Here is a 144,179-nt window from a genome sequence, read left to right as displayed (position 1 = left end):
AACGCACACACACGCATGCACACACACACACACACACACACACACACACACACACACACACACATGCCTGCACACAGAACTTTATGAGTGTGCCTAAGTTCTGTCTTCAAGACAGAGCTTTTAAACACTACCACATGCGAAAGAGACACTGTGTTTTTGTGTGTGCTTATGCAACCATATGCATCACAGTTGCCTCTGTTTTTGGCAACATGTGTGTTTTTGTATTTATGCTCACTTATCTGAGTGTGTCTGAGAGTAAGAGAAAGCGGGAGGGGACAGAGAGTTGACTGTTTTATTATTCACTCTTAATGCCTCACACCAATTATAAGAGTGATTAGACTGTACTTGGCAGAAAACCACCAGGCTCTGCCCCGCCTGTTTAAAGTCAATAAGGAGCCCAGCCAGAGGAGTTAGTGTTGATTAACTCAAGTCACTTACACATTCAGGATGACGCTTATTACAATGCACAATAGTTCTGCGGGACAATTATGTAACAAGATGCATGGCCAGTCAGAAAATGTGTTTTCCAGAAACTGTCATCCTCGTCCAACATTTCCTGGTTAGCATTACAATTTCTCCTGCGGTCTGACTATTCCTTGCACTTTTGTGCGCATGTGTGCGTGTGTGCGTGCGTGCATATGTGTGTGTGTGTGTCCTGTAAATTTCTGTTATGTGAATGTCAGACTAGTCTTGGACATTTCCAAGAGAAACCATTCATTTAATAAACCGATCCCACATCACGCTCCAGAACCACAATGAGAAAATCACATCCAGCACATCTCGCAGGCCCGTTTTGTCCCGCAGTTTGATACAGAATCTTTTATGGGAATGAGGTTTCTATATGTTGGGGAGTGTGTGTTTGCATATTTATATGTGAGGGGTTTTTGTTTCTCTCAAGTGCTGAGTTTGACACTTAAACAAGCTTCCATTAAAAACACGAGGGCTAATATTGCAAGAAGGGCTCAGCATTATTGTAGAGCCAGTTTTGCTCCTGGAATGTATTTTTAAAACACTATCAATATATAAGTGTCCAAAAGTATTAACAAGCAAAACTGACTTAGAGAAGAACCTTACATTGAATTAGTTTCTTTGCTCTGCACTTAATCACATAGGCTCGTGTGATTCTAATCTGGTTATTTTTCCAACCGAGCTCATACTGTGCAGAAAAACAGCTCATTCAAAATTAGCATGCATGGATTGGATTGCCCAACAAAAATAGTCCCCTGAGGAGGTATTTTTGACATCTGTCACTCGTACTTCCCAAAGAAGAGACGGATTTCCACTCTGTCAGCTGCTGCTGACTGAGACAATGGCCGTAAATGGAGGTGAAAAACAGAGGGGAAGATTTGAATGCCTCTTTCCACTTCTTCTTGCAATTTCTTTTAAATACTTATTCCCATTAACCTAACTCAGTTCGTGTCTAATGTGGTTACTGATAGTCAGCAGTGTACAGTAATGATTTTTCTTCACCCACTTCAAATTTTATCAGCCCATTTGAATAAGACTCACAACTCATTATGAGTCATTATCAAGACTGATATGTATGAATATCATCCACCCGTCCATCCATGCATTTCTTTAACTTTCAGAGTAGCAGCAAAGGCTGCAGCATATACCAGCTATCAAGTCATGATTTAAAATCAGTTAATCTAACATCAGTTTGTTTATTTGTCATTACTTTGTATTTCTTTATTTCCTTATTCACACTGAGCTGATGCCAATCAATAAATACGAAAGATCTTATTGATCATTGAGTTTTGGGGTTTGAAGCTCAACACTCTGAGGTTTAAGTCATCACTGGTGCCTTACCCTATCATTTAGAGAAATATGAAGTTTTTGGAAAAGTATGTAAATACTTTTTGATCTGTGTCAGTAAGAATGATTATTTTCTTTTCACTGTTCCCTGACAAGACTTGGAATGACTGGATATGTTTGTGGACTCCATTGTGGACAGGGATAGCTGGAGACACTACAACCCAATTATCATTTCTGTTATGCTCTTTTGAAGTCCACCTCTTGGGTTCATGAAAAACAGATCAGTATGCGGACATCCACGTGGATCCTCACACTCACTATCTGATGATGAAATTTACATCACATGGGCCCAAGTGTACCTTGGTAGAGTCCCGGCCTTAGACCTCAGAGAGCTAACCCACTGCACCTCTGCCAGCATGCTACTGCACATCCAGCTAGTTCTTTATTCTGACAGTTTCTAGCAGTGAAACCTCAAGGCTGTAAGCAGCTGCTAACCTTCGTAAATCTAGTTAGCTGAACTGAAAATTGAGCTTTTTAGTCCATGGTAGCAAGTGGTAAACCGACCGCAACACAAGGAGACATCCAGCTGCGGTGAAGAAGAACATATAAAAAATGTTAGCAACTGTAACTTTTATCATGCCTTTAATGTTGGCATGGGTCCAAACCTAACCAAGCAGGCAAATTCAAAAGATGGGTCTTGAACTCATGATTCAGAACTGAGGTGAATATGGACTGGAATATCCCACCTGACTCTACTATGTGAACTTGTTTCTGTTTCTGTTCAGAGAAGAATGACCAGCATTGGATGAGGTGATGAAGTAGGTAAAGGATGCTATCTAACTGCAATAATTATAATTTTAGGCTGAAATCTAATCCGTTGTTGACCCAAAGAGACATAAATGTTCTAGGATAAAACTATGATATGATTAATTTTAATATGAATGTTCTAAGTAAAACTCCTTGGGAGCATCTCCTGCGTCTTAGCTGCAGTGGGGGCAAACACTTTTTCACACAGGGCTTTGTAGGTTTGGCTTTTTTTTAGTGGTACCCCCATTCCTTGACTCTGCACCATGGATATGTTTCCAGAGGCAAACCTGATGACAAGTCATTTGAATAAAACTTATTGATCTGGTTCCCACGCCAAAAATAAGCAGTTTTAATAAAACCGTGATATGGGTGCGTCTCTGATCTGAGCTACAGTTGAAAATGTTTTAATCCACTGAACAGACCTGGTTCAGGTGAAATTGATGTTTTGGATTCATGCTGAGGAACAGCCTGAGGACCTGCTGGCTTTAGTCCTGAGAGGTTTCACTCTCACACACACGAGAAAATGCTGCTTGAGAAACACAAGGTGGTTCAGTGGCATTCTTTTGCATCATTTTGTGTACTCACATGGAGTCAAACAAGCTGATTCCCAAACAGAAACAGCCGACATGGGCAGAAAACCCTCATCAAGGCCTGCGTTTTCACACCCAAAGCAAAGCCACGCACACACACAAAAAAGATACAGCTGTAAACACCACTTATTTCTCAGTGGTGAACCCTTTGACCCACATTATTTCCCGGTAGTCTGTGTATGTATGCATATTCGAGTACACTGGTGCAGCCCAGTGGCCGTAATCCTTAAGGACAATCAATCCTGTGCAACGAACTGGTTTTGAGTACAGTACACGTTGTGCTCAGTCAACAGCTAGTAAACTGACATACTAGCTCGCTTTTTTTTCTAAGAAAGGGCATCAGCACTTAAACTTGTAACCAAGATAAACATTTCTCACAGATTGCCTCAGATAAGTTTGATTTGAGTATGCGATTATGTAACATTGCATCAGCTGTTATTTTTAGAGGTCATTTAACTAAATATAAAAGACCTTTTACCCAATTTTCCAATTAGAATGATCAAATAAAGCAGCTTCTGAAAACATTTCTGCCTTAATCTTGTGTCGCGACTGGTTGGTTTCGGATGAAGATGTAGGAAGGAATCGATTTATGTCCCAGATTAGTCGTAGCCCGATGCAGGAGAGAAGAAAAACTTTATGGGCAGCTGATGTGGAAGTGATTTCAGATTGAATATGGAGAAAAGAACTACTACAAACGCATACAGCAGTATTAGAGCACAGGAAGTATTGGTAATTAAATATGGTTATGACATTCCAGCAACAGAAAAACACTAAATGATGCACAGCTGTTGTACTCTGTTATTTAGTTAAGCCATGGTGACACCAGTCACGGAGGACTGCTTGTTGTTTTTTTTGCCTCTGCCCTGTTTTACAGCCTTCCATGCTTTCTGGCCTGCTTCCCTTTGGCCTGCTTCCTTCACAGCAGGCCACTGGATCTGTTAGCAAAATCAAAGACTCTCATAACAGCACTGCTGCTTGTTATCAAGCTCTCTGACTTGTCACATGCCACTAAACCCACAACAAAAACAAGAGTAAAAATTGGATTAGATCTTCTCTAATATAACTGGTGGAATGCCAAATAGTTTTGTAATATTAAAATAATCTTTTATGAAATTTCAGTTTACTTTAGTACAAAATACTGACAATTTAATAACTTTAAAAATGTCTCCAAAAATAGCAGCTAGATAGAAAAATAAAATCATGTTCACTTATTTTCCTCCCTTTGCTCAGCTGCATAGTTAACTAAACCGCTGAAATTAGCTCTAACTTAATAAAATAAATATCAGTTTCATTAAATGAAATTACTACAAAACAAAAAAAGAGACACAACTTGGGGACACAGAGTTCATACACTGACAGGTAGTGGCAGATGTTACACTGTTTTTGGATAAGGGTTTTTTGAATTGCTAACTACACTAATGACTTGTTTCATGCTCTGACTAAAATGTATCCTTTTCAGTTTCAGTAATGTGTTTTATTCCTACAGAGAGCACCACAAAGTCACCTTAAATAGTAAAAGTATTGTATTAAAAAGAAAGCTGTATAGGCTGCCAGCCATATCTTTAAATAAATTGGTCTGCCATGTTGTTCCCTTTGAACAGGTTTTGTACTTCCTAACATAATGATAATAATATATATAGTTTTTTGGATTCCTTTATTTATCTGTATAAAGGCCAGGAATAATACCGTAGTCTTCACTTTGATTGTAGTAGTTAATCTGTGACCAGAGTCAATATTTTGACTGACGATGGAAAAGTTCAAAACAGCCCAGTGAGCAAAGTTGTGAACCCAAGATTCACTGAAGATCAATAATGTTTAAAATACAAGGATTTACTGACACTACCTTTACTTACGTATACCTGTCTTACATGCCTGTTTCGTTAAATACGTAACACAGATAAGATATTTGCGAACAAGCAAAAGAAGCAAAACATAAACGTTTAAAATTAGAAATTGTGGAATTTGTAAAGGTGTCATTTATATTTGGCCCAAACCAAAGACATGATGTGACACTATCATATTCTGTTGTTTTGTTGTTTAACTGTTGTTGTTTATATTGGGTTTATCTTTTGAGTGAGGTGCCTTTTTTTTTTTTTTTGCTTGAATGATGCAGAGGTCAATGTTAAGTGGCTTTACAAAAAAAAAAAAAAAAAAAAAAAAAACCAAAAATCCCAAAACATTATTCTAAAAATGATCAGGACTGGAAATGAGTCAAAAGCAGCTGATGTCCAAATCATCCTTTGAAAGCCCAGCAAATGATTGCTCAACTCTGGCTTCTTGGAAGCAACACATGAAGAAATGAGCTCAAGACTTTTTGCCCAGCACTGTACTACAGTCCCAAGTGGCAGTCCTTAAGGGATGAAATATAAGCCAATGTAGAAATATCACAAAACTGCAGTTCCTGAGATGTCCACTAGTGGCTGGCTATTACTCATTCACAGCAGAAATTGACAAAATATGCACATAACCTGGCGCAAAAACAAAATATGACTCTGTGACTTAATCCTGCAGCTGTACTCAGAACAAATTTCGAATTAAGCCTATGTTGTTTTGGCCTGTATTTGTATAGCGCTTTACTAGTCCCTAAGGACCCCAAAGCGCTTTACACATTCAGTCATCCACCTATTCACACACACATTCACACACTGGTGATGGCACAGCCACAGCCGCCCTGGGACGCACTGACAGAGGCGAGGCTGCCGGACACTGGCACCACCAGGCCCTCTGACCACCACCAGTAGGCAATGGGCCCAAGGACACAACGACTGAGACTGTCCGAGCCAGGGCTCGAACCGGCAACCTTCCGATTACAAGGTGAACTCCCAACTCTTGAGCCACAATCGCCCCAGATCTCATCTCATTTAACAGAACATTGAACAATGCATGCATTATCTGTGTTTTAATGTGTCAAAAACCAACATGATGAGAATGAGGTGATGCACTTTGGAGCTTGTATGTTGCAAATCTCACGAACCTGTACCACATGAACAGTGAAGTCAGCTGTAGCCTCAAAATGTGGGTACAACTAAAAATGACTTCCAGGAATGAGACAGAATCTGGCAAATCTAGACTAAAACGCTTGTGGTTCAAACTGACGACACTTTCTCGAAAACCATAACAAACATTAACGCCAACAGATAGAGCTGTGGGATAAGAGCAATAATGACTGCGGTAGAAGCATTGGTAATAGCTGGAGCAGCAATGATGGCGCCACAGGGTGACATGTGAGCAACATGATCTGGTGTTTCTGCACCTGTGTCCTCATGGCACAGTTCGACAACTGGTGGAGCCACTAAGATTTAATGTGACAGCATGTGGAAATAAATCTGACACACACATCACGGCACATAATGATCTCACGAGAAACGAGGTTTGAATGCAATATGCTCTTTATTACAAGTAATGATACAATATAATTAGACAGTATTGTGAACCGACATTTAGAAAGGAGATGTAGACAGAAAAAAACTCCAATTTAATTATTTAATTCTTTTGAGACATTTTTACGCAATTGTTGGGTCTGTGTTTCCACAAACCCCGCTAATTCTAGAGGCTTATTCATCATGAAGAAAACAAGACAGTCGATCGATCGATTATTTGCGCAAGGGAGGCCTCGTCTGTGTCCACCATGAAAATGACCCCCAGATCTGACCTCCTCCTGCTACCTTTTATTGAGAGACAGTTCACACAAAACACGTCAGAACAAAGCCACGCCCCCTTGGTTCTAAGACAAAGCATTTTATGTATATGTGTGAACTTCTGTAAGAATGTGTGTGTGTGTGTGTGTGTGTGTGTGTGTGTGTGTTAGACCTCCTGCTGACCAAAGGGTCGTAAACGCAGGAAGCCTACATCAAAAGAAGCAGATCTTCCAGATAGGATGTATCTGCAATAAAACATTACAGCCCCCCACCAGAACCTCGAGAATCTGGGGGGAAGGACAGTGGAGTTTCATCAGTTAAAACACTGTACAAATGGTAAACATAAAAATGACAAACATCTAACAATTCAACTCTAACAGCAATACTAAAATATAAAAGTCCAATGCAAGATTTATCGACCATTAATTTGTGCAAGAAGAGAAACAAGCAGCACCTCCTGCTCTCATGTTCAGAATAGGAAAGTGCTGGAAAAACTGAATAAGAGGTGTGGAAAGGTGCAGAAAGGAAGTACAGCAGAGCAGAGAGCCAGTACAAACAGACTGTGTGTACACAGTAAACTGATAATCTATGCTTTGATTATGACGCTCGGTTTATGAAACAGAGGGCCCCCAGGCACTGGCAAGAAAAAAGGCCCACCACTGTTCCATCTTTGTCGTTATTTTGCATCCTTTCTTCAGCATGTCGGGAATTCTCTGGAAACTTTTTGGTCATTTTTGCCTTGTTTTTGTATTTTCTTTCTTTCAAGTTTTTCCTTTCGAGTTTTTAGCATCAATTATTGTTTCAAGCATGCGTGTTTGTTCCTCTATCTGACAGATCTAACAGAATTGCTAAAAATGTTTTGAGTGAAATAAGAAATTCACAATCATTAAAATTTGCCTAAGATCCACCAAGGTCTTTAAGGTCAACCTAAAAATGTCTAATTTCTTCTAACCTTCAGACTCAATAGGTCAATATTGATCTGATGGTCAATGTCATAAAAAGGCTATGAAGAAGTATTTACATTATTTAAAATGACAATGGGTTTTATAGTTGATTACTTTTATTATGACTTAATTATGGTACAGTAATGGATTATAACCATTTTGGTAAATAGGAACTGGAATACATGTACAATATTCCTGAATAAGTCTTTTTAATAAGCATTTAAACCAATTTTACTAAACAATAAATTAAATCCTTCACATGTATTATATCTACATACATAACAAAATAATAATAATTCATAATTATTCTCATTATAATGTCAAGTATATTAAAATTTGTTTTTACTGCACTACAAACTTCTTAAAATATGAAAAGAACAAAGAAAATAAAATTAATATATAAATATCTATAATACAATACTCTTCAATTAAAAGTAAATACTGCCCAAAGAATGCTTGCTGTCTGAAGCTGTTTTATGTCTCTATGAAATCTCGGTTTAGGGGGGTTTATTTATTATGACCCCCCTATGAGCAAGCACTGTGGTGACAGCGGGAAGGAAAAACTCCCTTTTAACAGGAAGAAACCTCCGGCAGAACCAGGCACAGGGAGGGGCGGGGCCATCTGCTGCGACCGGTTGGGGTGAGAGAAGGAAGGATAAAAGAGATGCTGTGGAACTGAGCCAGAGAGTAATGTCATTCTGCAGTTTACAAGTGTCTTCACAGCTGTAGCACTGAGCTTCTCTTTCTTCGCTGCCACAGCAGAAAGCCCCACGCCAGGTGGTGATGTCATCAACACCGCCATTCTGAAAAGGTCAAATATTTTGCATGGACCCTCTCACATGATCATTAAACAGATTTTAAAACCACAGGAAAAAGAAATATAAAGAACCTTCTTTTGTAATTTTTCAGGTAAATTTTGGTTGAATTTGTTCCAACTTTATTTTGTTTTCCTTTTTGCAGTCAGTCACTTGACTTTGAAGCAAAGAATTACAGCAAACCCGTTGACCCCTTGGGTTTGCGCTCAGCAGGCTCATATAGTAACCCTCATGCCACTTCACTACTTCCCGTCAGGCTAGACCTGTAGACTGACCCCACTCACATAACCATAGCTAACCCCAACACTTTGTGCACAAAAGTCTTTGATCCCAGTGCTTGAACCCGACAACTTCCACATCCATAAACTCTTTGCTCTTGAAGGGAGTAGATTAGTAAATGAGAGTTGTCAACTGACAGTTGCAAAGGTTGGGCCATGTCTGTTTAAATAACATATAGTTGTGTGAAAAACTAGAATCACTGCATTATAAGAAACATTCTTTTATTTATTTTTTATTTCTTTACTTTAGATATAGTGGATATAGGTATCACTCAATAAAAATAATTTTTGGTATGTTTTTATTTTTATTTTTATTTTTTGTAGTTGTCTGACCTGTTTATGACATCATAAACATGCTGAAATTTGATCATAGCTTGTAACTATGTAACTAACAAATACCTTTTTGTTTAAAAAAAGATCATTCATTGTTATTCACTGTATGAAAAAGTTCTGCAGGGAAAAAAAAATTTGGTGTTGCATAAATAGGCTGTCATTGTGCAATAAGCAATGTACACTTCAGCAGGATTATGCAAAAAGTCGCACTGTAGACACTCGACGGCAACATGATGCAGATGCCTACTGCACAAGCATATACATACAGAAGATACCCCTAGGCATACAGGGTGGGACTATACAGTATGTCTGTTATATCCTGCCAATGATTACCAAGTGAGCCATGTGGCAACTGTATCTGAAGAAGAATGTGGAAGCAAGAATGATTCATTACAGTACCTCAGTGACAACAGTTTTATTTTCATATATATATCCAATCCACACATGAAAGAAATTAAACTGTGCAATAATGACAAATGACAGTATTTAGTAAGTAAATAGTATTAATTACATGAAGGAAGGGATGCATAAAAAGGCACAGAAAGTCATGACACCAGCTGAAATCTATCAGTAATTAGAAAACAATCCTCCAACTTAGTGCAAATTAATATCAGCTGGTTCAGTCCCAACTGATTGCCTGTAAAAAGGTGCTTCGTTACAAAGGTGTCGCACTAGAAACATCCCATGATGGGTGAAGCAGTGAGCTCTCTCAAGACCTTCACAATCTTATTGTTGTAAACGTACTGATGGCAGTGGTTACAGAAGGATTTCGAAACTACTGAAGCACAGTGAGAACTGCTGGGGTCATAATGCAAAAGTGGAAAGAACATAATTTCACCATAAACCGACCACGACCAAGATTTAATACATAGGACGGAAAAAATTGATCAGAAGAGTTGTCCAAGAGCTACAGAAAGACCTGGAATCTGCAGGTACAATAGTTTCAAAGAAAACATCAACTAATGGACTTACTCACCATGGCCTGTATGCACGCTCACCACTCAAGAGTCCATTGCTGAAGAAAAATCATGCTGAAGTTTGCTGATCGACATTTAGAAAAGCCTGTGAAATACTGGGAGATTATAGTCTGATCAGATGAGACCAAAACTGAACTCTTTGGATAACATAACACACACTATATTTTGAGGTCAAAGGGACATGCATATCAGTCCAAAAGCATCATACCAACAGTGAAGTCTGGAGGTGGGTACATCATGGTGTGGGGCTGGCACACTTCATATCATTGAAAGAAGAAAGAATAGAAAAATGTGCTGAGACATTCTTGATAAAAAATCTGCTGCCATCTACCAGGATGATGAAGATGAAATGAGGCAGGATGTTTTTTAACAAAACAATGATCCCAAACACACAGCCAAGGAAACTCTCAGCTGTTTACAGAGAAAGAAAGAAAAAAGCTAGAATGGCCCAGCCAATCAGCTGACCAGAATCCAGGATTTGAGTGGTAGAATGGGACAAAATCACAATGCATGTGACTAGTTGTTTTTTTTTATTCAGAAGGCATAATACTTGCCTTTATGCCAGGTATTACAGTTTTTTCTGAATGCTTAAACCCCAACTGTGATACCTGTAGCACAATCTCTAAAACTATTCAGACTTATAGCAAAAACTGCTTTGCACTCAGTTTGCAATTTTGTAACACACACTTTGCAAAACTGTAGGCACAATTCACTGCACAACACTCAATTACCAAATTTCCAACACACTCCTAGCAAAAGTATACACATGTATGGCTATCATTAACACTAATTTGCCAACTGTCTGGCACACTTTCACATGTGAAAACTTTTTTAGATAATTAGTTCACTTTGCAATCAGCCTAAGCACTATAATACAGGTAAGCTGTGTGTGCGGAGTACAATGGAGGGAGCAGAAAGAGTGAGAAGTAGAGGAGGCCGAGGAAGAGGACGTGGAGGTGAAGAAGTAGGATGAAGAGGATGACAAGGAAAAGGAGGAGCAAGAGGAAGACGAGGAGGGGGGAGAGGAAGATGAGGAGGGGGGAGAGGAAGGGTAGGAAGAGTAAGAAATAGAATTGCTGATGACATCAGAGCTACAATAGTGGACCATGTAATCTTTCAATTTCAACATTATTTAAATTCAATTTTACTTTAATATTACTTTTACTACCTCCAAATAACATAAATTTAGTTTTACTTTCATTCAATGATAGTTTATTAAATACAAACCATCTATTTAACTTCATGAGTTCTGCTTCCACTGTTTTCAGTAATTTCTTTATGTCATTTCCAGAGAAAAATAAGTTTGTATCATCAGCAAACATCACATATTTTAAAGTATCACTGGCTGTACAAATATCATTTATATAAAGTAAAAATAACTTGCGTCCCAAAACAGATCCTTGTGGAACTCCACAAGTTACTTTTCTAAGTTTAGATTTCATGTTATTAATACTCACATATTGGAACCTATTATTCAAGTAACTATTTAACCAAAATTGTACAACACCTCTTAAACCATACCTTTCACATTTCTGTAAAAGTAAAGGATGATCTATCGTATCAAAGGCTTTACGTAAATCAATGAACACACCTATTCCAAACTGTTTTTCGTCCACAGCCGTTGCAATATTTTCAATAAATTCCCATCACAGTTAGAGATGTTGAACGATTTCTTCTGAACCCATACTGATGATCATTTAATAAATCATATTTATCAATAAAAGAATCTAGTTCGTTTGCAAATTTTTCAAAAATCTTCGAAAATTGAGGCAGTAAAGATACCGGGTCTATAATTTGACACAATCTGTTTATCACCGGTTTTATATAATGGGATCACTTTGGCAATTTTCATTTTGTCTGGAAAAATTCCAGTTTGAAATGATTTGTTACAAATATATACAAGTATAAAGAATAAATTGTTGGAAGTCCAGAAAGCACTAGAAGAGGAGAGCTTTGAAGCGATTGGAAGCAAAAAAGAAGCAAAAACACGATGCTAAAAAAAAGAAAAAACCTAAAAGAGATGAGGAGGGCAAAAAAGCAGGATAAGAAAGCTAAGAACAAAGAGCAGCTTTGTGTCCCAGCAACACAAAGTTTGAGGTTCATCTCTACTTTTTCTTCTTCTCTATCATTCACCTACTCCAACTTTTAACGGTTTCTGCTTTCTCCCTCCTTTCATCCTCCCATTTCCATCTCTGCCCCATCCCTGCACTCCTTCACTCCTAAGTTATAGTAGATGTGAAAACTTCCTTACTTCATTTTCCCTTCTGATGCAGCTGAGACAAAACTTTCTGCAGAGAAGACAAAAAGTATACTAAAAAAAAAGGTGCTGGTTTAGCTCAGTGCGTTGAGCAGGTGGCCACATGCTATAGGGCTGAGCACAGCCGGCCTGGGTTCAAGTCTGACCCATGGCCCTTTGCCGTATGTCAGGGGTGTCAAACTGAAATACACAGTGGGCCAAAATTCAAAACTGGATCAAAGTTGCGGGCTAACATTAATATTCATTGAAAAAAAAAATCTTCCTCCAAATATAACAAGGAATCTTTTCCTATGGACTCAAACAAGTTTTGCTGAAAAACTGAGTATGGAACAAGCAAAGCTTAATACTAAACAATATATATAACTTATATAAACAGATATTTAACTTAATGTTGCACACATGCAAAATCGAAATTCCAATTAAATAACACATCAGTGGAATTAATTTCTTAAATAAAAATTGTATTTGCAGCCTTCTGAATTAAATTTTATCATTTTATCATTTATCAGATTTTCATCATATTCTCCCACCTGTCCAGAAAGCTTGTTTTCTGCCTTTCTTTTTGCCATTTTGGGATAGGTAGCATGGCAGTATTTGCATGGTTGCTATGACTATGGTCAACAGAGGAGAGGGTGCTAATGGGTCCTGTCATGACTGACGCGCCAAAACACCAACAGAGCATTCTGGGAATTGTAGTATTAGCAGTACATGAACTGTATAACACCAGCAGGCCAGCTCTAATAGTAATTTTGTATGGCTTCGCGGGCCCAATGTAATTGTGCCACGGGCCAAATTTGGCCCTCGGGCCAGATTTTGACACCTATGCCATATGTCTTCCCTCTGCTTTTCTGTCGTTTCTTCACTGTTCACAACAAAAACAGAGAGAAGAAACATCTGCAGAGAGCGTCAGCACCACATTGTGGAATTTCCATACATGGAAAATGACTCACAAAGAAATGTTTTCTTGTATGGTCAAGAGTGCGAACATCCAGCGAACCTTTATATAATGCCTTAATACAAGTATTAGAAAATAAGCAAATACATTTATCACATCCTAGTGGGTCTACATGTTGCCATTATTGCATTATTTGACAACACAGTGATGAGTACAAACACCTCAAGTCTGAGATTCTCTGGTATCTCAGTCTCTATTATTGACATGAAAGACTCATTTTTGTAGCTTTTTCCAACTAAACACAGCCCCTTGCTAATAGGTTATATTGGCTACAGTATCTATATATATGTATCCAAAATGTCTGAGAGTTGTTTTCCACGTTTGGGCTGAATCATCAACTTGTTTGACTTTAGTTAAGATAGATAGCATAAACCTAGAGTTCATCGTCTCTGGGTTCAAATTCAGAACTGGTGAGGTCACGATCAGAAACTCTAGCTCATGGAGTTTTACACAGTGTCCAAATACAAACTAAAAACATATATACACACACACACACACACACACACACACACACACACACACACAAATAAGACCAAAGTCCTCTTAGAAACAAATCTCACCACTCAGCAGCCATCTCAAAACACCTTAAGGCACTTATTTGGGAGCTATTGTGCAAAAATTGTAAATTATCACCAAAAGATAGATAGAAGAAGAAATAATCAAACACTATTATTGACAGAGAACAGAGCAAAAGCAGCCATCATTCAAAGAAGAGCTTTGAATCTCCTTGAACAAGTCTGGAGAACGATTGCTGAAGATTACTTAAATTAGAAAGAGTTCAGGCTGTGTTAAAGAATAAAGGTGGTCATACCAAATATTCACTTTCAAGCTTCTTAGAATTGTACAAGTATATACCTTATATTTCAAAAATCACTGCCCCATTTTCCAATTTGTCTAGCAAAATATTAAAAAAATGAGGGGTGGCACTGAGACTTTTGCACAGTGCTGTATGTTCCTAAAATCTTTTCAGTAATATAACAGACTGACTGTGGGGTAAAAATGGGACATGGTACATCTTTATTGATACCAGTATCATCATTAATTCTGCTCATTAATCCTGTTGAATAAAAAAAAGCCTACGCAGTACTTTACTACTGCTAATGCTAATCTAATACTAATAATTACAGAAAATTACTTATTTTCTCAAGATTATTTTATCTTTTCCTTCCTTTCCACAGAGAACACTCACACAGATTTAGGTTAGAAATATTAGTTGACACAAGAGAACAGTAATGTGCGTGAGTGTGAAAAGAGATGGTGATAGAGTGTATGCAGTGGGAGTTTCACAAGGCCAACAGCTGCCCGTGTGACCAGCGACAGGTGCTCCAAGATACATCAGAGGTGCACCAGAGAATATAAGTCAGTCAAAACGAGATGTCTTTTGTGACAGTTTCACCTACACTGACTGCCTGCTTTAGATATAGTCTTACTCTCCAGCTGCAGCTAATATCTTCATCTTCCATTATAGTTAAAGGATATTAGGCATTAGCATTAAAAACCATTTAGCCCAACTTAAGCCAGATAGACAGCTGAAAAACAAGTATCCCAACAAGAAAGGCAGGACAGAACACAGTCTGCTGACTGACTAAAGGACTGATAGTGTGGCTGGCAACAGAGGATAGGGTCATTTATTTATAGCAACATTACGAATTTCCATGATAGTTTCCACCACACAGTCCAGGGACCCTGGAAGCACATAGCTATCTATCAACCACTGTGCATATCGTCGCACGGGTACCAAAGCACTTCTGTCGGCAGCAGCTTATAAAACACTGCATGAACCTGAATCACACATTAGTCATTCCTTTTAGTTTTCCTTGTAGATGATATCACTAGTGCAGTCAAGAGGGTTTGCATACGTATATATGGGGTACAACACTCATTATCCGCTCATGTTACAATGTCAGCATGCTTCTGGGGAATATAACAATGTATGTAATTATCATGGTGAAATCAGCTGCTCTCTCACCAACACACTAATGGCAAATGCTGAACTATCATTCACTTGGTACAAAAATCAGATGTAGCATAGAGTATGGTATGTAAAAAGCTGCTTTGAAACATTGCAGTCTATGATGTGGTGCTGGGATGCTTTGTAATGCTTCCACCTTTGGCAAGAATATTGTGGTTTTAGTCTGTAATATTAGCCAAACTACAAAAACTAACATTTCTATAATAAGTAGGGGTGTTGCTATATAATGGTAGCACTGGTGTAGAATCATTAATTTTTGGGGGACAGGCACAATAATTGGGTAGCAAACTCACAATCATAAGGCAAAACGTCAAAAGGCATTCTTAGCAAAGATTTAGTATTAAAATCTTAATTATTTATCCACTTTCTCTTTTAAATAACTCTTTATATTTTCCATGATACTACTTTGATCATAAGTCAAAGAAAAATGCAACACCAAACATTTCTAATATTTAGCGATGCTAAAACACATTTAGCTAGGCTGGCTAAAAGCCTAGCTAGCCAGAGTAGCAAGAGCAATCTTAATCTAATGTCAGTCACGTCTGTGACTCTGGTTAAATGGCTTTTTCTTATTGATTGTTTGTTTGGTATTGTGTATTAAGCTAATAAAGTAATCAACTGAAGAAATATTTGATAAATATGTGCATTTATTTACAGCCCTGTGAAAAACTAAGCACACCCTTAATGGAGGTTTTGGCAGTTGGCTGGTCTGTGACACAATGTCATAATCTCCCAAACAAATTCCCCCCAAGGTCAGACTGTGCAATGCTCAGCTAAACTGCAAAAAAAAAGAAGCAAAAGCTTCATCTCAGACTCTACAGACCTCAGTTAGCACGTCACATTTCTATGACAGTACAGTTAGAAAAAAGCTGAACAACTACTGATGCTTATTTGTCCTAAAAGAGCACAGCACAGCTTAGATTTGCAATGTTACATCTGAACAAACCAGATGATTTCTGAAACAATTTCCTTTTTATAGACCAAATGTGGAAATGTTTGGCTATAAACAAACCCCCAAACAAAACAAAAAGCATATCAGCAAAAATGTTTCATGCCAACTGTCATGCAAAGTGGTGATGGCTTCTACAGTCACAAGACACGTGCACCTTACAGCCATTCTGATGACACAATTCCTCCTTACATCAACATATTATACACTTAGAAATTAGCCCATCTGTGTGACAGTTAGACGTTGGTCTAAAGTGAGTCACTGAACTGGACAATGATCCCAAACACACCACACATCAATAGCATTGTGGCTGAAAAAGAAAATAATCAAGGTACTGCAGTGGCTCAATCATAGCCCAGACCTCAACCTGATTGAAATGCTGAGGTGGGACCTTAAGAGAGCTGGATCTAAATGAATGCCCGCAAACTACAATGAACTGAAGAAATGTGAAAGACTGATAAAGTCATAATAATTACTTTAACTCACTGAAGTACATACTGTATACCTCCTGAGCTAACTCTGCGTCCTCATCAAAGGCCAAAACACAGATGCCTTTCCAAGAAGTACAAAGGTATATGACCATTTTCGGTGTGCATTATAGATTTTCTCTAGTTTCATCCCACAGTGAGTGGCTGTAGGTTTTCTAGACTCAGATGGTAGAGTGGGTCATCTAACAATCAGAAGGGCAGGGGATAAATTCTCAATCGTCCAGTCTGCATGATGAAGTGTCTTTGGGCAAGATACTGAACCCAGAGTTTCCCCCTGTGCATCCATCAGACTGCGAGTGTGTGTGTAAATGTTATGAAAAGTGCTTAAGCATAGATAAAAACACAGTATGATTGCATGCGAATGGATGAATGAGACTTGCAGTAAAAAGTGGTCTCAGTTTAAAAAAGGTACACCATTTACTGTAGTTCTGACACTTGTATGTTAGGATAATGTGAGATTCAAAGTTGGCTCTAGCCTCAGATTTTGGATAGATAAAGCTGTCTGAGTGGTAAGCAAGTCTAGACAAGTGCTAAACTAATGCCAATGAATGAATACCAATACAACACCTCAAGATCTCTAGCGATTCATTTTATTTACATTACTTTAAAGTGAAAACAGTCACCAGTTTTTAAAAGTGCTCTCTGCAAAGGGTACCCTCTAAAGGGTTAAACTGCATTACTCCAGCGACAATCCATTGTATCCCTGAAGGTGCAGTAAATATTATTTCTGAAAGAGTTTAATAAATGCATCTTTGTATGTGACTGTACTGTATGTGCATGAAGGTGTTAATGAGGTGCTGAAAATGCCAGGGCTCACACAGCCCTAATGATCTGAAGCCAAAGAACACCACAAACCATGTGCTGTACACATTAAAAAAGCACAAAAGGCAGAACATATGCACGTGCACGGAGAATCTCGGCCATTTCTGGTTTTGATTATAGTTAATATGAGTTGAAAATAAACACTGAGCAACTGGAAACCATATTTCTATAACCTCCAGGGGCTTTCCACCTCTGAAAAGGGACATAAAGGAATCCATAACTACAACATGGATCATATTACTATAAACTTAAATAAGACCTGGACTTAAAGGCTGTTAGAGACAGATCATCCTAACAGACCACCATGTATTTGATACCACCAAAATCCACTGCACCTGAATGCTTTTTTTTCTTTCTTTTTTTTCTCAGCATTTTGGAAAATTACTCTTCGTTCTTGTCAACTTTAATAAGTGGAACATTTTTACAAGCCTGCTTTGTTTTGATTGCATCAGTTGAGCAGGCCTAAAGAGAACAGAGTTTTTATAGAAACAAAGTCTCTCTGCTGGGGTCGGGTTTTAGGTTCAGCATAATTTTGCAAGTGGGTGAGAAATCTGCAAGGTAGCTGCCTATTTTAGAAAGTTCTAAAAGTTCTAATGATGTGAACAAAACCTTTTGCTGTTTTGTTTCTCATTGATCCATGCTGCCACCTAGTGGTTATATCGAGGACTCCAACTTAAACTAAATAGTATAAGTTCCTTTAAAAAAAACATGAAAAACTGTTTACTGTATACTAAGGATGGTGTGTTCGGTTCTTTGGGTGTCAGTCCATCTATAGCCAATGTTTTATTATGTATAATGTCAGAAGGAAGATCTGGTAATGGAGTTAACTACGTAACTGAACTTTCACCACATGGTCACATATTTAATACTTTGTCAAATACTCCCTCAGACCTTTCCTGCAGACATCTTCAGCTCTTGGGTATTGTAAAGTCTGTCTGCTTTTAATCTGCACTGAATTATGAAATGTCATCCAGTGAGATTTTATGCCTCGGGCTGAAAACACAGACAGAAACCTCCTGTACACTTCTGAATTCGGTCTGCTACTTCGTTCAGCAGCGAAATCATCAATAACTGCCAGTTCCATTGGTAGCCACTTTGACAAATGAGGTCATGAGCTGTTTCTTTTTCTTTTTTTCATCCACACTTTCTTTTTTTCCATCTCTTGATTGAGGCTGATTTTTGTTTCGCCAGTCCATAGAAATTTGTTTCAAAACTGGTTTCTTCTTTCAAGTTTTTGTGAATCTTTGCCTGGTTTTCTTCCCCATAAGACATAAGAGATTGGATCTTGAAGGCAATCAAGATGACAGACAATTCTTCCGAATATTGAATTATCCTTAAAATGTCTAAAACCTCAACTGTGGCAAGTATAGACAAAGAATTTCCATAATGTAAAGCTCAGGGCAAAAGTATTGCACTATGTTGCATTTAATCATTGGTTATTGTTAATGTCTGGTTCTCTTCCATAGTGTGTCTTTTATCCTGTCCTGTTCACCCCTCACCCCAACCCCCATGAACCGAGTGGCCACTGTGACAAAACTGCAACAGTCTTCTACAGATATACTAGAGCCTGCCAGAAAGAGTCAGCGGCGCTTCATCAGTGAGGCCTGTATGGGACTAGACAGAAGAAGAATCTAAAGGAACAATGCTGCCCACTTAGAGTTTTCCAGGCAGCACTGAAAGAACTATGAGATCATGTGGAGACAAAAAAGTATACCCATGTCTTAAGAATGAAAATGCAAGCATTATGTCTGACAAACACCAGACACTGCTATCCACCCAGCTAATGTGCAACCTGAGACAGGGTGGATGACAGTGAACCAAAGAGAGCAGCCAGTACAACGTTGGAATACTTTCAGAAGAGGTCTCTGGCTGCCCTTAACTGTTCCAGCCAAAAAGAACTGAAGATGGCAGTTTTTGGATGGCTGACGTCCAACTTGACCGAAATGGACAAGATGAGGTGGGGGGAGAGGAAGGGTAGGAAGAGTAAGAAATAGAATTGCTGATGACATCAGAGCTACAATAGTGGACCATGTAATCAACCGTGGAATGACCCTGAGGGTAGCTGGCCAACGGGTCCAGCCTAACTCGAGCCGCTACACTGTAGCAAGCATCATAAGGACATCTTGAAATGAGAATCGGTTAGTACAGTCACTTCGCACAAAGATTTGTAGCACTGCCATATGCCAATGAGAAACACACCAACACCATTGATGTAAAAATACTGAAATTGTTACTTTACAGAATTGCTAGATGACCAGATGCTGGGGGCAGAGGAAGCATGTTCACTGCAGACCAAGTAACCCATATAGTCATTATGGCGATTGCAAATAATCCTATACTTGGAAATAAATACTTGTGTTTGTTTTGATGTGTGTGAATAAACACCAGTACTTGAAGTTTGGATCCCTCTATGCTTATGGATCTATGACAGAAGTATGAGCTCAAACTGACATAGCCTACCTTGTGCACAGAGAAAGCAAAGCCAGATGTGTTTTGTATTCATACCATCAGTGTGCAGTTGGCACATTGTGTGCTTAGTAGATGATGGCTTGTGTGTACTGTTTGATACGGAAACACCATTTTTACGAAGGTGTGAAGAGTTAATCTAGCTGTGTTTGCTTTTGCAAGAGAACTACAATGTTTTGATTATTGGGTGACAGGTTTTCTTATTTGTGTGAAGAGTTTTGCAAAATTAGCCAAAAGTTACAAAAAATGTGCTTAAGCAATCAGAAAAAACTGTAAATCTAAAAATGCAGTTTAACCAGCCACAGCTGATTCACATTGTAGATGAACATCTACACAGGTGTTACTCCTTCAATTTTTCAACTCCTTCAATTCTGCCATGCCAGAAGATTCTTGTGTATTGCCCTAGTCATCCACATCACATCTTATGTCATATAAGATGTGATGTGGATGAGAACCTGAGGCCAAATGGAGGAGACCGAGTAGATTAGCATTACTATTGTATGTGTATCAGTGGATGGTGTGTATACAAATTCTTGTATTTTGAGATTACTTAGTGCAAAAAAATAAAAATACATAAACAAATATTAACGAATTCTGCATGATGTCTGATTCATTCCAGTAACATATATTGAAATTATAAACAGAGATGTGTCCTTGTTTTACACAAGAAAACACTGTGTAATGCTACATGTTGTTAGTGTTTTTTAGGTCATTGTTTTGTGGGTGACAAAGTGTGTTTGTCGGCTGTCAACCTTTGCTAGTGTTCTGGAAGAATGAGTTTATTTGAGACCTGAATAAAGTGTTTTGGTAGTTGTAGTGCATTTTGAATGTGAAATGAACTGCTTTGCCAAGCTGAAGGTCAGTTAGGAGAATTGTGTGAAGAGTTTTGCAAAAGTGGCCTAAGTATTGTGAAATGTGTCCTAGCGGCTGTAAAAAACTGTAAAGTGGAAAATAGAAAAGTCACAGTAATGTAGTGTACTTTAAACAGAATGTACCCAGTCTAATACATTCACCGATCAGGCATAGCATTATGACCACTCACAGGTGAATAACACTGATCATCTTTTCATCATGGCACCTGTTAGCAGGTGGGATATATTATGGAGCAAGTGAGCATTTTGTCCTCAAAGTTGATGAGTTAGAAGCAGGAAAAATGAGCAACAGTGAGATTGACAAGGGACAAATTGTGATGGCTAAATGACTGGGTCAGAACATCCCCAAAGCAAAAGCAGCTCTTGTGAGCTGATCTGCACTGGTCAGTATCTATCAAAAGTGGTTCAAGGAAGGAACAGTGGTGAATCAGTGACAGGGTCATATGCAGCCAGGGCTCACTGATGCATGCAGTGAGTGAAGGCTGGCTCATACGGTCTGACCCAACAGATGAGCTACTGTAGCTCAAATTGTCAAAACAAATTACTGCTGTTCCTGATAGACATGTGTCAGAATACACAGGGCATCACAGATTGTTGTGTATGGGGCTGCATAGCTGCAGACCGAACAGGGTGCGCATCCTGACCCCTGTCCAATGACCAAAGCACCAACAATGGACACAATGGACAGGAGCAATGGAAGAAGGTGGGCTAGTCTGATGAATCACATTTCTTTCACATCAGCGTGGATGAATCTTTGGCTGTGATGTCTATTTTATTTATAACCTATAGCACATTTAAACAACAGAAGAGCTCAAAGTGCTAGGGATAGGGATAGGCACATTTACATTTCAGGTCTCCAAGAAGAAGTTTCAAAATGCATGAAAAGCTAAAAGGTGTGTTTTGTTGTGATAACTAATCATTATTACTGTTGAAATCACAATGATCGAGTGGTCATTCAATTATATTCACAATTTGCAAATCACGGATGATTCGTCTCATACTGTAAGCCATGACACACTGCTATACCCTACATAAGTTGTCTTTATCTGGTATCAGATCGATACCAAAAACACAGGACTATTAGACACTGACCCCTAAGGCATTACCCAGCATGCCATCACATAACCATAAAAAACTGCTGCATGCCCATGGCATGGTGTCATATTGCAAGCAACAGTAAAGAAATAACCAGGCTCTTCAGTTAAAAACATAAGTTAGTGAAGAGGGGGCGACCTAATAGTATTAAATAGTGTCTTTTAAACATGTATGATGTTTGATTGTAATGAATGGTTATAGTTCCTACACAAGCTCATAAAAACCTCAGTGAGGTGTGTGTGTGTGTGTGTGTGTGTGTGGGCACGACCCCACAAATCCCTTATGAGGGCTTCTCTAACTGTGAGGTTGCAAACGTTATTCTTTCTGTGAATGGAAAAGAGAAAATGCTGTATAGATACCAGCCAGCCGGACAGAGATGGAAAGAGACAGGAGGAGGGGGTGAGGGGGGGTCATCCTTATCTGCTAATGCCATGAAATTCAAGACGGTGCCCCCCAGCTCGTACCCTGCACAAACACGCACGCGCAGAGCTCAGCGCACAGACACACATAGAAAAAAGCAAATGCACGAGAGAGGAACATACACATATCCTAATTTAGACAGGCATTTCCATTCAAGCACATACACACAGCATAGCAAGGGCACACACGGTTATTCTCGGGAGCTTATTGCTTTCCCCGCAAACCTTCACGAGTACTGGCTGGAGACAAAGGTAAGGACGATAAATCAAATCTAATATGGAAACTAACATACACTAGGCTTAATGTGGCTCTGTGGCCTTAGAGAGCACGCTGTCCAAGCAGAACTTTATGAATTTATGTTCAATGAGAGTGTGTCGTGATCAGTACAGACTCTAGAAATGGTAACACGTATTGGTTTGCTCTGTGCTCTGCTATAATTAAATGTCTCGCTGGTGATTCCACTGGTGTTTCCCCCCATGCCTTCAAAGATTTTCATATTGTCGTCTATAAACTAGCAGGGAGTTTGAGACAGAGAGGTTTTCTGACTTTGACATTAGTCTGATATCAGACACATATCAACTTATTAAATCATAAGTTAAGTCACAGCCGGGATGATCTGGAGGTCTAAGCGCCAGGCAAACCGCCACATAAACTGATATAAAACATTTTTCTCTGGTCTTTGAAATTAAGAATCTTTTCCTCAGCCCAAACGCTTTTCAAAAATAGTTTCTACAGCTGTATCATTATATATTATAATATTTAAACATCCTCACAGTCATAAAACTGTGAATTTCATTATTACAAACAGCAGCTGCTCGCGCGCTACACGCGAGGGGGCGGGGCTACACTCTTACGCAGTATTTTTTTTCTCGCTTTTACTCTTTAGTTTATCCAATCAGAAAGTACCTGGTTGTGTAACCGTGGTTACCGGTACAGATGTATTATGGGATATGCACATGGCAGCGTCCAAGTGAGGGAATGCATGTCAACAGAAGGATTCTGCGCTGTATGTTCGGCGTGGTTTCGGGACCTGCAGATGAATTCAGGCGCTTTGGGAGGTTTCCGGGACTCCGTGTCGAGCATGTTTGTATTACTAATGTTTGAGTTTTGCTTTTTTAAAAGAAGACAAACGTTTCCCTTTCTGTGCAGTCTTGTACGTTTACTCATGATAGCACTTTGTGATTTGAGACCACGTATCACACACCAGCTACTCGTCGGTCCCGAGTTTGAACTGATGATTTTAAAAACTCTCAATTAGTAATTAGTGTCATAATGAAATTTCCTGAATAAAACAGTTGAGTGAAGAGTTAAAAGAAACGATGACAGCTATTCACTCTAAAGTTTGATACTCCAAGTAAAACTAATTTATGAAATTATTGTAAACCACAGTATGATGAGAAATGAGAAACAGTGCCAACTTATCAACATAAAGGTTTTTATTAAAGCTGGTATATTAGCAGTGCATTACTGACTACCCTAGTGGTTGCTACAGATTGTTTAATACAGCTGTCAGCTCAGTTATTTGTTTAAAAGATATAAATAATAAAAATAAAAGATATTCATGGATTAAGAAAAGAAGGGGCTGTTTATTTATAGTATTTACAGTTCTCTGTTGTGCCCTTGTGTTTAATATGTTGATTAGCTTTCCTGAAAACAGAGCATCAGTCTATCAGAAAGAGTGGAAGCTTTAACCTATTGTCTATATAGTGTCAATTCACTGCAACAGTTGCCTCTGTGAGCTGTATATTGCAAGATAATGACTCTACAATATTAGAAAGCGCCCAAAATCAGAGGCTCCCTTATACGCAGCACTTTGCGATGGCGGGAAGGAAGAATTCCATTTTAACAGGAAGTGACCTCTTGCTGAACCAGGCTCAGCCTTATGTTACGCTCAGTTGAAAGCTGAGGGGAAACAGAAGGCAAATAAAAGGAAGAGCAGAGTTTAGCTGTGATATAACCACGGCAGACCGGCAACATGTTTCTGCTTTTCAGCATTAACTTTATTTACACAATCGGTCGCTGTTTACAAACACACACGGCTGAAACTTTCCAGCTGCCAGCCGAACACTAACAACAAAACTGGAATCCAGGACCCAGCACACTTTTAACCTGACGAGGCGTGACTACGGATGCCCTGCAGGTGCGTTTGCCTCCCCTGCAGCGGCACCGCCGACCACGCCCCGCCACATTAGTTTAACAGTGGTGGGAATGTGTAGAGCTTACATTTCTTGCTGTTCTATACATTTTATCCAAACTATATGGTGCTTTTCTCCCTCTGTGCAACTATATATGTTACTTCAGCATGCTTTCCAAATAGAGCTAGATATAACAAAGTGAAGGATCACCAATAGAAACTGTTGTCTCCTTCCATGGCAAAATATGAGAGCTAATCCTCTGTTCAGCTGATGGAAAGCATATTTGATTTGATTGGCACATCATCCTGGTGGAGTGGATGAATTCAAAAGATTGGACGCAGTTATCTCTACATTTTTAGATGGTAAAGCTGTGCCAAACTAGACCCTTACTGTCCCTATCTATTCTGTGTTCCCAGATTAAACTAACACAACCCTACTTGTCACAGCCACTGCTGTCACCATGCCTGGGGAGGATAAACCACCACAACAGGCCCGCCAGAGGAAAAAGACCAAGAAGTCCCGCTCCAAGGGAAAGAGTCCCACTGGGAGTCCTAGTGCCAGCTTGGCAAGCACTTTAGACGGGCAAGATGAGTTCATCTTCCCCCCAGTCGTGCAACCTCCACCTAAAAAGTCTACGGAGGAGAGGAAGAAAGTGCCTGTTGCCAAAGTAGAGGAAGAGACATCCATAGCCATCTGTCTTCAGGTGGTTTTTCCCTACCTGCTAGCTGGAATGGGCATGGTGATGGCTGGCATGGTGCTGGACATTGTACAGGTAAGGTCCTTAGGGTAGCTTGGAGAGTGATATCACATATTTAGAGTGGAAAAGCATGAAGTATGTTAACATAATAGTGGATATTGGGGCCTACTAGCTGACAGGTAAACCTTCAGGCTGCTCATTTGAATCCCTCATCAGATGCTGGCATCACCGCTCTCCAAGATGATTTTTTTCGGGGATGGTGTACAAAAACTATGATTAGATTTACCCCAGTGTAAATGTAGCAGCTATGTCAAAGGATACAATTATTAGACCCTCTTTAAACCCCCAGAATAAAACCTGACCATTTTTTTTCTTAGTGCCTAAAACACAGGTATAGTGGTGTCAAAAAGTGTTTGCCTCCTTCCTGATTTCCTAGTGTTCTGTATATTTGTCACACTTGAATGTTTCAGATCATCAAACACATTTTAATGTTAGACCACGATAACTCGAGTAAATACAAAATGCAGTTTTTTTTAATGCTGATTTCACTGATTAAGGGAGAAAAGTTACCCAAAACTACCTGGTCCTGTTAAAATGGCCCCTTTTGTTAAATCATAAATTAACTGTGATTAACCACACTTTTTGGAAAGCTGAGTTCAGTTTCACTAAGCACACTTGGGCTTGATTACTGGACGTTAGTGGTGCAACGGATCACGGTTGATCCGTAATCCGAACCGATCCCACTCCACGGTTCAGCACGCACGTGATCCGAAGATTCGAAAAAGAAGAAAAAAAAAAAAGCGATAGTTATGGTCAGCGCTAGCGGTCCAAGTGGCGGAGCAGAGGAGTTTGCGGTACTTAAGCAGCCCTTTGCTGCCCAATCTGACCGGGCTAAAGCTATTACAAAAGCTATTGGGGTGTTTAGCTGCAGACAGGAGGCCGTATTCCATTGTGCTAAACAAGGGGTTTAAACTATGATGAACGTGCTTGAGCCACGCTATGATATCCCGTTGCGCGTCCACTTTAGTGGAAAAATCGTTCCAAGCATGTATGAGCAGGAGAAGATTAAAGTTATGGCTGAACTGTCCCAGGCATCTTCTGTTGCCCTAACTACTACAAATGGGTGTAGCGACGGAAAGCTACGTGACCGTGACTGCTCATCATATCACAGCGGAGTGCGATATAAGGAGCAGTATGTATTATTGTAGGGTCTACCTTACAATATAAAGCACCTTGAGGCAACTGTTTTTGTGATTTGGCGCTTTATAAATAAAATTGAATTGAGTGGTAGATACAAAGACTGTACTGCCCTATATTGAACCATAAATTTTTTTGAATAATTGCGTGGAATGAGTCTTGAGTTGAATGTTTTTAACAGGCAAAAAATACTTCAATAAGTGAATAAGTAAATGTTAAATTTTTGTCTTTTTCTTTTTTTGCTGATCTGAAAATTGATCCGATCCGTGACTTAAAACCGTGATCCGATCCGAACCTTGAGATTTTTGATCCGTTGCACCACTACTGGACGTCCTGTTGAATGAAAAAATTACTTAAATAGAAACCGTCTGACAAAGTGAAGCAGGTTAAAAGACCTTAAAAAGGAACACATCATAGCACATTTCTAAGGTTTTGGGACTCCAGTGAACCACGGCGAGAGCCATTATACATAAATGGTGAAAACATGGAACAGTGGTGAAGCTTCCCAGGAGTGACTGGCTGACCAAAATGAGATAAGAGCACATCGCCGACTCATCCTGGGTGTTACAAAAGGATCCAGAAGAACATTAAAGAACTGCAGGCTTCACAGATCTAAGTTAACAGAGTATTAAACGTTTAAGTGTGACAAAATAGGAAATCGTGAAGGGGGAAAACATCAAAATTTGTCTCCCTTCATTTTACATATAAAGTACTTCATAAGTAAGTGTTTATTGTACAGGGAAGTTATTTTCACATTGTCTGACATGTAATGTACAACAGAATATTAAGGCGTCTCTTAGCAGACAGTAAATCTATGCACACAGTGGCAGGCTGTTTTCCGGTAAGGAAAGATCTCTGACAGATTTAAGAGCTAGGAGACCAGAGGCACAGCAAAACACGTCAGTAATGACCCAGATGGTTACTCTCTCACGTTAAACGTGTTAACGTAAGGAGAGAGAGCGTCACAATAATGAAAAACTGGACAGTACACAGAGACTTTATGGTATTGAATAAATAACAACATGAGCGACATAGTGACTCATCTGCACCGGTTAGAACAGGTTGTTCGTCTAAGTGTGTATTTTTGTTTGTTTTTGTTACAGGTGGTGGGACTGTGTGTATGCTTCTGTGTACTTGTTACCTTGAAATAGTCTTCTGGCTCAGAGCAATAAAGCCATCTTCTTCTGACTTAAGTATCTCTGATCATGTTAACATGGTGTACACTGGGCCAGTAATGTCAAAAGTTATAAACTGACTGGATGGGCAAAATAGCCTTTTGAGTGAGTTGAATGCACCCCAGGGCATAGCTGCTGCTGTCCCTGGTGAATATGTTGATACTATTACATCTTCAGTAGCATGTAACAGTGTAGATCAATAGTTAAGAGATAGCAGCCGGTGTGTGGGCTAATATTATTACATGTTGTATGTGCATCAAACATAATGTCCTACCCAAATGTATGAGATCCACGTTGCACAATGTGATTTGCAGTGAACTTAGAAGACTACTATAACTTAATAGTACCCCCCTTTATAGTTACAGTGTATAAAATCTTTCTGCGCTAGATATCAGTGTATTGCAGTTCTGTTTTCTTACCTCTCCCAATTCAAGTGCATAATCCTTGCTACATTGGCTCCTGTAGGACAAACATGTTTTAGTTAGCTAAGAGAGATCAAAACATTCCACTATGTTCAAAAACCTAACATCATGTTTTAGGGTACATTATATCATAACTGCCACGACTACACAACAGCTTATGCCTATAATCGAGATTTTTCCTTTCTGTGGAAGGCAATCAGACCTCTGTTTATCTCAGCTGTCAATGCTGGGTGAGAAGCATCCATGTGTAGCTGTAAAACTGTAAAAGGAGTTCAATACAGGCGAGTCAGTCAGTAAAGCTCACCTCTGACTGATGACAGCCATACTAAGGTGAGCTGTTGAAGATATCCTGATAGATAGTTTTAGTTTGTGCTAGTGAATCTAACGTGGATTTAACATTGTTAGACTCGTACAGTTAGGGAATAAACGTTCGTAGAATGTGAGAATGTAATCAAAATGTTTATCAGAGGAAAAGTGTGATTTTTATGACACTTGAATCTAACATTAGCTGGCATAATGTTACCTTAAAATCAGCTGTTGTTGTTCACCCGGCTCGTTGTCAACTCTCCAGAGACAGGAAAGTCGCATGTCTGATCTACTGGCAATATGTCACTGCAACAGCATTGGGAATAAATAAGCATGTTTATGCAAGTTTTCATGTCTTAGAGTGTGAGTTCTGTTTAGGAGATTAATCTTGAGGTGAGGAGGAAGAGGATGAAGATTTATTTAGTTGCAAGTGGTGTTATCTCTTTGATGAAGGGGGTCCATTCTCAGATGATAAAACAAGTTCTCTTCTAGTCCCCATTTGGCATACTACATACATGGCCTGTCTCTACCATTTATGTAAAACACCATTAGTTGGAAGAAAATGATGACTTCCAGAAACTGCAAACTCACTCCTATATATTATTAATAGATTCATTACATGTTTATGAGAATGCAGTTTATTTGAAAATGTAGTTACACACTGCTGTACATGTACATAGACTATAGGATACTTTTTTTTTTCTATTAAATGACCTCAAAAATTTGTGACTATACCTTTAACCTTCCCATCAGTTCTTAATTAAATGTCAGTAATATCCTTGGTCAAAATACCTCAAGAATATAACTGACTGATGGCTCTGTTTTCTACACAATGGTATAGAATCATACTGTAGGATACAGTATAGGAATATAAGGTGGGAATAGTGAGATAGTACATTTAATAATGAGTTTGAGCTAGTCGTGTCTGTCCTGTGCCAGGTGTCCCTGGCTTATAGTCTGCAGCCATCTGAGCTGAGGGAAATCAGACACACTGCTGTCTGTTCTATGATGAGCTGGTCTCTCTCTTCCCCTCCGTCCTCCACTGATAAGCATACGTCTGTCCTCATATGGCTACTTCCCTTTACTCCATCTGTAGCTCATCAGTATTTCTTCCCACTCTGCAGTCTACAGTATCAGTTTCCCTCCTGCATCAGATGGAAGATTAGTCATGAGCTTGGCTGGGAGCTGTGTCTCAAAGCACAGCGGACGCACAAGGACGTGGAGAGTAGCCGATCTAAAATGTCGATAAAGACAGCAACACTACACTATCAGCAAAAACGATTGTTACTGTGGCCTGTGATGGTAGCTATTGTCTAAACAATCACATCCTGTTGGCCTGTCTTTCAATTACATCCAACATGCAATTTGTTGGGGTCTTGTTCACAACTGACGGGAGAGGGGAATGGGTGACTGACAGATGGATTGGTGCTGCGCCTGCAGTGATGTCTGTCGCTGTAAAGAGAGAACGAGGCGTAAAAGCGAAGCTCCCGATTGTCTGGCTGATCTACGTCCCCACTCTCACCTATGAGGGGACAAGCAGTGGAAATGAGCGTTCTCCAAAGGGTGGCTGGCCTCTCTCTTAGAGATGGGGTGAGGAGTTCGGCCGTCCGAGAGGAGCTCAGAGTAGAGCCGCTGCTCCTCCACATCGAAAGGAGCCAGTTGAAGTGGTTCGGGCTTCTACAAGGATGCGTCCTATATGCCTCCTCGGTAAGGTGTTCTGGCCTGGTCCCACTGGGAGGAGGCCCTAGGGCCAAGACACATTGAAAAGATTATATCTCTTGGCTGGCGTAGGAATGCCTTGACGTTGCCCCAGATAACCTGGAGGAGGTGGTCAGGGAGAGGGAGGTCTACCGCCACGACCCGGCCCTGGATAAGCGGAAGAAGATGAATAGATGGATGGACAGACGAAGGCAGTGCCATTTGTGTCAGCTTCTCTTTGTTCTGTTGGTTGGCTTCCAAATTAGAGCTCTATAAAAGCTCGCTCCATAAAATGTGAAATTAGATCGTCCATACATTAGACTATTGCAAACATGCAATATTTGACTTCTTTAAATTACAGTTATGGTGGTTAAATGAGACTTAAATGTTAGTTGGACAGGCTCCCAGAAACTGTTATAGTTATAAATTCTTTGAATACTTGAAGCAAACAAATGGGCCAGTGATGCATCAATCGTGTTGATATCTAGCAGCATTTAGGCTAAGAGTTTACCATTAGCAGTCATTACAAGTCTTACCCAGTGTCCCCTGCTGTGTAAGTGCAAGTGTCTTTTATCTTCACTGAAACACTGAAACCCATCCCACTGCTGTTTTAGTTTTCACTGTAATTCAAAGGGCTGGACCGAAAATAAATGAAACGGCAGCCAATGTCTGAAGGAAAACTTTGAAAGACCTTCACAAAGCCTGGAGAACTATTGCTTAAGACGACCTTAAAAAATAAGTGTTTGGCTCCTTGGAAGCAAAATATAAAGAAATGGGGCTCAAGACTTTTGCAAAGTAATGTACATCCTGTAAGAAGAATTATAAGCTTTTTACATTTTTGCTGCTAATCAGTTGCCTTGCTTGTCAAATCAACCTCAGCAGTTTCCAGAAGAAACACATCAGTGTTATTACACAATGTCGAAGTGATCTGAGACTATAGCGACTGCAATTTATTTAATTCTATTTAGCCAATCCAAAACCTTATTTCTTGTATTCAAATGATGTAATCTTATTTTTAATGTGGCACTTTATAGATTTTACATGTAAAGTTTTTTTTACATGTCATTAATTAATATATTGTGTATGAAAACATTTTCTTTTCTTTTTTTGTGAACAGTATGCATTGAGAGGAATGATTTTTAGTTTAAGACCTGAAAGATGCCTGGAAATCAGTAGTTGTACAGTATGTTTGTTTGCTCTTAAATACGGTGTTCCAAAACGATTATAGCAGCTAGAACAGAGGTAAAAGTGGAAGGAAAAGATGGAGGGAAAGAATGAGTCACGATACAGAGATATGGAAACGACTGAAAGAGGGATGTGAAATGCAGCAAGACTGTTCGACGTAGAACGATGGATGCCATACGCGGGAGGGAGGGAGGATAAGAGGCAGACACGCAGCAAAAAATAGCTTAGAGGGAGAGTGCGTGGCAGAAAGCCGGTCGTTTCTCTCGTGAGTTTGCACAGGGCAGACAGCCCTGCCTCTTTCTGTGCTACGTCACAGCAGAGCTGAGTGAGCAGGACTACCCTGATGCTGAAAGGAGGAGAGGAACACTTTAGTCTGCTCAAGTGGTACTGTGTGCTGCATCTCATCTGTGGATCTCCTATTGACATCACAGAGCTCACCTCGCCAAATAAGAGATTAGGCTCGTATATCAAAGATATAAAGTCTTCCTCCTGCTTCTAAACTCTCAAGACCTTTTGGACTGTTCTTCATCTTTTTGCTCCTGTCACTCATTCAGCTGTCACTCCGAGCTCTGGGTTCACAAGATACAGCTGTGCCTTTTACACTGGAGGTCAAGTAGATTTAAAGCTGGATCTTATCAACTGAGGACTCCAACAAACAAGAAACTCAACCAGAGGATTTATTTGATTCTAGAGTTGTTCAGGACAACTGGAGGACCACTGAATAGCTCAGCATTAATTTACTGGCATAAACCAGTCTTATTTTTAATGTTAGTTTTTGCAGGTTGCCGGGTAAACTTAAGACTTTGACTGCAGATGTGGATCATCTGTGCTTGTGGAACATTTTGACTGATGAATCAGAAATCGTGTTAATGATTGTTTCCCCAGAGGTGCCGGCAAATGGATACCTCATCACTGCTGACTCACCATTGGTCCAAAGATGCCATGCTCCAGCTCCCTCAAGTTGGAGTTAAAGCTTTTAAACGTGATTCTGCCTGGGAAAACATCATTGATTGGAAGGAATGAAAACATGACGAATGTCTCGCTTGCTTGAATAGATATCGGATCTCCAGTTTGGTTCAAAGGGATGCTGAATGTTTATCTTGTGTACTGCCAAGAATGATGCAAGAAGTAGCTGTCATCTTTGGGTCATCCCTTGAGAGCAGAACATATATATGCTCCCAAATGCTGCCTCTCATTTCTTCAGGAAGAGCCTTAGGAACTGCTTGAAACATTTCCCCTGTTTTAAACCAAGGACAAACTCATTGATTATTTTCATCTTTGGTATTTCACTTCCTTACTTTATTTTGACCCCTCAGACCTTTTTTATTTTTAATCAGAGTTTTTTTTTTCCTTTGGAATGAAGTTACACTTACCATGGGATAACTAAACATCAAACTAAGTGCTTTGATTAATCTCCTGTACAACATGGTTGTGACTCGTCTGGAGTTGGAGCTACGCTACCAAGGCAAGAAGTTACGTGGCGTGACCTGGAAGCTGACTCGATCAGAACATGGTTTCCTACCAGAGAGCTCTTGGCTCATTGGGGCGCAGGTTATCGTACCATACCTCATATCAGGACTTGGAATGGTCTCCGCGGGTATCGTTATGGACCTTATACAAGTAATTATCCAAGAATAATGTGAATAGATGTGTAGAGTTGGGTACCATCGGAAGTATTTTGATTATCGTGTCATGATTGTTGCTCAAGGGCACCACCTTCACGTCATACTTCCCTCTTTCTATAAAGAGGTGATCTTTCGTAGGTTAACCTGAAAGTGGTGTTGTATTGGAGTAGGTGGAATAACTTTTGAATATCAAAGAGATCAAAGAATATTTGAGCAAGCTCCCTACTTCACTAATTTCGATTCCCAGTGCTGAAAAACAAGCAGTGAAATTTGAGACCCAGTCCTGTTAATGGATGTTTGGGAGAAATGGACTGACCTCACTTATAGATTCTGATTGTGGGATGTTGTGGAAAGGTGGGTGGGTATTTGCATACCGAGTACAGACACGTATTGACAGCTGTTGCTATGAAGAATAGATAAACGGTCTAGTCGGAGAAAAAGACCTTTTTGTTTTCCTGCCCCTCAGGTATTCACAAGCTTGAATTAGTTCAGACTAATGCTGGCCTTAGTTAAATATAAGATATTTGTCTCAGCTACCTTTTTTGTGACTTGACCTGCTTTCTGAACTCAGTCCGTGTTGTTGAGAGCCTTAAAAGAAAAACCCTGAACTGGTTAAACAAGAAATGCGTGTGTTGTGATTGCACATGTGTGCACAGCTCTGCCGGTTCACTGTTGACAGTGCTTTTTTCTGATTAACAGATGGAGTCTTGTGTTACATCCACCTTTCTGAGCTTTCTAAATCAGATTTAGACCAGAGAGAGAGACGAGAGCCTTGGGATTGCATTGAACAGTTAATTCAATAAGTGGTTTGGAGATGAGAGAGAGAAAAAGAAGGCCAGAGAGGGAGATGACTTTGTATATACACTGCATCTCCCTTGAAATTGTCACAAAGTTCTTTACTTAAAAAGGTAAAAACAAAAGTAAAGGGCTTATGTCATCCAGGTCATAGTAATTTAATGATGAGAGGTGAAACATCTTCAAGAAACTTAAAGAAGGCCAGTCACTTTTCTTTCCAAGCTCCTTAAAAGTAAAAAACCTTGTCACAGTTGAAGTGTTCCTCATCCATTGCTTTGAAGCTGATGGGTAGTAGTTCTGGTTACCTAGGTAACCCTCCAGTGTATTCACTGCCCTGTCATATGTCCATCCCTGGTATTCTGTACTGTTATGGGAATTCCCCTCAGTCATTCTATGTTCAGACTTGGAACGTACCAACTTTGCATCACCAGCATTTTGCAGCATAAATAAAGAATGGTTCAGGGTCACCTGATCCAGACACATAACTGGTATGGCAGTCCATTCTCCCTGCAGCACGGACTACACTGCCCATGAGGCTACATTCTTTAGGGCGATGCCTGTAACACTCTGCCTATTGCCTTCATATTAAATATTTTTTTAATAATATTTTTTTTAAATATTCCTTCACGTCATTATGCGGGCTGCAAGTAGGGGTGACATGGGCCATGAGATTGACACACAGGCATTAGAACCTCTTAATTGGTGTTTTGTTTGGGTTTCCACCGGCGTGGAATTACCAAAAATAGAAAGAGCATAGTCTAACATATGAAACAGGAAAAGACCGCCGTGTAATCCATTCATTTCAACAAATAATAATAATAATAATAATAATAATACATTTTATTTGAGGGCGCCTTTCAAAAACCCAAGGTCACCTTACAAAAGAACAACATTAATAAAAGAAGCAATAGTCATAAAATAAGTTAAAATTGCAAAGCAGAACTTGACAACAGGTAAAATCAGCACCAAAGCGAATAAGCCAGTTTGAACAGATGTGTTTTGAGCTGTGACTTAAATGCGGGAAGAGAGTCCATATTTCTTATGGCTGGAGGAAGAGAGTTCCAGAGCCGAGGAGCAGAGCGACTGAAGGCTCTGTTCCCCATAGTGGTAAGACGTGCGGACGGAACAGTAAGATGAATAGCAGATGAGGATCGGAGAGGGCGGGAAACACTGGTGATATGGAGCAGGTCACACAAATAGGAAGGAGCAGATTTATGGATATACTTGTACGTGAGAAGTACGATTTTAAAGTTTATCCTGGCTTCTATGGGCAACCAGTGAAGCTGCTGAAGAACTGGGGTAATATGAGCTCTTGACGGAGTTCGAGTTATGACACGAGCTGCAGAATTTTGAAGAAGTTGGAGTTTGTGAAGGGACCTTTTAGGGAGACCAAATAAGAGGGAATTGCAGTAATCAATGCGGGACGTAATAAGACTATGGACAAGGATGGCAGCAGCATGGGAAGGCAAGGCAAGGCAAGGCAAATTTATTTGTATAGCACAATTCAACAACAAGGTGATTCAAAGTGCTTTACAGAGACATTAGAAACAAAAACAAATAAAAAGCATGATTTAAAATTGATTAAAACAAGCAAACAAACAAACTAACTAAACACACACATTTCACACCTGTTCGCGCGATCTGAACCCTTATCGTAAGGGGAGCTACCAGTCCTTCTGTGGACGAGCTACTTTCTATTTTAAATTCCCTGAATTTAAAATACTCTCTAGACCCAGTCTAGACCCAGTTGGGGAGCTACCCAGAGCTCTAATCCCACACCTGTTCGCGCGATCTGAGCCCTTATCGTAAGGGGAGCTACCAGTCCTTCTGTGGACGAGCTACTTTCTATTTTAAATTCCCTGAATTTAAGGGAAGTAAGGAAGGGGCGGAGTTGGTTAATATTACGTAAGTGGAAGTATGCAGACCGGGTTATGTAATTAATGTGGGACTGGAATGAGAGAGTATTATCAAGTATGACACCCAAACTCTTAACCTGAGGGAAGGGAAGGGTGGGGGAACGTTCAATGTTAATGGGAAAACTTGGGATTTGGTTAAGATAGAGGCTGTGCCAATGAGTAAAACTTCAGTTTTATTACTTAGTTTAAGAAAATTGGAGGAGAACCAGGATCTAATCTCGATAAGACAGTTTGAGAGGGAGGGAGGTGGGAGGGATGAATTGGGGTTAGAAGAAATGTAGAGCTGGGTGTCATCGGCATAACAGTGAAAATGTATATTATATTTTCGGAATATATGACCAAGATGGAGCATGTAAATAATGAATAAAAGGGGCCCTAATACTGAACCCTGGGGCACACCAGCAGAAACAGGATGGAGACTTGAAGAATGGGATTTAAATTGGATAAACTGAGTGCGGTCTGAGAGATAGGAGGTGAACTAGGCAAGGGGGGTATGACTAATGCCAATGGATGCTAACCGGTTCAGGAGAATATTGTGAGAAATGGTATCAAACACCGCACTAAGATCAAGAAGGATGAGGATGGATAGGAGACCAGAATCAGCCGCCATCAGAAGGTCATTAGTAATCCTTAACAAAGCTGTTTCTGTGAAATGATTGGGGCGTAAACCAGATTGAAATTGTTCATAGAGATTATGGTTATTGAGGTGTAAGTGAAGCTGAAAGGCAACAACTTTTTCAACAATTTTTGAAATAAAGGGGAGATTTGATATAGGGCGAAGATTATCAAAGTTATTGGGGTCTGCACCAGGCTTTTTGAGAGTTGGAATAACAGAAGCCTTTTTCAGTGATTCAGGAACGATTCCAGTGTTCAGGGAGGAATGGATAATACTGGTTATGAGAGGAGCTAACGAGGGAAGACAGGCTTTAACTAACAGAGTGGGAAGAGGGTCAAGGTGACTGGTGGATGATTTAGATTTTATAATAAGATTAGATACATCAGATTACAAAGTAACTGTAATCTGAATACCACCTTTTTAAACAGTAACTGTAATGTAATACAGTTACTCATATTTTGTATTTTAAATACGTAACGCCGGTACATGTATTCCATTACTCCCCAACACTGCAGATAGTTCATAATAATACCCCCAGAAATACATGTGCAACAGAATCGGTCACAAAAAAAACCCACACCTGAGCTTCCTCCTTTTTGTCACTGCGGGCTCTTTAAAAATACAGACTGTACTTTTTAAAATGTCACTATTGTTTTTAAAACCCAGTTTGTCATTAATGGTCACAGTGGTGAGGGGACCAGAAAAACTATAGAGTACAACATTAATAACAAAACATGAGCAACCAGACTTTTAATGTAATGAAGCAAACTTAACACATTACAAATCCCCAGCAAATATTTGGCTTGAGACCTGGCTTGTAATTGGCTAAAAGAAGTGTATTTGTTACACAGAGATACTGTTAGTAAAGGAAAAACCTGTTATTATAGACCGAGCATAAAATACTGAATTCTTCTTGAGTGTAAAATTTTCTGAAAATATCATTTTTGTGTGTCTGAAGTACCTGAATCAGTCAGCGACAGCACCAACATTAGAAAGTCCCTGGAAGTCTACAGTAGCACTGAGCTGGCTTATGTTGGCTTTTGTCCCATCACACTCGCACTCACAGTCAAGCAGCAGTATTATAGCAGAAGTGGGACATGTCCCAAGATAGCCTCTGTGTATGACAGACGTCAGCCAGATTTAGCAATCCAGAACCTGAGAGGAATTGGTATGAATAGAGATGCACTCACACCAGCACACACACTCCTCTACCATTGACAAGACTGACATTCAGTTCTCTTATTCCCTTGTTTGGATCCATTCACCTTCATCACCTGTTCACTACTGTTTAAATAGGTCAGGAGGCAGAAATGATCCAATTGGTTGCAAACACTAGAGAGTGCAGAATATTTAAAAGAGCAATAGTTAGCACGTTCATAATGGTTAAAAAACATTTTAAAATGTGTTCGGGTCGTTCTTGTATGTGACAAACCACTGGCTCTGGTTAACTAAGCTAGCTAACTGGCACACAGTAATCAGTAACTGATGGGTTAATTAATATTTGTGTTCCAGGTGTTGGAAACAGGAGAGATAATGAATTACTGCTCATCAATATGTAGCTCCATTTGTAGGGTTCAGAACATCATGGAAATGATTCATAACCTTTAAGAATGGAAAGGGCATGGTATTTAGATTGACCTGTACCGAAATGACAAAGTGTGAAGAAGGCATGTCATAAACATACTTCATCACTTATGAAACAAGTCAGAGGCAGTGATGGACATGCATAACTTCCAGTGGAACTGGGTTTCTGACATTTGATATGACAGCCAGAGAATTCAGAGGAATATAAAAAAAAAAAAAAGCTCTGCTAGAACAGGGTCAGTCAAATAAAGGTTAAATTCATTCTTATATTAAGTCTTGTCACTGCGCTTTCTTTGTAAATACTGACAACACATATCAAAATCCTGCAATAATAAACCTAATAGGCACTAGGTTATTACTCACAAATCCCGAAACCCCAACATTCAGACGACCCCTTTGATCAAGTACTTGGCAACAGCAGGAAAGAAAAACTCCCTTTTAACAGAAAGAAAACTCTGGCAGAACCAGGCTCAGGGAGGGGCAGACCTCTGCTGGTACCTGTTGGGAGTGAGGAGAAAGAGAAGAGGATAAAGGAAAGAATAGAAAGATATAAGCTATATAAGCATTTTCTAAAAGGAAGGTTTGAAGCCTAATCTTAAAAGTAGAGTAGGTGTCTGTCTCCTGAATCCAAACGAGGAGCTAGTTCCACAGAATCGAGGCCTGAAAGCTGAAATCTCTGCTCTCAGACTGCAGGTTTACTTTTGGTTCTCAGAGTTTCTAAAAGTAGAATTGGAGGAAAAGTGCTGTATTAGAATATTGTGGTACTATAAGTTATTTAAGATGTGATGGGGACCGATTGGTTTGGATGTTGCGTCTGAGAAGAAAGAATTAAAATAAACTTCTGGATATTTTTTGTGCTTATTGTGCTCTGTCCTTTGAACCCAGTCCTCTGTAAAAGCCTCGTACCACAGAGAGACAACCATTCAAGCTTAATCATACTCCTTGCTGCCAATTTAGAATCTGTTGGCTCCATGTAACTCTGAATTCAAGTTGACTTTAGGCTCTGCAAGGTTTATTATAGGAATGCGATCCCCACTATATATATATGAGCTAAAGATTTATAGTTTCATGGTTCCCACACTGTGGCTCCGAGTACATCTGAAGTTTAAAAGCAAGAAAGAGAAATTCTATAACTTCTCTGTTTTCTTCAACATGCCATCCAGGATCAGCTGAGTCAGCTAGTTAAGAAGCTCATGTAGGTGGTTGTACACCTGCATAGGTTATTTCTCCCCTCTGACGGGAGCTATATTTGTTGCAGAAATTAATCTTTTGAAGTTCACACAAGGATGTATTTGCTATAAAACAATAGAGTCTTCACTGAGCACAAGCTGTTTTTTTAAACATGCTAGCAATAAATAATATATTATATCTAGCTCCTGTTATATTATATTTTATAATTGACTACGTCACCTATTTAACAAAACGTCTTATCAAACTTTTACTGACCTACTTTGTCAGTCCCCTCCACTCTTCCTTCCTTCCCTCCCTACGTGGCTGTCACATCTTCACATCATTCTGCTCTTTGTAGCTGTGTTCTTGTATAATCGCATTTATTTAAAGATCTAAACCATCATGAGGCGGACTCTGTGAACTGCACGTGTTCTAAACCCAGTGAAGCTGCACGGTATGGCGTGGCGGCGAATGCTCAAAGGAGTGGAAACAGAAAGTAGGCTACTGGGTTAGTCTAGAATATCTGATTGTCTTTCGTAATTCCATAAAGAAGTTTAATCAGGTGCAGTTGTTTTTATAATGGGAATATGTCAGGCATAATTAGTAGGAATGTTTGCTTTGGTTTTGTATTTTTTGCACTGCTCTGTAATTGTTTATTCAGTATCTCATTACACAATGTGTGTGTTCCAGCACTGGGAGGTGTTTAAGGTGATCACAGAAGTTTTCATCCTGGTTCCAGCTCTGGTTGGACTCAAAGGAAACCTGGAGATGACCTTGGCTGCTCGCCTCTCTACCGCTGTAAGAAAGTCTAAGGGTTATGTTATAAATTATCTTATGTTATCTGTGGTATGAGCATAAATCGAATTGAACATTTAACCTCATAATCCCCTCATCCTCTAGCTCAGAGTAGCTCCTCAGAAATACAATGCCTCTATAACATCTACAGTGGCTTGCAAAAGTATTCGGCCCCCTTGAACTTTCCCACATTTTGTCACATTACAGCCACAAACATGAATCAATTTTATTGGAATTCCACGTGAAAGGCCAACACAAAGTGGTGGACACGTGAGAAGTGGAATGAAAATCATACATGATTCCAAACATTTTTTACAAATAAATAACTGCAAAGCGGGGTGTGCGTAATTATTCAGCCCGCTGAGTCAATACTTTGTAGAACCACCTTTTGCTGAAATTACAGCTGCCAGTCTTTTAGGGTCTGTCTCTACCAGCTTTGCACATCTAGAGACTGAAATTCTTGCCCATTCTTCTTTGCAAAACAGCTCCAGCTCAGTCAGATTAGATGGACAGCATTTGTGAACAGCAGTTTTCAGATCTTGCCACAGATTCTCGATTGGATTTAGATCTGACTGGGCCGTTCTAACACATGGATATGTTTTGTTTTAAACCATTCCATTGTTGCCCTGGCTTTATGTTTAGGGTCGTTGTCCTGATGGAAGGTGAACCTCCGCCCCAGTCTCAAGTCTTTTGCAGACTCCAAGAGGTTTTCTTCCAAGATTGCCCTGTATTTGGCTCCATCCATCTTCCCATCAACTCTGACCAGCTTCCCTGTCCCTGCTGAAGAGAAGCACCCCCAGAGCATGATGCACCATATTTGACAGTGGGGATGGTGTGTTCAGAGTGATGTGCAGTGTTAGTTTTCTGCCACACAGCGTTTTGCATTTTGGCCAAAAAGTTCCATTTTGGTCTCATCTGACCAGAGCACCTTCTTCCACATGTTTGCTGTGTCCCCCACATGGCTTGTGGCAAACTGCAAACGGGACTTTTTATGGTTTGCTGTTAACAATGGCTTTCTTCTTGCCACTCTTCCATAAAGGCCAACTTTGTGCAGTGCACAACTAATAGTTGTCCTATGGACAGATTCCCCCACCTGAGCTGTAGATCTCTGCAGCTCGTCCAGAGTCACCATGGGCCTCTTGGCTGCATGTCTGATCAGCGCTCTCCTTGTTCAGCCTGTGAGTTTAGGTGGATGGCCTTGTCTTGGTAGGTTCACAGTTGTGCCATACTCCTTCCATTTCTGAATGATGGCTTGAACAGTGCTCCGTGGGATGTTCAAGGCTTGGGAAATCTTGTAGCCTAAGCCTGCTTTAAATTTCTCAATAACTTTATCCCTGACCTGTCTGGTGTCGAGAATCTGTGGCAAGATCTGACAACTGCTGTTCACAAACGCTGTCCATCTAATCTGACTGAGCTGGAGCTGTTTTGCAAAGAAGAATGGGCAAGGATTTCAGTCTCTAGATGTGCAAAGCTGGTAGAGACAGACCCTAAAAGACTGGCAGCTGTAATTGCAGCAAAAGGTGGTTCTACAAAGTATTGACTCAGGGGGCTGAATAATTACGCACACCCCACTTTGCAGTTATTTATTTGTAAAAAATGTTCGGAATCATGTATGATTTTCATTCCACTTCTCACGTGTCCACCACTTTGTGTTGGCCTTTCACGTGGAATTCCAATAAAATTGATTCATGTTTGTGGCTGTAATGTGACAAAATGTGGAAAAGTTCAAAGAGGGCCGAATACTTTTGCAAGCCACTGTATATGATTCACCTCAGTATCATAATAAACGAGCATTTCTGAGATTTAGGTAGTGGTGTAAGCTTCAGAAGATGAGCAGAACATTTATTATCAAAATATGTTGTGAATGGTGCCTTTGGAACCATGTAGCTTCTCCCCTAAACTTCTGTGAGACTTCTGTGCCAACAAATGGTACTAATAAAGTGAAGCATAGAAATGTTAGTGCAGTGTGAATGCTGACAGTTGAGTGATTTGAGGTGAATTTTTATGATTGCTGAATCTTTGGTGAAAAAACTGTTGAATGAGCGGAAATACACATAATTATTCACCCGAAAGCCAAAGTGCAGAACTGCTGAAAGCTGTTCACACAGAAGAAGTTTCAAGGTTGGAAAGTAGCTGAATAGCTTTTAAATGTACATTAGAAAAAGAGGTTGAAAAAATCTGAATGGATATTGAAAGCTCATATTCTTTAAATCCCTTGAAAAAAAAAGACTCATTTTAAATGTCTCAACTGAAGAACCGCAAATGAAAAACTAGAATATTTGAAGAATATCTGCTGTGTGTGTGTGTGTGCGTGTGGTAATGGTGTTGAATTGTGTTTAAAGAAAGATTCGGATCTCAGTACTGTGAATGCTTAATCAGCAGTCACACTAATGAGCTAGCCACAGGAGGAAGTAGATGCCAAATCCAAACAAAGAATCCTTATAACTTATAGATGTTTCCACCCAAAGTCCAGCGCCCTAAGGCTTTACGAACAACGATGAGAGAGAGAGTCAGAGCCATAATCCAGAACATGTTAGATGAGCTGCTACAAGAAAGCTTCAAGCAGCTAAAGACAGAAGTTGGTGAGGTAAAGGAGGAGGAACCATCATGAATGACCCTGCCTAGGATGCACCATGGCTAACATTAAAAAGTCCTATCAATGGCTAGAAAAGGCTATCTTAAAGGACAGCACAGAACAAGTCCTAAGGACCAGATCCATTGAGGCAGGAGTCACACACACAGCTGGACCCAAGTTCCAGATTGTGCAATGTGGACCCAGAGACATCCAACACACAATAGAAGGTTGTAGCCAATTGTAGTGTAGTGATTGGGACAGTGTACAGAAATAATTGTACCATAAATGAAATAAAAGTCCCCAACTCCTGATGGGAGACACCACCAAAGGTGGTTGAGAACAATATGAGTAAGGTCATGTTGGACTTTTGAGTTCTGGATGGACCAGCAGCTCCTGGCGAACGAGATGGATATAGTGATGCTTGACAAGCAGCAGAAGACGGCAGTTGTGATAAATGTGGCAATCCCAGCACACAGCAACAATAGAGGAGTAGAGGGGCTGAAGGAGTTACTGGGGCAGACGTAGAGGGTAAAGTCGAAAGTGGTCCCAGTGGTAATAGGAGCATTAGGAGCTGTAACCCCCCAAACTGGAAGAGTGCTTCCATCAGATTCTTTGCACAACTCAGAGGTTTCTGTCTAGAATAGTGCAGTCCTAGGAACAACGAGACACTGCACAGGACCCTCAAACTCCCAGGCCTCTGGTGGAGAGGCTTTAGAACTGGGGTGTCCAACTCCAGGCCTCAACAGCCGGTGTCCTGCAGGTTTTAGATGTGTCTTTGACCCAACACAGCTGATTTAAATGGCTAAATTACCTCCTCAACATGTCTTGAAGTTCACGAGAGGCCTGGTAATGAGGCCTGGCAGGGTTTAATAAGAATATTTTCTTCTTCCTGCTCCTTTTCACACATGGTTGTAGTGCTTTGTTGATAGAAAGTGTGGTTGGTTTGTTTGATCTGTTTTACCAAGTGTGAAATAAATAAATAAATGAAATGAAATAAAATGAAAACCTGCAGGACAGCGGCCCTTGAGGCCTGGAGTTGGACACCCCTGCTTTAGAAACACACACTTACCAATAGGGCTACGATGGATACATTGGATGATGATATTAAAACATCTACCTTTTCATATTATACTCTATCATTTATGTCATGCTGTTGCAAAACACACTGTTTACTGCAAGATATTTTTCATTGCCTATGGAATTATGCCGCAAATTGGTCTCTGCCAGTCACCAAAAACTACAAGCCTCTTCTGCCATCAACGCAAGTATCATGTGAAAGAGTATGGAGAGAGTTTATGAATAAGAAGCAAAAAGTTGTCAGGTGCTAACAATAAACCACAAACCCAAACGTTAGAACAGGCTGCCATATATATATATATATATATATATATATATGTATATATATATATCTCTTAACAAAAAACTTTCTTCTTTCAGACCTGTGTTATTTGAGTGAGAGCCTTTGCCTCAACATATGAATCATGACTCCATGTTTGCAGGCTAACACAGGCCAAATGGATGACCCTGATAAACAATGGACCATGGTGTGCAGCAATCTGGCACTTATTCAGGTAAGGTATGCCGGGGAGAAATTTACACCCAAAATATGAAAAGAGTAAATAATGGGCTGGACTGTCACTGTTCAGAAGTTCAGGACTCCTGTCTTCAGTTTGCTCTCTGCATTGTGTTTAAGTACAAACTCACTCCACTTCAGTTTTTTAGGCTAAACGATTCCTGAAGCCATTTTTCGGAGAAAAATGTGCCAAAAAATATTCACTCATAAAAATTGCTGCTTCCAACATCTGTCCGTCAGTGTTCTGAATGTTAAATTCACTATCCTACTGTAGCCGGGGCCTGACGCTGCTGTGCTCTGTCCTGTTTCGGCAGGTCCAGGCCACAGTGGTAGGATTCCTCGCCGCAGTGGCAGCAATTTGTTTAGGGGCGATTTCCAGAGGAGGCATTGAACTGGAACAAGCAGCTGTCCTGTGCGCCAGCAGTATCACCACCGCCTTTGTAGCTGCTCTGTCTTTAGGTAAGTAAGCTGCGGGGATGTTCTTTATTTGGAAATTCGAATAACAGTCAGTTATTCTAGCATATAGTCACCCAAGCATACAGTTTCGTTTAGGGGTCAGGGGTCAAATCGGAAGCTGTAACTAGAAGAACCAGATGAAGCATTCACTCCAGAGTACCAGCTGTACTCACATTCTTCATGATGTTATGATAGTCAAACTAGACACATAAAAAAGGCACCATCAGTACCTCCTGACAGAGGAACTTTCTGATTGGATGTAAGATACATAGTTCTAAATAGCTCTATATAGCTTTATTATCACTTTGACCTTCAGATCAATCTGTTGAACTTGAGGTCAGAGGTCAAATGTGTCATGATATTTTAATCTTTATACAGGACTTTCTATATGTGGGCAATACACACCACACGTGTAATAATCATAGTTTCTATGCTATAAGGCTTTTTGCCAATTTTCAACCAATAAATAAAGTTGACTTTGAAGACCTCGGTGGATTTAATAGGTTGTTAACATGACCCCACTCCACACTCCCACAAGGTTTTCTCAGAATTCACAAAAAACTTTTCAAGCTGTCATGTTGACAGACAGAACGACACACACCCATGCAGATGCTACCGTTTTTAAGGTCTTAATTTAAGCTGCTAGGTGTGAATGTGATTCGTTGTAACTATAACAAACAATACGTAACAGTTTGACAGTTATACAAGCTAATGTTATTATTCTGACAGTGTTTTAGGGTGGCTTCTCATTGTTGTGAAACAAATTTCAATCAAACAGCTTTCATCTGTGCGCCTGTCCTTATATTACCCGTCTCAGCATGCACTCCCCGAATAATCCATAGTTCATGCTCACCTTAAGTGTTCTGGTGTTAAGCAGGACTGATGCGTGAAGGAACAAAACTGTCCTTGTTTCATTTTCTGCTCTGCAGGGGAAACCTCGTCACTGTCTCTCTCTACACTGTCATTTCAGTTTCTCTGTAATTCGTTTTTTTACTCATACCCTTTTGTTTTTCTTTTCTCTTTCCAGGCCAGCTATCACTCTGTGAGACAGGTTGGCGTGTTGACAGTTGTCTTTGTTGATATAGAAAAACGAACAAATTCCAGCTAAAAGCTTCCGTCAGCATTCTGTTGTCTCACAAACATGATGAAAGAAGCTGAATTGGCTCTTTCTTTCTACAGTTGTGTTTTCCCCGTATGTTGATTGAAAGTGTAAGCGTCTCACGTCTTTTGTGTTTCTGTCCCTTCACACTCTGTTGTGCAGGCCTGGTGATGATTGGAGTGATCATCGGCTCGAGGAAAGTGGGAATCAACCCTGACAATGTGGCCACTCCCATTGCTGCGAGTCTGGGGGATTTGATCACCCTGTCCCTGCTGGCTGGGGTCAGCAGCGCGCTCTATGAGTATAAAGGTGAGGAAAAAGCCGAGATGTCAGTAGCAACTATATGATCTCAAGCTCACTGGGTTTCACTAAAGTTCCTGGCTTTTTTTTACTTTTAACTGTGCGTATTTTTCCTTATATTCACAAACCTATGGCTGGATTAAAAATTTCATTTTTCACACAGCTTAGAATTGACCTTTGGAGTATGTCCAGATCAGCATCCAGAATTTACAAAAAAATTAAATAATAATAATAAAATTAGTTTCTAATATTACAGATCACTAGCACTGCTATTGTTAATGTCTGTGTGTGTTTGTTTGGATGTGATGTCCTAGGTGTCGCCCTCTGGTGATCTGTGAAGTATTTGGTTTGTGGCTGTTCGCCTCCTTAGCTCTACCCACTTGTTCTCCTTCATGACCCAGCCTTTGTGCTTGATCTGTTTTGGTTGCATGTTTTCTTTTTTTTCTTTTTTTGTTAATAAATGACATCTCTCAGAAAGTAAATGGGTGTTGTGTTACAAGCCACGGCCTTAACACAGTTTATTGTTTGAGATAACGGTTGTGGCCCCGGAGCTGCGTAGCACGGTGCTTCAAACGAGGCAACACAGGCTTTTTAAATTCATCCCATTGGTGCTGCTACTAAAAATCTTAGATGAGGTGAAATCTTGGACAAGGTCAGAGGTCAGTTTTTCTGATAGTCTTGTGAGTGTAATAACTGAAGAAGGAAATCGCCTAGGTTTTCAAATTTATACCATAGATGCCCTCGGCTGGGAGGCTGAGGGGTAGCACTGGTGGCTGCCAGTGACAAGTGAAAAACAAGTGATACAGGGTATTTTGGTGCCCTTGAAATTTGGAAGGAAAGATTTAACTGACTTTTTTCTGCCAGAAGATGGCAGCAAAAGGCAGATTTTTCCACACACACTGTGAGAATGCACTGTGTATACACAACACACACTGTAGTGTGTGTGCACTGTGTATCAAAATGACACCCTGAGACATTTTGATACACAAAAAAAGGGTGATTATAGATGTGTTCCTCTGCATCTAGTTATTTGGCATATGTGATGTAAATGTACATATGTGTGAAAACCCCGGAGCAACCCTCCCAAGGGTTTAATAAAGTTTTATTTAATCTATTCTAATCTAATAACTTCAATCTCAGCCAAACCGATTTACTCAGGAACAAATAAAGACACTGAAATAAGTCAAACAATAACATTTTTAGGTTATCTAAGTGAGTTATATATCATGTTTAACCTGAGTAGCGAAAGACCGCGGGGGTTTGAAAACGATGTGCTGGGAGTTCGCTGTTCTCGTCGGTTCAGATATTTAAAGTTTACACAGCTACATTCTCGCCTGAAAATATGCTAAAAGTTTATATTGTGACCCAGAAAGTTTTAAATATTACTCTTATTACTCTAAGTAGCTGCCGCCATTGTTGGAAACTGGAATTGGCTGGGCCGCGCTATGAATTCTGGGATATGGTTTTTCGATTCTGTTGTCTGGGTGGAAAATCAGGAGAAATTCGAGAGAGTGGTGGCTCAAGGAGATTTTCGGGAGGAGCATTGAAATTCGGGATTCTCCCGGAAAAATTGAGAGGGTTGTCATGTATGTGTACAGGGGGGATAAAATGCCAGTATCATTTACATCACAGACTTACTGTATATGTAGTATAAAACTGTAAAGCCTTTAATGTTGTGTTGAATAACATTTTTCATACCCATGCAGACATGCCCATAACTGACTGGATTTGTCTCCTTTTTTTCTTTCTTTCTTTGGAGACCTTCAGTATAATGTCTTTGTCTCTCTGTCTCTCTTTTTTTAGACATATGGTACCTGTCACCTATGGTGTGTCTGGTCTTTCTCTGTCTCATCCCGGTCTGGGTGTTGGTGGCCCGACAAAGCCCTCAGATCAGAGAGGTTCTCCGTTCAGGATGGCAGCCCGTAATAGTGGCCATGTCCATTAGCAGGTAGACACTCAAACACTTAATCTAGAATAATAATAAACAGCACTTTATATGTGAATAGATTTGTTTTTTGTGTGTTTATGGCTCTTGCACATATACAGGCCTATTAAAAAGTATTTTTTATGACGTATGAAGTCTACTCTTACTTCTCCTATAAGAATTAACAGGCTGCTGCTTAGCCCTATAAAGTGTGAGCAACTTTATAGAGATCTGGATCATTCATGTGTCAAAGTGGAAAGACATTAACAATCATCTGAGAGGAGCTATTGTTGCTGCCCATCAATCTGGGAAATACTATAAGGTCATTTCCACAGCAATTTGATGTCCATCACTTAACTGCCAATCTTCCCAGAAGTGGAGTGAAGAAGCTGCAAGACCTCAACAAGCAACACATCTTGTCCTGATCTAAAGAAACAGCTGAGCAACAAAATCAATGACATATATCCAGTGGCAGTCTGGAAAGGGTTACAAAGCCATTTCTAAGACTTTGGGACTTTGACAGAATGAAGGTGACTGTGAGAGCCATTGTCCACAAATGGAGGGCACTTGGACCAGTGGTGAACTTTCACAGGAGTGGCTGACCTACCAAAGCTAGTGCAATAGACCAACGTCTCATCACGGAGATCACAAAATAACCCGGAACAATATCTAAAGAACCGCTGGTCTTAGTTTAGGTCAGAATTCATGACTCAACAATAAAAAAGACGCTTGACAAAAAGTTCCAGGGAGAAAACCACTGCTGACAAACATGAGCACAAAGGCTCATCTCACATTTGCCATAAACCATCTTGATGATCGCTGAGACTTTTGGAAAAATATACGTTTTGGAAAGTTTGAGTCCCGTTACGATTGGCATAAAACTAACAAAGCATTTAATTAAAAAGAACGGTATACCAAGTGTAGTGTGACGGTCTGGGATTGCTTTGCTGCTTCAGGATTCGGATGACTGAAGCAGCAAAGCAATCCCATGATGGAACCATGAATTCTGCTCTCTACCAGAAAATCCTGAAGAAGAATGTCTGGCCATCAGTTTGTGCCCTGAAGCTCAAGGGCACTCAAATTATACAGCAGGACAATGATCTAAAACACACCAGCAACTCCACTTCGGAATGGCTTAAAAGGACAAAATGAAGGTTTTGGAGTGGTCTAGTGACACAAATCCTAAAAGCAAAAGAAGAGAGAGCCAAAATTCCTCCACAACGATGGGAACGAGTCACTGCCAGTTATCACAAATGCTTCCTTGTAGTTCTCACCGCCAATGGTGGCACAGCTGCTTATTAGAATTAGTGGCTGTTACTTTTGTCTGTAGGGCAAGTAGGTTTGGAGAGCTTTTCATTTAAAAACAGCATCTGTGTTGACTGGGGTTACGTTGGTCTAATAACATTGGTTTGATGATGTGAACTCTGTAAGTGTGACAAATATGGACCAAAACTAAGAAATCATGCATCACGCTGTATGTACAGCATATGAGTACATAGGTTGTATTGCTGTGTTGTGATTGCCTTTGTGTTTGTGCTGTCCAGCTTTGGAGGCCTTATACTGGACAAGACAGTGAGTGATCCCAACTTCGAGGGTATGGCTATCTTCACTCCTGTCATTAATGGTAAGCAGGTCTCTAAAATGAAACGGTGCCACATGTAATTACTTGAACATGTCTGTACAAATGCCTGTGCGGTAGTTGATGACAGTGAGTTTCTGTGTGTCAGCCAGCTCAAAGTTGTAGGAAGTTGAGATCTGTGTCACATGGGTATAGTAATAAAATTTGAAAAAGTGCTGCAGTTAAATCAAATGAGCTTAAAATTTAATGTCAAACTCTCATTTGATTTAGAAATAGTGATAGCTGCTCATGTTCGGGTTTGTTGTGCATGAGCACCACAGTAAGCACAGATTTTACAGCACAGTCCACCTCTCGGGGCACGGCTGAAATATTTCATTTTACCAGGATTTGAGTGCATCTAAAATCCCCATCCAAATACTTTGACTTGATCAAAGGATTTTTCTTTATTGATTTCCTTCCAAGAAAACTGTAAACGCTACTATTTTGTGTGTTTAACAGCTCTGACGTCTGACATTAAAAAGCTGTAAACACGGAAGAAAAATATAAATGTGGTCGGTGGATGACCCATCCAGACTGGCTGGATATCAGTGTTCAGTGTTTTTCTACATAATCCTATTTAATTTGAAAACTGAAGCCATATTTCTCATAATATTAAAATCTTGTCTAAACACAGGAAGCAGGACAAGAACTTTGCTGAAGTAAAATTTTGAATTTGGCAACAATTTTGTTTATATTCACCGCCAAAGCACTAAGAACATATTATGTAATACCAATTGGGGGCATTCAGAACAGTCTAAATTACCATGCATGATGACCTCTCCTCAAGTACTTGAGCCTTTTTTTTCCAAGTGGATGTTAATTGCCATTGTGAAATGAACTGAAACCAGCTGCTAGCGGGAAACCAGTCTAAAATCATATGTGATGCTTCGGAAAATGTTCAGCCCTAATGTTAAAGTACACATGATTTGAAGTTAATGGGCTAAAACCTGAAGAACTGCCAAAATGTCCTGTAAATGAAGCCTTAAAACCACTGGAACATTTGAGAAGAACCAACTTTTTCCTTATGCACCAGAGCCGTGATGTAAGGGCATCAAACTGCTTTCGTGCATCTTTTGGAAACTCAATTTCTATGTTTTATTTTGCTTAATCAGAGTTCTTCTTTTACCAAAATATAATCACTTGTACCTAAAATGCAATATTTTGTGATTTAAAAATGGAAAAGAGTGAAGAATAAATCTAGTTTCTCACCTATTTGACCAACTATTGAAAGCGAAGCAGCCAAACAGGGATATGGTTCTAAATTATAGACTGCAGATAAAAGATGGACCTAGCCAGCATGACATCAACTACTGGTTTGTGGACGACTGTTTTAAAGTTTGAAGTTTGGTTTCTTGACTCTAGTTTTTTTTTATATTTGGAAAAGGGCTTAGCATGTAGGGCTGTGCAATATGAACAAAATCTCATATCCCAATATAAGACATCTATCGTCCGATAACGATATAAATCACAAAAATGTAACATTTTCTGTAAATTCTGTGAATCTCGGGCAGCTCGACTTGCGGGAAGTGTTTCCAGCTGCGCGTCATGTAGCTGGAATCGAGTGTTTTAACAGATGCATGAAACTATACAATTTTAGACATAAGTTGTAACAGCCGCCGTTTTCTTTGTGAGTATTTATTACACGGCGTGCTGCGGGGAAAAGCCTGTTCTAACGTTTGAGTCTAAGGTTTATTTTTTAGCACCTGGCGGCTCTTTTTTACTTCTCATCCGTAAATAATCTGCTCTTTCAGTTTATTTTGAAAAGTCTCAACAGGATCTTGAGCTTTATTGTGAAAGGTTTATGTGAAACATAAACAAGCAGACACGCGATGGTGTTACCGTCGTTGTTGCTAACCACAACGCATAAAAACAGGCGCTTGTCTGTCCGTAGTGTGGTTATATTAAAAGAGAAAAAGAGAACTTTAAGAAATTAATATAGCCACTACAGTGACCATCAAAACAATGAAAAAATATTACCGTAAACAGTTTATTTTCCGACACCACGAAACAAACGATAGCGTAAAATGAAACGATAGACGTTTTTATATCGTCACCCGATATATATCGTTATATCGAACAGCCCTACTAGCATGCTAGGTCATCAGCTAACCATTTGGGAAGACCTAGCAGGCACTTGGTACCGTATAACTGCCTACAGTATAAATATTGTTTGTTTTATTTCGTTTTTTTATACCTGGCTATAAACATATTATTTCTGCTTTAAAATCAACCATTTTAACATCAGTGTTGGAGCTTGCCATAACTGGACAGGAACTACAGTTTCTTCATTCCCATATTGTTTGACTTAATACTATTATCTTACAATAAAATAAAATAAATGCTCTTTTGATGGGACTACTAGCTTCTACTTAGGTCGTTTACTTTTGAGGATGCTGACTTTATCTACATCACCTTTGCTGTTGTGTCAAATAAGAAGAGAATAAGAAGAACCAACTGTCAGAGTAGCTACAATCACAAACAAAACAGCCACAGACAAAATTTGAAAAGGTCGAGCGTTGCAACAGCAGCTAAGTAGACTTGGCAAACTATTTGTGGTTGATTCGATTGTGCCATTATAATGATGCAAATACATGAGTAATAAGATGCAGCAAGTCAAGCTACTCTTTTAGAGGCAAGCATAAAAAACAAACAAAAATTTAAAAATGAAGCTAAAAACTGCAGTTCATCTAGTGGCCACTTGGTGTTGGTTCCCAAAGCCAATCGGTTCCCATAGTACCCATGTGTCCAACTTACCAGCATTAAAAAGCATCCCAAAAATCATTAGAAAATCTCCTCAGATCAATAAAAAAACAGGATTTACAGTACAGGAATGTCCAGCTTCTGAAATGTATGTTTCTTTAAGATGTTAATACTTGGTTGGGAGCTCCATCACCACAAATTACTGCATAAATGTAGCGTGGCACGGAGGCAGTCAGCATGTGGAACTGCTGAGGTGTTATTTTGACAGCAGCCTTCAGCTCTGCCTGCGTGTTTTTCATCTTCCTCTTCACAATACCTTCAAGATTCTTTTAGAGTTTAGGTGAGGTGAGTTGGCAGGACAGTAATAACATGGTCAGTGAACCATTTGGTAGCAGTTTTAACACTGTTCATCCTCTCCTGGAGGATGTGAATGATCGTCATCCGGGTAACCATTAAATCAGAAGTTTGCCAAATGATTGCGGCTGTATGTGCTAAACAAGGGTGAGAGATGTAAGGTGTTTATGCTGTTTGAATAGTAATTTATTGACATACTTAAATCTGAGATACTGGATTCCTGCTTTTCATGAGCTATTAAAAGAAAAAGGTGAAATATTTCTGTTTATGTGCACTGAATCTGTAAAATATACATTTTTTGAGACGCAGTAGTACAGTGTGTACCATAAACCTGTCAAATAAACATAAGGACGAGCAGAGAGATCGTCACACTGTGCTTATAGAGACCTGATCGTCATCTTTAATGTGTGTCAAACTTCTGCCTTAATGAAAACTGCATCATGACATAGAGAAGAGGAAGCAAAAAAGAAGCAGCCCTAAGGCCGAGTGGTTTGGCTGTGAGGTGATGCGTGCAGAGAGCCGATGAGTATAGGAGAGAAGTCAATGTAAACCACTAATGATGCACAGCCAGTGTGCTGGCACAGCTCATAGGGCCTTGAATAACCACAGATCCTCCCTGTCACTGTTTCTCATTTTGATTCTGCCCATCCTCTGGCTGTTTCATAATTCGTACGCTCTTTGCGCCACGCTTATAATTTCTAAATTTCCCATCTGGTTTAAATGTCCTATTCTGGCTTGCAAAATATAACCAGCATTATGTTTTCCTCACAAAACACCCCTCTCCCTATCCTAATGGCAACTGTGCCTCTCTTTTTTTTTTGTTTGGTTTTGTTTTTTGTGGGGCTAAGTACTTGGAAGGGTGCTTGACATAACCGAGTTGTCACAGATATCACTGTCAACACCAGATGAAAATGGACTGTGAAAAGCAGCGGGATCTGCAAAAGCTTTCCTTGATTGTGTCGAAATGCGACTTTGAAGAGGCGAACAAATTCATTTCACCCAGCATCTTATCTTCCAGTTTGATTGTGTAACCCACCTGGAGCACATTAGAAATCAGAAAATGGCTCATCAAACAGTTCATGCTCAACCAGTATTGACACAATATTTATGCCAGAATTTGTCCCATTCTGATTTTTACCGACAGTTTTATTTGTGTGGCGTTCCACGTGCATGTGCGACTAGTCTCCACACTTTGCAGTGCTCTTTTGTACTCATCTCTCTTATGTTTCAGTTACTGTGACTCGAGTGGTCAGGCTTTAGCGTTGCTCTGGCTCGCGTCTCTCTGCAGACCCTGTCCGGATCACAGCTGTGCCAAGAGTGTGTCATTATTTGGCCTAATTTGTGTGCTGGCAGCAATAAATGAGATTAAGCGTCACTAAAGCTGTGTTTACTGTTCTTTGTGGGAGAGAACTTTGGTAACCACCCTGTAGTTTCTCTTGCTTTGTTTACATCATCTTTGACTCAGCTCGTTCATCCTCTTGCCTTCTCTTCCCATGCATAGGAGTGGGTGGCAACTTGGTAGCCATCCAGGCCAGCAGGATCTCTACCTATCTGCACTTTTGGAGCATCCCAGGGGTGCTACCCTACAAGATGAGGCAGCACTGGCCCAATCCCTGCATCACCTTCTTCTCCTCAGGTAATGCTGCCATGCGGTGGAAGCTCTCTAAACCAGAAATTTAAACGATTTAAGGAAACTGACTTTAAATGTCCTAACAGGCATTGGTAAAAAACAAATTCTACTAATGAGGGGCTGGAATCAAGCATTCTAGACACAGAATCAGCCCACCCCAACCTGCCTGAACCCCAGGAAGAGCCAGCCTCTTCACGAAATCCAAACCCAAGAGCTACAGCCCCAGGGCCACCCAACAGGCCCCGCCACACCATAGTTTTAAACTCACTGTCTCACCACCATCATCGTCATTTTCAGCCAGAGACAAACGGCCAGCTCGTGTGAATGTGGGGCTTGATCTATTAGCTGACTGCAAATAAGACTTCCAAATATGCTGATGTCAATCAGAGTCTGCAGAATGTGTAAAAAGTCAGCTGTTGATGTCAGATTAACTATAAGTGGTGACAATATTGACAATGTGGAGCTTGTAAAATAACTCATATTATGTTACATCATACAATCACAGTAAAGTTTAGACTAGAAGTTGGAGTCAAAAGATTGGTGATACAGATCAGTGGTTGATAACAAAAGGCACTATTTTCTTACATTTTCTGTCTCCCAGGGGTCAACTCAAAGTCAGCACGGGTGCTGTTGATGCTCGTTATACCCGGTCACCTGGTCTTCCTTTACGCCATCTCTCTGCTACAAGGAGAGGAGGCACCTATCACCATAGCCTTCACTGTCTGCTACCTGTGTGCTGCTCTGATACAGGTACACTGATTCAGCCCCATGCCACATACACTGTAAGAAATCATTTGGGTTTTCCTGATGATGGTAGCCAAGACTGAGCGGTTTCTCATGAACTCGTTGGCTCTCAGCTGACCCTCAAGTTTCCAATGACAGTCTGACAGAGACTGTGAAAACCAGTCATCAGAAGGTACATTATAGACTTAGACTTTGTACAGTCTGATCAAAATGGCCGCAACCACCTGTTACCAAAGTGTGAAATGACCTGTACCAGGTGTGTGTTTGAGCAGCTCACTGGGATAAAGAGTTGCTCCAGGATAGAGCAGAAAGTCCAGCGCAATCCCCAGCATAACATCATCTATCTTGTGTTTGGAAAGTCTGTGTTACTGAACAGAATTCTGTGTTTTGTCCTTTGATACCAAGTCAATAATAGTTTGGCACTCTCGGTAATCTCCTGGAGGTTCCAGATGTCAGATTTCCTAACAGCCCAAGCCCAGAAAAGTTGATTCCATTTCTAGGAAGCTTCATAGGACACTGCCACGGATCACAGATTTTTCAGCTGATAATCAAATACTTAATACAATCAATATAGACCATGTAACCATTTAACCATCACTTTTAGATATACATTCTAATCATCTGCTCCAACTATTCATCCACTAGGTTTTATTTTTTCCTCTCCAACAGCTGTTTGTTCTTTCTTTCTTTTTTATAAACAACTGTTAGAAAGCTGTTTACTTTTAGTTGTTTTAAACCACTTATCTTATTTATTTAAAGTGGAAAAAAATATTAATATATAAATTTTTTATAGCGCTTTTTTGGGCGTGGTCGATTTGTGGCTCTAAGACCGATAGTGTATGCATTTTTCTAAGACCCTCCAGGGGTTAAAGTCAGCTCTACTTCTACCACTTTAGGCATTAGTCACACCGGCCTAGAGACCGGTTGAAAACCCTGTCGCTCCCTCAGGTCGGTTTCAGGGGAAAATGCACATTCTCCCACTGACTGGTGCGTGATCACCTGAGGTTGCTGGTTCAAATCTGTCTCAGAGAGTGTGGTGCACCAAAAATGTCCTGTTGCTTACTTTGGTCACTAGCACATTGCTACGGTCGCCCAGTGTGCACGCTTGTAAATGCCGCACATGTTTAGATGCCAGACAGTTGGTAACTAATCACAGAATGATACTGAAACTTAAAGTGTGCCACAAACTGGAAACAGAGAGCATTCACTATCAAAGTTAGAGCTGCGTCTTACAGTTTTTTCTGAATGCTTAAACCCTAACTGTGATTCCTGTAGCACAATCTCTAAAACTATTCAGACTTATAGCAAAACCACTCACTGAGTTTGCAAAACTAAAAGCACAAAAACTGCTTTGCACTCAGTTTGCAATTTTGTAACACACACTTTGCAAAACTGTAGGCACAATTCACTGCACAACACTCAATTACCAAATTTCCAACACACTCCTAGCAAAAGTATACACATGTATGGCTATCATTAACACTAATTTGCCAACTGTCTGGCACACTTTCACATGTGAAAACTTTTTTAGATAATTAGTTCACTTTGCAATCAGCCTAAGCACTATAATACAGGTAAGCTGTGTGTGCGAAGTACAATGGAGGGAGCAGAAAGAGTGAGAAGTAGAGGAGGCCGAGGAAGAGGACGTGGAGGTGAAGAAGTAGGATGAAGAGGACGACAAGGACAAGGAGGAGCAAGAGGAAGACGAGGAGGGGGGAGAGGAAGATGAGGAGGGGGGAGAGGAAGGGTAGGAAGAGTAAGAAATAGAATTGCTGATGACATCAGAGCTACAATAGTGGACCATGTAATCAACCGTGGAATGACCCTGAGGGTAGCTGGCCAACGGGTCCAGCCTAACTCGAGCCGCTACACTGTAGCAAGCATCATAAGGACATCTTGAAATGAGAATCGGTTAGTACAGTCACTTCGCACAAAGATTTGTAGCACTGCCATATGCCAATGAGAAACACACCAACACCATTGATGTAAAAATACTGAAATTGTTACTTTACAGAATTGCTAGATGACCAGATGCTGGGGGCAGAGGAAGCATGTTCACTGCAGACCAAGTAACCCATATAGTCATTATGGCGATTGCAAATAATCCTATACTTGGAAATAAACACTTGTGTTTGTTTTGATGTGTTTGAATAAACACCAGTACTTGAAGTTTGGATCCCTCTATGCTTATGGATCTATGACAGAAGTATGAGCTCAAACTGACATAGCCTACCTTGTGCACAGAGAAAGCAAAAGCCAGATGTGTTTTATATTCATACCATCAGTGTGCAGTTGGCGCATTGTGTGCTTAGTAGATGATGGCTTGTGTGTACTGTTTGATACGGAAACACCATTTTTACGAAGGTGTGAAGAGTTAATCTAGCTGTGTTTGCTTTTGCAAGAGAACTACAATGTTTTGATTATTGGGTGACAGGTTTTCTTATTTGTGTGAAGAGTTTTGCAAAATTAGCCAATAGTTACAAAAAATGTGCTTAAGCAATCAGAAAAAACTGTAAGCTGCATCTGAACTAGAAGCAAAGCGCCAAACAGAGACCACAGATGGAGAATGACATTGGGCAACTAAAAGGAACTACGCATGACATAAGCGTTAGTGATGGGAAGTGATCAGGACCTGGGATACACTTTTCACAAGTTCCAGGGAAGCACTGATTGGCATATAACTTGATAGTAAATGGTTTAGAGGACCACCTAGGCAACTGGATCACTAACTGATTATTCAGTTACTTTCTGTTCCAGCAGTTGATGATGTGCAGTTAAAAATCTCATTTAATTACCTCAAACCATTTTTTTTTGTCCAACAGCTTGAGCTAACATTTAATACTTGAACCATTGTTTATTCTCTTAATCTTAATAATGTTACAGTTACTATTTAAATCATTTGCTTTACTATTCGCTGACATTTCCTCATTTCAACCATTGTTTTAGGGACAGATTTAACCATACTTTAACTATTAGCCATTTTTACAACTTTCCCTTAACCTTTAGAAAAGTCTAAGAAAAGCCTCTGGACTTCTTTAAATTCTTCAAGAAGCTTTTCTTTCCAAGCTCCTTAGACTGACCTGGATGACTGAGAACCTTCACAGACAACCTTTAGAAAACTATTCAAATTCCCCATCATTTTATTTTCAGTTGCTAAATATTACTATACTGTTACAACAGGTCTTTCAGTTTCGACAGTTGGGCCATTACATTCACCAACTTCATTCCTTTAGCCATACTTTCAACCGCCCATCTTTTCCTTTTAGCTGTTTAAATCATGTATATCATTAGATTATTTGTCCATTACTGGCAGCTAATAGTTAGAAAAGAAGCTAACTTTACAAGTACTCATTTTGACACTCACAGCCCAGTTGTCTTCTCTCTTCAGGTGGCTATCCTCCTTTATGTTGCTGACCTAATTGTCCGTTTGATGTGGAGACGGAGTCTGGACCCTGACAACTTCTCCATCCCGTACCTGACTGCCCTGGGAGACCTGCTCGGCACTGGTTTCCTGGCTCTCTGTTTCCGCTGCGTGTCAGTGGTTCAAAGCCTGGGTCTATAAACTGATTTTTTTTTCCATTAAGAACTGAACTCTTAGCCTGCCACCATCGTATTGAACCCGATTTTTGTTACATTAACAAAAATGCTTTTGATTGGACAATAAAGCATTTTTGGATCTTTCCCACTGCGCCTGAGAAATCCGTATTTGTCACAATTCAAACCTTTACACTGATGGGAGGTACAGCACTGGTGACATCCACCCATTTACATCCATTCATCTGGATAGGTTATTCTGCTTGGACACATCCACTTTAAGCCTAGCAACCAATCAATCTTTTTTTTTTTTGCCTAGCCAAAATGATGTCCTTCATTTTGAATTAATGTTGACTATGATTCCTCTGTTTCTTGGTCCTTATGTGGTTACCCTGCGTGGAATATGTAGCAACTTATCATAGTGGCATGACAGCAAGGTTTTGTTTTGTCTTTTTAAATCTAAGGGATAGAACAGACTTAAAGCAGCCCGTCTTTGGGTGCACTGCACTATGCATTGATTTTGGAGGATGGAGAAGATGATATATGTCACCGTATAAATGACATATGTCATACACTAACTCAGCAGTCCCCAACCCCCGGGCCACCGACTGGAATCGTTCGGTACGGGCCACGTGAGTTGAGGCTCAGGTGTGAAATGTATCGTTAACTCAGTGTCCCTGGGTCTTTTCCCATGTTTTAATTGTGAGACTTATTTTCAAAGAAATATTTATGCGTTACCATAGCGACCAGAGAGCATTAAGGGGCAGAGAAGAGGATGTTACTCTCAATGTTGTTGGCCCATTTCAGAAGGATGCTGCTAATAAAGTTACACAATTACACAGTGAATTCGCGTTTATTATTATACTTACAAAATACCACGGTTTTTGTCTTGGTCATATTATTTTATTTTGTTGTATTTATCCGCGACACCTTAAAGGCCGATCCGTGAAAACCTTGTCTGACACTAAACGGGTCCGTGGCACCAAAAAGGTTGGGGACTGCTGCACTAACTGGAATATAAAATAATGGGGAATGTTCTCATGATAATCTTCTTATCTCTATCATAATCCACAGAATGTACTTTATAAGGATTCTAACAATCAAAATAGACACCAGTCTTTGTGCAGATTTATAATGTTGAGATACTGAGACAGATGGACGGACAGAAATAATAACTGTTAAATGTTTGACATCTGTAAATCTTTTTTTTCTCTTGTCCACGATGCACAGCGCTCTCCTGAATATCTAATGTTCAGATTATGTAGAGCTTCTTGTTGGACATTCACTAGATAAATGTACAGTATCATTAGCGTGCACATTAGGTCAATAAGCTAATGATTACGAGAAAGGAGATTGTTGTTCAGATTTCACATCATACTAGAAATTGTTAAAAATGTGTTTCTAAACACTGAAGTGTGAAAATGTGTGTGCACCTCTCACCTTGTGCGTCACGATCTCAATGTTCAGAAAGCGTTCTGCAATATTTTGATAGTTGTGAACTTTGTGCTGCCACTTGATGATTTTAAAAAAACCAGACAGCTGCCTCTGGAATTCTCTCACTACTTGATATTACATCCCTTTAATGGAGGGTCAACAAAGCCTTACTATTCATAGTGATTTTTTTCAGAACCAGAAGACCTCATCATTACAGCAGTGAGTGCATACTTATTTTGTCTGTTATGGAAAGTCTTTGCACATATTGGACTTTAAGGTTTTAGCTCAGCTCTTGACCAAATCCAAAACTTACCTTTAACCCCAGTTCTTGGTCATAGTCTGTCTTGATATCCTTGATTTTCTTTGTCTTGTCTTAAAACCCCAAAATAGCAGAGTTCAGAAATATCCCACTCTTGTGGACACGTTTAATCCACGCTGGTATAATTTGCATCTGGTGTCACATTCTGCCTGTGTTCACTGTGCCCTTTTTTAATTCACGTAACAGTTAAATTCATGTTTAAGCTGCTTTATATTCAGACTTTGCACATTCAAATGTTCAATAAAACATAAAAGATAGAATCGGTAAAAGTTCATGACAGCATTTGGGTGACTAAATCAGACTGGCCCAAACTATGTCCTTGTCTTTCTGTTTGAGTTTACATGATGTTTCAAAATAACACTGAAACACGAATGTGTGTGTACATGCACTCATTAAACACAAGGAGAGTTTCTCATTTTTCACGTGCATGCACTTTTCGAGTAAACCTCAGACATAAATGTGTTTCTGTCAACAACCTGTCTTCTCAGTGAACATTTATGTGAGGTACTGCAGTGTTAATAGGTCTTTGCTAAAAGCTTTTATTGTAACACTGTTAAGCACTAGGTGCATAAGAACAATAGACGTGTACTACTTGAATTCCAGGTTAGTCATCTGAGATTAGTGTATTAACTGTGATACTGTGAGATTTTAGACCACAGCTAAGATTGTGTTGTACCAGCACACAAGTGAGTCGTAACCAGTGTGGGTGAAGGGGCTGGATGATATAATTTAAAATTTGTCATTCGCATAACGATTAAGGTTAATATGACAGTTTTAGGAAATTAGTTCTTTAGACTATTATGTTTGTTTGACTGTGGATTGTCTGCTGTTTGAATTTTTGACAGTGATCCAAATTAGACGCACATTTAATTTAAAACTGTTAAAAGGAAAAGTTTAGTGTTTTAATAAATTATTATTTTCAACTGCCATTTCTAAAAATGTAAAAGAGTAAAATATTTGGATAAGAAGGCCAATAAATGGATGTTGCTGGTAAAGCCAGAGTTGTTGTAGTAGTCCCCCCGCTTCATTCATGTTCACATGGACGACATATAAAATGATGTTCTTGTAGTCTACCATAGGTGGCGTGATGTCTGCCAGGTTATAACAAATTAGAGGGTATTTGCATGGGGCCTCACTTGAGGGTCACCCTGTAACTACAAAATGCTCTGATCCAAAGTGGAGTCTCGCATACCTGCAGACCACTACACCAAATGGTTTAAAGAGAACAATCACAGATAAAAACATGGGAACATTACTTGAGCATTTAATTTGGTAATTTTATAAACATGGACCCAAGTTCTAGTGATGGCGATAACTTGATCACAGTGCTGCCTTTTATCCCAGTTAAATGCTTAAACTGTAAAATGGAAAAAAATAACTATTTATCTATGTCAAAGGCAATCACCGTAATATGAACTTTAAATAGTGAAACACTCTGTACCTTAAAACTAGCATAACTTTATGCTTGTATAGCTCCCTATTGAGCTATACTTATATGTATAGCTCAATAGAGCTATATGTGTAAGGTATAGAATACGTTTAACTGGCTTAGGTAAGCTAGCACCTGCTAATTACAGCTAAACCTTTAAAGTGAAGCAATGGTAGCAGTTTAGCTAATTGTTAAAGATAGCTAAATACTTGTTTGCTTTAAACTTTAGAGTGATAACTATTTATCTTAGCACTAACATAACCTAAGGACCTAGTCACACAGTCTGCAACCATCTGGCAACAACCAAACATGTATTCTCTGATCAGTTGTGAATTGCTGTGAGAAGTCACTGTGAGGTTGCTTGCTCAGCTCATTTCATAAGGGCCTAGAGACCAGGGCAGCGTGCATTCGACTGGCAACTGGTTTCTCTGTATTGTGTGCAGTCACTAGCATGAAAATGATTGCAGAAAGATATATGGTACTGCACCAAAAACCTCCTTGAAATTGCTTTAGTCACGAGCAGATTGCTGCGGTCTTCAGCAAATTGTCCAGAAGATGCTGACTTTTAAAAACTATTCGACAGGTGGTAGTGAAACTGGGAAGACAGGGTTGTCCACTAGTCTCTAGGCTTGTGTGAGTGAGGCCTAAAAATCTACAAGTTATAAACAATGAAAACGAACATTAACTGCTAATATAATATACCTGCTAGCTATTAGCTCAACTTAGCTCACTGCTAAATGGCTTTTAATTGAGAGTGGTCAGTCTTTGCATCTAGCTTTTTGCAAGAAAGCAAACCTCTATTTTATTCATTTCTTTTTTTAGTGTATCATCCAGCCCTACTGGACAGTATGGAGTGCAACTGGAACAAAAACATCTGACTGCAAACTTGCACTGTGTTTTATTAGTAGTCTGAAGTTGCCTTGAAAGCAAAAATGTCAACCATGTTGTAACTAAAATCTCGTCTACAAGCATCTCAATGTTAAAAAAACCAAAACAATCTGTATTTAAATGTTGCAACAGTTCTTTGTCTTTTCCTTTACCTTTGTCAGAGCTTGTACTGTACTTCAGTGTTGACACTGCCACGTTATGACGTTAGGGCCTTTTTAAAGCGCCTTTATTTTCTAATCTTGCTGTGTTCAGTTCTTCAAGCTTCCATACCTACACTGTGCTGTCTTATGTGTCTGGAGATTAAAGCAAAATTGTTGGTGAGTGTTAATGTGACTTTGTGGCTATGAACAGTTCTATTTTAATAAAAAACTAACAGACTAATTTCCGATTGTCTGTGGCATTATCATACAAATAAGAAAAAAAAAAAAGTCCTGCTACTCCAGCATGTGTATGGTTTTTAAAGTTTGGGGCAGTTTTACTATTCCTACTGCTGAAAGTGTAAAGAATGCACGAACAGTGATTTTTGCACGAGTTGCAAAAAAACCACACAAAATATAGTTTCTGCACAGCTGTGTTCAAATGGCGTTCAACTATAGGACAACTGTCATAATAATAAAGCAGACACACACAGCGCTGTCATTGTGGGTTTATATTTTTTTTAAAACTTCAAGGTAACCAGTCATTCACTATCACATCAGCAAGTGCACTTCAGTTATCAGATTCACAGCTTGGTGTCACAATTGCATGAGAGATTCTTTCAGATTGTGCTCTGTTTGCCGTTTCACAATGACTCACCATGACAAAGATCTGACTCAAAGAACATTTCTACAGAAAATGGTTTTCTTTGGCTAGCTGTGTCCCACACAGCAGCGTCAGGGCATCTGAGATGAAAACTTAGCAGATTCTAAATTAAAAGGTGAAACATACATTTTGTGCAGTAGATCATAAAACAGAAGAAAAAAATAAAGTGTGTAATCAGGTTTTGCCAAGTTGCAGCTTCTTACAAATTACGACTTAAATTACAAACTGCTATGCAGGAAAGCATTGGAAAGGAACACCCTGTAATCCATGGCTGGAATAGAAAAATAAAATATGGCACAAAATTAAGGCTTGAATAAAGACAACTTTTAACACGTACTAATATTGCACTTTTCAAAGCGTAATTACAGGAAAATAATAAAGGTTGGCACGTGTCTGACTAAATTAAACATACTTTATAAAAGAAACAGAAGGATGTGCAGATAAGAATAAACAGCCAAAGCTTCAGTGTACACTGAGCAAACTGTGGGTGTGTTTTTTATGGAAACGTTCGCATCTGTTGTTTTGAGATCATGTCTCAAATATCTACAAAGACTAAGTAATCCCAGCTCTTAATCTTGATAAACTGTAGCACTGAGATATTCAGATTATTGTAAGGAATCAAAGCACTGTTTGGTTTGATTTCAGTTTATTCGTCTAAGAGAGATCCAAATCTCTTATCTTGTGCCCAATTATTGTTGGTTAAAGGCACCTTGAAATGCCTTTGGGAGTTATTTTTAAAGCATAATCTAATCTTCCTATAATTTAAGTGGACGCTGGGATATAAAAAGATATGTATGGGTATACAAACTGTCTCTCACTTATAGTGCTTGCAAGGAAATATCTGAGGTAATATGAATTTTAAACAAGTTATTTTTATCTTTGGCAAATATTTCAAGTCCATCTTAAATGCATATTTTGTCTTCAAAGAGTTAATGAAGGTCAAACAGTGTATTGATCATATTTACTGAACGAGGCCTGTTCGGTGACCGTAGTTGGATTAAACCTTGGTGTGCTTGCCTACAGCCCAACAAGGGGAGCTCTGACCAGGGCTAGTCCTGGGCTGGACGCAGCCCTGACCACAGCTATGTGGTTGTTTGTTCAGCCTACCTGCTCAGAGCTAAATACAGGCACATGATAGATGAGGGACGGCAACACACTTTTACTGGAATGAGGGAGCGTCTACGACTGGAAATCACTCTGGGATCTGTGGGAGCCGGTGTGAACGAGAGCTGCGAGATTTGTGCAGTTTTAAAGCAGGAGGCTGATGTGGTACGCTCTGACGGTTTCCTGGTATAGCATCGGTTAATGTGCAAAAGCTGACATGGCAAAAAGATATTGACTCTGAAAGGGAAAAGCTTTTTGTTCTTTAAGAAAAGAAAATCATTTCCTCTGGGAAAAAAAAATGAGCCCGACATCCTTGCTCTCCAAAACAATAAATACTGACATAAATAAAAGCCTTCCTAAGAGACGGCAACACTGTGCTCAGTTTCACAGTCAGCACATTTACCTGTGAGAAGAGAACCTGCTCTTCTCAAGTTTCATTTCTGGCTCACTACCTCTCAGAAGATGCAAAAACAAAGAAAAGAAATCTGTAGCGAGAGCTGCAGAAAAATGCTGATGAGGCACATTTCACCAGCTCTACAACACTCAAACTAAAGTCAAAGCAAGGCTTGCTAATTTTGATGAAGCAAAACTTTGGCAAGAAATTGCAACAAACACAAAAAGGATCTGTTTGTAAAGAGATGATGTGTCACCTGCAGTCTGCTGTGCTAAAGACAAACTCCATCCTCACTCAGTAGATCACAGCACACACACCATCTGTCTTCTTAGGCAGTTTTTAGTTTCACTTACTGAAACCAGAAAATCCAGTCACTCTCCACAGCCGTTAACTGTTTTCCTTGGAGAGTCCCAGTGTCAAGTCTCTGCTTGTGGTGGACCACTCCGAGGCAGGGAGCGACACAAAAGTGCCTGAAAGGACAAGTGATGCTCATCAAGTCCTGAGATACTCTGGTGTGGAGTAGTTGAAGAGCATGAAGTCCATGCGATACAGATTGAACAGTTTTTTCTGAAAGAAAGGACTGATGTGCTTAAAGTAACGCCCCGCCATGTGGCCGTCTGTCCTGGTCGTCTTGCCGGACGTTGGAAATTGAAGCATCCCCTCCACTCCGGCCAATCTGAGCACGGCCTGAGCATCGGGCTCCAGAGTCTCGTATTTCCCCACCACGTCGTAGTGGATCAGGCAGGGGTGGCAGAGGGAGTGCACCCGCTCCCAGTGCTCGTTGAAAGGTTCCTCCCGTTGCGTCCGAGGGTCCACAAGATACTGGACAAACTCAGGGAAAGTCACATCATCTCCTTTCTCGAGGGCTTCCGGCTTGGCGTTGGGCCTGTGCCGGCGGATGATTTTAGTTCCGTAGCGTTTGTGGAAGGCAGTGTTGTACCTGCGCGTGAATTTGTTTCTGTAGGCTGACACCAGCCGCTCAAAGGGCTCCCGCACAAAGATGAACTTGAGGTAGCTGCGAAGGCGCTGGTTGATCTCCGCGACCGAGAACTCCGAAAGCGTGCGGAGGTTACCTGCGACGTGGGCCTCATTAGCGGGGATGGCGAGGGGGTCGGTGTAGCGGCCGTCGCTGGTGAGGACCATGAGGACACGCTTCCAGTTAGTGCAGGCTACCTGCAAGTCAGAAAAGGAAACACCTGTGAAATAAAAACATGCACCTGTCTCCCTCTATCATCATCCAATCCGCTCACATTCTCTCAAACCTCTTTCATTTCATCTGTACGTGCTTACCAACCTTGGGTACATAGCAGTAAATAAGGCCATGCATGTCGTCAACAATGAGGTGTTTGAGATCCTCGGGCGAGAGCACGCGGCGCTTCCTCGTGTGGCTCAGACATGCCTGCTCCAGCAGCTCCCTGCGGCCTTGGAGGGACTTGTGAGCTGCCAACAGCTCCAGCTGCTTGTGATGAGGACGATGCAGAGAGAGAAAAAGAGGCACAAACAACTTTCAACAAAAGCCTTTTAAAAACTGCTGAAGGCCAGCTGTCAGTACAGAGTTTAACTCCTTCAAGGATTTTTGAATGTTTGAATGTTAATAAGCAGCTTGATACAAATTTAAAGTGATTTAACTAAATGCAGCATCTCGTCAGAGACTGGAAGCCTGAGCCTAAGTGTTCATTTTGCATTATGTTTAATACTACAGTGTGTTAAGTACTGAGCTTTAGATGTTGCAGTTGGTACAGTCTGTACAGTGAAAGTGAAACTTGCTACCTACTAGCTGTAGCCCTCAAGTCACACTATGTGTGTGCGATTGTGTGTGTGGTGGGACAATATGTGCCATTGTTCTCACCTGGTCTCCATTATAAAGTGTCTGCAGCGGACTTGTCCTGCTTTTCCCTGGTCTGGTGACAGCCTTCAAACCAGCTTCTGCTTTTAAACAACAAACATGTTTTACTAAAATGGACACTGAAACCTCTGAGACGTGAAGTGGACAAAACTGATCATCTCGCTGATCACATACTCCAGAGTGTCTCTGCTCCCAGGTCTGAAAAGTGACAGTAATTCAGTGGTGCCTTAAACCTGCACTAAATAATATTCAGCATTGGGGAAACTCATTTGGGTGCAAAACAAAGAATGACTGTGTAGAAGTGTATGTGGAAACAACCTGTGAAAGCTCTCGTTTGGGTGATCTGAGTAAAGTATTTCCTGACTGAATTTTAATGGAGGACGTTCATTTCTGCCTCTGCAGAGTCACAAAGGAGGACAAAGCAGTGAGCGCTTCAAAGCATTAACGGCTATGAGTACTGAAAAGTGCATTAATGTTGCTTAACACTCCCCAAGGCTGTGGTCTCTCCTAGCTCCACCACGCAACAAAAATTGTCCAAATAAGCAATGAAGCCTAGAAAAAATGCCAAAGCCTTTGATTATAAACTCCAAACTCACCATACACCGCTCTGATAAATGCACTGGAACAAACCCAATCCATGAAGGTCCTGCCCCATAACCCACAGGACCCGCTCTGCACCACAGGACACCTCCAGAGGTCCTGCATTCATTCTGATGGATCAGAGTTGTTCTGCAGCAAGTCTGCTGCATGGTGTGTCATATATCCACAACCACTGATTTAAGTGTAACCACTTCACTGTTATTTTTTCAAAATTCAGTCTGCATGTAGGTGACTAATGAGAAACAGCATCTCATATATTTGCACAAGTTTAAATTTCGCTGTAAAGATGTCCAAATGGAGTTACGGACAGAGCCAACTTTCCACCCATCTGCTGGTCCCGTTCAGTCATGATGTGATCTCCCACCATTCATTTATACTGTAGATTCTATAAAACTCCAACACCTACATTATTAACACATCTCTTTTAGCCTCTCTTTGCTTTAAGAAGACCTTTACCTGCTCACAAACACACACAACAGTTAGCTGTGGACGCGAATGGTGTTAGGCTGACCTGGACGATCTGCGAGAGTCTAGATACTTGTGCCCTTCCTCCTTCTTCAGCCTCTGTAAACACATCTGTCTTCTTCTTCCATTCCTCTATGCCACCCTCCACCCCCCCTCCCTGCAAACACAGTGTTAGTGTTTAGGTCTGCAGCTAATGGCACTAAAGTGAGAACAGAAATTTGTTTTGCACATATGGCTAAATGATGCAGAGGGCTGCTTTATATCAGGCACAACGCCAGAGTAAGACAGAGGTAAGTAGATGTGGGAAGTGTGCTTTATGCAGTTTAGCATTTTGGGGGGAGGGGTGTCTCCATACCATCATATGGAAAGAATATTAACCAGCAAGGTGAATGGCTAGGCTGTAAGTATGGAATCCAGATGGAGACGGAGGCCATTTCCCTCCTACTGTGTCTCTTCTTTTCTACTGAACTACATCAAACAAATAAAATTGAACCCCTGCTGTTCTGAAATGTTTAAAAACCCATCAGCTGTGCATTCTGGTCTGACAAAAACACTGTCACATGTTCCAGATTGACACGAAGCTGTAAATCATAACTGCTTCCTTCCATTTTGAGGAAGAAGCAAACACAAAAAGGAGAACAAATGGTGACAGAGCAAATGTGTAATGTGCACTCACACAACAAGAAGACGGCGTATCTCAGCTCAAGGCAGGCAGAGGCTGTGGAGACACAACCTCTGCCTGGGCCACAGCCTCTCTGCGTGAGCTCACATGAACCATCAAAATCCTCCACTTCCTCTGGGTAATCTGTGCCACATCATCAGCAACACGCACAGATAGACATCAAGTCTTCCTGGACTCACTGGATACATAACGAAAATCCACACCAGGCCAAAAGAAAGAACATGTCATTTCTGATATGATTTTGTCTAAACCAGTAAAGATGTTTTTTGTCAGCACTCAGGCTAAAAGTCACACTAACTGCAAAGTGGCATCCTGTAGATGTGAAACACTAAGGCTTTAAAATAAGACAGCAACTTCGAGAGATTTATAATTAAAATACATAAGGCATGTGAGCCCTCAGTCTACAGCACAGGTCCACGATTATTAAGGAGATAAGCCTTCAGCAAACCCAGGACACTTCCTCAGGAAGCTGGAAAGTAGGTCAAGAGACACTTGTGGAGGGTTTGTTAATAGTTTACTGTCTGTTTTGAGCATAAACGCTACATGGACATGAAATGTTTGGGTTTTCTATCCATGCCAAAGTCACGAGGAAAGCTCAGGAAATGGCAAATATAGGCCACAATCCAATGTCAACAACTGGATCATCAGCTCCACTCAATACATGACACAAGTGTCTGAGGAGATGCACTCAGTGAGACTGAAAGCAGGGAAAGGGGAAACTAGCATGGCCATAAATGGCAGTAGTATGCAATAGGCACTCTCAAGCCTACACTCTGTTGCTGACACAGACACAGTCACTGTCTGATGATGAAATTTATGTCACACAAGCCCAAGTGGACTCGTGGATGTGGAAACTAAAAACCCACTTCACACTGTGCTGAAGTGAGACAACAGCAAATAACTCAGTTAAATAATGTTAATATGTGTTTTATTATTTTAATAAAACACACATGACCTTTTATATCACCTTTTTTAGATCACCTTTTTATAATAATTTTGTATTTATTTAAAAATGCTAGGCAATCAACATTCAGTGGACTCTGACGCTGCCTTACACACACCTGAATGATTACTGGTCTCAGAGCAAGGAGCATAGCTATTATAGTTTAACACTAGTATTAGATCACTGCTCACATATCTACTCAGAAAAACACACTTAGCAGATATCCACAGTCAAGGTATCACTATCATGGCAGAACTGGAAATGTCAGATATTTGAATATCAAATTATAAAACTTTTAGCTGGACTACAGGCTGTGAGTCAGTCAGTCAGTGTGTAATGTTTAAAGAGCTACTCGATGGATAATCGTGACATGTTGTATAAATCATTGTGGATCCCAGAAATCTATTCACCAGCCTGTCAAACACAGGACTCGGGCTGTTATTTATTTCCTCTTTGTGCCAAGGACGCATTTGTTTCTTTATTCTTTTTCTATTATTAAGACAGACTCTTAATATTCACTGACTGCCAAATTGATGTGAACAGATAAACCCCGGTCACTGCTATCTGTGCAGCCAAAAAATATCATTTCCCTCAATACATTAGTTTGTTTTTGTGGTTTGCAGCTGATAAGCACAGTTGCAATATCTAAGTCAAGTTTGTAGTCAACATGACACACACTTTACTTGCATAACTTCTAAATATGGGTGTATACGGTCCGCTCTAAATTGTTCAATCACAAATTCCTCTATCAGGCCAACTTTTTTGATATTTTATAATACATCACATGACCACGAATACATCTGTGGTTACTATGCTCTGATCATTGTGAAGCTTAGTTTCTTTTTTTCTTTTTTTATGTGTATGTGTGTGTAGAGTGTTCTATCACACTCCACCAGAAAACCACCACTTCCTCTCATATCAGGAAGTGACAACATACCCATAGCTGAAGAGGAGCAGAAGAGGCCCCAGTCTCATTACATGCAAAAAGCCCTTGTGGGACTTGGAATAATGGCAGTTTTGTCCCCACTCTACAAAGGCAAATCACAACCCTGCTTTACTGGCAAAGAAGCTGCTTCCTCTTTTGGAAACCTCTTCACCTCTATGATCATAATGCATACAAGGCACAGAAAATTATGCTGCATCACTTGTACTGCATGGGTGTATAATTCAGCTTAATTGCACTTCAAAAGAAGGCCTATCTTTATTAGTTTCCATGAGCTGTAAGAAAGAGGAAATGTAATGTATTTTATGTGAAGTAAATAAAAGTCTGGCTCACCAGCAGCTGACAAAGGCAGGAAAGACTACAGCATTATCAAGACTAACGTGTCACCAGGCAGAGTCCGATTCACGGTGTCACAACATTCATGTGCTACAGACTGCAGATGTTGGTGATTACACAAACTAGATCTGGTAGTTTTACACTAAGTGACACTAGCGAGCTGGCAGCCGCTTTCCATTTTACTCTTATTCTTCTTACTTTTACTTGCACACCTCTTACAAACATTCAGCAGATGCACTGACTAACCAGTTCCTGTAAGTCATCACATCCTTTTTCACCTGAAAAACCTGAAAAATCTGATGTCAGACTTGAGGTTCGCTTGAAATTTATCTTCTCTGAAACAACATGTAGCATGTAATGAACTGATCTATCTGAGACATCACTGCAGCTAACAGTCTGTCGATGCATCTGCCTTTATTGTTTCTACACCTCTGCCCATCTGCGTTTCAGCACGGTTCATTCAAAAGTCTTTTTTACGTTCCAGTAATTTCAGTGAAACCTCACATCGTTCGACATCCAACTCCAGCAACCGTCAGCTCGGCTTTGTCAGTATTCTTACACAAGAAGAAGCTGAACACGTCTGATTCATAATTACAGAGTAGCACAGTTGTGTAAAACATGTCAGTCATGTCAAGTCAGGCATACTTCAGTACAGCTCCAGTTTGAACTAATTTTCTGTCTCCTGATGCAACTGTTGAGAAAATGTTCAGACGCTAAGATGACATTGTGTTTTTTATGAACTCGAACAGTTCATAAAAAACATAATTTAAAGTTTGGGTACACGCACTGCTGCCACAAACAGAATCCAATCCTGTGTGAACCTCTGCAATGTGACCAGTGCACTCCGGTCTCTTACACAGATCTAAATGTTACAAACACATCAGCGCTAAAAAGCTAAAAACATGGCACCAATGTAGTTTAAGCTGACTATAAATAACTTCATCTTTATGTACTTAAGACACTAGCCTTATTAACCATATTAACACCTTTTACATTACAATACTAACACAGCACAAACTGCCAACAGGTGTAGCACATGGTGTGATGTGCTCTCTAATGAGCTGTTGGCTCTGTTGGAGACCTTAAAGACATCACTTGTTGCGTCACAGCAGCTGCACTGTTATCAGTGTCAGTGGCTAGTGATAAGTGGCGGTGTGCACACATGCAAATGAAGAGTGTACTTAGTTTATTTGATTAAGCTACATGTATGAATAGATATGCAAAGATTGTGTCTGTATATGTGTTTAATGACAAAGGTTTACAGTGGTTGTCTACAATATGTTTAGGTGAAAAACAATCCCCACAGTCTGTGCATGGGTGAGATGACAGAGTGGGCCCTGATGATGCTGTTTAGAGCTTTGATGTGGAATCCATCACTGTCACAAGACCCAGAGAGGATTTGGCATCAATGATGGCTGTCAAAACAGCCTTCAAAACTCTGTCAGTCATGGCTGACAGTTTGCTTTTTCGCATTCGGTGAATTCAGTTTCCTGTGTGTGGTGGCAGCTATAACAGTCCACTCCAGACTTAAAACGTAAATCAGAACAGCTCATATTGTTCAGATGCCACGGGCACATCACTGTTGAGCAGACAGTTTGCTATTGTTTCCCATAGCTAGGGAACACAGACACAGAGGCTTTACCACCCTACAGCAGGCAAAGTTGCATACAGCTGTCCAGCAAATGAAGTGGAATAAAACCGGCGAGGGTGAACACAGAGCAAACAGCACCGTGAGCGGAGAAAATATTCATGTTCAGAAATGATGATTCTAGCAAATCCCATGACAAAAAATCAAAACCCTATATTAACTATGGCAGGACGACTGACTTGGCCACACAAAATGATGCTTTGCATCTTTTAATTGGACCAAACTGTAAATTTTATGCTGATGAAAGAAAATGGTTTCCTGTGTCAAACTGAAAGAGCACAAAACCTTTTAAATTAGCGCAGCGACAGAAGCAGTTCAAAGCACTTTTAAAGGTGACACATGTGCTCCTGGTTTGACAACACACATGTTTAGATGCTCAAAGGACACTCGCATAGTGATACTGAGGCAGCTCAGCTGGGTCAGAGCAGCCACATGAAAGAAGAACGAGTGGCAAAAGATTCAATTCTATTCTTGTACAAACAGTGATGTGTTTGATCAAAAAGACCGGGTGGAAACAGGTTACGTCAGGGAAATTTCAACAGTGTCACAAATCTTTTTGTTTGACTTTTGGGGGAGAGCTAACAGTAAAATGTAAGTGGGAATGGTAATGTTGCTTCTGGAACCAATCAAACCAATTTACTGTTCACACTTTAAAGTGGAATGATGAATATAGACTTCCTCTGCCTAACAGATCTTGGTGAGATTGCTCACTGAGTGATATTCCAGACCGTGTATGTTAGCACAAGTAATTCAAATTCAATTCTGGATTCAACAGGGAGTCAATGAAGAGAAGAAATATGAGATATATGATCTCTTTCTACTCCCTGTCTGTACTCTCACTGCTCCATTCTGGATCAACTGAAGGCTTTTTCAGAAACTTTTAGACCAACCTGATAACAATAGCAAAGTAATGAATGTAGGAACAAGCATCACTCTGAGAGAGGATGTTTCTAAAAGTGACCCCAAGGTTCCTAACAGTTTTACTAGAGGCCAACCCAATGCAATCTAGAGTAAGTATCTTAAATATTGCTTATTTTCTTTAAAAATTATATCATATTAAATTTTGTGTCCCTTCACATTAATCACCTGGTTGTCCAAGCATCCCCCTGCAGTGGCTGCATGGACACTGTATGTTGTCAATCTAAACTGCCTGACCATAGTTCACTGCTGATCAAGAATTAGACACACAATATATTCATTGATGTCAAAGGGTCAGTCATAACATCAACACTAAGCCTCTTGTAATATACATCACAATCTCATTTCAGTCAAATTCCTAACTAAGTGAGCATTTAATGGCGTAACACATGACATGACTTGGGCAAATGAGTTCATAAGACCACTCTGGACAGGACTTTGTGTTACTTTCTTAAACTCCCAACCGAGGGTGTTGTTTTAGGAAGTCAGACAATAGAACCACAACAATTATATGCACCATGCTTCCTGTCGCTGCTGGGACTACTGTACTGTACTTTCTTGAGTCATGTGGTTGGAACAGAGTTGGAAATAAGTCTTTGGGTTTACAAACACAAGACAGAGCACTGGAGGAGCAGTCGGCAGCAGCAAATGTGCTAATGTTTGGGCTGCTGCATACTGGTTCATCAGGAGTGTGAGCGAGACAAAAGACAAAATGACAACTGAGAATGTGAACGAAAACTCTAGCCATAGTGTTATCGAACATTACACCCCAGGGGATCAAAAGGAACCTGATGAGGACTTTGAGTGTTTAGATAATGTACAAGTCACACAACTGACCCATGCATGAGTGTCACCGCCCACTTCAATGAGACTATACTGCCTTTCATGAGCCCTCAGTAGATTCTAGAGATGGACCGATCCGATATTACGTATCGGTATCGGTCCGATACTGACCTAAATTACTGGATCGGATATCGGAGAAAAATAAAAAATGTAATCCGATCCATTAAATATCACGAAAGCACCTCACAAAACTTGCAACACGCCGTAACTCGCCTCAGAACGTCGGAGCAGTATGCATCACGCGATAGAGCAGCTGTGGCATGCGGGACCTGTCGGTGGTCTGGATAGCATTTGGAGCTTCGCTAGCAACCCGGCATTTCATCTCCGACAAAGTTATCCCGAGAGAAGTAAAGCAAGTGTGTAAGTCCATCTCTGAATGTTTGTAAAGCATTCCCACGTTAAGCTTAACGAGCGACTGCCTCTCGCTCTCCGGCTGCTACTTCAATCGTGAAACTGCTAATGATCAGCTGATCGGCTTTTCTGTCGTGAGTCTCTCTTGTTTGTTTTTGGTCCACTTTGCGCCAGAAAGAGCAAACCAGCGGCTGAACAACAGCAGCACGTTTAAGCTTGATAAGCTGTTGTTACAATTTATTTAATATTACTTTCTACACCAGGATCTTTTTCTACATAGCTGACATAGCTGACGCTGGTAACTGTGCAGGGGCGGATCTAGCAAAGTTTAGCCAGGGGGGCCGATAGGGCATTAACTGGGAAAAGGGGGCACAAAGACATACTTTTCTTTCTTATTCTCATTTAAAATGTCTAGCTTTTAATAAATAATTATCTGACACCCAAAGTTTTAATTTGATGTAAAATGAATAGAAGTCAATTACTGTATATAGTGACTATTAAGTCTAATATATATACCCTAGTAAGCTATAGTACATTTTCCTTTGGGAAGGTACCATCTGTGCAGTCTGCAATTTTGTTGAAGAAAGATGTTGAATCTATTTAATATTTCTTGAAAAATAATTGATTTCTGTGCATTTTTTTTCACACTGCATCAAATTAAGGTTGATTACGTCGATTAAGCATCATGAGGTGGAGCGTGAGGGGTGGTTCCCTATTTTTTATTTATTTATTTTTGTTGTTGCTGGGAGTTGGAACCCTATTAGTTAGGTTGCTTAATATTTACGCTAAGTACTCTTTAAAATACCAGAATAGGGAGGATGGTGTAGGTTTAAGTTTATTAGATTGATCAGTATTGCTGAACTATGAAATATTTTTTTTGTATACAGGTATAACAGAATAGCTTTAGTGTAGTTGTTGTTTTAAACTTGAGTATGAACTTGCAGACTTGCAAAATGCAGCAAGATATTTTAAAAAACAGTTTTGTTGATTAAAAAACACTATATCGGATTCATATCGGTATCGGCAGATATCCAAATTTATGATATCGGTATCGGTATCGGACATAAAAAAGTGGTATCGTGCCATCTCTAGTAGATTCTCCCATGGAGAATTCAGCAAATATGTCACTTTGGTTTATGTTCACCTTATGGAAATTGTCCTGAGGATACTGCAGAAAATTATCAATGTTTTTTAATTTGTGGGATTATTTCCCAACAATTTAAAACAGTTTGACAGCAGTTCACAGGCAGTTTTTGTAATAATTTAAGTTTTTGCCAGAATTTGCCAGAATTTAGATTTTAGTTCATTATACGTACCCATGGTATTTATTTACATTTTCTTGTCCAGTGTTATAGTACATTTATCATGTTCAGCTTCTGATAGAAAATATTTAAACCAAGATTCACCTTATATTTTCCTAATCCCACTTAGGAGTCAAAAATGAAGCTTCAGGTTTGTCAGATGTAGTGATTTTAGTGATTCAATCTTCATCATGATACAAATGTATAGTACTGACTGAAATGACAAAAAAAAAAAGATGACTTTTATCCATATCGCTCAGACCTGACAATAATCTTGTATGCAGCTGTAGAGATCAAGTATTATTTTTGTACTGGGATGGCAAAGTGTTACAGAATTCAAAAGGCTGTTAATGTGACGAAAACACCACAGTGAAGTAACACCAACCACACACAACTGTCCACACTGTTTGACACTGATTACCCAATCCTTCACCAACAGTCACACTATTATTGGAAGTGATTTCCACTGCAGCTAAGACCTGGTTACTCCCACAAGGAAGTCTGTCACTTGTAAGTCTTGGTTTTATTAGGGCACCATCCAGATCCAGCTTTGGTTTGATATGATAACCTTGGCTTAAGGTAACAAATGTATCTGCCTTTTGCTGTGATAAATGAATCAGTCTTTTGTGTGTAAGGCAGCATCAGACTCGACTTAAAAATTAATTTCCTAATTTAATAAAACTAGAAAAGCAAATAAATCCGACAGCATCAATTTCTGGAACTTGAATTTATTAATAAGATAATAAATGACAAAAGGACAACAACAAATATATTACAAATAGTCTTTTCGCAACTCTGTTAGACTGGCTGCCTTTTACTTTCATTTTCTTTTTTCATCTTGTTTTTTTTCTTTGTTCTGAGTACACCTCATTTCACCTCTCCTCTCACACATGCCACATGTGGAGGGGACCTCACAGAGACAGATGTAGTGAAACAATGTTAGTTAAGTTGGTGGCAACAGGTTATGTAAGCAAACTAAAAACCTGCAAACAAACAACATAAGAATAGTGAGACCATCAAGATCAAGCATCATTATCAGAACTCATTTGATCTCAGTTTTTGGTTAAATTAAACACTTCAGCAAACAGAACGTGGTGATCAAGTCAGGGAGAAATTCCTCCAAAATGAAACTTTGCTGTTAGCTTCCTACAGGCTAAGACAACTCCCCAGCTAATTTAGGCACGCCGCTGCTGATGGGTGCCGCTGTGCTCCATCCGATCATCTTGTCACTAGCCGATGGGGCTGGGCCATATCATACCGTTCACGGTAATATCCGGTGAATAATGTTGGGCAACAATAAGAAAATTAAATATTGCGATAGAATATGGGTAAAACATGCATGCGCAGTACCTTTGTTTTCATACGCACATGGTGGAAAAAGCATGGCGGCGACAGAGAATGAGAAGAGCGAAAGTGGATCGTTGAATGAAACGGATGAACCAGAATTGGTTTGTAAAAATGCTGCAACTTCAGTGGTGTGGAACTGGTTTAGCTTTCGTCCGTCAGATACACCAAAGCACTATTTTTGGTAGACCATGCTAGCGGGCCGTCGTTATTACCGTGTTTTTTGGAAAATACGGCACACTTAAAATCAATCCTTTGATTTTTCTGAAAATCGACAGTGCCCCTTATAATCCGATTTTATGTGGTACACGGTGCTCGAAATCTGTCAAATGTTTTAGTACGACTTTGCTAAGCTACGAAGCCGCACCGCTTGATGGATTGTTGGAGCATTACGGCTATCATAGGCAGGAGCCTCGCGGAGTGATACGTACTGTGCTTCAACATAATATTACCGTATTGTGTGTGTATAACCTCTTTTTAAGTTTTGTGGATATTAAACATGGTTATGCTGAGGATATGTCGGCCAGTTTCCACTGGAAATGCCTTTTGGTTAAACTGTCTGCAAGGAATTTACATTTGCACTGTTACATTTTTATATAACTTTAATGCACATAAAAAACAGCTGCTTGTTTAAGTGAAAATACATTGATGGGTTTTTTTTGTACTAATAAAGTTGTGGATTGTAAAGTATTTTGTCTAGTGTCAATTATATCGTCAGTTATATCGTCATCGCAAATTTTCAAATGTATATCGTGATAAATATTTTTGGTGATATCGCCCTGCTCTACTAGCCGATCACATTGTTGTCACTGATATCACAATCAGATGGGGACATCCAGATGTCAAATACAAGAAAGAATATCTAAGACTAAGTATCTCGTCAAAATGTGTGTTAAATGCTCCTGGTGTGTAAATGCATTTCCTGTGGCTATGGTCCAGAATTTTGTTTAGAACCAGCTGAAAACAAGTTGAAAGTCTATAATCATATACCATTATCGTTATCATATACCATTACAACTAAAAACTATAATCTATATAATAATCAATGGCATATTGTCTCACGTTAAAACGCATGCCTGCAAGTGTTTTCAGAGCTGTGCTGTTATCAGCTGCTCCAAAAACGAAGGGAAAACGCAAAAATAGTGAGGCTAAATACAGAAGCTCCTTGTTGGTTGTGTGGTTTGTTTCCTGACTGACATCCCACTTTTGCTCTATTATTGGTGATTTATTGATTTATTTCTGCAAAAGAATTCATTCCAAGGTATCACACAGCAGCTACCATTTCAGAATGTTACATGTCAAACAGCCAGACAAACTGCATCTTTTCAAGAACTTTCAAACATCAAACAAATAAAACCTGGACAAAGAAAAGCACCTGCATTGTATTTTACACAGCTGTAGCAAATACCCCAAATACTTTAATAAAAGTGACCCCAAGGTTCCTCACAGCCGCTCCTGCGCTGACACAGGAGCGGCGAGTCCGGCGACCAGGCTGTTTCGTCTTTGCCGAAAGCACAGCATTGCAAATAAGAGCAGAACTTAAAGAATCAATCTCACCAGGCTAGTAACGATCCGATACTGATGACGACTTGGTGTCTATAAAATCGATATTTGGATCGATCCGCCTACCACTAGTGTAAAATGTATTAACACATCTAAATAGGTTTTTTGACTGGAGAAGAAGAGCATTATAGACAAGTTACAAATGAACCTTTGATTAATTATGGAATTAGTAATGTTAAAACGAAGAAGCTTTAAAAAATAAATAAATAAAACATAGCGCATACTGTAAAAGGCTGAACCGCTCACTACCTGCATTTTAAAATTGACGTCATAGCTGGCTACAATTGATTACAGTTCAGCGTTTAACACAATAGTGCCCTGCAGACTGTTCACAAAGCTGAGGGATCTGGGACTTAACAGCCGTCTGTGTGCATGGGTGTTGGACTTCCTCACTGGCAGAACTCAGGTGGTGAGGGTGGGCAGGTGCTTCTCCAACAGCATCACCATCAACACAGGAGCACCTCAGGGATGTGTCCTCTCGCCACTGCTCTACTCCCTCTACACTTCAGACTGTGTGGCCACCCACGGCTCCAACACCATTGTGAAGTTTGCTGACGACACAGTGGTGTTGGGTGCCATCTCCAACAACGATGAGGCGGCCTACATGGATGAAGTGAAGAATCTGGCATCATGGTGCCAGGACAACCACCTCCAGCTGAACGTCAGCAAGACCAAGGAGCTGGTGGTGGACTTCAGAAGGGGTCAGCACAGAGACTACAAGCCCATCATCATCAATGGAGCTCCAGTGGAGAGGGTGCAGTCCTTCAAGTATCTTGGTGTCCACATCTCCTCAGACCTGACATGGGCTGCCCACATTCAGGTCCAGACCAAAAAGGCTAGGCAGCGCCTGCATCACCTACGACAACTGAGGAAGTTCAGGGTCTCTCCAAAGATCCTCAGGATTTTCTATACAGGCGCTGTGGAGAGCATCCTCACACAGAACATGACATCGTGGTTTGGGAACAGCTGTGTGAAGGACCAAAAAGCTCTCCAGAGAGTGATCCGTACAGCAGAACGCTGCTGCAGGATTGCTCTCCCCCCTCTTCAGGACACCTACACCAGGAGATGCCGGACTAGAGCAGCGCAGATACTGAAGGACCCGTCCCATCCTGGCAACAAACTGTTCCAACTTCTGCAATCTGGTAGAAGGTTCCGCATCTTCCGGGCAAGGACAGAGAGACTCAAGAGGAGCTTCTATCCCCAAGCCATCCATGCCCTAAACACACACACCCGCCCGCTCACATCATCTATAATTGACTGAGACAGGACTCTTCCAGACACTCTAAACCAAGGCACAATGTACATTTCAATTCCTTTAATTTTAAATATGTTTATATTGTCTATCCTGTAAAATAGTCAGATGTCTATTCATATTAATGCACAGAATTCACCTGCTTGCTGCTACTACTGCACATTCACCCAGTGTATATACTATATGTATGTATATATATATATATATATATAATGTTCTTCCTCTACACCCCCCCCCCCCCCCCCCCCAATTTTTGCACATGTCGAGGAGCGTGTCAGGCTACATTTCACTGTGTGTTATACTTGTATAACTATGCATGTGACAAATAAAGAACCTTGAACTTGAACAAAATAATAAATAAATTCAAAGAAATTATTGTAAAAACAGAAGAGTTAAAGTTTATCATTTTGTCCACATCTCCCGGCATCCAGCGTTCACACTGCTCAACCTCAGTTTTCAGCTCTTTACATCCTCAGCTCTGCTCTTCAAACCTGAAACCATCCGATTCTACTGCTCTATTCTCAATTTCACTCTTTATTTGCTCGGATTAGTTCTCCACACTCAGAACTCTATTGCTCCCAAACAGCCAAGTGGCTGGCCAGTGTATCTGCCACTGCTCAATATCCTATCTGCGACTCACACACTGCTAGCCCCTACTTTAATGATAACAGATGGCTAATGTGGCTAACAGGTAATTGCTAATAAACTGCTAATGTTAACGTGTGGCCAGGTTAAGCTTGCTTAACCTGCTAAAATGGAAGCTTTACCTCTCTAAATTCCCCCTGCAGTACATGAACGTTAATTACTTCAGCTGTTAATGAAAAAAGAAGCCATGTGCAAGTCTGCCTGCAGTGGTTGCAATTTAATATCGTAATTGAATATTCATTTTAGTATCAAATTACTATTAATACATGAGTACTGATTCTTTTAAACCCTAGTACTGGGTGTATGTTACTTTGTGCTTCAGTACAGATAAACTCAGTTAGCTTTCTGTTAGCTGTTTACAATTGTTTGTGTTTCTTCTGCTGTCTTACCTCAATTATCCAACATTTTCACACAGTTGAACTCCCAATAAATCTGTTCTTCGATACATATTATTAAGTCACAAAACAGAACAACTTTGAAACATGGCAAATTAACTACGGGGCAAAGCTGCTAACATATTTAAGCTGTTTCCCAACCCGCTGCTACACATCTGAAGTCCAGATTTTTGTAACCGTGACGTTGTCAAAAAAACTCTACATTCACAAGTAGAGAAACTTAAAAAGAAGAAGTACAATGATAACCTAACGCAGACTAAACACCTACACAACTGAGAAGGACAGTAAGGCACAGATAAACTTATTCAAGGTAACAAGGTGGGGGGGGGGGGACTAAGGAAAGAAGGGTTGGCTGAGGTCAGCTTAACTCGACGCGACTCAACTTTTAAGCATTCTCCATGAGCTGGTAGTACCTGGTAACAGGCACTTTGTTAGTAGTGCTCAACTGGGGATCCAAGTGATCTGAGCAGATATGAAAATGTGACATCAACAGAATGCGTGCCACTGATTAGCTAGTCTCAATCAATGATTAAAGTCAGTGATGATGAGGGCATGTCCTTCACAAAAATCAAAGTCTGACAAAACGCCACCAATGAGCAGCAGGTACCTTCACCTCGACGTCCTCCATTGTTTTGGCATTCGTGTCACATACAAATGACATCACTGGTATTTTGACCATGTTGCTATAACAACAACACACACACACATTAGGTGGTACACACACACACATTAGGTGGTACTTGATAGTAATGGAAAATGTTGAGTTGAGCTGCTTTATGTCAAGCCGAGAAGGTACCAGTGGAAAATCCCTATAGGGAACTAACCTTCATTTTTAACAGGCATACGCTGTACACTGAAAGGGAGACCAAGCACATACTGAAACAAAAAAACAACTATACACAGACAAGGAACTGAAATGGAAACCAGCACAAAGATAAAACTATTAACTGATCTGTCAGAAATCACGGGGATGATCCAGGACACCATGACACACGACTTTATGGTCAGTGTAACTGTACCAAAGCCACAATGGAAATCCCATTAACTGTCTGCAACATTTGTGTTAATCATCACGTTTTCAGGTCTTAAATCCATTTTTTTCTCTACTTAAGCATCTGCAGGAAAAACAGTTCTTTAAGGTTACTCATCACAAAATCCTTCGTGACACCAGGGCTTATGGAACGAGTTCTGGATCGAACCACAGATCTGAACTATGGAAAAATGCAATACCTTATGAATATCTAAAGGGAGTAGGCTGAAAAGTATCTAAAGATGCTAAAGATTGTGCCCTGTTTCATTTCAGAAAAAGGTAAATTAAACAACGCTTGGATCTCGGTTTTTAAATTCACGCTCAGTAGATGTTCTGCTGACATCCAGTTAATTAGTCTTCTTTATTGTGGCTGCAACCTGCTTTTCATGTGGTTTTCATTTGCTACTAGCGGGTTCTAATGCAGCCAAGCCTCAATGGGTCAACCAGTAAGGGTATATAATCTGTAGATGGAAGGGGGAGGTCAATGAAAGTGCTTTAGTGTGCTGCTTGTGGAGTTGGCAACATGTGGTCTGTGTGTCTGCTACTGAAAGCCATAAAATGTGATTTCAAGCTTTTTTGTTTTTTGTTTCAGGTGTGTGTTTTTTGATATTCAGGGGGTGCATGTGATTATTTCTTTTGCCATTTCCTTAATACGTGCAGTGTTACCCTGGATACTGTTCAACAAAAACAAAAAACAAAAAATCCCCACACCGACTGATGGAAAATCCTCTTGCACAAAAATATCGCTTACAGCTGATTTGTCTGGTTTCTGTGCTCTGCTGCTTTTTCTCTCCTTGACAAACCAATTTAAATATTTGTTCTTCCTCTTCTCTAAGCGCATGTGCTGCTTCACTTCAGTATGCATGGCAAGGCACAAATCCATCATCTGGACATCTCTTTCACCCCCCTACTCCTCACCCTGGATGTCTGCAGTCCTTTTTCTCTGTGCTGCCCAGCAAACAAAGGCAGAGGAGAGTAGAGGTAAAAGGAGGAGAGTAGAGTCACGGTGGAGGAATATGTGTGTGTATGTATGTATGTATAATTGTGTGTGCGTGTGTGTGTGTGTGTGTGTGGGGGGGGGGTTCTCTCTCCAAAGGCAGAGGGCTTTCAAACCCTTACACCTTTTCCATGTGAGCTTATTCACGCTTCATTATGCCACCGTTAAAACTTCACAGTTTTGCAAAATTGACTGCAAAGGATGCAGACTCTAGCAAGACCACAAGACCAAAAAGCACGAAGAGCTTTATAACTTGTATTTTCCTCGCTATTAATTAGTCATTCACTTGCCCTAAACCCTAAATCCAGTGTGTGTGCCTAATTATCTGTAGTTTCTTTCACTCGTTACACCAGCGTATATTTTCCACGACAGCGAATGAGAAGAAGAGCTAGCTTAGCTAACGTCAATAAAGTGCGGACCCTCTGCTTTCTCCTTCCTTGTGATAACCACACAATATATCGAACACAGTTTTATTTGCCGTATCTAAATACATTTAAAAAAAATGTTCGTTAAATAGTACCCCACTCACTGTTTCCCCAGTGAGTGGAATATATATGTGTGGGCTTACCTGGTTTAGTGATGCTCTGAAAGTACAGCACGAGAACGAACAGCGAGCCGAGGCACGTCGCCAGAAACAGGCGTCCTCCCCGAGGCATCTTCATCCTGAAGCCCGGCTCTGCTGACGGAGCCTCCGACCCCCCCTCTTCGCTGCCTCTACGCAGTTCATGCGAGACCGCCCGATGGCAGATACGAGACACTTGAAAGCGATATGGACCTATTCATTAATTACGGGAAGCAAACGCCCAACCAGAGAGAAACAACAGCGCAGTAATAAAACCCGTTAATTGTAACGTCAAGGATATAAATCCACTTCGCTCTGGTCGCTACTTAAAAAAAAAAAAACAACAAGAACAACAATATTAATTATAATGGCACTTTAGATAACATTGGAAATAATGTCATGTTGATATTACAGTCCCCCCAAAAGTTATTAACAGTCCTGTTTCTTCTTAGCTCTATTTGCTACCCCCGCCTGTGGTGTGTAGAGTTTGTCGAAGCTACACAAACTTCTCCTCCGCCAAACTGGAGACCGGGCACCCTTGCCATGACGTCACACCCCCCTTCTCCTCATGCGTACTCTCCCACATCAATGCTGCATTCAGGGACAACAGGACAATTTGGCCATGATGAGGTTTTTTGAGTTAATGTAATGTAGTTATACTTGTCGCAGTATTGTGTATTGTATGAAAATGAAGAAGTGTCATCCCACTGTTGTAAAAAAAAAAAAAGGCAGGCAGAAAAAAGTACATTCGCATTAAACTTTATATACTTTTTTAATTAGCAGAATGTTTCTATTCGGCTTACGACCAGCATTTGAAGGCAACATCGCACTACAGCCATGGCATGTCCTGTCTTTGACTACAACTAGTGTATAAATGGCAACAGTTCAATGAAGTATTTGGATAAAACAAGTAAAGCTTCAATGGCGTTTTTTTTTAGCAAAATAAAAAAATCACTAAACTTACATAAATAAAAGAATACGTAAATGCTCAGATTAAATAAACATACAAAACAGATAGTGAAGAGGCTGAGTTGTATTTTGCCATCACTTCACCAGGAATAACAACTCATGTATTAAAAATACATGGAATACATGAATGTGTTATTAACTTCCTTGTAATTATTTCTTTTTTTTAAAATCCTCTTCTTGAACCTCAAGATTTGAATATCTAGAGTTCCATAAATTGCAATTTTTGCACCAGGTTTTTTTTTTTCACACTCTAGTTAAACTTCCCTTCTGAACATACACATACTTTTTAACTATCAGGCCTCGGGGAAGTTACTGAGTTCTAGTACTGCTTCAAATGTCATGTACAGTGTGTTGAGTGTTACAAGTTTTACAGTGGATATATTTTCAGTTAGTTACCTAGAGAATGGAGATAAAATCATCAAAAGAGAAAATAGAAACTGGGCTTGAGTCCAATAAACGAAACAGATTTTTATCAAAAGCATCCCTACAGAAAGCTCATTTTCATTCCCGAACAAGATAAAAGGCCGATGCACACAAAAAAAAGAGCACAGCAGTGTACCTTAGTACTCCAAACAGCACACATCTATGGCAGGACCCAGCCCGAACAAAGGCTAAAGACGTGGCAGACACTGAGACAGTGAGGAGGTGCCAGGTCGGTGTGTGAGCAGTATAACCACTCGTGCTGCCACATTTGAGAATGCTGTAATTACCCACATGCCCATCATTAGGCCTACAATGTGCAGCGCCTCTTGGGTTTCTTGGAAACACTTGAGAGAGATCTGAGACTTGAGAATGAGAGAGGCATAGTTAAGAATGGTTTGGCAGATTATGTGGTTGTTTGGGGTCAATGTTAGCTTATACCACTCAACTCTCCCCGATTCATGGTTTGCTGACCACCCACGAGGCTTGGAGTAGAGTTTCATCACCAGCCCACTAACTAGTACTGTGGTAAATGTCTGCTGCTTACAGCCAGAGCTTTTTTAGTTGGCCTGAGGAACACGTCTAGAACACCTTTATCATTCTCTAATTTAATCTTTAAAACTTTCAATCTATTGTTTGTGGTCATGTATGGAGAAATTTGTTTTCCTGCAAGTGTTACCACACAGCGTAGAGTCTCTCAGATATTTGCTACTAATAACCGCAGTTGCAGTATTAGTTTACTTTTCTTCAGAGAGCAGAGACCCATCGTTTGACTGTATTCAGGATAGAGAAAAGACGTGCTCATGCCTCTATTCTTCTGGCTCTATTTCCTGACTTGAGTTCAGTTCAGTTCAGCTGACACACCACTTATAATCGCTACAGACACATATCTGCACACCTGCAGATTTGCATAGCAGATATCAGTCAATCAAACATTTCAGGCAACTTATTGTCATAAACAGTGTGTAACTACACTAAGTGCTTTTGTTTATGTTTTTGCAAATAAAGCCGTAGTAAGCCAGCTTCAAGTAACGAGCATAAAAACAGGTGAAACAGCTAATTACCAATCTTTAAGAGGATACAGAGTTTTAATTTCGAACATATTATTGATTTTTTTTTAAAATATGCAAAAGCATGCTGGTTTAAGTTCTGAATAAAGGCTATTGCACTGCATGTTAGCTAGCTTTATAGCCTGCAGATGCTATGAAGATGTGTCCATCTGCTTATTTTGGTATTTGCACTGATGCTGTGAAGGCCACAGCTATGATCAGGAGGACAAAAATGAATTTAGAGTCTGATGTAATGTAATTTGCAGGCCAGGTTTAAATGTATTAAAATACTGCAGTATGGGAGTTATGTCAGTGTATTCATTTAACTATTGAAAACCAAATTAGCTTAGGTTCCAAAACTTTTCCTTTATGAAGAGCAAAAAATTACTTTCACTGGAGATATTTTGACTTGTCAAACACAGGTTTGACTAATGATATGTAATTTCACACTGCATTTATTGCTGGAATTGATTCCAAAAAGAGCAGTCAAAGCTGTCATCATGATATTTAGAGCAATATTTACCAAACCTTGTGTTCATGCAAAATTTTGTTTTGACATTTGACACCAGCAAAAATACCCTAAATGCAATTTGTAAACCTGAAATTTGATTACTTGTCCTAAAGGGATTCAAATTACACAGACACACACACACACACACACACACACTGTCACGGCTGGGGGAGGGAGCCGTGTGGTGTGGAGGAAAAGGAGGACCCAAAATGCAGCAAACTGATGATACGAATGACGTTTTATTTACAGGGTGGTAGTGGCAAAAACAGGCAATGAAGCACGAGTAATTACAAACGGAAACCTAAACTGGGAGAAACTAAGTGACAAACCTGGGACCATACAAAGGGGTGCGGGGCAGAGAGACGCAGAGACAGGAACACCATAGAACGCAGATGAATGTAGATTAACGCAGTGATACATGGATGAACGCAGACGAGCCGACAACAAACACAGACCGACACCCACTAAATATACACACACAAGGTAATCAGGTAATCGCACACAGGAGGGAAGAACAGCTGATCTGAATACACATGATGACTGGAGGACACAAGCTGAACACAATGACAACAGACACAGACTTTCAGAACAAAACAGGAAATCTAGAACCCGAACCGGACACAAGGGGGGAGGACACAGAATAACTAGAACAGAGGGAAATAATCACAAAACAAAACGCTGGGTCAACGACCCAGGACCGTGACACACACACACACACACACACACACACACACACACACACACACACACACACACACACACACACACAACCATCTATGCTGTTCTAGAGATACTACAGTCCATAGTTTTCACATGAAGTCAGAGTTCGTGGGACACGCCCAGCTGGAGGGCAAAAACAGTAGCAGGGTCCTTTGCCCTCCAGCCATACTTTGCATGTCTTTGAGTTTAAATTTAGCAATAATGCCAGATAGTTGCTGACCTCTCAGATGCACTAACCAACTTATGTTCATTTATTGCTGCCAGATGGGCGTAGAGTATCGCACCAACATCTGTTCTGGGAGAGAAGCTGGCACTTTTAGGAATTTAAATAAAGCTGCTGGGGTAGAATTTTGATCCCAAAGCCACAAAATTCCCAGTTTCTCTTCATATCTTCATTTTTCCTCCATGGACAAATGATCCAAATACTCTTGGCTGCAGACGGGCGAAAGAAACAACACTTTTGTTCTGCAGTACCGCCCACTATCTACTATTTGCTGATTTGAAGGAGTAAGTGTTTTGCCTGCAAGGGCAGCAAGTTGGTCACGTAACTGAAAACTATAAATTAATGCTATTCTCGGTCAAATTTAACCCAAATCTGTTCAGATCCATTTCTCACACTGTGTAACCCCTTGCACTGAGACAGGCAAGAGATCTGTAATAGGATGACACGGTAGTGGGGTAGTTAGCATGCACAGAGCAAGAAGATTCCTGGAGTGGGTTTCTCTAGGTACTCTGGAGTGCACCAGTTAAGAAACAAACAGGAAGTGGCTGAAGAAGAATCAATATGAGGTTTATTTAAGGGTGAACTACCTTGGATTGGTTAGATGGATGGAGGAAGTCTTTTGACAGAAGCTGCTGGACACTATGTGTGAGGTCCTGAGGACTGAGACTGAGGTGGAGTGTAAGATTTATTCAGAGGACAGCCAGATTATTGAAAACTATCCCACCATATAAGCCTGAACTCTGTCTATAACAGTGGACCTGGACGACGTGCAGAACAGAAAACATGATTTACTGTCAGAACTAAAGATGAACGTGAGCTAATGAAGATACTGTTACAGAGTCACTGGCATCAATCGCTCTGGGGTTTTTTATGGTCTGCATGATTTGGAGATACTTATTAAAGTCAAATGTTATATTTCAAGAATCAAACACAAATCAACTGTAAAGGTTTGCACATTTACAGGAAAAGTGACAGATTCCCGGGTTGATACCCGGTTGGAAGTTGACACAAATCCTTTGGGGATTGCAGGAAGGGCGTCTGGTGTAAAAGTCAGCCAAATCAAAAGATGCGGAGCTACCAGCTGTGTCGAGCCCTTGTAAATAAGGGAGCAGCTGAATGGTTCGTGTGTATGTGCGCACTCAGCATGAGGAGTCACTGAGTCAAAGATTTGGCGCTGCACTCTCAGCTTTTCTGTGCTTTATTTGTGTGTTAAATTTAACATTAAATTGCAAGCTTCAAATCTTTATGTGATTCGTTTAAATATTCTCCCCCAAAATCTGGTGCCATGAAGGGGAAACAAACAAACACACATGCAGTCAAACCTGTTCCCACCACTTTCTGTAGAAAAACTGATGCTGCGCCCCTTCTTGAAATCCCAAACATAGGTCTTTAAAGCCAGGATGGGGTCAGTAAATCTGGCGCATGGACGCTTATTTTTTGCAGCTGACCTCATTAGACATACAACTGCAGGAGTTTTCTTTTCAGATCATCAAAGGATAGCAACAATGCAAAAACCAAAGTGAGATGATGGATTTGCAGTATTCATTTTTAATCAGAAATCGATCCATTATGAACACAAGTGCAGGCATACAGCTCTGCAACAGCGCAAATCTCTTGAATGTGTTTCTTTCCTTCTTCTCTCTGATCTGTAATATATAATCTGTTTGCAATAATCTAATGGGACTCACGATCAGGTGACACGATTACTGTGTAACTTCAGAACTGTGATTTGTCAGGATCTGATGATAAACAGCTTTTCGTTCTTCTGTAAATCCTGCACTCCATCTGAGCAGCCAAATATATAACTTTTACATACGTTAGCCAAAACTGAAATAAGGGAGAGAGATAGCATGGAAGTTAAATAGAAAAAGAGAGGGAGAGGGGCAACTGTCCCACAGGAAAGAATGAAAACGTGACAGAAGACACATCCAGGGAGGAGACAGTTATAGTATCATAACATGTGAGCACTGATGGTCAGAAAGATGTTCTCCAATCCTGTCTACACTCAGAAACAACAACATAAACCTCCATGTGCATGTGTGCATCGCCCACAAGCTACACATATCTAAACAAATAGCAATTATATTTTCAACATGCAACAAAACTGCTGAATAGAAGGGCTGACTGTGTTAATATGTACAGTCTGTGTCGAGGAAAGCCTTCCATTCTCCCCCCTTATCATATAATTCTCTGTGAACACATTTGGCTTTGTGAATGTCTCAATAACAAGCAGGCTGAAATGAAAGTCTGGATTTTTGGTGATTTTGTGTTTGGGGTGCACTGATTGCAGGTAAATGAATGCAGGCTGGAAGGAATCTCAGTCCTAAAATAAATTGATTTAATTAGTGACTGATGGGACTTGAGGAAAGTAAACGTTTGCAGTTGTCCTTCTAACATGCCCTTAGCATCATTACCATTGCTTTGATCTCCGTGTGGTTTTCTGTTTGCGGTGCAGGGATGGGCTGGGATGATTCAGCCTAGTGTAGAGCCATGCACTCTAAAACTGAAAGACAATAACAGGGCGCTGCACAACATGAAGGTACATTTTCCACTACATGATTTTGAGTGAGTGTTTCAAACTCAGCTTGTAATATATCAAATACATATTATCAGCTTGTTTCATAGCAGCAGATATACTGCAGCAAACCACATTAGTGAGAAAGGCAAAGAGAGCATTTTGTAGAGCTGCCATACAGCACTACATACTGTCTGCTGTCCATGCATCTCTGGTAAAATGTTAGTTGATACTTAGTCCAAATGAGATTGTTGTTTTTACTACTTTATTTTCCTTCTATACTGTTTTGTTTCAGAAATACTTTGTAATGGGACCTTAAAAAAAGAGGTCCAAGAAAGGGATTTCCAGTAAATATGGCAGAAACATTGATGGTGTGGGTGACCGTGGTTCAGGGGGTTGGGAAGCTCATCTTGTAACCGGAAGTTTCGATCCCCAGCTCTGTTTGTCTTGGTCATTGTGTCCTTGGGCAAGACTCTTCACCTACTGCCTACCGGATGATGGCCAGAGGGGCCGATGGCACAATATGGCAGCCTCGCATCAGTCTGCCCCAGGGCAGCTGTGGCTACAACTGTACCTTGCCTCCACCAGTGTGTGAATGTGAGAGTGAGTAAATAATGGAATTGTAAAGCACTTTAAGGGTCTCGAAAAGTGCTATATAAATGCAAACCATTATTATTATGTTATCTCCTCAGTCAAAATCGGTCATGGTAGAGAGGCAAAACATGCATCGGGCACAGTATCCATGTAGAAGGTCCAGTCCAGAAATCACTCTGTCATTGTGATATTTATGGACATCTACATGTAAATCCCCTGTCCCCACTGCAGGAGTGTGATCCTTTACTGTGTTGACTAGTTAGCTCAGTAAGGTGGTCATCATCCAATCCATCTATATCAAATCTACTGCCTTGAAGTAAAAAAACAAAACAAAAAGCAAAATAAAAAACCCAAACCCCAAAACACTTGGTAAGTTTAAAGCAGAATAATGTGTTAGCAGTAGTACAGCAATCAGTCACTACTGACTACAGTCACATGGATGGTCCTGGTGGATCAGTATTATGAAAATTATTTATATATGTAAAGTTTTATAATTCTATGAGGATAAATGAACAGTATAAATAAAGTATTAGTTCAGTCTGAACCACTATAATAAAAATTTGTCTTTATTTTACATCTGCAGTCATTTGTATTTGGAGGCTTTGTTCTGCCCTTCCACACATGTATATGGTCAAAGTTAAGTTACTGTGTCAAAGTTAAGTTACTGTGTCGTGTTGTGTTGTATGTAGTGCCGACGTGGGACAGTTTTCCATTTTCATTGTACCATTGTACTATGAATGACTGTGCAATGACATTAAAGAGTTATCCATCTATTATCTATCTATTGGATGGATTCTTATATAGTGCTTTTCTACTCTACTGGAGCACTTAAAGCACAGGCCTCTTTAACCCATTCACTCCCAGTCATACACATTCAGTGCTTTCTGTCTAACATTCTTCATGCTCTGATGAACACACTGGAGAGGAACTTGGGGCTCAGTTCAAGGATACGTTGGCGAGCAGATTGAAGCAGCCAATTAGTGGATGACATGCTGTACCTCCTGATCCACCCCACCCATGAAATATGAGGTGGAAAGAGCAGCTGCAAGATCCCAGTACAGAACATAGCAGGGATCAATGGCAAAAAATATAATTAGTCCAATTTGGTTATCTTCATTGTTAAAGAAGGAGTTCAAGTGGAGGTGGGTTCCAAAGCAGCTTGCAGATGTGCAGCTAATGTAGGTAGGCTAAAACTCCTTAAACTGGATTCCCTGCATGACATGGTTCCTATTTGGATGTATGGAAGGATGTAGGATCTGAGAATCAGCTGATACTGGCTGGCAGCAGGAACTGCTGATCTGCCTGTATTGCATCAGTGCTTGACTTCATGGTGTGTGTGGACTAATGCTACTGTATGCTATAGCAGTTTACATATGTATAGTTGTAACATTTTTTCTTCTTTTTGCTTTGGTTAAAGTTCCATTTTGGGGGTGATGGGGGATGTTGAAGTGAATACTTTTGAGCTGTTAATAATGCAGCATCAGAATTTTTAATTATGAAGCTGCTTCTTGCAAAATTCCAAACTGCTGATGATAAAAGTAAGTTTTAAAATAGTGTAATGCAGGTTCAGTCTGCACCAATGAAATTTAGTTAAAGTACATCTTTTTTTTTTTTTTTTTTAAAGTCAGTGGAGTTGGTGTGAAGTCCCTCCCAACCCCCAAATTTAGAACCCCCGCCCTGGTTGTTGTGACACTGGGTGTCTTGTTTCTCACTCTGTTTTGTCTGATGAGAGTGTTTTGTAACCCTATAGGAGAATATTAGACTGCTCAAACACTTTAATTGAACCATTATGCACCATGGAAATCATGATTCATTGTGGATGTGTGCCCACTCATTTCCTTATAGATATTATGGGTGTAATGGTACATGCTGTACACAGACGCAGAGGAAAGTAAGCAAACAACTCCCCTGGATACTTTTGGTAAGAATTATTAGGTGCCTTTTCTCAAAGTTTTCTGAAAAACATGTTTAAAATTGCAGAAATTCAGCAAAAAAAAAGAAAAAGAACCATCATTAAAGATCTTAATAGAGTGTGGTACTGGCAAAAGATGCCAAAACACTTTCTGAAACTCAGCTGGAGAGGTGCAAAGCATCCATCACAAACCAAGACATCATGTGACGTTTCTTGAGGAAGATGGAAAATAACGGCTTTTACACCGCACACCAGACTCTCTCTGAAGCGCCAAGCCGCGTCAGTCTTTTTTGGTCATCAAACAATTTGATGAAGCTGCCCGCTGGGCACGTTAGTGGGCAAGAGTCAGCTCACATCAAGCCATAGCACCTACTGAGTATGCATGCGAGAATGTCTGTTGGTCAGTAGTTTGTTATGGATAGTTTCTTTGGTGAGTTAAACCTGACAGTCTGACTGCATATGTAATGTGATTGTGTTACGGAAGAAGATGTCAGTGGAAGAAAGGGGTCTTCAGAAATTTCAGTGGGGTAATTACGTAAGTAAAGATAATTCTCTTCTGTTCCTTTTTATTTCCCAGTGTCAGCTGACAAGTTTGATTCAATGGCACTTTGTGAGATCCAAGGCAAAACATTTCTTTTCCTTGACTGTGGTGAAGAGGCACTTTATTGGCTTTTTTTCTGTAGTTATTTACATTTGAATAAAGCTCTTTCTTTTTTTGAATTCCCTTTGCGGTTTTAAATGCAAGCAATTTTCAATTAGGCGCACAGGGAGCGGTGTGTAGGGATGGTACCTTGCTCAGGGGTACCTCAGGGTAGCCATTCAAGTGGATTTGAACCCCCGACCTTCCGATCAAGGAACCACCACTCTACCTACTGACCCATCTACCTACTGAGGATAACCTGGATGGAGATCTTCTCATCCCCAGATGGCTGTCCCTCCATGGGCCTGGTTATGCAGAAGGTTTCTTCTTGTCGAAAAAGGGAGTTTTTAAGTCCAACTGTATTGTACCTAATCAATAAAAACATTTTTCTTTCTGAGTTCTGCTTAGCTAAATAGCCTGTGAATGTGAGCCCAGCATGCAGCAGAGGCAGGTACAATAAGCCAGTTTTCAGATGTAAGGAAATAAGTTTAGAAGGTCTGTGAAGGTTCTCAGTCATCCAGGTCATCGTAGTCAAAGGAGCTTGCAAAGAAAAGCGTCTGGACTTCTTTAAGTTGCTTGAAGACGTTTCACCTCTCATCTGAGAAGCTTCTTCAGTTCTAAGGTCAAATGGTGGAGAGTCCCAGATATAAACCTAGTGGGAGTAACCCCCCACAGAGGGACAAAAGGACCCCCTGATGATCCTCTAATCGCCTGAGCCAAGGTGGGAAACTGGGCGTGGGTCCCAATCAGCCAGAGTTTCGGGTGTGTTCATTGTGAAACCTGGCCCCACCTTATCATGCGAATTCCTGAGGTCAGATGGCCCAGGATGTGAGTGGGCGTTAAGGCGTCTGGGAAGGGATCTCAAAACTGGTTTATAGATGGCAGAGAGTTGGTGTCGTAAACCCCCGCCTCTGTTCAAAGATGGTCGCTCACAGTGGACATAGATGGCTTCTTTCACTCCTCTTTCAAACCATCTGTCCTCTCTGTCCAAAATGTGAACATTGGCATCCTCGAAAGAGTGTCCTTTATCCTTAAGATGCAGATGGACTGCTGAGTCTTGTCCTGTGGAGGTGGCTCTTCTGTGTTGTGCCATGCGCTTGTGAAGTGGCTGTTTGGTCTCTCCAATGTAGAGGTCTGAGCATTTCTCGCTGCACTGTACAGCATACACCACATTGTTAAGTTTGTGTTTAGAAGGCCTGTCTGAAACACATGAAAATACCTTTCCTGTAACACGTCACAACACGTCACATGCTTTAAACATCCACTCTTTTTCACAATCTGAACATTTTGTATTCTTAGACGCCTGTTTTCTGTGAGGTTTTTTGACAAAAATTATTTCAAGTCAGACTTTGTTTACCACTCATCAACATCGCTGATGCCACTAAAAGGAACTTACAAGCCCACGAGATCTGCTCCATTTGCGATCAAAGAGCCAAAGGTCAGACTTTTCCTACATAATGAGCGTCTACTCTGACTTCAGCTTTTTAAGCTGAACCACAGCTTAAAATTTACATTGTAGGTCCTGCCTTGATGACTAGTTTGACTCATGCGGTCTGGCCTGGACAACTGCTCTGGATAACAAAGCACTATGGATAAGGACTTTCTAAGCTGTAGGACGGAAACTGTAAGACTTGGTTATTACATCTCCTCAGGCTTCACTTTGAGCACAGGAGCACCACAAGGCTGTGTGCTTAGCCCCATCTTCTACGCCCTCTACACTTACGACTTCAGAGCCCAGAGGGTCATTGAGCACTCACCCATTTTATCATCTGTTTGACTTGCTGCCCTCAGAAAGGAACTACAGGGCTTTAAAATACTGCACCGCTCTGCTGGGGAAAAGCTTTTATAATACAGTCAGGTGCATACTGAAAAGCTTCCCTTGAGCCCCCTCTCCCCCTACTGTACAACTGGATGTATGAATAATCTACTGCTTTTACACTTGATATCTTTTATGATTGTAATGACTGTACATGCAATTTTATTCTTTCTTGTAATGGTATTTGGTTTTTTTTTTTAGTTCAAGCGTTTTATTGAACTTTTAAAAGAACCTAAACCTGGATGTGTGGATGGCACAGCAAAATGTATTCACAGACAGCTGAGGGTAAGTGCTGCAGAGGCATGACAGAATCACGCCTGTTTGTACTGCAGTGCTGTCTGAGAGCCCAAAGATCATCAGTACCCAGAATTTATTTTCAGCTTTGCGCACAGAGATTTCTCCATATATATACAGTGGCTTGCAAAAGTATTCGGCCCCCTTGAACTTTTCCACAATTCCAGAATCTGTGGCAAGATCTGAAAACTGCTGCTCAAAAAACGCTGTCCATCTAATCTGACTGAGCTGGAGCTGTTTTGCAAAGAAGAATGGGCAAGGATTTCAGTCTCTAGATGTGCAAAGCTGGTAGAGACATACCCTAAAAGACTGGCAGCTGTAATTTCAGTAAAAGGTGGTTCTACAAAGTATTGATTCAGGGGGCTGAGTAATTACGCACACCCTACTTTTCAGTTATTTATTTGTAAAAAATGTTTGGAATCATGTATGATTTTCATTCCACTTCTCACGTGTCCACCACTTTGTATTTGTCTTTCACTTGGAATTCCAATACAATTGATTCATGTTTGTGGCTGTAATGTGACAAAATGTGGGAAAGTTCAAGAGGGCCGAATACTTTTGCAAGCCGCTGTATATTATCTGCTATCTGGATGATTGGCGTTGTGCAGGAGGAAAATTTCACCCTTAATGAAAGGATAGGTTTGACACGTTTTACAGTGTTTCTTTTAAAAGCTACGAATAGCATTTGCTTGTGAAATTTTTATTTCCCTTTGGCAATACTTGTGGAAAAATGCTTTATAGACGCTAGATACACAAGGTAGGTGAAACTAAAAATAAGAATACAGGGTAATTTGGAGGCTACGAGTACACAAACCATTGCACTCATGTATTTTACGATTAAATCAACAGATCCTCTGCATCTGCTCCACCTCACTTCAAAAAACATTACCGCACAAAATAAATGCAATTACACTGACTGGCCAAACATGTGACTTTTAACAGTTGCTCTCCGACTGGGGAACTTGTATGTGCCAAATGTGAGCTCAACATTTTACAAGCCATGTGCGCCTTCAGAAGGGATGGTGATGCTAGATGAAACTATTAAACAAACACTTCTTCAGAGATATTGCTCACATTAATGAAACAAATGCACCCAAAGTGGGACCATTTGTACGGTAAGGAAGCAAACACAGAACACAACATTGTGCTAAAGTATTTGAAGACATTACTGGCCATGGACAACTTTGCCTTCTATGCCAGGACCAGTTGCAAGCATTAAACCTAAATGTAAGAGATTTTTCCTCACATGAGTTCAACGACAGTAATATTTACAAACTATATACTCTAAGGAGCTTGGAAAACAAAAGCGTCTGGACTTCTTTAAGTTTCTTAAGATGTTTCACCTCTTATCTGAGAAGCTTCTTCAGTTCTAAGAGTAATTGGTGGCAAGTCCTGGATTTAAGCCCTATGGGTGTGTCCCCAAGGTGGTCATAGACCCCTATTTATTCACATGAGTCCAAGTGTGAAAAGGAGTGTGGCTCGAGGATTAGGTAGAGCTTCTCGGATAGGAAGTGAAACGTCTTCAGGAAACTTAAAGATGTCCAGATGCTTTTCTTTCCTAGCTCCTTAGACTGCAATGGATGACTGAGAACCTTCACAGACATTGATGTATATAACATTATTCTTATGTAGCATCTATTATCTTGCAGTCCTAAATGGGAAAAAAAAAAGGAAAAAGAAGAACAAGCAAATGTTCCTTAACAGCTTTATCTTTCCACTTATATTCACTAATTATCAGGCAATTATGTAAACAAGGCTCTTTCAAGGGTACTTTCTTTGTTTTCCAGCTGGGAGTGGAAAATAAATTCCCCAGCCTCGCTCTCTATTTTCCCCGGCAATAGTGTGGTTCCATTTTATGTTATTGAGCCACATCGGGCAAAAAACATTGATTGTCAGAAACCTTACAACTGGCTGATAACACCATATATCTGTGGATAACACTGTAAAATCTACTAATGCCAGTTCATATGCATGCAGACATTATAAGATTGAATCTAAACAGTGTGATGTGGGGTTTTTATAATGCCTGGGCACACACTGGGTTCGTATGTGGCATGCCCTGGATGGCCTGTGCACCATGCCGTACCCAAAGCAGCATTATAAACTGGTGCTATTGCTGATCTGTCACCTCAATAACAAAGTGTACAGCGACACCAAGACGCAGGTCACACAGAATGAATCTGTGCTGGTCTTTAGCTACAGCAGCACACACTTAGTTAAATGCATGAAGGACTACATAAGAGCCCAAATCCTGGCAGTCATGTCCCGAGTACTTTCTAAAGTACCACATCAAAAAGACACAGAGTTTGTAATTAAATTGATCCAACCAAATTTGCAGAAGTTGTAATATATTATTTCTTTGCACGTGGTCACTGCAGGAGAAGCTGAGCAGCGAGGCATGCCTGGTCCTTTATCGGCACAGACGCTGCAAATTATTGTAGAACTTGTATGTTTCCAAATATTTGGAGGAGCTCATGGCAGAGGAATGCTACTGAATTTCCTTTCCTAAAGCTTTGGCTTTCCTGCTTCAGTCTAGTTTAAAGGTAAAACCACAGAGAATTGATTGCAAATGAGTTGTCTAACCACAGGGAAACCACTTGAAATGTTCCAAGAGTATAAAAATCCACTCATGTGGCACTCAGGCCCAAACAGTCCACCTTTGCTGAGGTTGAGGCATTTAGGGCACCATGGTAGCTCAAATAAAACAGAGAAATGTGGATTTCTTTTTACATTCAAGGCGGAAAAAATGACCACAAAACTCAATCATTACAGACAGACGTTTTTTCTTGCCAAACTCTCATGGTGAGAAAAACTACCTCAGAAGGGTAGGCAGAAAAAAATGAAATAAGGATACAGAGCTGAGGTCATGATGCTGCTTCTGTTCCTGGGTTTACTTTCCATATCCTAAGACAAGAAACTGACAAATATTAAACCATGAACTGTGGGTAGAGAAAAAAAAATGCAAATGAGGCATGACACAGGTACGCTACGTGGATCAGCTTGATTTGGCCAATTTCTGTCTTCAAAGTCTTCTTCCTCTTTGTAGTGCCGCAAACAGACTTTTGCTTTCTATTACAAAAGCAGAACTTTCTAGTTTGACTCTTGCTTTATCCAGTGAAAGTGTGTAAGTCTGACCATTGGTCAAAGAAGAAGTTTCACATTTGGGAAATGCATGAAATGCCTCTTTAATTACTAAAAAACAACAACAACCAAACAAAAAAAGCAGTTGCCTTCACATCCAGCATGCATAGCAGCATTAGTATTAATCTGGAACGTTCTAATATTCTAAAGTCTAATATTCACTGTCTCGCTGAAGGCAACATGAAAGCATTGTTACTAAAAAAATACTACCAAAACCCACCTAACAGCAGGTCTGAATATTACTAACAAATATGAATTATTTTCTTGGTTTATTCCATTCAACAGCTCTTTCCAAACTTCAGGAAATCTTCTGTGGCACACCCAACCTTTTATTCACACAAATATATTATTACACATTTCCTTCCTATTTTCATTCATTCATTTTAATCTCATGCTTGTTGTTGAGCTCTTCCAACAGCACTTTTTTGCATTTTAAATTCTGTCCTGCTAACAATAAGATAAAAGGCAGGTGTCATGGGTGTGACAAAAAAACTCAAAAGCAGGACTCGCAGACAAAACAAAGTGAATAAGAACAAAGCTCCAACTAGGTCAAAAGTGGATGAACAGAAGACACAAAATCCACAGTGGCACGTAAACAGCAAAAGCCAAAGGATAACAAACTGCAGCAAGGGACAAAAGGAAACTCGGGTTATTTATACACAAAGACACACTGAGTGCGCTCAACAGAAGTGGAAACTGGTGGGGAAAAGGATCAGCTGAGACTAATTAAAGTCAAAGTAAACACAAGAGAAAACTAATTAGCAAAATAAAAGAGGAAATGAATAAACAGAGAACCTTAATAAGGAGAGAAGGAGGACGCTATGGCATGGACTAATAACCCTTAACAAATAGTAACTACAATTAAGTCCAAAGGTACTTAATGGAAAAATGATAGAGAATTGTATTAATTACACCATGTTACTTTTGTAAAGATTTTCTCTACGTAAGTCCTGTTTTCCAATAAAATAAAATGTTCTCAAAGTTTTTAAATCACATTTTCCTGTTTGTTAAATGAATTCTCGTGGTCCACCGGGGTGCAGCAACCCACACTTTTGGCATCATGGCCATACAAAAAACTCCAGTATGGATTCAGGTCACCGGCTCCCAGTCTGTATAGAGAACTAAGGTACCTGCCTGCTGCTTACTAAATATCAAAAAGTTGATTCTGGGACGGAGACTGGAAAGTCACTTGGATGAGTGATGAAACGTTTCTCTCACTGAAAACATCGTGTCCAGATGAACAGAATCACCTTTTTGTGATTTCCTTACCTGATTGGTTGAGCATGCATCAAGACACTGCTTACTAAATATTTAACAGTCCTGGGGGACCTGGGAGTGAAACTAATTTTGTCTTCTAGGACGGCTATTTATACCCTATGGTGGTATCCAACAAAATAACATCGCGAATGCTGACATATGCTTGTTTCAAATTTTGTAACCTTCAGTGCTGGACGGTGTTGATTTTATTTCTATTGATTTGATTACAGTTGAGGTGGTTCGGGCATCTGACCAGGATGCCTCTTGGGCTCCTTCTGGGCGAGGTGTTCTGGCCATGTCCCACTGGGAAGAGGCCCTGGGGCAGACCCCGGACAAGCTGAAGCAGGTGGCGAGCGAGTGAGAGGTCTGGGCTTCTCTGCTTAGGCTGCTGCCCCCAGATAAGCGGAAGAATATGGATGGATGGATTACAGTGTGGACTTGCATAGGATATGTCAGGACTCTCATCTGTGAAAGGAGTTCAGAGTCCTGTTGAAATTTTTGTATGTGAAAGTGTAAGTATTAGTTAGTAAATAGTTATAAAATTTAGGTTAAAAAAACATGCCATCATTCAAGTACTGGAGTTTGTGCATATGTGAAAAGACTGAAGAGTGGATCTGTGGTCAACAGGTTTACTACTCCCCAATGAACACTTCTGGAACTTGATGGTTTTACAAGTTGCAACTATAGTTTTTAACACAACACAAACCAACCACAGGAAATGCCTCACTGCAGCTTCTACTGCAACAACAACGTGCAGAGAACTCACACAAATGTGCTCCATTTTATAACCTCTGCAAACCTGATGAGTCGTTCTCTGGTGTAACAGAAAGTGCTTGACACACTGCGCCACCCTGAGTCTAATTAATACTGCGAGACACTCCAAGCCAGACCAAGAGAACTAGATATAAACATTTAAATTAGCAAAAGACACAGAATCAACTTTGACAGCTGTCACTGTTGGCTCTTGAAATTAACATCAAACTGTAAAGTAAGCTAAAAAAAGGTAAAAGCGACTAACTGTTGAATCCCTCATGACACCTTATTTTTGCAGTCTTTTTAACACATTTGACAAAAGCTAGTTTAGTGCCTAAACCTAACCAACTGTGAAAGCTGTCTCGTGTTGCTTTTTTGAACGCTTGTATCGAGTTCTCTTGATCATGGTTGTTTAAAAAAAAAAGAAAAAAAAGAAAAAAGGTAAAGAAATTCTGCTAAGTCTGGAAAAACAATAATAGCACATCTACTTGTGGTTTCACAGAGCACCAGACTCAGATGTGGATGCTTTTCTGTGTTTCAGCCTTCTATCTCGCATCATCTTAGCTTTGCCGCTCAGCACTTCTACTACCACAGGAAGAGCTGCGCCCATCAATAACACGATGATATCAGGCACATCATGTGCACGGTGAGGCTCAGTGAAGAGATGAGGTCCTTTTACCAAATTTCAAATAATGAAGTCAGCCTCTGTATGAGTGTCATCGTAAGTCTCACTGATCAAACTTCAGATCTAAACATTTTCTGAGATAGATTTTTGTACTCTTGGCTCTGTATGTTGACATTGAGATCAGGTGACCTCAGGCACAAAGCTGTGTTAGCTATATGCACAGACAGCCAATATTCGACAAATAAAGATTATTTTGAACTGTGAATCATGCAAATCTGCTGTAGTAGAGTCAAAGAAAAACATGGAGCTGGAAATGGGAGTAACAGGTTCCCTTTAAAAGTGGATGCAGGAATCGGATTGCCCCACCAGGAGGCACTGTTGCTCATCCTAAACACTCAATCCCGGTAGACTCTGTTACAGAGATGATGAGATTTAAGTAAGATTGCTTTCCAAACTGAATCTGCAGATAGTACTGTCCTATCATGTGCCAGCTGAGCATTACAGGCACCAGCCAATTTCCTGTTCCACACAAACACCATCAACTACTCAGCAAAAGCTCCAGTACTCATTAAACTAAACGCGGTTAGCTGCATGGTAGCTTCCCTGATCACTCTCTGTCAGTATTACACAGTATTACACAGCAGTGATGTGCGATACCACTGATTTGCTTTCCGATCCGATACCAAGTAAAATTCAGGGTGGTATCAGCGATACTGATCTGATACTGATACTTTGTACAAAAACTTTTTTTTAACTTTATCCTTTATTTTATCTCAAATTATAGATTCATAATGATTACAGGACTTCAGATTACTTGTTCTTATCACTTAATAATGCAGAATTATCATACAGAAAACTGAAGTTGTGTGCCATTTGAGCATGTTGCCTGCCTGCAGCACTAAAGGACTCCTCGAGAGACGTTTGTCTCGCCCTAGCAGCACCTGTCCCTCTCCTCGTCTTCAGTTTGCCTCGTCATATTCTGTGATATGATTTACTCTGAGGTGTTTGACGAGGTAAATGGTGTTGCCAGAACACCTCACTTTCTTGCCACATGTATCACAAACCGCATCTTGGCTGTTTGTGGAGGTAAAATACGTCCACACATTACTCCATTTACACCCAGCCATTGTTGTGAGTGCGCACGCCAAGGGGCTGCAACACATTTATACAGCCGTATTTCGCACACGACTATTAAAGGCGGAAGAGGAAGTAGTTCCTTCCAATGTAGACAATCCAAATGGTATAGTTTCTTTCCACTCTGTTCCTCTTAATGATAAACTACAAATTTACCCTACATTACTAAAATATCGATATTTTAATATGAGAATCGATTCTAGAACATAAATGACTGGTATCGGAGGAATCGATATTTCAGTATCGATCCGCACATCACTATTACACAGAATGAAGATACAGGGCTGCACTTTAGCTGAGTAGCCAAAGTCAGAACACATTACAGACCACAACACAGACTCCATGTGGCCTCCAGAAAGCTGGTGATCAGTCATGAGGGATCTGTCCACACTTCAGTCCATCTCCTCACACTTCTAAATAGCTCTCCGGTTTGTGTTTCAACAGCCAAGAGGAGCAAGGAATCCACACATTTTGCTTCACATCAATTGGCTCTTAATACATTTTGATTTACTGTTTTCCCTGCCTGAATAGACAGCAGTGTCACTGAGCACATCTGTCCCACATTAAGAAGACTCTGCAGTCGCTTTTTAACGTGAGGCAGCACAGCTGTTATTGGGCCATGACTTCCACACCTCCTGGGCAGTGCACAGTTAAACATTGACATGTGATTTTCTGCATATGCAGCTTTGTCTGCACCATTTTGGCAACTGTCCTTCTGACAACGTGCATATTTTTAGATAAGTGAAAAAAAAATCACCTGCTGACATTTTTTTTGTTTTCATTTTGCATCTGACAAAACCTTCACCTTTAGTTTCTGTGGCGCAAAAAAGATGGTGTCACATATGGAAAAAGTGTTCGGCAAGCAAAGGCATCGGCTCAAAATATAGAAAAGTCTGCATCTAATGTTACCTGCATGGTGCCATTTTAAATCCGCTTACTTTGCTGAACAAATAGAAGAGAAGCAGACATTGGATCTGTTGCTGTGAGCATGTTTTTAATATTAAGAATATTTTGCCTTTAGTGGTTGAAAAGCTGTCATAAAAGTTTTAAGATGTGTTTTGACTATAAAAGTACAGAGAAGTACATATATCATCACAGTAAATCTGATTTATAAGGCAGGAAACATGAGATTTCAACATTTTCCCCCCCAAAGGCACACATGGGCACATGTGCCATTTAACTGAGAAAACAGCTGAAAACTAGAAAAGAGAGCTAATAATGAGTTGGGAAAATCCAAAGGATACTGTATGGGGATTTATTTGGATTAACAGAATACAGAAAAATCTGTTTACACTCACAGAAAATCCTTCAATTTATAGGACTGGTCTCAGATTAGTTTACAACAGCAGTCATAAATGTTGGTAAACTATGACCTCTGCTGATCATAAAGAAAACAGCCACCAGGGTTAAAAAAAAGAAAAGAAAAAAGAGACTCTTTTGGCATAAATAAAACAGCCGGAGTAGAGTATAGAGAGTATATATGTGTTTTAACATCACATTCTATGTCAGCCAGCAGATGGCACCAGTTGATTATATTGTTTCCATCAGAAATCAGTGAAAACGACCATGTACAGTTGGTATCCTGCAGTGCAATGTAAGGTGATGTTTTTTAGTCCAACCAACAAAAACTGACAACTATGAAGTAAAACCCTGCTGTCTGTTTGAAGTATAGACCATTAACTCAGCTCTGTACATGTTAGCAGATGGACTAGGGGTCAAAGTAAAACAACAAGTTCACCTCACATAAATTCTTTCCTAAAGATTCTTTGTGCAATCATTTTTTAGGTTCAAGGGCGCAGCTTTTCTCATAAGTTTGATTTTATTCACTAACTTCCCATAAAACTGGCCCATAGTGTCTTGATTGATTGCAGATGGAGCAGGATGCTAAGAGGAGAGCCAGCATTTTCATAACCACTACCGTGTGCTGCAAACTGAAGAGCAATGTGCTCTGGAGTAAACTGGACTAACTAACTTAAGGGACCCGAGGGACTGACTTACTTTTTGGGCGATTTAACGCAAGTTTAATGCATGTTTTGTAAAGTGATCAGTTAACTAACTTCATTAGCTAGGTAGGAAAGACAACAAGCTGTTAGCTGGGAAGTTTTCATTTTAAACAACTGTGAGACTACAGGCTTGACTTTTTCTCCAGGCCCTATGCAGAATTCAAATATTATTAAATATCTACAAACAGCAGCAATTTTAGGACAAATAGAAACGATCATTTAAACAGTAAATAGGTGTTAGCCCAAGGGACTGAATCTGTTAAACTACAGTCTCATTTAGACAGAATTGGTGCTGTTAACATTCTTTACTTTGTCAACATGGAGATGATGATATTCATTTGGCTAATGCCCAGGATGCTTACTACCTCTGTGGTGCAGCAGCATGCACATGATGGTAAACGAAAGGATGGAAACTGCAGTTTACCCATTGTCCTCAGCAGTTCTAAAAAGTAATTTATTTACATTTAAACAATAAAACCCATAAAGCCATAAACCAGCCCAGGCCAGGAAAAAACAGATATATCAAAAACACACTCTAGGACTAGTTTTACAAAAGCCAAAACTGTTGAGCTCACGCCAGTGACTGAACCAAAAGTCTTAATATTCAAGGGCCTGACAGCCTCCTAAAACGATACTTTAAAAGAAGGAATTAAAGTCCCCTTATTAGTCCAATAAAAAAGTTTTAGTGGACGGAAAGTGTCCCCCCTCATGAAGCTGCCTGTCTGAGAGAACTAGTGGCAGTGACTAGCCCAAGCCACTTCACTGTGGTCTGAGTAATGATGGGAGCCTGTACTCACCAGGGTTGGGTAGAAGTCCGAAATCTTCACCACAAATGAAAACATGCGAAACATAAAAACACACACACTAATAAAAGTAAACCATAAAACACATAGAATAAATTATTAAAATTACTTCCACCCTGTGAATTATACACTGTTCATACTGTTTGAATTGCAATTTAATCAAATACTAAATGGAATGTTCAAATAATGTGAAATTTTGAAAATGAAAATAATGCCTACTGGGGTCAGCGGGGGAGCTGGCCCCAGGGAGGGGTCACTTGCCCCTCCCTTCCTTCCCTCCCCATCTCTAGCTGCCTCCCTCCTCCCGCTCCACCACAACCACCCACACATGCAGGGCCGTGGAGTAGGGGTGTGTCACCAGGGTGCAGAGGAGGCTACCCCCCCTCTGTCCCCTTCTGGCTGCCTCTGCCTCAATTTTATCCCACAACTTAGACATTCACATTACTCACACTCTCATTACACATACATATAGGATCTTGGGGGTGGGCACGATACACGGAGTCCAAATTACCATCAGGGTGTACACCTCACCCCTGGCGTCGCTGCCCACCTCTCAATTTTAAATACACGTAGACATTGAGGGCTAGCAGGAGGGATATTGCGCTTACCTGCTGCTCTCTGGCAGGTAGCTCCATGCCCTCCTGGGTTTTAAATGCACCTTAGAACACACATGCATCAACACTACAATGAGCGGGTGGAGGGAGGTTTGGAGTCTTCTCTCACCCCCATTCTCTGCGGCCTGCTGGAGCGGGGAGGCTAGGAGGAGGAGTTGGCCGTCCGGCTGTGGTCTGGAGTGTGGAACCTTCCTGCTGCTGCGGAGTCGGGGCGGTCTGCCTCCCCCCACCGCAGGGAAAAGGGTAACACCACCTGGGTCTGGGTGCAGTTCCCCCCTCCAGGGGCAAGGGTACCTAGACCCGGTTCGTAGAGTACGCTTGGGGAGTGTGATCGTGTGTACAGCGTCTCTTTATGTCTGTCTCCATGTTGGTTGAGTGTGGAGTAAGTGCATAAGAGAGCATGAGGGTGAGAATGGATGTTTGTATCTGCCTGTATGTCTGTGTCTATATGTCAGGCTGGGTATCAGACGCCACCTCTCTGGGGACATCTCAGGCCCTCCAAGGTTTGGAGGCCTATCTCCCCCTACCACCACTTCCCCTGCTGGTGGCGGACTCCCAAATCAAATCAAATCAAATCAAGTCAAATCAAATCAAATCAAATCAAATCAAATCAAATCACTTTTATTGTCACATCACATGTGCAGGTACATTGGTACAGCACACCGATGTCCCTCAGACATCGGTGCGTTGGTGATTCTTTGTGTCCGGGGATGGGCGTCCAGGTACACACCAGCTCACTCCTTGGCGGCCGCTTATCGGGGCCTGGAGCCTGGGGCTCGCTCGGGCCACTTCGGAGGTGGGGTGCCCCCGGCCTCTCGGCCTGGGGCTCGGTCACTCAGGCACGGCTGGCTGCCGGCGGAGCTCACGGGCGCGTCACTGCAACCCCCCCTGGCTTCTGCTCCGCGGCTGCTGAGTGAGCCCTCATCTGGGACTCTCCTCAGCTCTTTCTGGGACAGTGGCGCAGCTGCCCCTCTGTTGGTCTTCCTTGGTCTCTTGTGTTCTGGGGGCCTCTGGATGTCTGGAGTTTTGATCTCCTCCATACCTGCTTCATGCCCTGGAGGACGGGGCAGTGGCCCCCCCACACCCTCTAGCAGATCATTACATGAAGGAACCTTTTAAATACAAGCGTGCTCATGCTCACAGGTGTACACACGGGTGATCACACCCACAAACTACACCCTTTTTGGCTCCTACCTCAAAGCACACTGTGTTCTGTTGATCTTATGTGCTGCACAATAATGTTTAATATTTAGTATTTACTGTCATATTCCCATATATCATTGTGATGTTGTTTATTCTATTACTCTTGTTCTCTTCTGCTTGTTTTCTTTTTTCTTTCTCAACAGGTGATCCAGGTGATCGATATATGCATTTTTTTTCTCTGCTCATTCTCTTGGTTTTTGTTTTTTGCCCTTCTTCCCCGTCCCTCTTCTCAGCTGTTTCTCTTTCCCTCTTTCTTTCTCCCCTTCTTTTCCCCAGTCAAGTCTGTCCCGTATTCAGCAAGGGAAAATAAAATAAACAATAAAAGGTGAATCAAATGGACCATTACGGCAAGGCTGGGATGGTCAATTTGGTAAAGTAAATCCGTTGGGCATCTTTCTTTGCCTTTAGACAACAATTCTGAGGGCAAAAAAACCCAAACGGGACAGGCAAAAAAAAAAAAAAAAGTCTTGAAATATATCACTTTTTCCACTATGTTCAATTGTTTTTTGACTTGCAGTAGTACGTTCCCAATCGGCTTGCTAAGTTAAGTCCTTAGTGAGCCAAATAGCTACACAGTGTTTTTTCCACTTCGGTTTGCATGTAGCTGCCATGTTTTTGGTGGCATTTGTGTATGTCATTGAATTCTGATAAAAACCATGTAAGGGTGTAGAGTGGGTTCATGTTAACACTCCATTAAAATTTGAACATCTGAGCTCTTCTTCAAGGTCAAACAAGGTCAACCCCACATGTTGCTGTAGAACCCACAGCTACAAAGTATTGCTTTAGTGCCCACCAGCTGCAGGCTGTCTACCCACAAAGTCCTCAGCTACACAGTGCAGTGAAAGCCCAGGAGAAGAAGTTTGCTCACAGTGCAGTGGCCGAGTCATTGCTACGCCCACCGTTCCACAGAAAGGGAAGCCCGCTCTTGTGGGTGTCCTTTATTTCAGAGTGATTCAATTCAAGCTGCAGCAGAGAGAAAAAACGGTTTGACAGGTGGGGGTTCTTAACCGCTGCATTGTTATGGTGTCATCCATTTACAGACAATAATGTGTCAAATCTCTGAAAAGTCACAAGAGAGAGAAATACCCAGGTGGCAAGATTCCTCCACTTCCCACACTTAGGACTCTTTTCCACAAAAACTATTGGATTTCTTTTATTTTTTTGTATTCTCACAGTCTTTTTATGTGAATAGCTCCATATTGCAAGTGTATATTTCCTGGGCTCCTTGACAATCTGGATCTGTCCTATCTGTAATGGAAGCGTGTCCCTTCGCAGCAGAAAATAGAGACACTTGTCACTGCTGAAACTGCACTCTGCACTCTATTAGCAACTTGCCAAAAACAATCTGTCATATTCCTCGCCGGAGTCACAACAATAGAAATAAGTTGAATTATTCTCCGGTAGCCGCCTGTCACAAACAACAAAACAGAGAAAATGAAATTTTAATATTTCCACGTTTAGCGTGATAGAATGTCACAGCTCTCCAGTTATGAGATGCCCCAAATCGTTTTTTCAGAGATTGTATTGACTTTTGTTATGTTGCATTTTATAAGAGTTAGATTACATCATTTGTAAGGATGGGTGTTTTTGTTGGACCCCGGTTGTTTCAAGACGCTCCACTTCTTCTGTCAGAGAGTGTGTAGTGGTCTGCACATACGGTTCAACCAATAATGACCCCCCAACAAAGGTATTTGCTTCTACAGAATTCAAAGAGGGCACAGAAGAAAAATAGAGAGGAAGCAAAACCAAAGACAGGGAAGTGAGTTGGAGTCATACTGGGTTGTTCACGATGCACAGTGAGTGACATGGCTGTCTGGCAGACCAGACGTTGATCTCAAGTTTTTCTTGACTTATATGATGTAACTGGGAGGAAGGCACCAAAACAACAACGATGCTTAACGAGAAGGCCAAAAAAAAGAATGACTGTGGATTTATTGATTGGTTGCAACCAGAGATGGGCAGTAACATGTAACGCGTTACTGTAATCTGATTACTTTTTCAGGTAACGAATAAAGTAAGGGATTACTATTGTAAAAACGGTAATTAGATTACCGTTACTTTCCCGTAGGAACGCTATGTTACTGAGTTACTAAAACCGTGATTTTTTTGCGAGAATGTCTCATGACAGTGACGTAAGCGAGTGCGACGTTTGTGACAACAGCTGTGTGCAGATCAACAATGGATCATATATCGAGTACGGGAGAGAGTATGAGCGTGCAGCGTTTAACGCGTGGATGTACTGACCTTATTTTGAGTTTGATTCCATAAAAAGTGACAAAAACATTAGTGTCCGTTGTGTGTGGGAAGAAAACTTCCTTTTACAGCGAAAAAAAACCCCTAAACTTCCAAGCAAGCACCGAGTGCGCTACGACGTAATGGGAAATTCACAGAGAAACTCGCGGATTCTTCCACTGACTGCCGCGGCACACCTGCACCAGGGTAAACCTCCGCCTACCCAACTCCTGCTTTACAGGTGAAAATAGAGCAACAGGACCGCTAGTCTTTGACTTTATTTATTTTCTGCTGTGTTTTACTTGCATCTATTTGAAAGACTGAGTGTAAACACAAAAAAACAAATATTTTATGTGCTGGAATGTGCAGAAAATAGGTTTAAATGTTAAACAAATTTCTTCCAGTCAGAGAATGTTGCATATAATTACATTTTTGCTTGATGCATAAAGTTAAAAGGTTAAAACTGATAAAACAACCCATATGGAAAAGAAATAGTAAAAACTTATATGTGATTACTCATGAGAGTGGCCACTTTCTCATTACTTTCATATATTGTTTTAGTAAGTATCCAAAACATACAAGTTTCATTATATAATTTTTCAAGGGATCTTATATCCGTTTTCACACTTATATGCTTTTCATACAAGTTTCACACAAGACAGGTACAAACTTTATAAGATTTATATATATCGTTTCCATATGGGAAGTTTTAAAAAGAGACTTTTCCATTTGATTACATTTTGTATGATGGATTATGCAGAAAAAGTAGAATTGGGCTGAAAGATTTATCGCTTTATTACCTATTCAGGTTGTAAATCGTGTTTTTAAAAAGTAACTAAGTAACTAAGTAATTAATTACTTTTGAAAATAAGTAATCAGTAAAGTAACGGGATTACTTTTTGGGGGAAGTAATCGGTAATTAGTTACTGATTACTTTTTTCAAGTAACTTGACCAACACTGGTCACAACAAGAGGACAGCATGGGTTGTCCCTTTTGACATTTTTTAGGTTGATGGATGATGGCTCAGCTATGAGACGAGGGTGTGGCCGTGCTGGTCGTGTCCACTGTTCATGGCAAATACCAGGTGTTGAACTCGCCTGTATTTTGTGTACATTGATGATGTGAGCATCATCACAAAGTAAATGGTAAATGGACTGGTTCTTATAGCGCTCATTCACGCATTACTTTTTACTATGCTTTTTCGATCTACCATTCACACCCATTCATACCCCAATGGATGCATGGGAGAGCAACTTGGTGCCTAAGGATATTTAGCATGTAGACTAGAGCAGTCAGGGATCGAACCAACCATCCTCCAGATTAGCAGATGACCCGGTCTACCTCCTGAGCTACAGGCAAAGGAATTCCGGCATGCCATAACTGGTGAGTACGATATAGATAGCATCTTTGTGTGTTCCACATAAAAGATTTAAAGAATTAAAGTGAGGATGACAGATAATTACAAAAGAATTGCTATTGGATTGAACACAACACACATTCTGCTCAATAAAATTGTGTATCTGCACATACCTGTATTACAGCGATTGGGAAAAATTATTATTCATGATTGAACCTTGATTGACTAATCAAAGCTGGATTGCTCATACACTTCAGTAGCTTTGAGAAACCCCCCTTCCATTCAAACGGCTACAATAACACTTATATCCTGTATTACATGTCTTTCTGTGCTTCTCCCTAATACCAAACATGCGCCTGAAGACCAGGAGTCCAGCTAGCTGGGACACTCTGTGTGCATGTGTATGAGTCACCTGTAACGAGATAGGCCAATCTGTTAATGGATTAATGATTCACCATCTCTTTTTGCTCCATCTAGCGCTATACCCAACATGACACACACATATTTATACGTATACAGAGACCTGGAAGATGACACATTTCTCTGGATGGATTAGGTAACTGCCATAATGCTCACAAGGGTCACTACAGCATTTTTACAGCAGCTGTAAGACATGATGCATAATACAAAATAGGGCTTGTGTAGAACAAGATGGAATACATCAGTCGTTACTGGGTTGCATAGAATCTAATCGCAGATAACAGCGCATCTGTGGAATTTGTTATTTTGTTGCAGGGCCTCACTGGGTTGGCTGTTTCAGATGGTCTTATTGCTGTAGCTGTGAATGCATTTAGACACCAAAGTCTGGGAGTCTATGTGGGCAGCTGACCGACGGTCTTTTTAGTGCCTCCTTCTGTCCTGTCACCATCATTTCTCCTCCTCTTTGGAAAAATAAATGATAAAAAATAGAAGATACCTGCCCCCAACAACATGTGCACATAATGTCCTTCCGTCTCCAACAGAGATTATCAGAGCTGAAGAAATTCACGTCCGACACTTCTCTACCAGCTCCACCACACTGCAGTGGCGACCCGTTCTGGCTGACGTGCCCCTATGAGATGCGCTTCACTGCAGTTCGGACAAGAGTTGGTGGGGCTTTGCAACTGGCACAAAACATTTTCAAAATTTTGTTATAACTATAAAAAGTCAAAGTTCTAATTGGCTTTTGCAGTCTCTCAAATTTGCTGTTTTTATCTGTTCTACATGCATCACTGTAAAGTCAATTTTGTTGACATTCTGAATATGTCTTTGTGATAGGCCCATGATAAGAAAATAAAAGCTACAATGAAAACTCATGTAAAAGATTTTATTTTATGGTTTGGTGAAGAAGAAAAAACAAAGTGAAAATCATCATGTTCTCTTCATATTATTTCTTTTCCTTCAGCAATTGCTCTCGTCTCTATTACACACCAGAGGTGCTGAGCCCAGCTGTGTTAAGTTTCTGAGCCTGGACAAACTAGTGTTTGGGTCAGCTGGGGTCCTCTCCAGCCAGGGACAGTTGAGTTACTCTGAGTATTCTGCCCTGCCCAGGGGTAAACTGCACTATGTCCAACCGAACGAAGTCTGAACTCTGCTCCGAAACCAATCAGACACCACTTACTTGGTCACTGTTGGCACCAGGGATGCCTCAGGAAAGGAGAAAGCCATGTCTGTCAAAGTGTGCAGAAGGTGAAGTCAAATCTGGTCATAATTCTGCTCCTAAGCCGTCTTGTGCATTCTGCATCCTTAATTCCGAATAGGTTTGCTCAGTTCTGACTTTTCTGAGAAATGGTCTGAGCTGTTAGTTGAACTGGATCCAATAAATTTGAATAGTCTACTCTCCGAGCTTCAACAGCTCCTGCTGGTTTTGTTTTTGGCACCACTGCTTCATAGGATATATTTCAAAGGGAAAGAGAGCAGCACTCAGTTACTGAAAAGTCACACCAACCCAGGAAGTGTAATAATTGTTTTCTACAAACAACAAAGCTCTGGAACTGGTCTAAATTTCCTTTAAAAGACAACTTGGGAAAAAAATTGGTTATTATCGTATTACTGTTATTTTTTGATCGAGGTGGCTGATTTAGTCCACAACACTGACGAAGATGGAGCATACCTCTGAGGCTGATTTAAATTTTAGATGAGAAACTGGTGTGTGTGTGACAGATTTGCTGTCATGCTATGAGTCATATGGCATCATAAACAACAGGTTCAGTGTCATGAGGAAGGACAATTTAGTACATCAGGAAACTCGTACAGGAGACATGAATAGAAACAAAACCCTTAACATTAGCAGCCCTTCAAGCTTTTTGTTTTCAATTACATCCGTTTTCATCACATCATTGGAGATTCTACCACTCTGAAAAATTGATAAACTACGTTGTATTTGTCAGTTAAAGAGAATGGCACAAGAAATGTTGACATGGCATACATGCAAGTTCATTACTGTGATGGCGGCAAATTGGGAAGTCCTTGTTCTGTGGCAAAAATGCATGTGAAATTTCAAAAGCCTCCATCACAGTCATTAACTTGCATGAGTGCCATGTGAACAGTGACTTAGAAAGAAAAAAAAAATGCACCCAAGAGTTTTCGTTGATTTCAGTTTATTGTATATTGTTGGCTGTCCAAATTAGAAGACTTTAGCTTTGGTTCAATTTCACTTCAATTTATCAAGGTGTGTATTGCAAATTAAAGATCCTATTAGAGAGAAACCCCCAACAATCAAACGATCCCCTATGAGCAAGCACTTGGCAGCAGTGGGGAGGAAAAACTCCCTTTTAACAGGAAGAAACCTTCGGCAGAACCAGGCTCATGGAGGGGCAGTCATCTGCCGCGACAGATTGGGGGGTGGGGTGAAAGAAGAGAGAAAGGATAGCAAAATCGCCAGTGTTAAAGTAAGACTGAGGAGTGTGAAAATGTTCTACACCAGTGTCAGTGTTAGAAAATCAACAACATTCAGAGCTAATTTTTTTTTAACACTAACACAGAAAAGAAAGAGGGAAGAAGATGGGAATAAAGGATAGAAAAGAGGTGCTAGGAGGAAAAAAAGAACAACAGCGAGGAAACCTGGGAAGAGCATACTGAGAGAGAGACGACACAAGGGAAGAGGACAGGAAGAGAAAGAAAAGAAAGAAGGAAGAAAACAGACGGGGAAGAAGACAAGGCGGGAGCAGGAAAAGGGAAGAAAACAGAGAGGAAGACATTTAGAGTGGGAGATAGGAAAAGAGAGAAACAGGAAGGAAGATGACCTGGAGAGAGGGAGGATTAAAATCAAGGGAGGCAGGTACAGATAGAGGAAGAAAAACAGGAAGAGAGGAAAGAAAAACAAAAATAGAGGAAAACAGATGAAAACTGAGAAGAGAGCAAGAAGAACAAAGGCAGAAGACAAAAGACTGAAGAAAACTGAGGAGATAACCAGGAAAAAAACAAAAACAAAAAACAGGGAAGAAGACAGAAAGGGAGGAAGAATGGAGTAGCGAAAGGACAGGAAAAACAGCAGAAGTAGAAGAAAGGACAAAGAAACAGGTAAAAACATTATGAAAGACGTTGACGAATGATGCTACGGGATGGAGAATGACAGGAATGCAGGAAGGAAGAAAGACAGGACAGGTATCGATAAAGGACAACAAGGAAGGAAGGGAGAGGTAGAGAGTGAAGGAAATGGAGAGTGAGAGGGGGAGACAGTAAAAGAGCAAAGGAAGGAGGAAGACAGAGACAGGAAGCATGAAAGGAATACAGGGAGGGAGGAGGAAAGACTGAGGATAGCCAAAGACGAAGACAAAAAGAAAGGAATACAGGGAGGAAAACAGAGGAGACAGGGAGAGAAGTAAGAAAAGAGAATAATGACAGGAAAATGGAAACAGAAGGAAAATATGAAGAGGGAAGCAAAAAGGTAGAGAGGGAGAGGGAAAGAGGGAGAGAAGGAGAGAGGGAGGGGGACAGGAATAGTGGAGGGACAGGAATATGTGGGCAGTCAGGGAAGAAGACACTGAGAAAGGGGGAATAACAGGAATACAAGGAGGGATGAAAACAGAAAGAAAGACAGGACATGGAAAGATGAAGGACAAGGAAAGAAGAAGGCAGGGAGAAAAACTAAGAAGTGGGAAGACAGGTAGAGAGGAAGAGGGAAGAAAACAGAGCGAGAGCGAGGAAAATGGAGAGAACAGATGGAAGACAAGAGAGAAAGAAGGGGAAGAAGACGTGGAGAGAGAGGGAGGGAAGGACAGAGGGAGGGGAGGAAAACAGAAAGAGAGGAAGACAGAAGAAAAATCAGGAGATTACAATAGGAGATGGAGAATGACAGGAATACAGGAAGGAAGACAAACAGGATGAAGGACAACAAGGAAGGGAGGGAGAGGTAGAGAGTGAGGGAAATGGAGAGAGTGGGAGACAGTAAAAGAGCAACATTGATGCAAGGAGTAGGAAGAGAGAGGAAGCATGAAAGGAATACAGGGAGGGAGGAGGAAAGACTGGGGACAGAAGATGGAACAGTAGGAGGAAGGAAGAGAGCCAGTAGGACAGGGAAGAAAAAAGAAAACATTGATGAAAGGAGGAAGACAGGAAAAATGGGAGCGAGGAAGAAAGGACAGGTAGAGATGAAAGACAAGGAAAGAGAAGTAAACAGAGACAAAGAGAAGGAGGAAGACAAGAAGAGAGTGAGGAAGATAGCAACAATACCAGAGAGGATGAACAACAGAGTGGAAGAAATTGAGAGAGAATGAAAGGAATACAGAGAGAAAGGAAGATGGAGGACATGTAGAGACAATGGACAACAAGGACAGAAGGGAGACAGGAAGGAAAGAAAAGATGAAAGAAGACACTGAGAAAGGGAGGATGACAGGAATACAAGGAAGGATGGAAACAAAGCGACAGGGCAGGATGTTAAGAGATGGAGAATGAAAGGAACACAGGAAGGAAGACAGACAGGAAAGGTCGAGACAAAACACAACAAGGAAGGAAGGGAGACAGGGAGGAAAGAAGGAAGAAATGAAAGGAATGAATAAATGAAGATGGGAGGAAGAAAACATGAAGGCAGAGATGAGGGGAGAAAACAAAAAAAAGAAAGAGGAAAACAGATGGAGACAGCAAGAAAAGTGAGGGTCAGACAGAAAAAGAGGTAGAGGGAAGAAAACAGATGAAAGAAAAGAGAGAAAGACTGGGAAGAAGACATGAGAGAGGGAGGGAAGGAAAACAGAAAGAGGGAGGACAAGAAGAAAAATGACAAAAAGGAAGAGGGGAAACAAGAAGGAAAGAAAAGTGAGAAAAGGAGTAAACAGATGAAAACTGAGAAGACAAGAAGAAAGAAAGTAAGACAGCTGGAGAAGGAGGATAACAGATATGCAGGAAACAAGCTGGGAAATAATACATTGAGAGAGAAGTGAGGCAGGAATACAAGGAGGAAAATAGAGTGGGAAACAAAAATTATAGGGAAGACAAAGAAAGCAAGGAAGACAGGAATTGTCAAAGGACTGGAAAATGTGGGTAGAGTGAAGGAAGACAATAAAAGAACAGAGGAGGAAATAAAGAAACAGGTAAGACATTATGAAAGACAAGACGGAGAATGACAGCAGGTAGGAAGACAATGGAGAGGTAAAGAGATGAAGGACAAGGAAGGGAGAGGTAAGACAGTGGGGGGATTTGAGAGAGAGGGGGAGACAGTAAAAGAGCAGGGGAAGGAGGAAGAGACAGAGAGGAAGCATGAAAGGAATACAGGGAGGGAGGAGGACTAAGGATAGCCAAAGACTAGGACAAAAAGAAAAGAAGGAATACAGGGAGACAAATAGAGGCAAGGCAAGGCAAGGCAAGTTTATTTGTATAGCACAATTCAACAACAAGGTGATTCAAAGTGCTTTACAGAGACATTAGAAACAAGAACAAATAAAAAGCATGATTTAAAATTGATAAGAGGGGTAAGAATAGAGAAACGCGAGAGGAAGATGGGAAAAGAAGGAGGGAGGAAGAGAGGCAGTAGGACAGAAGAAAACATTGATGCAAGGAGGACTACAGGAATAATGGGAGTGAGTGAGAAAGGATAAGTAGAGACGAAGGACAACAAGGAAAGAGGTAAACAGAGAAGACAAGAGAACAAGGGAGGGAGGAAGACAGCGGTGATAACAGGGAGGATGAACAACAAAGAAGAAGAAACTGAGTGGGATGATGAAAGGAATACAGGGAGAAAGGAAAGAAAGATGGAGGACAGGTAGAATAAAAAGGACAGCAAGGAAGGAAGGGAGATAGGAAGGAAAGAAAAGAAGAAGGGGATGAATAAACAGGAAGGCAGAGATGAGGGGAGAAAAAAAAAAGGTAAACAGGAAGAGAGAAAATGGGAAGAAAACAGAGCGGACGTGAGGGAAATGGAGAGAACAGATGAAAGAAAAGGGAGAAAGACGGGAAAGAAGACATGAGAGGGAGGGAAAACAAAGACAGAGAGGAAGACGGATGAAAACGGGAAAAAAAAATAACGAGATGACATTAAGAGATGGAAAATGACAGGAATGCAGGAAGGAAGACAGACAGGACAGGTATCGATAAAGGACAACAAGGAAGGAAGGGAGAGGTAGAGAGTGAAGGAAATGGAGAGTAAGAGGGGGAGACAGTAAAAGAGCAAAGGAAGGAGGAAGACAGAGACAGGAAGCATGAAAGGAATACAGGGAGGAAGACAAAGGACAAGAGGAAGGACAACAAGGAAGGAAGGGAAAAATATGTAGAGAGGAAGGAAGAGAGGCAGTGGGACAGGGAAGACAACATTGAGGCAAGGAGGACGGCAGGAATAGTGGGAGCGAGGAAAAAAGGATAGGTAGAGATGAGGGACAACAAAAAAAGAAGTGAACAGAGACAAAGAGAAGAAGAGGACAAGGGAGGGAGGAAGACAACGATACCAGAGAGGATGAACAACAGAGAGGAAGAAATTGAGAGAGGATGAAAGGAATACAGAGAGAAAGGAAAATGGAAAGATGGAGGACATGTAGAGAAAAAGGACAACAAGGAAGGAAGGAAGGGAGGGAGACAGGAAGGAAAGAAAATGAAAAAATTAAGAGGAAGGAAGAAAAACGGAAAAAAGGAAGGTGGAGGTGAGGGAAGAAAAACAAAAATAGAGAGGAAAACAAATGAAAACTGAAGAGACAGCGAGAAGAGCGAAGGTGGAAGACAGAAAAGAGTGAGGAAGACTAAGGCGATAACAGGAGGAGTACAGGGAGGGAGGAAGACCGAAAAAGAAGAGGGAAGAAAACAGAACGGGAGCGAGAAAAATGGAAAGAAGAGAGGAAAGAATAAAGAGACAGATGGGAAGAACACATGAGGAGAGGGAGGAAGATAGGAAGAGGGAATAAAACAGGGAAAGTTACACAGAGGGAAAAAGGTAGAGAGAGAGAGGGAGGGGAGAGGGAGACAGGAATAGCAGAAGGACAGGAAATTGTAGGCACTCAGGGAAGAAGACATTTAGAAAGCGAAGTACAACAGGAATACAGGGAGGGATTAAAACAGAAAGGAAGTAAGGACATGTAAAGAGGATGGACAACAAGGAAAGAAGGCGGAGAGGAATTCTAAGAAGCGGATAAGACAAGATGCGAGTGAGGAAGAGAGACAGGTCAGGTCTGGAACAGCTGATCCAGAAGCGACAACTCCAATGGTTTGGCCCCATAGCTGCATGTGACACTATCCACTCTGCCATAGCTCGGCTACAGACTCAGCACCCGAGTGCCTTTATTGTGATCTCGGGTGACTTCAACCATGTATCACTGGACAATACACTACCAACATTCAAACAATATGTGGACTGTCCCACCAGGGGAGAGAAAACTTTAGACTTACTGTATGCTAACGTCAAGGATGCATACAGCTCCTCCTCCCTCCCCCCACTTGGTAGGTCAGATCATAACCTGATTCACCTCACCCCCCGCTATGTGCCAATTGTGAGGAGGGAACCTGTGACCACCAGGACTGTTAGGAGGTGGTCAGAGGAGGCAATAGCGGAACTACAGGGCTGTTTTGAGGTGACCGACTGGGAAACACTCTGTGAGCCTCACGCCGAGGACATCAATGGGCTTACTGAGTGTATCACAGGCTACATAACTTTCTGCACCGACTCCATTGTTCCAGCTCAGACTGTTCATTGTTACCCAAATAACTAAGGACATCAAAGCCCTCCTCAACAACAAGAAGAGGGCTTTCAGAGGGGGCAACAAAGAGGAGGTGAGGAAGATCCAGGTGTTACTAAAGGACAAGATCAGAGAGGCTAAGGACAATTACAGGAGGAAGCTGGAGTGGAAACTCCAGCAGAACAGCATGAGAGAGGTGTGGAGGGGCATGAAGACCATCACTGGATTCAGGCCAACCAACAGCAGGGGAGCTGAGGGAGGTGAGAATAGAGCCGACGAGTTGAATCTGTTTTTCAATAGATTCGACACCACAGTGTCTGCTCCCACCCCCACAACCTCACCTGCAGTCAGCCTGGAATCCAGAGCCACACCACTGTGCCAGCCTCTCTCTTCACATGTTGCCTCCTGTGAGATTCCTGACACCCCTCCCCCAACCATCACCTTCACTCAATACCAGGTTGAGATGCAAATGAGGAGACTTCACTCAGGCAAGTCTGCTGGACCAGACGGAGTGAGTCCCCTTGTCCTCAAGACCTGTGCCCCCCAGCTGTGTGGAGTCTTTCATAAACTGTTTATGCTGAGTCTGAGTCTGCAGAGGGTCCCGGTGATGTGGAAGACATCATGCCTCGTCCCTGTACCAAAGATGCCTCGTCCCAGTGGCCCCCAGGATTACAGGCCCGTGGCACTGACCTCCCACATCATGAAGACCCTGGAAAGGCTCATCCTGGACCAGCTGCGACCCATAGTAAGACCACATCTGGATCCCCTTCAGTTCGCTTATCAGCCTCGTCTCGGAACAGAGGACGCCATCATCTACCTGCTCAATCGTGTCTACACCCATCTGGACCAGCCGGCGAGCACTGTGAGGGTCATGTTTTTTGACTTTTCCAGTGCTTTCAACACCATCAGGCCGACCCTCCTGGGTGATAAGTTAGCAGCGATGCAGGTGGATGCTTCTCTGGTGTCCTGGATTGTTGATTACCTGACAGGAAGACCACAATATGTACGTCTCCCACAGTGTGTGTCTGACAAGGTGATTAGCAACACAGGGGCACCACAGGGGACTGTCCTATCCCCCTTCCTCTTCACCCTCTACACCACAGACTTCAGCCACTGCACAGAGACATGCCATCTTCAGAAGTTTTCTGATGACTCTGCGGTGGTTGGATGCATCAGCAGGGATGATAAGACAGAGTACCGGGCTGTGGTCGACTCCTTTGTCACGTGGTGTGAGCAGAATCATCTGCAGCTCAACGTGGCAAAGACCAAGGAACTGATCGTGGACTTCAGGAAGACCAGGAAACACTTGACCCCTGTTTCAATCCAGGGGGTCAGTGTTGACATTGTGGAGGACTATAAATACCTTGGAGTACACATTGACAATAAACTGGACTGGGCTAAAAACACCACAGCACTTTACAGGAAGGGCCAGAGTCGTCTCTATTTTTTGAGGCGACTGAGGTCCTTCAACATCTGCCAGAAAATGCTGAGGATTTTCTATGAGTCTGTTGTGGCCAGTGCGATCCTCTATGCTGTTGCATGCTGGGGGAGCAGGCTGAGGGTCGCAGATGCCAACAGACTTAATAAACTGATCCGTAAGGCCAGCAATGTTGTGGGGATGGAGCTGGACTCCCTCAAGGTGGTGTCGGAGAGGCGGATGCTGTCCAAGATAAAGACAATGTTGGATAACACCTCCCACCCACTCCATGACATGTTGGTCAGTCACAGGAGCTCGTTCAGTGAGAGACTGAGATTACCGAAAAGCACCACTGAACGACACAGGAAATCATTCCTGCCTGTGGCCATCTCCCTGTACAACGCATCCACTTAACACACTGTTTGCTGCTACAACTACACATGTTTCTTTTCCAAATATTTATTTATAAGTGACTTATGTATTTATGTATGTATATATATGTATATATTCTACTATTCTTAGTTAGCGTATTGTCTGTCTTGTCTTAATGTTGGTTTAAAATGGAGCACTGTAACAAAAAATAATTTCCCCCAGGGATCAATAAAGTATTCTGATTCTGATTCTGATTCTGCTGCAGCAGCGCGCCGCTCACTGGAGGACAAAGCGTGACACTTCGTGGATGACCTCCCCTGCCAACCACCAGCTGGGGACAAAAGAAGAAGAAGAAAGAAATGGAGAGGAAGGAAGAAATAGATTGAAAGTAACACTGAAATAATAAAAACTAAAGAGTACACTTTTTAAAAATGAAAACTAAACTGAAACAAGCCAAAACCCTCTGAAAACTAAATTACACTAAACTGAATTAAAAAGAAAAAGTCAAAACAAAATAACAATGAAAACTAATCATATGACACAAAACTATTACAACTCTAGTAAACTGGGGAAAAAAGGGAAAAACCCAGGACAGAGTGAAAGACAGGTAATAAGATAGTGAGACAGAGTGGAGACAAGGAGGAAAACAGAGCATTATAGAGAGAGTGAAGAAGTCCCAGAGAAGTGAGAAAGATGGGGAGACAAGAAGGAAGACCGGGAGGCAGAGAGGATAGACTGGGATGAAAATAGGAAGAAAGAATAAGATGGGTAAAAGATGAAAATTACAACTGTATCAATGTTTTACTGTTTTCTCCATTCTCACCCTGCACACCTTCATCGGTTCTGCCCTCTGCTGTAATCCCACCATCAGTCCGTATCGGTCTGCTTCTGTCGTTTTACCTAAAAGGAAAGATATCAGGAAAAGCTTAATAATTTTATTTTAAAATTAATCATTTAAATTGGTGTGTATCATGATCATTTCAAAGTAGTAAAAAAGCATACATGCACTGGTGCAGGGGCCCCTCTCTGAATACGTAAAATAAAATAGCGGTTAAAAAATAAAAAAAAGATATTGAAAATATTGTTGTTTTTTGTCAAATGTTTGTTTAAATATGTTAAGATAAGGGGTGGGACTTGATTAAAAAATAAATTAGAGGCTTCATAATTAATTAATCTTAATTAAGCACATTTGATCGCACAAGAAAATTTGCCCCAAAGCACCAAAGGGTTTTTAATTTAAAAAAAAAACATTTAAACTGCATTACAATGCAAAACAGAGAAAAGAAACAGACTTTATAACAGACTTTAAAATAAAGTGTTATTTTAAATACTTTAAGTACATTTTCAAAATGGTATCATTTTTAAATAACAATAATTAAAATTTCAACACAAAGTGCAGTTTTTCTTCTGAAAAAAAAAAAGACAAAAACATAAAAGGTTACTTGAATAGCTTCACCTTTAAACTCTGAGTAACCTTAGCCAAAATTATTTTGTACATTAGGTTAAAACAGTGTTACCATCAAACATTTTAGTGCAAAAACAAAAACCCATTGGACTCACAATATCTCAATTCTTATTTACTGTACATCTCTTTCAGCCAGTTACTTAGACAAACTAGCCTGTACACATTTTCAGAGCTCAAGGCAACTCTCCGTTTTGTTACCATGTGACTTGCAGGTGAGAACAGTCACTCACATGGGACAGAAGTGGCAGAAGTTGTTATTTTCAACTAGGGCTGGGCCATATTATACCGTTCACGGTAATGTTAGGCAACGATAGGAAAATGAAATATCGCGATAGAATGGGAGTAAAACGCGCATGCGCAGTGCCTTTGTTTTCATACGCACATGGCCGATTGTTGAGTGAAACAGATGAACCAGAATTGGTTTGTAAAAATGGTGCAACTTCAGTGATGTGGAACTGGTTTGGTGTTTGTCCGTCAGAAACACAACAAAGCACATTTTTTTGCAGAACATGCAAGCGGCCGTTGTTATTGTCATATTTGTCGGACTAAGATGCTCTTAAATCTGGGAGTAATCTGGGTCCTAAACTCCGTATTCTTCAGGTCAAACAACACTGCAGCATCACTTAGAGTTAAAAACTGTCTAAATTCTTTCATCTTTAATAAAACGATCAGCATTGCTGCTTTACCAGGTGTAACTATAAAGTTTAACTTCCAGGCATCCATGAAAACAAAAGTTATTACATTTAACGGAGTTAGAAGTTAGCAGGAAGCTAGCGGAAGTTAGCTCGCTAGTTTCGCTAGTTACCTAAGCATGATATAGCATGTTCTGACGGAGAGATTTCTGAAAAAAATCAAACGTACAGCTCTGCTATCACTTCCAACATAAATGAAGACAGGAAACTAAACAGCAGTGACGTTTGTAGGGTTACTGAAGTTGGGCTAGCTGGTATATAATGATGTGCTACGTGATCGCTAGCGACACAGCTATGTTAGCATAACATAAACAGTGAAGCTGGAGGACGAACACTAACACTTTTCCACTTATAAAAGTTAACGTGAAGGTTCTTCATGGTTAGAGACAAATGCAATCGCATGGCAGGATACTGTAAACGGACCAAACTTCAGTCAGGAGAACAACTGAGATAATCCATCCACAATACGAGGTTAGTCATTAATATACTGCAACAACATGGGAATAGAGCAGCTGCCAGAGAATTCAACATTAATGAATCAATGGTACAGAAGTGGAGGAAGCAAGAAGAATGAGTTTAATAAAGTTTGATTTATCTGACTGCTTTGTTTCGCTTAATGTGCCTTATAATCCCGTGCACCTTATGGTCCGAAAAATGCGTACTGCACACTGCAGTTTAATGTTGCAAAGCACCTCTTTTTAACTTCAGTGGATATTATACATGGTTATGCTCAGGATATGTCAGCCCATTTCTACTGGAAATGCCTTTTGGTTAAACTTTCAGCAAGGAATTTGCATTTGCACTGTTACATTTTTATAAAGCTTTAATGTACATAAAAACCAGCTTCTTGTTTAAGTGAAAATAAATGGAAGGTTGTCTTTTTGCGCTAGTAATGTTGTGGAGTTGTATTTTGTCTCGCATCAATTATATCGTCGGTTATATCGTTATCGCAAATTTTCAAATATATATCGTGATAAATATTTTTGGCCATATCGCCCTGCTCTATTTTCAACTAGTTATTTTTTTTCATTAATTAATCACAATCAACGCATTACATTTTCTACCCCTAGTTAAGACAAAACCAATAAAAAACAAAACAAAACTAGACAAACACATAATTAAAAAAAATAAATAAATCAAGTTTACCAATTGACTTTACAACTAAAAGTTATGTTGTGCAAGGAAAAGCCATTATCTGGGATCAAGCCAAGTATTTTTTCTTTTTTTTTTTTTATGTGGAAAAATAATGCTAGGAAAGCACTTTTAGTTTTTGCTAATTTCTAGATTTATCCCACACAATACAGAAAGGGCTAAAAAGGCCAAAAAAAAAAAAAAAATCAGAAAGGGAGCTCTTACCTCTCCAACGGTGGGTGAACATCTGAGAACACAATTCTAACATAAAACATAAAAAAAGAGAATATCTGGTGTGCCTTCTTCAGGGCATAGCGATACAAAGCTAGTAAAAACAAAACAACAATGGGTTCACTCAAAACACCTGCGCTAACACTTAGTACATGCATCATTTTCTTCAGTCTCTAGGGGCAGTAGTGAGGCCATCATCCAGGAAGTACATGTCCCCGTTTCTAACCAAAGATAGTGTAGACACTAGAGATGGACCAATCCGATATTACGTATGGGTCCGATACTGACCTAAATTACTGGATTGGATCTCGTTCTTTCGGTCACTACCCACAGCTCGTGGCCATAGGTGAGGGTAGGGATGTAGATCGACCGGTAAATTGAGAGCTTCGCTTTTACACTCCGCTCCCTCTTCACCACGACGGACCGGTGCAGCGTCCGCATTACTGCAGCTGCAGCCCCAATCCGTCTGTCGATCTCCGGCTCCCTTCTCCCATCACTCGAGAACAAGACCCCGAGATACTTGAACTCCTCCACTTGGGGCAGGAACTCATCCCCGACCCCAAGTGGGCACTCCACCCTTTTCCGGCTGAGAACCATGGCCTCAGATTTGGAGGTGCTGATCCTCATTCCCGCTGCTTCACACTCGGCTGCGAACCGTTCCAGTGCGAGCTGGAGGCCCTCACCCGATGAAGCCAACAGAACCACATCATCTGCAAAAATCAGAGATGAGATTCTGAGGCCACCAAAGCGAAAGCCCTCCGCCACTTGGCTGCGCCTAGAAATCCTATCCATAAAAATTATGAACAGAACCGGAGACAAAGGGCAGCCCTGGCGGAGCCCATCACCCACCGGGAACGAGTCCGACTTATTGCCGGCAATGCGAACCAAGCTCTTGCAACGGTTATATAGGGATCGAATGGCCCGTAGCAATGGGCCAGACACCCCATATTCCCGCAACACCTCCCACAGGACACCCCGAGGGACACGGTCGAATGCCTTCTCCAAGTCCACAAAACACATGTAGACTGGTTGGGAAAACTCCCATGCACCCTCAAGTATCCTGGAGAGGATAAAGAGCTGGTCCAGTGTTCCGCGACCAGGACGAAAACCGCATTGTTCCTCCTGTATCCGAGGTTCGACTAACGGACGAACTCTCCTTTCCAGCACCCTGGCATAGATTTTCCCAGGGAGGCTGAGGAGTGTGATCCCCCTGTAGTTGGAACACACCCTCCGGTCCCCCTTCTTAAAGATGGGGACCACCACCCCGGTCTGCCAGTCCACAGGTACTGCCCCTGATCTCCACGCAACATTGCAGAGGCGTGTCAACCAGGACAGCCCTACAACGTCCAGAGCCTTCAGGAACTCGGGGCGGACCTCATCAACACCAGGGGCTCTGCCACCAAGGAGTTGTTTAACTGCCTCAGTGACCTCGCCCCCGGAAATTGGCGGGTCATTCCCCTCATCCCCAGACTCTGCTTCCTCCTCGGAAGACGTGTCAGTGAGATTAAGGAGGTCCTCGAAGTATTCCTTCCACCGCCTGACAATTTTCTCAGTCGACGTCAGCAGCGCTCCACCAGCACTATACACAGTGCAGGTAGAGCACCGCTTTCCCCTCCTGAGACGTCTGACGGTTTGCCAGAATTTCTTCGAGGCAGTCCGAAAGTCTTTTTCCATGGCCTCTCCGAACTCCTCCCACACCTGAGTTTTTGCTTCAGCCACTGCCCGAGCCGCATTCCGCTTGGCCTGTCGATACCTGTCGGCTGCCTCCGGAGTCCCACAGGCTAACCAAGCCTGATAGGACTCCTTCTTCAGCCTGGTGGCTCCCTTCACCTCTGGTGTCCACCATTTGGTTTGGGGATTACCACCACGGCAGGCACCAACCACCTTGCGGCCGCAGCTCAATGCAGCAGCTTCGGCAATGGAGACGCTGAACATGGTCCATTCGGACTCAATGTCCCCAGTCTCCCTCGGAATGCTGTTGAAGCTCTGCCGGAGGTGTGCGTTGAAGATCTCGCGGACTGGGGCCTCTGCTAGACGTTCCCAGCACACCCTCACTACGCGTTTAGGTGCACCAGGTCTGTCCAGCGTCCTCCCCCGCCACCTGATCCAACTCACCACCAGGTGGTGATCAGTTGACAGCTCAGCCCCTCTCTTTACCCGAGTGTCCAGAACATATGGTCGCAGGTCTGCTGATACGATTACAAAATCGATCATCGACCTACGGCCTAGAGCAGGGCTGCCCAATCCCAGTCCTCGAGAGCTACTATCCTGCAGCTTTTAGATGCATCCCTACTCCAACACAGCTGAATCAAATGAATGGCTTGTTATCAGGCCTTTGCCAAACACGATGGCATGCTGAAGAGGTAATCAAACCATTTGATTCAGCTGTGTTGGAGTAGGGATGCATCTAAAAGCTGCAGGACGGTAGCTCTCGAGGACCGGGATTGGGCACCCCTGGCCTAGAGCGTCCTGGTGCCACGTGCACTTATGGACACTCTTATGTTCGAACAGGGTGTTCATTATGGCCAAACTGTGATTAGCACAGAAGTCTAATAACAAAGCACCGCTCGGGTTCAGATCAGGGAGGCCGTTCCTCCCAATCACGCCCCTCCAGCTCTCGCTGTCGTTACCCACGTGAGCATTGAAGTCTCCCAGCAGGACAACAGAGTCTCCAGGTGGAGCACCCTCCAGCACCCCCCCCAGGGACTCTAAGAAGGCTGGGTACTCTGAACTGCCACTCGGCGCATAAGCGCAGATGACAGTCAGGACCCGTTCCCCTGACCCTAAGGCGCAGGGAACAAACCCTCTCGTCCACCGGAAAAAACCCCAACGTACCGGCAGCAAGCCGAGGGGATATTAGAATACCCACCCCAGCCCGCCGCCTCTCACCAGGGGCAACTCCAGACTGAGACAGAGTCCAGCCCCTCTCCAGGAGACTGGTTCCAGAGCCCAAGCCATGTGTAGAGGTGAGCCCGACTATATCTAGCCGGTACCTCTCAACCTCACGCACTAACTCAGGCTCCTTCCCCACCAGAGAGGTGACATTCCATGTCCCTATTGCCAGTCTTGGCAGCCGGGGGTCAGTCCGCCAGGGCCTCCGCTCCTGGCCGTCACCCGGCACACAATGCACCCGACCCCTATGGCGCCTCCTGCGGGTGGTGGGCCTGCGGGAGGATGGGCCCATGTCTCCTCTTCGGGCTGTGCCCGGCCGGGCCCCATGGATTAAGGCCCGGCCACCAGACGCTCGCCCTCGGGCACCCTCCCCGGGCCTGGCTCCAGGGCGGGGCCCCGGTAACCCTATCCCGGGCAGGGTAAACTGTTCTCTCGGTGTCCTTTTCATAAGGGTCTTATGAATCGCTCTTTGTCTGGTCCCTCACCCAGGGCCAATTTGCCATGGGAGACCCTACCAGGGGGCAAAAGCCCCCAGACAACATAGCCCCTGGGATCCCTGGGACACACAAACCCCTCCACCACGATAAGGTAGCAATTCAAGGAGGGGAAAAAAAATCGCTATTGGTTGTCCTAAAAGTCGCTAGAAATCGCTAAATGACGTCATTGCCTAATTTGCATAATTGGTCATGCTAATCTAATATTAACCTATGTTGTTGGAGAGAGAAATAACATCGTGGAAGAGACATAAAGTGAGTAAAAAAACGTCCTAAATGCATTTAGAGTTTATTTAGAACTACAAATTAAATTTCTTTTAGCAATTATTGTTTTTTTTTAATGTCACAATTCCAACCCTGCTCCTTTACCCCGGCTTGGACCGGCAAAAGTGACCCGAAATAGGCACTCTGGTGGAGTTACTTTGTGTGTGTTTATAAGTGTAGCACCCAACTCAAGTAGCTCTGGATTAACCCTCGGTTAAGATGGTGATAGTACTCTGAGCGGGGCCCTGGGTACGTTACTTATTTTATTGGTAAACAGGAGAAACGATAGCTAACCAGTTTTAACCTTTGTACTTAGAAATCTTAATGTTGGCGGTGCCTCCACTTAGTGAAAATAAGGAGTTCTGTTTAATCTTCACTAAGAATAATGAATTTACCTAACATGCTAAATAAGTAGTTTAAAACCATGTGATCCACAAAACAGCATAAGAGTAAAAGAAGAACTGACTGCGTTACAGCACCCACTGCTTGTTGAGAGTAAAAGCGATACGCGCTTTCACGTCTTTTTTTAGCGACTTTTTTTAGAGAAAAAGTTGCTAAGGGGTCTGAAAACTCGCTAAATATAGCGACAAAGTCGCTAAGTTGGCAACACTGCTTGGTGGAGGTCTTTATCAGTGAAAAAATACAGCTACAGGTCCAAAATGTATACCTCTCCTTCCCTTGTTCTAAAGCTGTCCAGGCCAAATCTGGCCCCCGGGCCTTATGTTTGACACACTGTTCTTAAACCCAATACTTACCTCAAAGTGTTACATCTTCTTACAAGTATTACTGTGCTATGCCAAGGAGAACCCGTTATATTGTTAAGCCAGCAGTCACGGAATACATAATAAAAGTATTTTCTATAGTTCACTTTTCCCACAAGCATAACAATAAACAGTTTTTAATACCTGAAGAAGCACAAAGGTACAACAGACTGTTCCCCAGCTGTTGTAGTAGACCACAGCTGTGACTTTAGTAACTTTGGTGGTGAAAACTGTTCCTCAGTGTTCAATCAGTGACAGGCATCAAAAAGCATAAACATGATTTTCAGGCTGTGTGTTGGATCCGTTTGTTGTAAAGTAGGAAAACAAAGTTTTTAGACTTTTTAATTACGTAAAATAATCTTCTTTAAGTACTTTAGTAGTGCATGAGTTGGATAATTAAAATGTATTTAAAGGAAGTACTCATTATGTAGAAGCACTTTTCAGATTCATGTTCTTTATGTTAGTGGATCATTGCAACTCTTGGTGATTTTTATTTCTTTTATTCCTGGGTATATTGCAATTTATCTGCAAAATAGTAAGTAACTAAAGCTTTAAAAGAAATAGTATGGAGTACAAAAGTACAATATTTGCAGCAAAAATATAATAGAGAAGCTTGGTACATGTTCGTACAGGTTACTCTTTCTGGTTTTGTGTCGTCTTAGTTTGTTTGAGTTTTTACTTTACAGGGGAAATGCCTCTTAATTGATCTTGTGGAATATGGACTACACATCAGTCTAAACCTAATTTGTCCATATGTATGTCTTTTATACTTCTTACCAATGAAACATGAAAACCTTCCCCTTTCTGTTCATAATTGATAAAACACAGCCTTGCTAAACTTGAGATTATCTTATGGTGGGTAATATTAGTTAATATTAACTACAGATATTTACATTTGGCATATTGGCTCTTTTATTTTTTACACCATCAGACATTTTCAGTGACACACATCGAAAACACTCAGAACAGCAGTAGCAAGACAGAAGAAAGCAGTAACAAAGGAAAAGGTGGGGTTGAGGTGGGTTGCAAAGTGGCTTGTAGATGCAGAGCAAATACACGGACCTAAATATTATGGCCAGTGTTGAGATTTCTGCCAAGCCTGACTTCGTTGCCAACTTGAATTACACTAAATATGCTTAGTTTGTAATACCGACTTATTTGCAGGCCCTGCTCAGCAAAACTTCTCGCATTCATATTTAAGTCTCCTAACAAGCAAAAAAGGATTCCTCTGAAAATGGTCAGGTACAAGGACTGAACTGAAAATGAGTGAAAAAAGTTCTTCAAAAAGCTGGAGAACTATTGCTCAAGACCACTTTAAAAATCACAAGAAAGTCTGTCTTCTTGGAAGCAAAATACAAAGAAATAAGCCCATACGGAAAAGAAATAGTAAAAACTTATATGTGATTACTCATGAAAGTGGCCACTTTCATGAGTAAATCATATAAGGCTTACATGATTTACTCATGAAAGTGGCCACTTTCGCATTACTTTCATACATTGTTTTAGTAAGTATCCAAATCATGCAAGTTTCATTATATAATTTTTCAAGGGATCTTATATCTGTTTTCACACTTATATGCTTTTCATACAAGTTTCACACAAGACAGATACAAACTTTATAAGATTTATATATATCTTTTCCATATGGGAGGAGTGACTCAAGACTTTTGCACAGTGCTGCAATTATAATCTTAATCATCAGAGAGCCTTCAGAAAGGACTAAGGCTTATTACTTTATCGTCAGCTCTCTTAAAACACCTGGATCAAAGGTTGCTGTACCCACAATAAGACTGAATGTAATTGTGGGCTTTCAGTTCTGGCACATGACATTGTTCTGACAGATGAATAAATACAGTTATCAAAGCCATTCAGTGGAGAGGAAGGAAAAAAGGATTTGTTTTAAGGAAGAATTCACAAGGTTGGTGGTTCTGCCAGTCCAGTATTCACTGATTTTTTTTATACAACCTGTATTTTTCAGTTTTCTTCTGATTCTACTAGAGCTCAAGGTCACCTGCAGAACACTGGTTGGTAGCTGTTTGGAGCCTACTGTAGCATGATGTGTATAGGAGCACTGCAAATGAAATCTCTTTTGCCCATAAAGCCAGGTGTTGTCACTGCCGTCCACACTATACAGTAGTTGCTTGAACAGGGCTTCATTGCTCACTCAAACTGATGCCTTCTTCATCCAGGCACCTGCTGTATTACATCACAGTGACAACGACTGTCATTTCTCCTCCACATGTCTCATCTAAGAGCCTCTGGGAATAAAGAAGACACGAGAAATCCAGAGCAGCAACCCCCCCCCCCCCCCCCCCAAAAAAAAACCAACAAAAAAACAAAACAAAAACCCAAACCCAAAAGAACTGCTTGATGTTGACACATCAGAAGGAGACACAACACATTTACAGGCTTATATATTTTGCAGTTTTATGCAGACTTTGTCACATGCCAAATCTGTATTAATTTAACTGACAAGAAATAGAATTCTGGTCTGGTGGTAACGAGAAACAGAATGATGAATGTAGTTGTTTAAGGTTTAGCCCCTAAAGTACCATAAAATGGATTTAGCTTCTAAACCCGAGGTTGTGGGGCACCAGACTTCACTTAAAGCTATTTTTATTTCTCAATATTTTACAGAACGTGAAAATTCTTGCAGTATACCCACTGATTTGTAGAATCTGATTCAGTGGGTAGGTGAAGCAGATGATTTCTGTCTCTCCACAAACCTGCTAGTCAACAGCTAGTCCTCTGTACACCTTCTCTTGCCCATCATGAATACACTGAGCCACTGCAGAATACTAATCCCAGTGTTTTTGTAGGTGGTGTATATTGAAAGTCTGAGGTGTACACAGTGAACAGGAATGGAGAAATCATAGAAATGCATACAGTTTTTTTTGTGTTTTTGTCTTTTATGCATGCAGTCTTCAAACCAGCCAAGAGTACATAGCCTATGGGTGATATAATAAAAAAAAAGTTTGAAAGGTTTGCTTGAAAGAAGCTACCACAATAGAGTTCAACACAAGGAAGCAGAAGGGCAGAAAAAACCTTGTAAAATTATTTATTTATTTTATAAAAAAAGAGATGGCTGAGAACCACCAAGCAACAGACACTTTTAAACACTTGATTTCACTCCGCTACATTAAAGTCTCTGTATATTAGGACATCTGCATCATCAGTGTGAAAAGGTAAGCTACAAAACCAACTACAGCACTATTGCATTACTGGTTATTCCACATATTATTCCCCAAGTTGCAGTGGAGCTTCACTGTAAATGCAGATTTGCACCAGCATATTACCACGCTGGGACGTTGTCATTTTGTTGTTCTCAAAGACCAAAATAGCTGATGTTTCTGGGTCTACTTCTGCAGAGCTGTGTAAGAAACCATTTACTGATAAGACATTTAAATAATGTATGGAGCCTTATTGACATGCTCATTGCAGATAATGCACAGGACGTATCACTGAATTTTAAATGATGTGTATCTTTCCAGATTTGATACGAGAAAAAAAGGAGCATGCTATTTAGGAGGACTGCTTCAGATGGGCCTTTTCAATTATGTTAATTCCCTCCATGGGCTTTTCCTACTTGTTACTGCTGCAGTTCTGACTGCTGACCGTGAGGGCTCGCCTCACAGCGTGCAAATCTGGTGGATTTTTTTGAAATGATGCACGAGAATAAACTGTACCAAGCATCATTATAGACACTGACTTTCAGCCACTTTCCATTCCTACATTTGCATTCTCATCTGTAACTTCATATCAAAATGTGTCTTTTCGCATAGAGCTTGCACAGACACATCAATAATACACACTCTCTCCTTTGATTTCTGCATGTTTCCAACATTGCAGAGGAATCAAACCGAACTGATGCAACCTTGTCTGAAAATCTAGTTAGTGGTCCTGCACAACAAAATAAGAGTCAAAGTGGTTGCTTAGCAACAGATATTTCACTCTGGCCTTCCTCCAGCAGCAGATGCTGTTGGAGGATGTTTTTCAAGCCATCATAGAAAATCACAAGTTGAAATGACTCGGGCTGGCTCTCGTCACTCAACAGAGAAGCAAAAAAATATGAGCCGTGCGAGAAATTTGTATTGTAATTTGGGAGGTCAGAGGTCAACATCTGAACCTTTAGACATGGAACTGAATGGGATATCTGTTCTCTTTACACTTTTAAATAACAAGAAGGCTTTCACTTTCAAAGCAGGGAGGCTGCTTCCATAACTGTCCCTTATTTGCTACCCAAAATCAATTTCTATTTAGCGCTATGCATGAATTCCCCCAGACTTGTTGTGCTCCGTCTCCTGCGGTTTCATCTTTTATTCAAACAAATTATCATCCACTAGTAGTCAGTACTTCTGCTGTCCATGTGATGGCGCCATTGATTCATGTTTACACGTTATACACGCTTCGGTATGGAGCGCATATGAGAAAATAACCCTCCTTACATCAGCATGGTAATGATGGGAGTTTCTAAATACAGGCTTCAATATGCACCCTTACACTGTGGCATGAGCACTTAGGCTAGTTGATCCTTTGATGTCCCAGAAATAGGCTTGGAAGCAGGTACAATTAGGGTTTTAGAGAGGGTAGCGAGAGAGTGCCTTTCCCCATCAAAGCATGCGCGCTCCTCTTTGTAATGGAAACACCAGATGAGAGCTGTGCTGAACGAGTCTGTCCGTGAGTTTCGTGTTTGAAAGGCAAACACAAAAAAATATGCCACACAGTGTACACAATTTTAGCGTTCATGATAGTTGGTACAATGAATAAAAAACTGAAAAGTTTGACATAATAAGCTGCGAGAATAAACCTTTATTCACAATTCACAAAGTAAAAGAAGCAGCTCAGAGAGAACACAAATCTGCTCTATAGCTAGATATGAAGCAGATGCAATAGCACGAATACCTAGTTGGAAACTGTATCAGTGTTTCTGCACGGCACAGGTTCTTATCAGTCACTCATGCTAAACATTGCTATGCAATGTTTTGGCTGCACTTCCCCTACTGCTCAAGGCAGCCAGGTTTACATAACATTGCATGTAGTCCATTCTGGAATAAACCACAAGTCAAGTCTGCCAACCCTCATATGAATGACTGCTCTATACCTTAATGAACCTATTGTTTCATTAATGAATCAGCATAACAGGAATGCAGTTACTTTGGTTGTTGTGTTCCAAGGCTTACACACTCCATCAGTTACTGGATATTTGCATGTGTATGAGTTAATGCATTGCAAGTAACTTTCAGAACAACAAAAAAAGGATCACAGCTTTTATTTCTTCTGTGATGGATTACACAGCTTTTCAACATCTTTGCTGTCATACCCGTAAAGCAATGGCACAATGGCTTCCTGAAACAATGGTAAAAAGATATTGACAGAAATCCCAGCACGCAGCAGCAGTTCTTCATTTTCATGAAAGCTGTGTTCCTGATATTTCTCTGATTTGCTAAAGTAATGTACTAAACATCCTGTAACCCTGAATAAGAAAAGCCTTTGAGAAAATAAATGGATGGATGTACTAATCAAGAATATTTCCATGTTGTGCAACTTCTTTCTTTCAACTTATATAAGCTTGCACACCATTTTCTTTGGTAAACCTTGGTAGTAATGTATGGGATCACCTTTTGCCTTCAGAGTCACCTTAAGTCTTTGTAGCACTGATTCAACAAGTTGCTGGAAACATTCCCCAGAGATTTTGGTCCATGTTGACATGATTCCATCACACAGTTGCTGTACACTCATGATGTGAATCTCGCGTTCACATTTCTTCATCGTTCTGAGAATCGATTAAAAACTTTAGCAGGTCGATTCGTCCTTTTTTACATGCCTAAATGAATTGAAGTGCTACCATATATCTGGCCGATTTGACATTTGCAATATTAAAATCCAACATTTATATTAATGGTGATATTTTACAAGAGTATTTTTCTATATGTATTCTTACCCCTATAGCAACCGCCATTATCGTGTTGGAAGCAATCACAAACTCTATAGTCTCTCCAACTCCAGTGTATATTCATTAATCTGTTACTCTCAACGTCAGTGTAGCTGAAGCTGAGAATTTCTGTTGATTGCAAATTGCTTCCATGCAACAGAACAAAAATCCCCATCCTAATGAGGACACACATATGATGTTTGTCTTAGCATTTAGATATGAACACAAAGCCAAAACCACAAATCAAAGATGAAAACCAGCACAAAGACACTTCATAACATTCATCACAGTGATTCTCCTGTGGAACATGAACAGCAGTCTGACTGCTCATCAATGCCGTTATTACCTGTTGAAGTTCAGGGTCTGGTTGCTGGGCTGTTCACTCAGCTTTAACATCATTCTGGGTTCTTGGCTAGCTTAGCATTAGCATGCTGTCTGTCCAGATGCTTGCAAAGAGCCCAAGTTCTGCTAGCAACATAATGCAGTTGTTTCTATCCTGGATGCAGTTTCTACTTAACCATTGCGCTCTTGTTCTTTTGTGCAATATAAATAAAACTAATGTCCTTATCCACGCTGTAGACTGCGTCACTACTTTACTTCTTAGCTTACTTTAGCGCAAGTGCAAGAACCGATAAGCGGGATCAGTTGGCAGGCAGACTAACAATTTCAAGAGATTGAACTACAGGAAACTCTTGATTCACATCCCTAACTGTGACTGAGCCATTATGAAGTTATCCTTTATTGGGTAAAAGTGACTCTTTAAGTCAATTATACTGAAAACACTTTCAAACACTTTTAATAATTCACAACCTCCCCGACTCTACTCAGGTAGAGGTTGACAATACGTCATCCAGAACTGTCTCCTCATATCCACTTTAAATTAAAACGTCCAGAGACAATTATTCCTCTTACAGACACCAATGGTTTCAGTTTAGATTTCAGTAAACAGGGTTTCCTAATTAACAAGTGAATAATAGAACTGATCATTAAGGATGTGTTTATTATACATTGTAGGAAAATATAAGAAAGTAATTATAGAAAAATAAATGGCTAGCCTCTTTGGATAATTGGAAAATAATAAGTCCTAGTTTCTAAGGACAATTAGAAAAATTAAATTTGACATTGAAATGTTTATAAATAACTTCAGTCGTTTGTCTGAGCGAGAATGTTTTCAAGCTGAACTTGCACCTTGCAAGCAGTATACTGTATTTATATGGGCGTTTGCATCTACTCAGGGGGTGTATATGCTTCCCAGGCAGCAGTTTCGAGATTTAGCTGCCCTTAGATAGCATCAGATAAAAAACTATGACAAGGTAAAGTCTGCAAACTTCTCTGAGCCTGTGTGGGCTGGCCTAATTAGGCTTATAAATCTGGCCAAAATCTATGCAGTAGCTTCTAGTTCTCCTCAGACTGTGACTTGACATATTCCAGTTTTTACCCCAAATCACCAGGGGCATCTCTTGGAGAACATAATCCTTAATGCTCCAATTCATCAACACCCAGCACTGTAATGCAATGACACGATGAAGAAGAAAGAAAAAAAATAAAATAACATACAGCAGCGAGAGTGCAAACTTTCAGGTTGTTAAAAGTCTGAGCTTATCCATTTGGCATCAAGGCCTTTTTTGCCCTGCACTCACATTAGTCCAATCCCTTATCGCTCTCACGGTCCAGACACACTCAGATCTGGGCAGCGGAGGGAACATTGAGTTTTATATAAATCAATACTATGTCCCCAACACTTTGCTGCTCCTGGCACCCCAGGGAAGATTATAAAGCACTTGGCGAGACCATCTCTCCCCCATCATTTCTTTCTGAGGTGGGAAACTAAGAGTTGAATTGAACAATGATTTTTTGGGGGGAGGGGGGCAAAAAGACAAACAATGTGGTGCTCTGCGAGGTAAGCTAAGGTCAGCTCTGTTTTCATTACAGTCAGTTCCCAACTGCTGGACACATTGCTGCCAGCAAATCATCTTGTCGAGGTCACAAAATTGTTGCTTCTTGAGTCACTTCTTATTTTAAAAGTCGAACCAAGTGCAGTCTTATCCTCACAGTTACCACAGCTGGACCAGTCAGAGGTCTCTCGAGCTTTAATGTCGATGAATAAGGTAACATGTTGTTATTGAAATCTTCGTTGAAAATGCTATTCACAAGACTCAAGGTTAACAAGTGGTGAGCTTAGGAAGCTTTTCAATTCAACAGGTATTCAGACTTTGGGGAGATGGGAACAGGTTGGATTAGATGGGATAGTCTGTTGCCTAAGCAACTGCTACACTCCGCTGTGTTCGAAGAGGTTGCTTTATCTGTGAGGATTACACCGGGTGCGGAGAAGGAAAAAAAAAAAGATGAAGAAGAAGAAAAAAAGCTGTTTGCCGGGAGTCAAACAGTTCAGATCCGAGGCCAAAAGCTGTGTCAGTGCAGGGCTAAATCCTCACTTGGTTTAAACAACAGACAAAAGATCAGAATCTGTCAACAAGGAGCAAAAACAAAGTCGAACGAAGCAAAGAACGGGTGATGAGCAAGCGAGAGGAAAGATAAGAAGCGAAAATGGGGTTGATGTATGCTAAGTCCACTCCAGACAAAAATTATCCCGAAACAGCGGCGCTGCGTACCTAAGCTCTTAGGTGAAACGCAACAGGATTAGATTTTTTCTTCTTTTAGCTGACAAACGGCGGAGCCACATGGGATGTGTCACAATCCCCAAAAGCTCAGAGAGATGACACTTGTTAAAATTATTTATTTACATCTTCATTTCATTGTGCAGCACACCTACATCACATTCATGTGTCGTTCTGTGGTGGTTGTTTATGATTATGAATTTTCATGAGGAGTTTATAGAAGCTTTGTGATGACAGTAGAATAGAAACAGCAACACCTTTTAAAAAGACAAGTTCATAGATGTCACTGACTCGAGGTAACTCGTGCACACACATCAAACAAGGTGGCTTAATGCCATTAGGAAGGCTGTTTGTGGAGTTTCACGCATACCTTCTTATTCAAGGTTTATAATTTATTATAGTGTTAGTTCAGGAAGGCCACAAAGTTGAGCTCAGCCATAATATACTCAGATCAGCTGATGTCAATGCCAGCACACATCATACCCTTCCACATATCAACTCAAATAGCAGGGCACATTGTTTCAGCTATTTTGACCTGCCCACAGTTGCTGCCTATGCCTATACTACTTTGAAACCAACCTCCATCCTGGCACTCTCTACCTTATACAGTGAAGCGGGCCAGTAAAACTTCTCTTTCTGTCAGAGAGGTTACATATTTAGCTGTTTTTCTATATGGTGAAGAAAAAGCTGCTGTGCCAAAGAAAGAAAACGGTCTGCACAACTGTTTGGACTTAAATTGTAAGAAATAAATGTGTAAATAACAGAAAAAGCTCATTGTCCAGACTGTCCAGCTTTATTTTAAACAGTAGTTGTAAAATAAAATACATTTTTGTAGTAGTAAAGGGTGAAAAACTAAAACTTTTCTTTAATGTAATTGTTTTTTTCTTAATTACTTCGTGTTGTTGTGTTGCATTTGTGTGCATCAGTAGGAGAAGCTACAGTTAAAAGCTCAAAATGTCTGCTTGTGCTTGTTTGTGGTGAGCAGCACACCAAACAAGTTCAGAATTTTAAATGGCTTCAAGTGCACATTCAGGCCTGTGAGACTCATTTAGACACTGAGCCACGGCTCTGTGCTACATGCAGACATTTCTGCATCTCTGCCATTCAAAGACACTTTGCATATAGTTTATTTTATCTAATGTTCAACCCTGGACCGTAAATTTTCTATTTCAAGGAAGCAATTTCTTATTCAGAAGTTTCATAAAAGCCTTATTTTTATGCATTTGCTTCTACTAGAGAGAACACGGAATGGTTTCAATGAAGTTTCAAACCTTTTGTTCTCCACAATAAAAAATGACTGAAAATAAAAACGGGAATCACTTTATCCAGCTCCTCGTTTCAAATCTTTTGAAATGCAGCCAGTCGCTTGTCATTTCACATTTTCGCTCATTTATTCACTTTTTTCCGACATTCTTTCATTTAAATCCAGCTCCCCCGTTTCTCTGTGCACGTGGCCTGTACCACTAAGCTTGCTGCGTTGGGAATGTTTGCCCCCTTTCCTCCTTGACATAATGGTATGATCCCAGTCGTTTTTTGCATGTGACTGGCTGCATGGTGTGCCCATTAAGACAAAGCAGAGCTGAAGTTTGTAAGTTTGACACTCCAGATCTCAACCATTCAGAGAAGGCTTTGGAGAAAGTATTGTGGTCACATGAAACCATAACTCTTTGGCATCTGACTCTTAGGCCAAGTTTGGAGGAAGAGAAACGCTGACTATGACCTAAAGAACACCATCCCCACAGTCAAGCAGGGAGGTGGAAACATTATGCTCTGGGACTGTTTTTCTGTTAAGGGCAAAGGACAGTTTCACTGCACTGAGGGGCCAATGGACGGAGCCAAATAGTTGCAACTCATAATCGTATTCATTGCTACTTGTGCAACTGTGTTCCTCGCGCATAAAAACAGCAGCTGTGCACATGTAGAGCTTTAATCTCAGAGATGAATCCTGCTCACTCAAATCAGCCAAGTTTTGACAGTCTGGAGGTCGGAGCCTAAATGACAGGTTACTGCGTTAAACCAAGTAACACAATGGCAGCAATCTAAGTACTGTTTTAAACCATATTTGTTTACAATTTGGAAAGTAAAGTTTGCTGAATTAAATAAGTTGTTTGCTGTGTGGCAGTGAAAACACTGTCACTACCTCAATGCTGAAGAAATTGTTAGAAAGAACAAAGACAAAAGTGGTTAAATTGAAATCTAAAACCTGAAAATGAGAACTGAGATGGAATAAGACACTTAGATAGTGAAGAAAACCTCAAAGCATCCATGATTTTGTTTAAGAACAGATTGTCCTCCAAATGACTGAAGCCATAAACACATCGGGAAAGTCTTTAACAAGGTCAGGGTAGAGGGCAGTTTTCCCATAGACCTTTATAGCAACAGAACTAATTTTGGAACCACAGCTACTGTCTCCTAGTGGCCATTAAAAAGAATACAGGTTTAAGGTACTTCACTTTTCAGCCCCAGTAGCTGTTTCCATCTTTTATACTGCCTACAGTAGCCGAATCATTTGGCTAATTCCTCCACAGAAATGGAAAAACCTGAGGTTTTGCAGCAGAACAAAGTATTGTATTGAAATTATGAATATTATTTACTCTGATATGAATCCACCTGAATAAATGGACTGACTTTTATCACTCTTCTGCTTTTATTGACCAGTTAGTACAGGCCTCATTCATGCACTGACACATCCACACAGCACTACACTGTGTACACTGACTTTCAAAAAAATGGATGTTACTCTACCTCCTGAGCCACAGCCACTCAAGTAACATTAATGCTGTGCAGGCTCATGAAATTTGAATTGTCACAGTATATTTCAGTATACTTTTATGTTTTTAACACCTAGTATAAATCTTAGCTTAGCACTTTTGTGAGCAAATGCCACTCAACACGGCATTGCGTTTTCATGCTGGATGAGAGATTAGTAACGGGCAACAGCAGCCTGGAGCTGTATAGGGAGATAAGGACTTTTCTAAGTCTCACAAACCTTATGCTTTATGAAAAAAAGAGATTTATCTAACGTTATTTGGCTCATCAAGCTTCAATTACAAGTCTTAGTTCAATAATCCTATGCTAGAAATGGGCACATATTACACTCACACACGTGAAACCACAAACACGGAACGGCGGCTGAACTAAATGGATTAGGATTCTTAGAGGTGATGTCAACATAGAGAAAGCCTTACTGCAGGGAGCAGAGGCATGGAGACGAGCTGCTTGACTCCTGCCATGTCTTCACAGCGGAGGCTTGGATGCTGTAGCGACGATTGGCGTGTGTTGTTTACGCAGCCTCGCTGTGATTGAACTCGGTGGAAAACAAACAGAACCGTTACGCTACACTTGCGTGTGTTCACACTCATCCTCAGAGAGACAATTATTTGGGAAAAAAAAGAGAGAGAGAAGAAATTAAAGCATGCCATATGTAAATATGAAACCAGTGAACGCTCCATTAGAGCTGTGATGGGGTCTCCTCTGACTTGAACCCTGCTTGTTGTGTTTGTTTGGTTTGTTGTGTTGTGATCCGGCTGCAACAGCAGGGCCTCCATTTACTCAGGGTTCCCGGCAGGTCAGTGCATTAAAGGCAAAACACTGAACGCTGCTGGATATGAGGCTATTGGGGATGGCGAGGAGTTATTTTATGTGGCACTCAGTGGTAAATGTTGGAGGACTTCTTGGAGTAAACATACAACCCCATGCTGACATATTCAGAAAAGAGCATACCCAAAGCTACGTGCTGACAGAGCGACACAAAAAGTGATAGACTCAAAAAGTTCAGCACTGATGAGTATTTTTTTTAAGCTACATAAGTCGGCTTTGTGTTTTTTGTTTTGTTTTTTGGCTGCAGTGCTAGCTGGTCTGTGACTGCATATGAACCAAAGGGGACAGTGATTCAAGCTTTGACCACATGGAGAATTAGCTCGGAAGTGTGAATCAATAATCTCCGGAGGATGTGAGAAACAGGGGTGCACCTAGAAATTCTGGCCTCCTGGAAGTTGCTCAAAAGCTTTGCTGTGGCACCGTCAAATCCTCACTGATCTCCAAGGCTTAAGCCCCCACCCTCCCACGCCGTTTGAAAATGCATTTTTGGTCAATGTATCTTCTTTTTGATGTTTCATGGCACAGTTTGTCATTGAATGGACCTTTTAAAGCTTTCAAAATGTATTTTTTATTCTTTATGCATATTTGTAACACTTGCATATTTCATAAATAGAACCTGTCTGACAAAGTGAAATGGGCTAAAAGATCTATTATGCCGCAATATAAAACACAACTGGGAAACAAAGTCATTCTATCAGTGTGGAAAGGGTTACAAAGCCTTTTCTAAGGTTTTTTGACTCCAGTGAACCATCAAGAGATCCGTTATCCACAAATGGATAAAATGTAACCATAACTGAGTGGATGTGTCGAGTATGGCCTGGAAGTTAAAATAGGATACACTACCAAAGGTGGCTGAGACTGACCAAACTGATATCCTGTGAGACTTCTAGATATCAAGATGCAAATTGGTGAACTGGCTAACCAACTGGACAGTAGTTGTGGACAAGCAGAAGAAGACAGCCATAGTGACAGATGTAGCTAAACCAAGTGATAGCAACATCAGGACGAAGGAACATAAGTAGCTTGAGAAATACCAAGGGCTGAGAGAAGATTTGGAAGTTAATAGAGGTCCCAGTGGTAATTACAGCACTCAGTGCAGTGACCCCCAAACTGGCGAGTGACTCCAGCAGATCCCAAGAATGATATCTGAGATCTCTGGGGTGGCTGTAGCTCAGGTGGCAGAGCAGGTCAGCCACTAATCAGACGGTCAGTGGTTCGATCCCAGGCTGCCTCCTGGCTGCGTGCCAAATATCCTTGGGCAAGATACTAATCCCATGTTTGCCTACTGGTGGTTGTCAGAGGCGCCTGTGTCTGGCAGCCTCGCCTCTGTCAGTGCGTCCCAGGGCAGCTGTGGCTACATTGTAGCTTGCCATCGCCAGTGTGTGAATGTGTGTGTGAATGACTGAATGTAGTGTAAAGCGCTTTGGGGTCCTTAAGGACTAGAAAAGCGCTATACAAAGGCAGGCCATTTACCATTTATCTCTGATCTAGTGCAGGAACAGCAAAGATACTGTGCATGACCTTCAAGCCCCAGGCCTCTGGTAGAGAGGAAATGTTATTTTTTTCAGTGTCATCAGTGATCACAGGGATCTGTGCAGTCCTTCATAGACTTATATTGTAATGTGAATGTAATGTAATGGTATTTGTAGCTTTTACTGGTGAAAACTGAACAGCTACCCCTGTTAAAATAATTTGGTTCTAAATAATCTGAGAATAAATGTAAGCAAAACTATAACTGTCAACATGTGAATGCACAAGCAGGTGAAAACTAATCCCATGATTTACATGTGACCCAGATGCACCTCAGAGTCATGTCCTTGTGCACCTCCTGTACCACCTCCAGCACTCTGTGAAAATTCTAGTCTGACCACTCATGTCACAAACGGGAGCTTTCAACTTTTTTATTTTGGTGACGCGATATGCAAATAGTGTCATGTGGAACAAGCCAAAGTTCAGGATTTTGCTGTCAAACGTCTTCAGTAACTTTAGAATGTGATATAGAACATAACTGCTTTTTATAACAGTTATTAGGGTGATTAAACATCATCCAGGTTACTGCTGGTCTCTGACTGACTGTCTTTGAGTAATGCAAATCACAGATAGTTATCTCACTGCTGAGGAGCATCATTAATATGAGCTTTTTCTGACACATAATCATATAACTGTTCATGTAAGAGTGAAAAGCAGTTCACAGTTTCACAGTTTCAATATGACAATGACTCAGAAGCTTGCTGTAGGAAGTTGAATAATTCACAGCTGAATGCTCCCTTTGTTGGCATTCTTTTTCTGTCAGATATGAAGGCAGGCGCAGACAGGTGTGTTGCTGCCAGTTGGAAATATGAAGACGTGGACAAGAAACTCAAGAAAACACTCCAGATAAAGACTCCTCTCAAGAGTCTCGTAATTGCCGCTGAGCTAAGATAACCACATTCAAAAAAACAAAACAAAACAAGAAAAACCTCAGTGACATGCTATCACAGACGCCATCAACATGTTCTTAATTAAACCGCTTCTCTACTTTGAAATATATATAATAGAGGGAAAAATCAATAGGTTTACTTACTAAAGGTATTGAAAATAGCTTGTCAGACGATAAATAAGTGATACTACTGCATCATGTGCCAATAAAATCGGGGAAAAACGTGTATTTGTGTTCGCGTTCCTTTGGAGGCTGAAGCAGGCAAATACAGGGCCGGTAAAAAAAGGTGGATGCAAGTGTCACATCACTCACATCAGCATTAGCAATACAATCAAAGCCGTGCGCTCAGATTTCAAAGTGGAATTTTCATCGTCTGCCAAGAGTGTCGCAAGCCATGCTTGCTTCTTTGAAATGGATTATCAAGAGGTACTACAGCATATTGTCACAAGGGGGCTGTCACTTTTGCCAGCTGCTGAGTGTATCTGGCACAGCTGGCCCGCTCCTCGCTCCAACTTCCTCTCTGAAGAAGAAGAACAGTGCAGTAAGGTGTTGTGGAAGCAAATTCCCAAGGGGAACCTGGGTTGCTGCACATTTTATACACAGTCTGTTTCCCAAACTGTGATCCTGAAGTTTTAGAAACCAGAAACATCTGTATTAGAGTTACACTCAGTCGCACTTTTTTGTTTGTTTTCTTTGACATTTTTATGTTTTTCAATAACAGTCATAGAGATACAGACAGAAATTATGGAAAAAAGAGAGAGAAAGGTGGATGAAACACAACAAATGTCCTTTTGCTGGGAGTCACACACATTATCCAAGTACGTTAAGTTAATTTCATCCAAGTGTAGTTGGAATTCTTTTGACACAATACCAGGACAACTCTCAACTCTCTCCTTGCTGATCCTTGACAACATTTTCTCTTTTCAAACACTGCCAACTTTTATGATGTGTTTTTTTTGTGTGTGCAAAGACAAAAGGAGATAAAACTCATACGAAAAGCAGTCCGTGTTTCTGATTGAGCTTTACCCTGCGTCCTAATGCTCAATGAGAGACAGTCACATTGTCATTATACAGGTTTGGATCAACTCATCAGTGCATACAGTGATTCTTACAGGAGGCATGAATGTAGTCAGCATTAATGTTTGGTGACCTTTATGGACACCATGAAAATCTGAATTCCACTTAGAAGGAATTGGGATGTTTCCGTGGATTCTGTGGCTGGGTTGAAGCCACGAGTGTATGCTCGTGTCAGTTTATACCATATCTGAGTGATGTATCAGTACAGCGGCTCGGGGATTTCCAGATTGTACAGAGGGAGATGCTGCAACAGCCTGAAACAAAGAGACTTTCTGCAGGAAAACTGTTGTCTGACTGCTAACATTTATTCAAGAGAATACAGCAGCAAGTCTGGTGCTTTCAGTACCAGTGGGTGGCTGGGTAGGTCATCTAGTGTACTAATTAGTTGGTGGTTCGATACCTGGCTGTTCCAGTCTGCATGCCTTGAGCAACATACTGAAGTTGAGCCCGATGTGTTTATCAGACTGTGAATGTTAGATTCAAAACAAGCATTTAGGCATAGAAAAAAAGCACTTGTACGAATGTTTGTGTAAAAAAAAGCAAAAAGCCATGTACTAGCTGGACAGAGAAACGTGAACCATGAGGTTCAGCAATAAGGCCCGTACAGATATAAACTTTTTTCTAAATCATTCTAAATTTCACCATTTAAAATGTAGTCATTGCACAC

The 144,179-nt window shown here is 40.9% G+C and overlaps 2 protein-coding genes across 5 annotated transcripts; one reads left to right on the top strand and one right to left on the bottom strand.

Moving 5' to 3' along the window:
• The first annotated feature begins 23,383 nt into the window (after positions 1 to 23,383).
• On the top strand, positions 23,384 to 63,003 carry LOC146550498 (solute carrier family 41 member 1-like). Its single transcript, XM_085259054.1, has 11 exons — positions 23,384 to 23,516; positions 24,985 to 25,340; positions 39,645 to 39,752; positions 43,824 to 43,895; positions 44,212 to 44,356; positions 45,615 to 45,761; positions 47,556 to 47,700; positions 49,221 to 49,300; positions 53,850 to 53,984; positions 54,580 to 54,728; positions 58,111 to 63,003. Exons 2-11 carry the CDS (start codon positions 25,029 to 25,031, stop codon positions 58,282 to 58,284), a joined length of 1,467 nt encoding a protein of 488 aa, XP_085115180.1. The 5' UTR covers positions 23,384 to 23,516; positions 24,985 to 25,028; the 3' UTR covers positions 58,285 to 63,003.
• Positions 62,696 to 83,855, bottom strand: LOC146550497 (carbohydrate sulfotransferase 11-like). 4 transcript variants are annotated; one of them, XM_085259055.1, is made up of 4 exons: positions 83,296 to 83,855; positions 66,475 to 66,554; positions 65,920 to 66,084; positions 62,696 to 65,798 (listed from the first exon to the last, which is right to left on the bottom strand). In XM_085259055.1, the coding sequence occupies exons 1-4, from the start codon at positions 83,387 to 83,389 to the stop codon at positions 65,118 to 65,120; spliced, it is 1,020 nt and encodes a 339-aa protein (XP_085115181.1). In that variant the 5' UTR covers positions 83,390 to 83,855; the 3' UTR covers positions 62,696 to 65,117. The 4 variants fall into 4 exon arrangements, with proteins under 4 accessions (XP_085115181.1, XP_085115184.1, XP_085115183.1 ...); XM_085259058.1 differs by having other exon boundaries at positions 65,920 to 66,081; XM_085259057.1 differs by having other exon boundaries at positions 66,475 to 66,551; positions 83,296 to 83,853.
• Between the last annotated feature and the right edge of the window lie 60,324 nt (positions 83,856 to 144,179).

The sequence above is a fragment of the Mchenga conophoros genome, linkage group LG20 (assembly GCF_057382185.1).
Source record: "Mchenga conophoros isolate Kocher_MC1m ecotype Shallow Benthic linkage group LG20, M_conophoros_male_GT1.1, whole genome shotgun sequence".
Classification (NCBI taxonomy): Eukaryota; Metazoa; Chordata; class Actinopteri; order Cichliformes; family Cichlidae; genus Mchenga; species Mchenga conophoros.
Note: the sequence above shows the minus strand (reverse complement) of the source record. Positions and strands in the feature narration are given on the sequence as shown.

Excerpts from the sequence above, each read along its gene's own strand:
- LOC146550498 (XM_085259054.1), top strand. The coding sequence starts at position 25,029 with ATGCCTGGGGAGGATAAACCACCACAACAGGCCCGCCAGAGGAAAAAG. Across the intron at positions 45,762-47,555 it reads CGCGCTCTATGAGTATAAAG|ACATATGGTACCTGTCACCT; the intron begins GTGAGGAAAAAG and ends CTCTTTTTTTAG. Across the intron at positions 49,301-53,849 it reads CTTCACTCCTGTCATTAATG|GAGTGGGTGGCAACTTGGTA; the intron begins GTAAGCAGGTCT and ends TCCCATGCATAG.
- LOC146550497 (XM_085259055.1), bottom strand. The coding sequence starts at position 83,389 with ATGAAGATGCCTCGGGGAGGACGCCTGTTTCTGGCGACGTGCCTCGGC. Across the intron at positions 66,555-83,295 it reads TCAGAGCATCACTAAACCAG|CAGAAGCTGGTTTGAAGGCT; the intron begins GTAAGCCCACAC and ends GTTGTTTAAAAG. Across the intron at positions 65,799-65,919 it reads TTTACTGCTATGTACCCAAG|GTAGCCTGCACTAACTGGAA; the intron begins GTTGGTAAGCAC and ends TCTGACTTGCAG.